General features: G+C 43.5%; 3 protein-coding genes across 3 annotated transcripts in view; all 3 read left to right on the plus strand.

Annotated features, from left to right (window-relative positions):
- Window positions 1-6,895: 6,895 nt before the first annotated feature.
- VAT1L (vesicle amine transport 1 like) lies at window positions 6,896-81,809 on the plus strand. Its single transcript, XM_063141038.1, has 9 exons — window positions 6,896-7,135; window positions 22,541-22,670; window positions 30,302-30,517; window positions 40,986-41,128; window positions 50,499-50,602; window positions 54,389-54,444; window positions 56,802-56,996; window positions 79,873-79,956; window positions 81,210-81,809. The coding sequence occupies exons 1-9, from the start codon at window positions 6,918-6,920 to the stop codon at window positions 81,309-81,311; spliced, it is 1,248 nt and encodes a 415-aa protein (XP_062997108.1). The 5' UTR covers window positions 6,896-6,917; the 3' UTR covers window positions 81,312-81,809.
- A 17,341-nt stretch (window positions 81,810-99,150) lies between these two features.
- CLEC3A (C-type lectin domain family 3 member A) lies at window positions 99,151-105,180 on the plus strand. The gene is made up of 3 exons (XM_063141012.1): window positions 99,151-99,447; window positions 100,499-100,582; window positions 104,741-105,180. The coding sequence occupies exons 1-3, from the start codon at window positions 99,333-99,335 to the stop codon at window positions 105,133-105,135; spliced, it is 594 nt and encodes a 197-aa protein (XP_062997082.1). The 5' UTR covers window positions 99,151-99,332; the 3' UTR covers window positions 105,136-105,180.
- Window positions 105,181-136,576: 31,396 nt separating this feature from the next.
- WWOX (WW domain containing oxidoreductase) overlaps window positions 136,577-144,179 on the plus strand; it is a 743,733-nt gene continuing 736,130 nt past the window's right edge. Inside the window, exons 1-3 of the mRNA XM_063141391.1 lie at window positions 136,577-136,751; window positions 141,749-141,813; window positions 142,839-142,896. Of these exons, the coding sequence (XP_062997461.1) occupies window positions 136,645-136,751; window positions 141,749-141,813; window positions 142,839-142,896 (230 nt within the window). The 5' untranslated portion in view covers window positions 136,577-136,644. The remainder of the gene's footprint in view (window positions 136,752-141,748; window positions 141,814-142,838; window positions 142,897-144,179) is intronic.

A 144,179-nucleotide genomic window follows, 5' to 3' on the forward strand; every position in this document is an offset into this window, starting at 1 on the left:
CCTCCTCTCAACTCCGCCCACTTGACCCTGTGGCAGACTCTGGGATCTGCCAATTCCAATGCTCCCTTCCCCAAAGACTGAGTTTCCAGGGACAGGGAGGCGAGGGAAGATGATAGTTGAACCTTGGACTTCTGATCAATAAGCTCCTGGGAAGATTCCTCTTTGACTCCTGGAGAGTCTTGGAGAATTTCTTCCCCTGCTTCTTGTCTTGGCTGAACTTCTTCTCCTTCTCCTTCTCCTTCTCCCCCTCCCCCTCCCCCTCCTTCTTCTTCTTCTTGCTCAAAGTCCAATACAGAATCCATACCAGGTAGACTGGGCCTGATCTTGACACCGGACTCAATCCAGATAAGGACCCTACACACTTTCTCTGTGGTACAAGAACAAGGATGTGAGGATCAGCTGCACACATATTTGACATAGTGTGTAGTTTAGATCTTGTTGAATCACTTTAAGACTAAGACTGAGCCAAAACGACTCATGTTTTTGGAGTTTCTCTCCACTCCTCGCAAAAATGTTGGCATGATCATTTACGTTGCCTTCCCTTGCGCTTGTTCTCAGTTTGCTCTCCACTGTCACCAGTGATGTCATTATCAGCTACCTAACATTGTGACATCATCCCATTCACTTTGTGAACCCTGATTGAAATTGAGTAGAATCGCTCATGTGACTAATCCAGGAAAGAGAAAGCAGCAGCAGCAGTCAGGAGCTCCTAAAATTGAAAAATAGTGGCTAATCACACCAAGAGGTTGTAGGGAGGGAATGTCTACTCAACCGAAATGGTTCACTTTGGCCCATGAAATTGAAACTACTGAATATTCACTGCAACTTTATTTAAAGCTAGAGTGTAAAAGAAAAATCATGTAGTCTTAAATTAAAGATATAGGTTACAGACAGTTTGAGTTTAGACAATAAAATGGCTCCATGAGGGTATAATCTCCAAAACATCATTTCAATTGATATGGCCAACTTCAAATCTTCTATTGATAAGATATCATCTTATATACACAGACATGCAAATCAGGCCTCAGCTTTACAACACAATCCATAGAAGAATGTGATTCTTTTTTTCCCCTTTGTTCATTTTTCTCGGGGTCCCAATGACATCAGGCACCACAATCAGTTTCAGAAGCTGATGCCTGGTTAGCAAGGCTAAGGTTGCCATCTTCCTTACCGGCTCTGTTCCTACACCATTAAGAGTTGCCCCAAACCCAGTAATATTTTAGGTTCAGGTTTTCCTAGCAACATGACGTGTGGTTCAAAAAGACGCAGGGTTTTTGTTTGTTTTTTAATGTGGCAACCCGATGGCAGAGTTGAGTTTCCCTCGCTATTTGACTGGGAGAATTTTCAGACAGGCGAGAAATGGTGTTCCTTACCACTACTACACTTACTGGTTCTCTTCCACAATACGGAAGAGCAGAACCACACAGGGAAGAAAGCTGTGACTATGTTCAGTTTATTTATTTATTTATTATTTATTACATTTATATCCCACCTTTTTTCATCCAAGGCGGCATACGCAATCCTCCTCCTCTCCACGTTACCCTCTCAACAACAACCCTGTGAGGTAGGTTGGGCTAAGAGTGTGTGAGTGGCCCAAAGACACCCAGTGAGCTGCCATGGCTGAGTGTGGACTAGAACCCGGATCTCCCGACTCCTAGTCCAACACCTTAGCCACTACACCACACTGGCTCTTCAATTTAGTGGGACAGCTACCTCCAGTGGGCATTTTAAAGTGCAATGTCTCCTGCATGTGGCAAGAAATAGTGAGAAATATCGCTATAGCTTAGAAAAGATGGGTTTTCAGGGTTTTATTTTGTGAGGGAAAAAAGAGCAAAAGGAGCAGGAGATGACGACTGTATCATCAAAATGACCCATGAACATCCGTGAGTGGGCAGTCATGAGCATGCTGTAAAACACTCATCTGAAGAAGGTCTGGATGTGTTTTTCACTTGTTTTTTCAGAAAAAAATCCAAGAGCATTTCTAGGCACATTTATTTATTTATTTATTTATTTATTTATTTAAAACATTTTAATCCTGTCCTATATCATTAAGATATCAGGGCATCTTAGGGTCTTACGGCGTACAGGTAATAATAATAATAATAATAATAATAATAATAATAATAATAATAATAATAATATATTTATTTATTTATTTATTACCCGCCTCTCTCTTTGGATCGAGGCGGGGAACAACATTAGTACAGAATCAATACATCTTAAATACATCAATACATCTTAAAAATTCTTGATTTTACATTGATCTAGATAGGCCTGCCGCAAAAGGCTAGTCTTTAAAGCTGCCTTAAAATCACACGGAGAGTTAATTTTACGAATCTCCTCCGGCAGGCCATTCCACAATCTGTGGGCAACAGAAGAAAAGGTCCTCTGGGAAACTGATGTCAGCCTAGTTTTAGCTGACTGAAGTAAGTTCACCCCAGAGGACCTGAGTGTGCGGGGCGGACTGTATGAAATATACACAGCTAAAAACAAATTAAACCATGAACCGAGTTAAAACAATATATAATTTAAAAGCAATGAAAACAATTAAAACAATGTGCCATCTTAGTGAATTTAACCATTAAAGGCTTTGTTAAAAAGCCATGTTTTTACTTGGCGTCGAAATGAAATCAGGGTTGGCACCAGTTGAGCCTTCAAGGGGAGGGCATTCCACAGTCAGGGTGCCACCACAGAGAAAGGCCTCTCCCATGTCCTACCATAGCATATGTGTTGCGCTGGTGGGATTTGGAGAAGGGCTCCTCCAACAGATCTCAAGTCTCAGGCAAGCATACATAAGAAGAGGCGCTCCCTCAAGTATCGAGGTCCCAGGCCGTTTAGGGCTTTAAACGTCATTACCGACACCTTGAATTCCGACCGGAAGCATATAGGCAGCCAGTGCAATTCCTTTAAGACCAGCATTATGTGGTCTCTGTAAGATGTACCTGCCAGCAGTCTAGCTGCTGCATGTTGCACTAGCTGCAACTTCTGAGTCATCTTCAAGGGCAGCCCCATGTACAGTGCATTGCAGTAGTCTAATCTGGAAGTTACCAGTGCATGCACTACCGTGCCTTTCCCCATTACCGTTGCAAGCTACAGCTGCCACCTTTCCCACCCACCTGACATCTGGAATTTGGGGATCGTAAACCCAGCTTTTCCTATTTTACAAACTCAGCCCTGCTTAATTAGGACACATTCCTATTGCTCTTTTGTTCCTTTGCTCGTTAGCATCAAATCCTTTATTTCTTCATGCAAGCAAACAGGTCTATTATAGATGGAAATGGGGGCTGTGGAGGGTTACAGACAACGAAATTCAGACCTAAGTGGTTCAACACACTGGGACAAAGGAAGTTGTCAACGCGTCTGAAGCAAGTTGCCCCGAAAGAAAAGAGCAGACAGAAAAAAATGAGCTGACATTTCGGGAGTGCTTTTCGTCTGCAGCATTCATTTCAAAAGCATAATTTCAGAGAAGTAGATCCATATGTGTGCAATTTCAAGTTTTTAGACGGGCAATCGTAGTTGAGGGAATGGGCTGTTTATAGTGTCTTTTGATATCTCTGTCTGCAGAAAGCCTATATAAAGTAGTATATAGTGCGTAGTAAACTTATATATTTGATGCAGAAAACCAGTTTTGTTTTAAACATATCAAAGGCCCAGGGATGGATCATGGGGACTAATCACAAAGAAGGCTATGTTTCTTATCATGTGCAGAGTACTTTTGTTGAAGCGGGTGTAATCACTGCCACCCCATGTGGCCATGGACATATGCACTTCTTCTTCTTCTTCTTCTTCTTCTTCTTCTTCTTCTTCTTATTATTATTATTATTATTATTATTATTATTATTTACATTTTGATACTGCTCTACAGCCGAAGCTGTCTGGGTGGTTTACAAATATTAAAACTTTAAAAAATATACAAATTCTAAAAATACACAACAGAAAGTACACACAGAGAAAACATACATCTAAAAACAACTATGAGCAATCATAGCATAACAACTATGCTCATAACAACTATGCTCATAACAACTATGTTGCTCATAACAACTATGAGCAATAAAAACAACTCTGGGGCTGTTTCTACACCTGCCTTTTTTCCTGGGATCATCCTGGGATCATCCCTGTGCATGCAAATGTCACACAGGGTATCCTGGGAGCAGTCATGGACAATCCCTCCATTTTCCTGGGATAATCCTTAGGTGTAGAAAAGGTGTAGGACTCAGCACATGCTGCTAAAAGCCTGGGAAAAGAGAAACGTTTTGACCTGGTTGGCACCGAAAAGATAGCAATGATGGCACCAGGTGGGCCTCATCAGGAAGTGGGGGCACCACCAAGAAGGCCCTCTCCCTTTTTGCCATCTTCTGAGCCTCACTCAGAGTAGGCGCTCACAAGAGGAACTTAGATGTTAAGCTTAGGCCTTAGCTAGACCTAAGGTTTATCCCGGGATTGTCCCGGGGTCGTCCCTGCCTGCTCCCGGGATCCCCTGTGTGTCATTTACATGAACAGGGATGATCCCGGGATGATCCCAGGATAAACCTTAGGTCTAGCTAAGACCATAGTTTATGGGTATGTTTAAGCCATGTAATTCATGGCATTTCTATACAATTAGAGATGTCAATAAAACCAAGAGGTGATTACAGTAGTGTCATTTACTTAGAACAATGCTTTCAAATGTGTTCTGCGCCAGTGGCTGCAATTTTGGTAGGGCTGTGATTCATTCAATACTCTAAAGGAGTTTTCCAAGGTCCTGATCCCATTTTGGGAATGAGGCTCACCACCTTGGATAGCTCCATTTGAGTTCTGGCTGCTTCTGACTAAAACCCAGAATGGAATCACAGCCCTACTGAAATCAGAGGCACCAACCACAGGTGTTCTGGGAAACCCTGCAATTCTTTCGACGCAGTGCCAGCTCTAGGTTTTGAAGGCCGTTGGGCAAGAGCAGTCTATCTGCAGTGGGGTCGGTTGGAGTATGTATGTCACCGGACAGGCCAGAGTGGAATTAAACTGTGGTATCTCCCTTCCTGATTGTGTCTTCCTCTGACTGCCCTGCAGACTGAAATGTATGCATTCACAGGGACATGTAGATGATTACAGTGTTTCGAAGGTGTGAACTGTGCTATTTACTTTGGACTGTGGTGTTCAGAAATCATAGAATCTCAGAATTACAGAGTCAGAAGGGTCCTTCGAGATCATCTAATCAAACTCCCCTGCTCAATGCAGGAGCTACAATGCGAGTTACAACTATAGCATCCCTCAGTGATGGCCATCCAGGCTCTGCTGGTAGGTCCACATGGACATATCACCCGATTGGCATCCAGCCGAAGAAGAGCCTTCAGCGTGGTGGCCCCCTTCCTTTGGAACTCCCTGCCCCTGGATGTCAGGCAGCTGCCAACACTGTGTTGTTTCTGTCACTTTCTGAAAACAGTTCTGCTCCAGGAAGCATTCCTTAAATGACCAAGCATGTTTTTTATTGACATTCTTTTTAAAATAAAAAATAATTTTAATATGGTGTTTTAATCTTTTTACTATTGTTTTTCTTATGTTCACAACTTTATTGTAATATTATAAATAAAGAAATACCTCCAGCAAAGTAGGTCTCCCCAACAAAGGAGGGCAATTTGTTCCCATCAGACAACTGTTTCCTTTAGAATAGGGGGTGCACAGCCTTTTTGTCCCTGGGAGCCCATTGTGTGTATTCCAGGAGCACACATGTGCTGTGTACACATACATGCACATACACGTACATGCATAAACACAGACACATTCACACACACACATTGACACATACATTCACAGTCTGCACTGCTGGGAGTCGTAGGACTTTTTCCTGTCTAAACAAGAATAGGATTGCAACCCTATGCAGTTTTAGATGCGGGGGAGGGAGTCGTGACTAGGAAATGCTGGGAGTTGCAGGGCTTTTTTCTGCCTGAATCTGCCCAGCATTGCACCCTTAGCTACTTTTCCAAAATTCAAAATGGTTTACAAAAGCGATTTCAAACATATAAGCGTGAAAACAAACAAAAAGGCTATATCCATGGCTACTCCTAATGGTTGTGTGCCACCTCCAGTATCAGATGCAGTAGGCCAATATATTCACCCATTTCCGGTGGAACATGGTTTTGAAGGGTGCTGTTGCATCTGTGTCCTGCTTACAGGTCCCTGGTCGACAGCTGGTTGGCCCCTGTGTGACCAGAACGCTGGACTACATGGACCCTCGGTCTGATCCAGCACGGCTCCTCTTAAGTTCTTATAAGGAAAGAAAAACCACCAACGCATAAACAAGGCAAAAAATTTTTTTTAAAAAAAAATTGTTAAACGAATAAAGACCCCAAATTCCCCCAAATAAATACAAATGAAGGTAACGATTACTTTTTTAATTGCCCGATTACCCCCCCCCCCCCAAAAAAAAAAATTCCATTCATCACCAACATGATGATGAAGATGAAAATGTAATACCACCCCAGTGCATGATGCCCGGCTTTCTAGCCTTTCAACCAAAGAAGCGCTCTGCCCCACGGAGCCTACAGACGTGCCCATCCGCCCGCTGCTGAGCTCACTGACCGGGATAACATTGCAAGGGGCGCTGGGGAGTTGTGTACGTGCGTATTCCCCTCCCCCTCATTTTTTAATTTTATTTTTATATGTTTGGTGGGGTTTTTTTGCTGCTGCGCATCTACTCCATTGGTTGTGGTACGGCTGCTTCCGCCGTCTGCAGCCCTCGCCCAGCTCTGAGCATCCTCACGCGCACATTCAACAGGAGGAGGGCCGAGCTGCGCGAGCAGGGGAGAGCGCCCCCCCTCTCCCTCCCTCCCTCCCTCTCTCTCTCTCTCTCTCTCTGCCTCTTGCGGCTTCGCGTCTCTCTCGCCAGCCAGCCAGCCAGCCAGCCCCCCAGCCAGCCTCCGTTCTTCCCCAGCAGCGCCATGGCCAAGGAAGGCACCGAGAAAGCGGAGGAGACCGAGCAGATGATAGAGAAGGAGGCAGCCGAAGGCGGAGGCAGCGGCAGCCCCAGGGCTGCGGATGCCAAAGAGATGCGAGCCGTCCTGCTGTCTGCCTTCGGGGGCTTGAACAAGCTGCGCGTGTCCAAAAAAGTGATGCCGGAGCCGCAGGAAGGAGAACTCAAGATCCGAGTCAAAGCCTGGTCCAGTATTATTTATTATTAATTTATTATTATTGTTATTATTATTATTATTATTATTATTATTATTATTATTATTATTATTATTTATTCCTTTTCTTTCTTTCTTCTCTTTCTCATCCGCTCCTCAAGAAGCATCTCCCCCCCTCTGCCTCGCCCACCCTCTCCCCCACCCCACCCACCCCCCAACGCCAAGCCCTACTTCTGGCAGTCCCTCGGTGCTTGGCCCGGGGTGGTGGTGCTGGAAGGATGCGCGCCGCTTTCGACCCCATCAAATGGAGACAGAGGAAGGCTCTGATTTGCCCTTGTGAGTGGATGGGAAAGGGGGCTCAGGAAACGCAGTTTGCCCTCCCCACTCACGTTTTTGCAAACTTACAGCCTGAGTCTGAGCATCTTTACTTGGGAGTAAGCCCCCACCCTAGCGCAATGGGTCTTACTCTCCAAGTAAGGGCGCGATCCTAAGCATGTTTACACCCAGAAGTAAGCCCTACTCTCAGTACAATGGGGCTACACAAGTAAGGGTGCTACACGCTTACTCAGAAGTAAGTCTCACTAACTGCAATGAGGCTTACTCCCAAGTAAGGGTGCCTTGGATTGCAGCCTTCCGGTGCAATCCTATGCACATTGACTCAGCAGTAAATCTCGCTGTGTTCAGTGGAGTTCGCCCAGGAAAATGTCCATCGAATTTAAGGCTCATTAATTTCTCCTCTCTTTTTCCCCCCTATTCCCTTGGTCTGGTTGCCTTGCTGCCATGTTTGGCAACAGACCATCTTAGAAATGGACCATGCTTGCATTTTAGTGCAGCTTGGGAGACAGTGACAATCGGTAACTCCTATTGCTCCAGCCTTTTGAATGGTTGTGATGGAGCAGAGCAGCATTTTGGCCTCCTGTACTTCTTTTCCATCAGTCTTAACTCTTCTCCCATGTTTGTGACTCTGCAGTTTAGTAGTAGACTGGCTGATTTCCAAAATGCTGCTTGCCTTGTCATTCTGATAGCTTTCTTGCGTGGTGTTAACTTTTTCTTTCTTTCTTTCTTTCTTTTTTCTTTTTTGCCTGTCAGATATGGATTGATTGTGTTTGGTTGTTCTGACCCAGCTGAAATCGGGAGGAGCTCCTTTTCTTTTATCGCCTGAGCTCAGAACAAATTCCTTTATTGCCTGAGCTCAGAACAAATTCCCCATCACGCGTACACACATACACACACACACCCCTTTCCCCACTGCCTGACAATCCTTCCTGCAAATTTCATTATTTTTCATTGATGCTCTGCGTTATGTATGCCTAGCAAAACATTGTCAAGGTTGTCTAATGCTTGCAGAAAAGGAAAGATTGGTGTTCTAACGACTAGTGGGGTTAGTGCGACATGAGAATGGATTTTATGTAAGAGGCAGGTTAGCATAGGCGGTGCCAGATTACAGTGGCTGGAGGGGGAAAAGATAACCCCACAACCCCATCGTTGGACTCCTGTAGTTGCTGGAAAGAAAGGCCTTAGATAGACCTAAGGTTTATCTCGGGATCATCCCAGGGTCATCCCTGTTAATGTAAATGACACACAGGATATCCCGGGAGCAGGCATGTACAACCCCAGGATGATCCCGGGATAAACCTTAGGTCTAGCTAAGGCCAAAGATACTGTCTCCAAAGAAATTAGAAATGGATCATAATCTGTAAATGAAGCTAAAACCGCAATCCAGTGTATTCTTTCTTGAAAGTTAACCCATCAGCATCAGTAGGATTTGCTTCACATTGACGTTTAATACTTCTACTATTACCTACTCCTACCTGTTTATTTGTTGTTTCAACCATCATGGTCATATCAGCGTTACAGATGCCATACAGATAAGCACACAAAAAACTCAGCAATGCAAAGAAGTAAATTACAAAAGATACAGAAAAGGTTTTCATTAGAAGGTGCCCACAAATATGTAAAAGTTCATTTTAATACAGAGAATTAAAATAAGAGACACTAAGAATTTACATTAAAAGGTCCATAAATGTATAAAAGTTAATACTACTGATATGTTAAAACTTCATGTTAAATTTCATTTTGTGGGCACCTTCTAATGAAAACTTTTTTAGTATCTTTTGTATTTTACTTCTTTGCATTGTTGAGTTTTTGTGTGCTTACCTGTATGGCATCTGTAAAGTTGATATGACCGTGATGGTTGAAACTAGGGATGTGCTCCGCTTCTAATCGGACCGGCGAATTAGAAGCGGAGCGGGGGGCTTCGCCTGCCCTTGAGGCGGAGGCGAAGAGGATTGGGGGGCCGGCGGAGCGTGGCGAAGAGGATCGAGGTGAAGGCGGATCCTTCGCCTCGATCCGGAGCTCCGCCGGAAAGGTAAGTGGGGTTTACCGGGCCCTGCTGCTGTCGCTGTCGCCCATGCGGCGACAGCAGCAGGGCCTGGTAACCCCTCCCCCCTCTCCCTTACCTGCCTCCGTCCGTGGTCCATCAGCGTCTTCAGTTGAGCCCATGGTTCCAGCAGGAAGTCTGGGCCGCTTGCGGCCCAGACTTCCTGGTGGAACCGCGGGCTCAATTGAAGACGGCGACGGACCACGGACGGAGGCAGGTAAGGCCCCCCCTCCCCCTTACCGGGCTCTGCCGCCATCGCCACATGGGCAGCGATGGCAGCAGGGCCCGGTAACCCCCCCTATGGGGGGGGAACGGAGCTCCGATCCGGATCCAGAGCTCTGAGCGGAGCGGAGTGGGCATAGGCGGAGTGGGGGCGGGGCGGAGCGGCCCGATCCGAAAAATGGCGGATCTGAAAGTGAAGCGGAGTGGGGGGTCCATGCACACCCCTAGTTGAAACAACAAATGAACAGTCACCACCTATTATTTCTCTTTCAGAAATTTAATATGTTGGACAAAACCCAGCCCCACACTTCACTTTGCCCCTTCCATATCCTTCGGTATTGTTTATACATTTTGTAACAAAATAACCCTCATTAACCAATTCATAAATCAATCAATTGCAAGATATGTATTAGAAATACACACACACACACACACACACACACACAGGATTACAAAAAAACAAACCCCAAAACATAATTATCCTTCCTTCTCCAACCCACCCAAATCCTATAATGAATTTGGTTGATTATAGGATTTGGTTTTCGAATCCTATAATCAACCAAAAGTATAGGAAAAGTCACATTACTTAGTCAAATTTTATTTTTATTTATTTCACTTCTATATCAACCCATAACTGAAGTACTCCAGGCCATTTATAACAATTCATAAAAATGCAACATTAAAAAATAATAATCTACATTTTTAAGATAGATAAATTAAAACAATGTAAACAGCTAAAAACAATGGAAATAAACAATGTTTATTTAACAACATAGTTGGGCCTTTATTAAAAAAGAAAGAAAGAAATGTAACCCACAATAGACAATAGTCTTATGCTGGAGAAAAGTCATAATTAATTTCAGTCAATTCAGTAAATGCAGAAGCTATCTGGAGGTTTGTTTTAAAGGCCAATTTCACATTGTGGTTTTTGAGGCAGAACATGTTGACATTAACTGTGATTGACTGCTATACGGAAGATCCTCAGAGCTATGGCGTTTTGGAAAAGATGGGCCATGAGCAAGTTCATGATTGATTTTTCTCTTGTCTTCCATCATCGTCTTCTACGCTGGCATAGAAATGGTGGGAGTTGTAGGACTTGTTTTGGTCTAAATATGCGTAGGGTTGCATGCTAAGAGACCCCAGATGGACAACTCTCCAGGTTTTAGAGAAAAAGTGTTACATTGGCCTCTAAAACACACACTTACTTATGCATAAGCCCCATTGAGCTCAGTGGGACTTACTTCTGTGTAAAAATGAATTGGATTGCACTGCCTGTTGAGTATTTTAATTGGGTTGAATCCCGACTAAGTTAGTTGCACTTAAATCCCGCTGAAATCAATGGGAGTTAAGCTAGTCATGACTAACCTTTCAGGTTGACTTCAGTGGGACCGAAAGAGGACTAACTTAAATTTGAATCCATCCCGTTGTTCATACAATGGAAAGCAATGAGAAGTTGCACGCGCCCGTCCTTTAACTCTTGCAATTTGAAGACAACCTCGAGATGTAATCACCCATGCTTTTGTGCAAGTAGATAAAACTCACATGGTCTTTAGCTTGTCTGGTTCAGTAAAGCAGAATGTTGATGGACTATTTTCTGCCATGTGAGCATGAAAGTCCTCTAAGGCAGACAAGGGTTTTGTGTTTATCCTACATCCACAGTGTACAGTGAGAGTGCAGTTTTCTTCACATAGTTCTTTATTTGCCAGATATTTCTACCCATGCTCCATTAAAAAATAGTGCTGGTACAATTTACAATAAGATATGTTAAATTAATTAAGTTTAACATTCTTCTTTTTTAAAAAAAATCTTTAAAAAAGAAAATTTTAAACTATAAATTAAATAATTAAAGACATTCAATTAAGCTGGTGTGGGTTTCATCAGTGGATGGGGGATTACCTTGGAACTTTATGTCCATTGTCTGATGTTCCCTGGTAGAAAGGCAGGCTATAAAAGTAATGTCTAAGGGACCAATCCTGGGTCACCTAGACAGTGTCTGGGGAAGGTTATAGGATTGTTCATCTTCCTGGCTCCAACAGGGCTGTGAGTTGGGAACCAGGAAACCGCGCTGCCCTCTTCCTCCCCCTCATAGCCAATGTGGAGAGAACCACGCTCACAAAACAGAACATGGGGATGGGGAAAAGGAGGTGTTCCCAGGAGCTGGGAGGGGACGAGACCAGGGCCGTGGGGCCATGAGATATCTCCAGCCTCCTGCCCTCCCCAAAGCCTATGCCAGATGGATAAAATCACCCATCTAGCTAAAATGCAGAGCAGGAAATGCCTCGAATTTGAAGGCTTATTTGTACCCTAAATTAATAATGGAGGATCCTATTTACAGCATAGTTCTAACCCCCAGATCTGCTAGCTGGAGGGGGTGAGGATGCCATGGAGGTCTTCCTCTGGCAGCAGAAAAGAGCTCAGCTTGGGAGGGGGGTGTGATGTTCATGGGTGTAAGGATGGACCCTTGGTCTGATCCACATGGCACTTCTTATGTTCTTATGGGGAGCTACACAGAGAACTGAAGATCCTGGTCTCCAGTCCTGGCAGCTCCTGATACCTTTAGCAGCTGTGAGAACTTACTGCTGAGAGTGTGCACTCCACTGAGCACAATTCCCCAGTTCAAATTGGAATTCCAGTCAATGAGAGCTCACGCCTACACTTTGACCTCTGCTGCACAGTGACTTCACTAGCAGCGTAAGGGCAGCACACACATTTATCCTTCAGTGTGCACTGTTGCAGTGGGGGAGCCTTTTTAAAACACCATTTCCACCCCATACTTTAGGAGACCCTCTGTAGGAGACCCTCTCCAGCTCTATCCCTTCCCCTGATTTGATGCATGTGCATATGGTCAGGGATGTATCAGGACGTTGCTTGGATTTGCAAAAAGGTCGTTCTCAAACCCCGAGGGTGAACATGCACACGTTTCTGGAGAAAATGTTTACACGTTTCCGAATTTGCGAACCCGTTCAAAAAATGTACATACTTCATGCTTTACTGAAGGGCGGGGATATTCACATTTTGGTTGCAGATTTCTAAAATGGCACATTTTTTTCTGATTAAAAAAAAATATGCTTGCGTTTGGTAACAAGGCAAGCTTTGTGGAGGAATTCAGTGGAACGCAACAAGCTCAAACATTTCATGTTCACCCATTCCTACATATGAGGGACATCCACTTTGATAATAGGAGAAGTGTCACGCTCTTTTGCTGCATTGCTTACCATTTCTCTCTCTCTCTCTTTAATAATTGCAGGATGCTATGCCCCCGTGAGTTCTTTACAAACAAATCTATATTAGAAATCAGCTGATGTTAAGACCTCTGGGCATTCGTGTCAGGGAGGGGCGGAGGAGTTCTGTCATCAAAGAGCTGTGCTCTGCTCTCGCTACGCAAATGCCCTGGCATTTAGAGGGAAGAAAATGTCAAGGTGAACGCTGCAGTGCTTATTTTAGGAACAGTTGACACTTGAGAGTGATGTTACCTGGGGGTGAATCGGTTTGTTTTGCCAAGGGTCAGCTGAAAAGCGGCATCTGGGTTGTGTGTGTGTCTTTCTTCCTTAAAATCCTGCTCAGTTCTGTGGGATCTCCAAAAACTGAAATGTATCTGATCCTAGATAGTGTTACGCCAGCAGTTCCATTCTGTATTTCACATTATTGTTGGCTGACCTGCTGCTGTGCCCCAATCCTTGATTATTCATGGGGCTTACCCTATGTACTTCTCACTCGTCCTGAACGCTAATATAACTAAGACAAGTTTAAATATTCCAAAATCGGAGCATATAACTCGTCTGGTTCAGACAATCATTTGAGGCTTCATAAACCATGTTCTATGAAGCCTTGAACGTACATTGCTTCCAAACATGCCAGTTTCAACACAAGTACCCTGGCTTGTATTAAGCCAGAGTTCCTTGTTACATCTTAGGCCTTAGCTAGACCGGGCAAAATCCCAGGGCTCTCCCCGGGATCATCCCTGTGCATTCACATGACACACAGGGGATCCCAGGATCAGGGAGGGATGATCCCTCTCTTGCCCCGGGATCTCGCCCTACCCTTTGAGCCCGGTTTTTCCGCAGTCCCAGGCTGAACCTGAGACCGTGGAATGTGTGGCTGGGCGTCGCGGTTTGTCCTGGTTCCTTGTGGTTCCTCGCGAGGAGCTGGGAACCATGCACGGGGCGCAGAGCTCCTCAGGAGCACTGTGCCCATCAAGGGTAGGGTGGGGGAGTGGGGAAAATACTTTTTTTTTAAAAAAAACACCTTACCTTTTGCGCACGAGCGCTTGTGCACATCTTCCCATTTAAGAAAAAAAACCAAAATGGCGGCTACGACACCTCTCCCTCTGACGTCACGTGTGAACAGAGGGGGAGATTTCACGATAAAAATATCACCATATCTTTACCCTTCCTTCCTGCTAAACCAGTAAATCTAGCTAAGGCCTTGGTTTATTTTCCCTACTTGTTTTATTTCCCTGCTTTGCTAATCTATTGTAACATATAAAGAGAGCTTCAACTATTGGTCTGTATAGATATGTAATAAATACATAAATAGTGTATGCTTTATGTATCTTTAAGGACAGCTCTTAGTGGGAGAGGTGTCTGTGGAGAGGTGGGCCCAGAAGACCAGAGAACGTTCTGGAAGTACGAAGGCCTATTTGTGGGTGGGTGGAGTAGAGATACCTGAGAAAAGAATTAGGGAGAGGGAGGGAGCCCCAGTTTGTGTAACCTAACAAATAATGCATCCCTTGTGTTGCCAAACTGGATTACTGTCTTCTCCGAAGCCTCAAGTGACCATCTGAACCAGGCCACAGTTTGCTGCATTTTTAGTACCTTGCAATTCTACACCAGTTACTATGGCTCCATATTCAATTCTGACCCCAATTTCAGTTGCTGGTGTTAGACTTTAAGGCATGAATCAGTTGCAAGCCAATCTATCCTAAGGACTGCCTATACCCATATGTACCTGCCCAGGCCTTAAAATTGGTATTGGAGGCTCTACTCTGTGGTCCACTGGTGAGTAGGGATGTCCATTTCTGGAAAATCTGGCTTTTCTGGACTCAACAGGCCCGTTTCAGCCTGCATTTGCAAGCCAAGCCATGGTTGTAATTTGTCAGTTGTAATTTTTGCAAATAGATATTTGCTCAAATTACAGCTGCAATTCATGTACACTGCAAATTACAGTCAGGTTTGTGTAATTTGCACAAATTAGAAAACACTGAAAATCTGCTAGCTGACCTGATTCACTGCAGGCCAAGTTGGGCCAGCTAGCAGAAGATGAACTGAAGTCCAGCTCCACGCCCGCAACCGGATTTCTCCGACATCCCTACTGGTGAGTCCTATTAGGCTGGTGAGTACCAAAGACAGGGCTTTCTTTGTGGTGGCCCTGTGTCTGTGAATTTCTTACCCAGGGAGATATGCTTGGCTCCCTCTGCTGGCTATTAGAAGAGCCCTAAACATTATTCTTAATCCAGTCTGATTTGAGGTAATATTATTGCACTGTGTGTTCATAATGGTTTTAGCTGCTGCTATTATTTTAATATTATTTAATATTGTTTTTATCTTGTTAATTTTTATTGTTATTATATTTAAATAGCTTGCATTATTATTCTATTCTTGCTTTACTGATTACTTGGCAGGGTTAACACATTAAAGGGCACTATGAAGTCTGTTAAATAATAATAAAAATAAATAATCAGTTCACTTCATATCCTTTTCTTCTCTACATTGCCAATGTGCACACATACACAGGTAACACTCAAGCTTGTAAAAAATCAATCTGGATGTGATAGTCTATGTGTTTGTCTTGAGATTCTTTTGTACAGAATTTTACTGATGTGCACTCATGCATTCCTCCTGCACATTGGCAAAACAGCACACAAAAATAATATTGATAGAACCACATATACCATCTAGAACCATACATACCAAGGCACCAGGTTTGATTTTTAGCACTGTTTTATCAAGATGTGCAGGTGCATTGGGAACGTAGATGGACAGGATGGGGTAAAGACACAAATAGACTTAAAAGAACTGAAAGCTACAGGAGCAAACTGTGCTTACTTAGTACTCCGTACAAACTGAGAGAGGAAAAAAATGGAACTCCACCTCAGTTTCAATTCTGGAAACAAGTCTATGTGGCACTCTAAAAACTTCTGAAAATAATTCAGGAGAGGAGGATTTCAGAAGCATCCTTAGACCCAATATAATTTATTTTGGAGAGACTCCAGATATTACTTCAAGGGAAGGTGAAGAGAATTGAGAATTCTCTCTGACCCAACCAAAGACTGACATCAGGAGTTGGCAGTGTCAAGCTTTTGCCAACGGGCTGAGCCCTTCTGAGGGCATTTGATTCCTCACCCCAGCCAGTGTGGTGTAGTGGTTAGAGTGTTGGACTAGAAGTTGGGAGTTCCAGGTTCTAGCCCCCCCCCCCAGCTGGGTGACTTTGGGCCGGGCCAGGCAAAGACTCTCAGCCCAACTTACCTCACAGGATAGTTGTTGTGAGGATAAAATGAAGAGGAGGAGGATTATGTATGCTTCCTTGGGTTCCGTGGGATATAAATGCCAAAAAATGCAGTAAATATTCTTTTACTTTATATTTAGACAATCAGCCCTAGCAACAACAACAACAAGCTGCTGTTGTGCCCACCATTTTCATAAATTCTCTAAGACCATCTCAGGTCTTCACAGGGTGCTGCTTCCAAGCAATACTCTGTTATGACCCCAGATGCATTGTGGGTAAATTCAAAAGGTGGCAGCAGCAGCAGTGCTTGCTGAGAAGGGCAGCTTTTCTGTTCTTAACTTGGGATACACCGAAGTCTGAAGATCAAAGCTTGTGGCATGGCATGGTCTGGTGTCTAAGGTAGCCACTTAGGCATCACCCAGAAAGAGGAAACACATCACCAAAAAGGACAGGAGAGGCCGCACATTTGCATAAAAGTTGCATATGCTAATTTATATGGGGAGATGCAAATTCAGAAAAAAATGCTATAATTTAAATAAAAATACAATATACCTAACCATAGTAAGGAAGACTGCAGCCATGTGCCAGCTTAGCCTGATGTCCAGGCACTGTTGATGGGCAAATGCAAGGTCTTCAAGATCCCTTCTTTCTTAAGCTTCTTTACTTTGAACCAGACTTTGGACTAGACAGCCCTTCAAATAGAGCATGCCTTCAAATAGAGGAATATCCTCTGACAGCCCTTCAAATAGAGGATGTCCTCTGTAAAGTAGGATACATCGCTGCCCTATGTGGAGTCTTGTTGGTGAAGAGGTTGCTACATGGGCCTACCTTGGAGAAGGGAATTGGACTAGATTATGTTTAGCACTTTTCAGTTCTATGATTCTGTGAAAACCAAGTTATGTCCCATGCATTAATGACCCTTCTTCCCTACCTCTCTCCATTGCTTGTTCCTATGTGCTCGGCACTCTGAACAATGAACATGAAAACACATGAGTGCATTCGATTTGAACTGGACATGATTACTGGACACTAATTCCAACGTTACTCAGTGGGGCTAACTCAAGGAAGTGGGACTTGTATTACAGCTGAAAGGTTTTTCGAGTTGTTGGATTTGTCCAAATTGTTATCAGAAATAACGCAACCACAGTGTTATTTCTGAATAATTATACAGTATTCCATGTTTGGTCACTCTGGTGAGCAACTAAGAAGCAGAATATAGAACCAGACCATGAGAATGAAAGTGGGGTAAGTAGGGCTGTGCAGGCCTCCGATTTGAAAATCTGAATCACGGAGGCCATTTTATGACAGGTCTGCCATTTTCTTGCAAAGCCCTCAGGCTTCCTAAGTAAGTTACAGCCTTCTACTGCCTGGGAGAGCTGCACTTACCAGGGCCCAGGAATGGTGGGCACACATGTCCTCACTGCTGCTTCCGCCGCCATAATCACCTGCTTCTCAGTGTGATCGCCTGCTCCTTGGCGTGATCACCACCTCCTCAATCACCCACTCCTTGCCGCGATCGCTGCCACAATGCAGAATACTCCAGTGACCCTGCTTTTGATGAGAGCCACCCACTTCCTTTACCAGAGGCCAAGGGCTGTGCAAGAAAATGGCAAATCCAACATTAAATGGCGGATCCAACATCAAATGGCCTCCGTGATTTGGAATTTCCAAATCCGAGGCCCAAGGCTTGCACAGCCCTAGTCAATCTAGTCCAACGCTCAGTTCACACAATGGCCAACCAGCTATCAACCAAGCAGGACATGGTGCAATAGCACCCTCCCACCCATGCTCCCCAGCAACTAGCATATACAGATTTACTGCCTCTGATACTGGACTATGATACTGGGTTGGACTATGTCAATATAGACAGACTCCTGGATTCTTCCATACTATTTTTGGACTCCCATCCTATGGCAACAAAGGCCATAGGATGAGATTAGAATTTTTTTTAAAAGCCAATGAAATATCAAAACTAATTGAAAAATAATTACTATTTTAAAACCAAAAAAATTACCATGAACAGGTAGAAATAGCCACATACTACATCTTTGTGTTGCCTAAAGATATGACATTAGCTTGTAAGAGCTCCTATGATGTTCTACCTCCTAAACATTTTATATAGTGGCTACTAGGAGGTGGAAATATTTATGGTCCCTTTATGGCATCTTAGGCATTCAGTCCATTCCATACAAATGACCACTTTCCTTCCTCTAAGATGCATCACCTCCCTCGCCCCCTGTTGCTGTCCCAATTACATCATGGTGAGTTTCACACAGAGTATGGAGGAGTCACTGTCAGGACTAATATATATCCAATGTTCTCTGCCACCAGCAAGCTTCCAAAATTTGCTCAGCATCTGGCAGCCCAAGAATTAGATTTAGTGCACACCTGATATGGAGGTCTACCTTTCCATTGTCATCATTGTATCATTGTGGTCTCCTGAAATAATAATACATAATAAAAGTTAGAAAAGTTTTTAACCTATTAATAGTCTGCCTCCACACTGTTTTGTTAGATATCACCATAACCTCGTGTCTTTTTGAGATATTGAAGGTACTGAAAAATCATCTATTAGGAAACCCTATTTTTAATATTTTTATGATGGAAAGGCTATCTTTTAATTGTCTTTTAAATGCCCTATTGCATTAATACACCAGAATCAAAGTAGCCTCCTCGAAAATTATACAATTTGCACCCTCACCAATTAACATTGGCAATCACTCAAGACCTAGCTGATGGATCATCCGGATAAACAAATTAGAGCTTGTAGACACAGAAATATTTAGTGTCATCAGTGTACATGGCAGTACACAGTGTAACATTATTAGGTTTAATGACTTTTTTGGGATTTAATTGTAGGTTGTATGCTGCCTTGAACATATGAAAAAGCAAGAGGGGAAAATAGAAAAAACTTATTGTAGATACAGAATTGGAGGCTGGGCTGGAGATCCAATCAGTGTGCAACCCACCATCGACCACAATAATTAAATCAGATACTCATTTCCATTGATGTTCCCAATGACCTAGATCTCCACATGAATGTCATCTTGTATTCACGCAGCTCTTCATTCAGCTTTTCTGGGTCAGGCCCTTTCTCTAATGTCTGTGTTAGCTTCCGCTCAGGCATCCCAATCTTGATGTCCCCGTGCTGCTGCTTTGCATGCCAGTGATCAACTCATAGATAAACCTCTGCCCACATGATGAAGGATATGATACTATAGGAGCTTGCAGGTTGGAGCATTTAGAGTGTTGCACTAAGACTGGGGAAATGCAGGTTCATTATCGTGTCGTCTGAACCACGCCACTGATTGTAGAATGGTTGTGTGAACATGGTTTAGCCAAAATGTGAGTCATGAAAGTTTCATTATTTTATTTGTTCACTCAGGGCAAACCTGGGTAAAAAAAGTGTGTTTCCCCAAGGTAGAAAGACAGCACCTTTTCTGCTTTCCAAACTGCACGAGGGAAGGTTTTTCTAAAGAGTTGGTGGGGATTTCAGCAGGTGGCTTTTGTAGGCCTGCAGCACCTGGTGAAATCCCCTCTTCATCACAACAATTACAGCTGCAGGAGCCCTGCCTAGTGTGACCAGATACAAAAGAGGACAGTCCTCCTGCAGCTTTAACTGTTGTTATGAAGCGGGGATTTCACCAGGTGCTGCAGGCAAACAAATGACAACTTTTCTCTACAACTGTTAAAGGAGCTCTGTCCTCCTTTTCATATGGTCACCCTAGCCATCATCTCAAGCTACAAGCCAGCAGGCCTCCTGTAAGGAGTGCTCACTTAGATGGTCTCCTCAGGAGAAAGTGACTCCTCTTGGCCAGAGAGTTCTAATGGACAGCAGCTGAGGCTGGGTGGGGCTCAACAGCTTTTATGATTAAAAGCCTTCAGTCAGCGCTTGATATTTTCTGGAAACAAGGACTCACCAGCTTCTCCTGCTTTATCTTCTTGCTCTGTTCAGTGGTTGAACCTCTGTGCTACAGATTTTGGGCTCCTACATCACTCTTGCTACTAGAATATGTATGTATTGGCCTGCCTAAATGTGCTTGGACTCTTTGCCTGTTTGTCCACTCCTGCTTTGCTTGACTCTACACCAGTGCCCACTTGTGCCTTGATGCTATGCCTGTTCTCTGGATCATTTCTGTCTTTGCTTGAACTCTCTTGAACTGAAACTTGTCTGCTGGAACACGGGCCTGAGTTATTACATAGCTTTGTTGTCAGCCCTATCACTGAGACTGCTACAGCCAATGCAGGGCACCAGATTATAGCAAGCTACGGCACAAAATATGTAAAACCTGTGAGACCTAAAATGAAATGTTGCACCAGATCCTCACTTCTTAACCAGATGGCTCCTATTCAGGGTTCTAGGCAGATATTGTCTTTGGGAGGAGCGTTTAAGACATATGCTACCATCCCCAGGTGGTGGTGGTGGTTATTATTTTATTTTCAAATTGATACTCAGCATTCCACAGCTGAGTATGCTTAGGTGTCATTGGGTAGGGTTGCCCTGTAGTAGGGTGACCATATGGAAAGGAGGACAGGGCTCCTGTATCTTTTAAGAGTCATATTGAAATGTGAATTTGCAGCAGGTGTCATTTGTATGTATGCAGCACCTGGGGAAATCCCCTTTTCATCACAACCATTAAAGCTGCAGGAACCCTGCCCTCTTTTGGATCTCGTTACTCTGGTATAGTCCTGCAGCGTTAACTGTTGTGATGAAGAGGGAATTTCACCAGGTGCTGCATGCATACAAATGGCACCTGCTGAAATTCCCTTTCCAATGCAACTGTTAAAAATACAGGAGTCCTGTCCTCCTTTTCATATGTTCATCCTACCTTTAGTCCTTTGGGTTTAATGGCCTGTTTCAACTCTTGGGTTTACTCTGAGCATGCTAATTTTTTCATCATTTTTCTCAGTGGCCCCATTTTGGCTAAATAGCCATTGGCACTCACCACATGTGTCTGCTATTAATAGGCTATAGAAGGCCCGTGCCAACATCGCACACTTAAACTGGCAGGAGAAGGCAATTTCTAGTGGTAACCAAATCAATCTGTTTGCACTAGCACTATTATAACAGTCTCCATTTTACCCCCAGACAATATTCTCGGATTATAGTCTATTCTGTTAGAAAACTTCCAAGACAGCATACTGGTTAGTTTCTCTGTCATCTCCAAAGAGAGTCGATGTGTAAACATATTTCTATCTTTAAGCAGCATTAATTATTTTGTGGTATTCAGAGGAGACAAAAAGACAAGGAAGTGACATGTCCTGAGGGTTTTTCATTCAATACAGGGAATAAAAGGAAAGATTTTCCATAGTAATATGAGTGCTCTGCTATGTAATTTTTCTTGTAGTAGAGGATGTCTATAGCAGAGCTAGTCATGGAAAAGAAAATTATTTAGTTGGTCTTATTTTGCTTTATTTAGTGCTCTCTCCCTAGAGGTGCAGTGGTTGAGTCCTTTGCTTTTCAATTTAAGAGAAGCTGTCCCAGAGCACTGGCAACTTTAACCTAATCTTCATCACTATCCTAGAAAGGCAAATCCAAGACATACAGGGGCAAAATGGAATAGGAAGTGAGAAATGTATGGAATACATAATGAATACAGAACATGTAATGTGCACCAGCACTTATTGGTGCACATCAATGCCAATAAAAAGCATTCACATAAATCTAGACCTAGTCCAGGAAGCATTGACTGGGTTTGTTTAACATGCTAACCTACTGTATACTCAGTGGGTGAGTGTGGGTTGTTGTTGAACTGTGGGTTAGAATGTCGTCTGAACCCAGGACATTTTCGGCAGGGTAGCTTTTTAATCATTCAGTGTGGTTTATTTTTCTGAAACAAGCCACCTTGAGAACACATTGTTGTTGGGTTATTCGGGGTGGTTAACAAGCCACGCTGCATGGTTAACCAGCTACCCTGCAGTAAATGTCCTGGGTTCAGATAACATGATAACCCAAGGTTCATCAGACTGCCCAGGGTTCAACAAAACCCACACTCATCCATTGAGCATGGGCTAGCATGTTGTGTGAATTGCCCCATAAGCAGTTTCCTCTCCATTGAAATAAATGGGATGTGAACCACTGGAGACTAGTCTGGTGGACCCCCACCCACCTCTACATGGGCCAGCAGGGCTTCTGAAGTGGCGGATCAACTGCCTACCTTTAACCCTAGCCCTGAACAGGTTTTCAGTACCCAAAAAAACTCAGTACCCTATGCAAAACTCAGGATAGGAAAAATGATTCAGAGAGAAAACCTATCTTGACATTCTGGGTCTTTGAATAGCCATGAAGAAGCATCCTGGTAGCCCAGTTCACCTTTATTTTGCTCGTCTGTGTTCCCTGCACTGTGATGCACATCCTCATATCTTCATTTCTTGTTTCTTCTTTTGACAGTGGATTAAATTTCATCGACCTGATGGTTCGACAGGGGAACATTGACAATCCACCCAAAACACCCCTTGTGCCTGGATTTGAATGCTCTGGAATTGTAGAAGCTCTGGGTGACAACGTGAAAGGCTATGAGGTAATGCAATTTGTGGCTCTATGTGATTAGGAGGAAGACGGTGTGTTTAACACATGGAGGTTTTTATTTGAGTAATTGTGAATCAGTACTTCTCTAATGTCAATATGGTTGAGTCCAAGAGACAGGAAGAGGCCAATTAACCAGATTTTGGCTGACTTGAGCTCAAGAAAAACTTTAACTCAACCCATGACAGGGGTGGAAATAGTGAATATTCAGCCATGAAAAAGGCAAATTCAATTATGGGGATTATTAAAACAAAAACTACCAGTATTCTGACATTAAGATTTCCATATTTCCAATGTCTGGGTGTGAGTGCCAATGCTTATATAGCCAAAACAGCACCACCTATGCACAAGAAGATAATATCAGGAAGCATGGAGAAACCTTGAGCCTTGAAGACGTATTTTTAAAAAACCAGCCAGGGGGTGGGGTGGGGTGGGGTGGGGAGGGGAGGGGACCAAATAACCCAATGAAGGGAGCAAAGAATATGGACTGTCAATGTGTATGTATCTACTTTGTACTTGTGCAGAGAAGAATTTGGTGAAATTGGGATGACAGGTCTGTTTCAGGAGCTTTATCTAATGAGACATCCCCCTGCCAGCAGGCTATATAAATTCATAATCCTTTCAGTCTCCCAAGGGCAATTGGAATGAAAGTACCTTGAGATGCTACCAATGTTTCTGCCTTATAAACCTCTTCCCCCAAAGTATCCTTTTATTGAACGCAGTCGTACTCTTAAAACATCACAATAGAATTTGATCAAGGTTGAAGTGTGCTCTTGCTGAATAAAATTTATTTATTTATTTATTTAATTAATTAATTGCTAATAAAGAGCTGTGCACTCTAAGAACCCTCATGGGCAGAAAAGGGATTCATGAATACCTTTAATAAATAACAATAACTAAAGACTGCATGCCATTGCTTTGCCCTTTTGGAAGATATTATTATTATTATTATTATTATTATTATTATTATTATTATTATTATTATTATTATTATTATTATTTATATAGCACCATCAATGTACATTGTGCAATATTGGAAGAACACCATCCATGTGGGGATGGTCGTTAATTCTGGGGGAGAATCCATGTTCGGAGATATTATGAAAGATTGGGCATCAAGGGAGAGGTGCTGGAGATCAGTGGCAGAGCATATAATTTGCATGTATTAGGTCCAGGGTTCAATCCCTTGTATCTCCAATTAAATCATGATGATGATGATGCGAAGTGATGACAATAGGATAGCCAGTTATGCATTGCCAAAAAGGGAAATCCATCACCAAATAGGAGGCCAAGAGTGCACAGGTCTGCATAAATATTTGCATATGGTAATATTCAGTATTAGAGGAGGTTTGCCTATGTTCACCAGTTGTTGGGGAATGTGGGCAGGAAGGTGTTATTGCACTCATATCCTGCCTTGTGGATTTCCCTGAGCAGCTTGTTTTGTAGTTATTTTATTTATATTATTCCTTTTTTCCTGTTAAGAAACCCAAGGTGGCTTACATAATCCTCCTCTCCATTTTATCCTCATAACAAGAACCCTGTGAGGTGGGTTGGGCTGAGAGTCTGTGACTGGCCCAAAGTCACCCAGCAAGTTTCCATGGCCGAGTGGGGACTAGAACCCGGATCTCATGACTCCCAGTCCAACACTTTATCCACTACACCACACTGGCTCATGTTAGTCATCGCAGTCTGAAAACTCAACTCAACAGTTGAGTTTTTAGGAGGTACTCCCCAAACAACATGTTCTAACTCCACCATTGTGTGACAGTGGGATACCGATACCATGGAGTTGAGTAAAATCCATTGTGACATTTGATTGACAGTTCCTCTGCCCTCTCTCCTCCCGATGGTATCCCATCACCCAATGTTCCAAAAAAAACAAAAACAAAAAAACAATCCCAGCAGTTCTCCTAGAGCGGCATTTGCTCCTTTCGCCACTCTTGCCAGGGAACTCCATAGGCAGTGGGAAAAGTCAACTCAACACAGTGGGAAACTCCACAGAGCCCTCCACACAACATGCAGTGCAATGGTTGTGCAGGAACTCTCCTCTGCACAGCATGGAAATTCAATGTGGAGTGTTTTCCAATAAAACTGCACGGTCGGTGGAGTTTTCCTGCCAGACAACACATTTCTCAATGCATTATTACACAACAATAGTAATGACAATGGGCTGCCTACGAATTGGATTCAGACTTTGAAGTGATTTCATCCAGCCTCTGGCAGCTCTAATGGAATTCAATAAGGCTGTAATAAGTTTGCCCACAGTGTCATGCATGTTTTCGGATTGTGGGAGAGTTTAATTTTGCATCTCGTATTTTGTGTGTAATATTAGACCTACGTATATTTGTTCTATAAAATGGAAGCCCTTACTACTACAATATATTATGACATTGACCACTCACAAGGGCCTTGGTCTGTGTCAGAAAGAACATTTCTGACCCATAGAGAACTCTCTGGGGGGAAGGGGGAGAGAGAATGGACCTTGAGGACAAAGAAGGTAACTGCTCCTGTGCTTGAAAACCAGAAGCAATATTTCTTGAAATGGATGGATTTAGCTTCAGGCTTGGAGAATGTTAATATAATCATTTGTCTTTACAAGGTAATAAAATGGCACAAACTTTTACAAACTGGTGTAAAGTCACCCCAGTGGGATGACTAGGGAATTTCTTTCAGTGGAAATTAACATGACACTTTTCATAGATCTTGCATTTGTTTTGCCAAGAAGGCTAATATATTTAAACAATGAGCAGGATTGTGATATTTCTCTGTGTGTTTATAGTGTGTCTTTTTAAATATGAATAGGAACTTACCCATAGGATGAAACTCAACTCCATATTTGATATTGAGAAAGAATCTTACACATACGGCCAGAGCAGGTCAGCTTGTGACTCTGTGGGGCCTTTTATACTTTGAGCTTCAACACATGGCTTGGTTCACTGGTGTGGGACACTAAATGCTTTATTAGTTGCCATTTTGAGTATTTTGGCCCTGCCTACCACTGGAATATGGCTCCCTCAAGCTTACTGGAACTGGAATTTGACCCTCTGCTGGAAAGAGGTTCAACTCCTTCCACTTATGCACTCTACCACACTGTTTGTGCTCCAGTGGTGTGATATTCATGTACATTATTTCTGAAAGTAGAGATTCCATTCTTATCTAGAATAGCTAATTGTAATTGACAATTGAGGCATGCAACGAAAAGATGTAGTGTGGCGTGCTCCTGTTTAAAGTTCCATCCAGTCAGTTGTGCCCTTTTCCACAACACTCCATTGAATTCCCCTCACCTTGTCTCCTGTGTCCCTCCCCGCTTTCTTTCCAACCATCATACAGTATTTTGTTGCCTGTGAGCTTGCATAAATGTCACTGACCCTGTACAGAAGTTATGCTAAGCCACAGTGGTTAAGCATTTTGAGCTAAACATTGAGCTTGTTCAGAGAACATGCTAAGCCATGGTTAGGCCACTAATCCTTTTGCAGGATATAGCTAGCGAGCATGTTTAAATCATGGTTATGTAGCCATCATGGTTAGGAATGGTTCACACGACCCGCTAAGCCATAATGTCTAGCTCAAAATGCTTAACCACTGTGCCTTAGTGCGTCGTCTGAACATTATGGCTTAGTATTTTGTGTGGACCATTCTTAACCATGGTTGCTACATAACCATGGTTTAAACACACTAACCATTTGCTGCAGCCATGGTTAGCAGCCTAATCATGGCTTATTGTATTGTCTAAACAGGGTCATTGAGCTGTTTGGGCTGCTTTCCCCCCAAATCCTTAGGGATTTTCCCACCTAAAGGTAGGTGTGTGAGTGTGTGTGTGTGTGTGTGAGTGAGTGAGAGAGAGAGAGAGAGAGAGAGAGAGAGAGAGAGAGAGCACTTCTACAAACCCTGCTGATACTTCCCTCTTGTATGTATATGCTGCCACATTTCGCAGAATGAGTTTGCTATTAGTATGTATGGTGTTGGATATGCATCATTTGACAATGAGTCTGTAAGTTAATTATATGTTGTGAACAAGGACCAGAGACTCTAGTATTTGCCAGAAAGAATAAATCCCTTCCATTTTCTCTCCCCAACATGTTTTAAAAGTTTCTTTGATGTTCTACTTAGCAAGCAATAAAAGGGAAATCCTTTTTTCCTTTCCTTGTAAGGAAGGTGCTCCAACTCGTTTGATCATTTTGATAGTTCACCATTTCCATAATTTGTCCATCTGAATGATGTCCTTTTCCCGATTTCAATAGTTTTATTATTTTCTACAGAAAGCAAAGCACATGGGGAAGAGGGGAGAGGGAGCAACATTAAAAAATAAATAAAATAAAATAAAAATAAAAAGTTACATAACATCACATGCAGACATCACATTCCTTTTTCCAATGAGGCCATTAGAATTTTTTAAAAAAATTATTTATTTTTATTTATTACATTTTTATACCGCCCAATAGCTGAAGCTCTCTGGGCGGTTCACAAAAGGAACTGCAAGCTCCTCTTAAAAAAAATGTGTTTGAGTACAATATGTAAATTCAAAACCTACTTTTATTTCTATGGACTCCAACATAGCATGCCTCAACATGATATATAGGATAATCTCCATTTTAAACTGATTTCTACTGCTTCCCGTCTTCTCTTTTTGCTGGTGTTGTATCTCTTTGGTAAGTAATTGAATTTCAGCTGCGAGAGTAATGTGTATTGCTTTCCTATTTTAAAACCTATCAAAAGGCACTGATAAAAAACTGGATGCAGGTATAAGAATGCAATAATATAAAGTCAGCAGTGTTTAAGCAATCATTGAGAACTAAGATATAAGACTGGCTTTGATCTGAGATAAACACAGCCAGCTCATTGAAGTCTATAAGGAATAATTGCTCTGCTTCCCAGACTGTATTCACCAATTGCTGGGGAGCATGGGTGGGAGGGTAGTGTGGCACCATGTCCTGGTTTGTTGGTCCCTGGTCGACAGCTGGTTGGCCTCTGTGGGAATGGAATGCTGGACTAGATGGATCCATGGTCTGATACAGCAGGGCTCTTCTTATGTTCTTAAATTCTTAATTTAAGGAATTGGGTAGTTTTTGAGATGACCTACGGACTGTGAAAGTGCTATGTAGGTCCTATGCCTCTCCTAAAATAACAAATTGTAGAGAAGCACCCTGAACTGACTTAGTGGACGTGAAGGAGTAAACATGTTATAAAGCAGACATGAAGTTAAACTCCTGATATGTGTTTTTTATACTTTTCTACCCCTTTTTGAAGCCCTTATTTGATTAGAGAAGCAGCATTGGGAGGTATGGAGTATTGAACCCTATCCCCTAAGCTTTTTTCCTGCATGAAATTCCTCACAACCACTGAGCCACACATTCAAATCCAAGCTAGGGAAGAATTTGGTGAATGTAATGTTTGCCTCATGTTTGGGAAAAAGATCATGAAATGGTTCACACATAATGCTGAACCATGGTTTATTTGAACCATGGTGAAGCCACAGTTTGTTATCTGACCCCAGGATTTGTCTGGTAGGCAATTGAACAAAGGATTGTTTGTTTTCTCAATCCCCGGGGTTATTTGTTTACCTCCTCCTTTGCTCTCTCCCTCCCTATATCCCAAATGCCTTTGCAGTGCTGTAGTACTGACTAGGGATGTGCTCCGCTCCGATTAGAATCGGAGAATCAGAAGCGAATTGGCCTGCTCCGCCTTGCCCAGAGGCGGAGTAGAAGTGGACCATGGACCCTTAGAAGCAAGGTGAAGAGAAGCGCCCATAGGCGGAGCGCTTCTCTTTCCACGGAGCGCTCCGATCGCCATTTTGAAAAATTTCGCCCATAGGATTGCATTGCGGAAACTGTGTTGTTTTTTAAGATATCTTTCTGAAACTTCTTGTGCTTAGAGAGTCGTGGCTGGGGGTCATTTTGAGCCTTCTCTCAGCTCTCTGCGTGGTGCAGTTCGCTTGCTATAATTTTTGGAAAAATTGGGTAAAAAAAACGGGACAGAGGGTAAACCGGCGTTGTTTTGGGTTTTTTTGGTAGCGATGACAGGCACATTCAATTCCCAATCCTGATGAGAATTGATCACCTCATGAAGCATCCTCCAATCCCAGCGTTGGAGGGGGGGGACTAAGGCAGAGCCACCCTGAGAGCTTTCAGCTTTCAGCGTGTTTGTGGGTTGTCGTTCGTGGGGAGAGGAGTTACTTAGGTGCTGCTGCTGTGTTTGTTGGAGGAGATAGATTAGGATTTAGTGTGTGTGTGTCTTTGCTTCTTTCTTACTTTTTGCTTAGTTTGCTCTGTGTTTTTCCCTTACTTTGATTTAATATAAACTTTATTTTTAAATTTTGGAGTGTTTGTTTGTTTGGTTGGTTCCCCCCCTTCCCCCTCTTAAAGCCTGAATATGTTTCATCTTCCTTCTTTCTTCTATATAAAAAAATAAAATAAAAAAAATACAAAAAAAAATTATTCTCTATTTCTTCTCTCTGTGTGTGTGTGTGTGTGTGTGTTACTTGGACTGTGTTATTGTGTGAGTGTGCTGTGTTGAGCAGCCAGTTTGAGCATTTCACATACACACTTGTCCCATTTCCCTAAATACATATTCGTATTAGCATTAGTATTATATTATTATACATATTATTATTAGTATTAGTATTATATTATTATACATATTGCCGCACTTCCTTGTGCCCCCAGAAATGTCTGCTGCCTGCCTGCCTTCCCTCCCTCCTCCCCTGCCTGCCTCGCAGGGATGGTTTGTGTATGTCTTGCTTTGACTCAGGGGATAAGTCCTTCCTGTGCTCACTTAGACTTTTGGAAGTTCCAAATCAATTTTTCAAGTGTGGAAGAAGATTCATATAGGTTTATCTACTCCCCAATTCATGGCATGATGGGATTTCCTTTCAAATGGCCCCACTGAGCTGTCTGCAGCTTTAAATCCCTGAGATACTGGGGTGTCTGATTTTCATAAATTCCCCAAAAATCGGGATGATGGGATTGGCTTGAAACTTGGCATCCATGTGGACACATGGATAAGCTATCATGGTAGCAATTTTGAGGTTTCTAACGTGAAAATTGACGGAGCTATCGAAAAGGATGTGAACCAAGTCTAAGACTTGTTTTTCTAAGCCACAAACATGAATCACAGCAACTTACATATCCCTTATAGTATTGGACATACAAGTGTTTTTGTAATATTTGAATTTATTTACAAATATACCAGGTGAGCATAGGTGGACATACTCAGCTTAACGCCCCCACGTACCAGGACCATTGCTTCTACATCAGATGAGAGAGAAAGGAATCTGTGAGGTGCCTTTTGGTTATAAGAGCTTACACTCATTCTTTCAGCTTTTATTCTACAGCGAAGAAAATGAAGGATGCGATTTGAACAATATTAACATATAAATGTTTTGATGGATGGGCTTGCATGTCTTTCAGCATGATCTTGTATGTGTTTACTGAACACACACATGATGGTTGGTTGATGAATGTATGAACTGCCTCCCACTGAAAAGAATTCTGTGGGTACATGGAAATGTTCTGTATTTTGATAGCCTATCGATGACGAACACACATGTGTGAAACCAGCCTGTAACCCTTCATTCCCTCTGACTCCTGAATGTCATCATCTGAATGTGATTCTTTCTAATTACTTTAGATTGGAGACCGAGTCATGGCTTTCGTCAACTACAACGCCTGGGCAGAAGTGGTGTGCACACCCCTAGAATTTGTATACAAAATCCCCGATGATATGAGCTTTCCTGAAGCTGCTGCCTTCCCTATGAACTTTGTAACTGCCTACATGATGCTCTTTGAAGTCGCCAACTTGCGAGAAGGCATGTCGGTGCTAGTTCACTCCGCAGGAGGCGGCGTGGTAAGTTGGTTTGATTTTAACTTCCATCCCACATGGAATTAGAACTTTGGACATGCATGTTAAAATTCAGCTCATACTCCAATATCACAATCTCATCTTAACCTTCCTATACGTCAAAGAGTCGAATGCTGGAATGTTCACCTTTGCCCTGCCCTGTATGCACACATTAGCACAAGTGAGCACAACAATTGATTAAGACGTGGTTCTCAGTAAAATTGGTAGTGGTCTTTTTAAAAGAAGTTGAAATGCTATGTAATTAACAGCAAACGCTGTGTACTTTTAGAACGTTGTTCCCTAACCAAACTAATCCTGAAGTGATTACTGTGATTTCCCCCCCATAAGTTGTATATTTCTGTATTATTCAACACCTTTCAGGATTACCCCACACACCCCTTCAAGGCAGCCCATAATATAGTAAAGCAATCTAAAACAATTTATTGTGAATCATAAAATCGTAATCTAAAACATGCTAACACATCTAAAACTGTCATTGCAACATCAGAGGAACAATACCAGCAAACAAACAAAAAACAATATTAAATCCTGGTCTTATATTGCTCTTATATTGTATTTTATATCATGATTTTATATTTATTTATTTTATTTATTTATCATATTTATACCCCGCTCCTCAGCCAAAAAAGGCTCTCAGAGCGGCTTACACTTAGCAAAAAAGACAGTCCCTGCCCTCAGGCTTACAGTCTAATAAAGACATGACACACAAGGAACAGGAGTTCAGGAGGGAGGGGGGGAGGGGAGGGGAGGGAGAGGGGAGAGAGAGAGAGAGAGAGAGAGAGAGAGAGAGAGAGAGAGAGAGAGAGAGAGTGAGAGTCCAACAGGAGCAGGCCATGATGTTTCTTCTGCCTGCTCCTGTCCCCTTGCTCTTCCTTCTTCCCCACAGGGCCAAGATGACAGTTTGCCCTGTGGGGGTGGGGGAAGAGTCCAACAGGAGCAGGCCATGATGTTTCTTCTGCCTGCTCCTGTCCCCTTGCTCTTCCTTCTTCCCCACAGGGCCAAGATGACAGTTTGCCCTGTGGGGGTGGGGGAAGAGTCCAACAGGAGCAGGCCATGATGTTTCTTCTGCCTGCTCCTGTCCCCTTGCTCTTTCTTCTTCCCCACAGGGCCAAGATGACAGTTTGCCCTGTGGGGGTGGGGGAAGAGTCCAACAGGAGCAGGCCGTGATGTTTCTTCTGCCTGTTCCTGTCCCCTTGCTCTTTCTTCTTCCCCACAGGGCCAAGATGACAGTTTGCCCTGTGGGGGTGGGGGAAGAGTCCAACAGGAGCAGGCCGTGATGTTTCTTCTGCCTGCTCCTGTCCCCTTGCTCTTTCTTCTTCCCCACAGGGCCAAGATGACAGTTTGCCCTGTGGGGGTGGGGGAAGAGTCCAACAGGAGCAGGCCGTGATGTTTCTTCTTCCTGCTCCTGTCCCCTTGCTCTTTCTTCTTCCCCACAGGGCCAAGATGACAGTTTGCCCTGTAGGGGTGGGGGAAGAGTCCAACAGGAGCAGGCCATGATGTTTCTTCTGCCTGCTCCTGTCCCCTTGTATACTGTTGTTTTATACTTTGAATGGTTTTAATTTTTGTGAACCGCCCAGAGAGCTTCGGCTATTGGGCTGTATAGAAATGCAAATAATAATAATAATAATAATAATAAATTAATAGCAGCAAACGAAAACAGTATAAAATATATAAAAAGACAGCAACATTAACAAGTTGTTTCAACCCTCTAGCATGAGCAATTCAATCCAGCAGCAGTAAAATGGAACTTGACAGGCTTAAACTGCAATCGTAAACGTGCTTACCAGGGAGTAAGTCCTGTTGAATGCAGTGGGATGTATTTCTATGGATCATGCACAGGACTGTGCCACTAATTAATGACATAGTTTTCAAGATATCTTGACAACATGGCTTTTTCTTTCTTTCCAATTTGTTTTCTTTAAACTGAAGTGTTAACATAAGATTCTGAGGTACAAAGGTTAGTTCCATTTAAGCAATTGGTTCAATTTAACTGGTTTCTACTTCCCAGGTATATTTTTGTACATCTATGTCACCTTGAGGAAGTATACCCCTCCTTTATTAGCTATAAAACATAGAATAACTCACCACATGAGTCTTTTCCATTGCATAGTGCTGCCTCCAATGTCAGAGGCAGTAAGTCCATGTACACCAGTTGCTGGCGAACATGGGCAGGAGGGTGCTGTTGCATACGTGTTTTGCTTGTGGGTTTCCTGTCGTCAGCTGGTTGGCCACTGTGTGAACAGAATGCTGGACTAGATGGACCCTTGGTCTGATCCATCAGGGCTCTTCTGATGTTCTTATGAGTTTCCCAGCAAACTGGTGGCCACTATTGGCATGGTTCAGGCGAAGGGGCATTCACCATAGGATGGACTGGATTCCCATGGGAGGGGCCATAGCTCAGCGGTAGAGCACCTGCTTTGCATGCTGAAGGTCATAGATTCGATGCCCAGCATCACTAGGTAGGGAAGGAAGATCTTCCTAACCCCTAAAGAGCTGCTTCCCATCAGTTTCAAGAAGACTGGTCTTGAAGGACTAATGGTCTGATTCAGTATAAGGCAGCTTCCTAATTCAAGTCAATGCACATCAGATAGTTGTCTTAACTTAAAAGTAATCCCTGTTGAACACAGTGCGACTCATTTCTTCATGAACATGCATAGGATTGTGTTGTAAATGATAAAGCTAGAAGGACGCCACTGGTAGCCTGGATGCTCCAGAGGTATACTGCTGATGTGGGAACACAAACTCTTCATTGCCATGGTTCGTGTTACACCTAGACCTGCATCTGAGAAATCCGTAACGGATTCAAATGAGTTCAGGTTTCCATGAATCTGACCCACCGATTCCACAGCAGACCAGCTTTTCTCAAGTGGATTCCATGGACTTGTGGACTGGTTGTTTTTACTTTCAATTTAGTTACAGAAAACTGGGGAGGGGGGGATCTGAAAATGTGTATTTCCCCCATAGGGTGGAAATGCACATTTGGAGGGGATTTGTGTGTTTTTGGATGTGCACATTTGTGCAAAAATGCAAGTTTGGGAAATTGGGACAAATCCAATTTCTCAATGAGCCGACGATGGACCAAAAGGTGCCTGACAATCTGCAAAATGCAGGTGGAAAGGGTTAATCAAAATCCACATCTCTATAGACCTCTGTGATGGTTAAAAGAGTAGTGGCAAGAGCTGCATAGGCTAACGCAAAGTATATGCATATCTGTGTGCTGAGCCACCAGAGGTCTGTAGGTTAGAGTGGCCTTCCTCAACCTGGTGTCATCCAGATGTTTTGGCCTACAGTTACATCTAACACTTCTGGAGGGCAACAGGTTAATGAAGACTGGGTAAGAGTGTTCCCTGAGAGGTGAAGGAGAGATTCCGCCCACTCTGGCTGGCCCTTGGCTCTCACTGACCAGGAAGGCTGGAGCAAAAATTATATTCACTGGGCCTTTCAGATAACACACTAAGCCACAGTTAAGACCACTAACCCTTTTGTAGCAAGGGGTTAAGGAGCCTGGTTAAACCGTGGTTATGTAGCGAGCGCCCATGGTTAGGGAAAACGCTGTTCACCTGAGATGCTAAACCATCATGGTTAGCTCAAATCACTTAACCATCATGGCTTAGCATGTTGTCTGAACAGGGTCACTGGCTTCTCATTTCTGGCTCTCACTTGGTAGCTACCTGTACACCAGCTCTGACAACAGCCTCAACTCAGAAAAAGAGATACTAGACTGGAGAGTCCTTGGGTGTTATAAGTAGGGATGGGGAACCTGTCATTACCCAGATGTTGTTGTTAAACTGCAACACTGATCATCTCCCCTGACCATTGGTCATGCTTGCTGTGACTGATGGGAGATGGAGTCCAACAACTCCTGTAAAGTTGCAGGTTCCTGATCTCTGCCTTGAAGTGAATTCATGAAGCTAAGCTCTCAATCTGAGCAAAACAACCAGAAAAAAAAGGTTTTCCTCATCTATATCTGACAACTCCTCCAAAAGATGCCGACCAGAAAGATTTGGACGGTATGCGGGAGAGAAGGTTGCAAGCGCCAGGGGCCTCTGCTCAGTGTCTGCCAAAACCTTGACCATGCAGGCTACAACTGGCCTAACAAGGATAAAATCATCTCAGCACAAAATCTCTTTAGCCCCAGATAATCATGTTTAAGATGAATGACCCCTCCCGGGCCATTGCAGTAAAGGACTGGAATTTATAATCTTATTACAGCTCAGTACAGTACAGAGGAGGTCTGTTTTAGTGTTCTTGAATAGTGGAAAGAAAGAAAAAGAAAAAACGAGTGTGGAATGTTAAAATAGCATGGACCTGTGAAACGAATATGGTTGAAAGCGAACTACACCACCACTTGGAGAATTAAAATCATTATTAGTATATCTGAGCCTTCCCCAAACTGGTGCTTTCTAGATGTGGTGGATTACAACTCCTATCATCCCCAGCCAACATGGCCAATGGCTGAGGATGATGGAAGTTGTGGCTGAATATATCTGGAGGGCACTACGTTTGGGAAGGCTGATGTGGGAGAATCAACCAAATGAAGGGAAGGAGATGTACACTTCGGAATACCGCATACAGTTGTGGTTGTCCCTTTCTCAAAAGATATAGAGAAGCTCAATCGGTCGCAGTCCAATGAATTAGATACAAATGTATTATGCAAAATATGGTTCAATGTGCTGGGGACCATCCATCTTTAAAAGGACCTTACATTGTATGCTCCAGTGGTTTTTACCAAATAAATTTGACTGCCAAAGGAAAAAAAAAAGCCAATGAAAATGAACCAGAGATTGAAATACCTCCCATTAAACAAACAAACAAAAAGCATTTGGGACATTTTATAGTGCACTCCTTAGTATGTTTACTCAGAAGTAATTTGGCTCTGTTCGCATGACACACTAACCCATACTCAAGTGTTTTGAGAGTAGGTTCTTGGAGAGCCATGAGTTGTTCGTTGAACCATGTGTGAGCGTGTTGTTTGAACCCAGGACGTTTTCCCCAAGGTGGCTGGTTCACCATGCGATGTGGCTTGTTAATCACCCTGAATAACTCAAGAACAAACCATGGGTGTTCAAGGTGACTTGTTCGAGAAAAATAAGCCACACTGCATGGGTAACAAGTCACCCTGCAGAAAATGATCTGGGTTCAGACAACACCCTGTCCCATGGTTCAACAGACAATCCACACTCAACCACTGAGTGTAGGTTAGTATGTTGTGTGAACCAGTCACCATGTTCAATGTAGCTTACTCCCAGGTATATTTGGGTTGTATCACAGCCAAAGTTTAGGAAACAAAAGGAGATGAGAGTGCATGGTAGAAGTTTATAAAACTACACATAGGCTGGGTTTGCATATAACAGTAAGCCAGAATTGCTGAGAATGCTGAATTTCAGTAACGCAAAGCTCTAGTGCACAACAGCAGGGGAGGTTTTTTGTCTTTATGTTCTGGTGGGGTTTCCTAGAATCATCTGGATGGCCACTCTGGAAATCCACCAACTTTCTGTATCTTAGCAGTAAATCCTGTGGAGTCTAGGCATTAGAGCGGCTGAGCTGCCAAAGTCACAAGAACGTTAGGCTAGAGGCTCCCACGCTAGTTCTCCATGGATTAAGCTGCTGCAGCAACAATAGCAACCAAATTCAGTACCACAAATCAAAGCAACTATTGGCCATAAAGTTCCTTATGAATAATACAGGAGAGTGGGTGTTGAAAATGGCTCCAGACGTGCCATTTCTGGAGCTCTGCTGATAATGCTTCCCAGGGCCAATGATGTCTGATAGGAGGAGGAAAGAAAAAGTAGCCTGTTTCTTCCTAAATGTCATAGACATTCTTGGACCATCCAGTGGAACAATGGGGCCACTGTGGCACTAGAATACTGGGCTGGTTTCATTCCCATCAATGCAAAATTCCATTTCATTAATAAAACTATTCCAGGCATCTAAAGGCATGTTGACTTTCCGCAGAATCAGAAGTGTGGGAAGCCAAGGCATGGGGCTCTTCTGGGTTTCAGGGAGACCTGGGCAAAAGTGCATCAACGGAGTTGCTGCTTTCTCCCTGCTATGCAGCAAACATCTCTCCGGGAGAAAAGGAGGCAACACGAATATTCAACCAATGGTGTAGTGGTAAATGTTGATGTGCAGCTGCTGCTATTGACAGTCTTTATAGCTGCACCTGCAAGTGGAGTCCCAAATCTAGGCAGCTGTTTTGATCCTCCGCTGCTAGCCAAGTAAAGACCCTGCCAGTTACAGAAGTTTGCTGCATTGTTTGAAACACAAGTGGGCAATTTTTGGCTCTCCAGCTGTTTTGGCCTACAACTCCCATCACCCCAACCCAGCATAGCCAATGGTGAGGGATTATGGGAGTTATAGGCTGAAACATCTGAAGGACCACATGCTCCCCACCCCTCCTTTAAATAAGCTGCCATTTAGCCTAGTGCTGGGCTGAAGCTTTTGACCCACATTTTCTCATTACTTTTGGGGGATGGGGTGGAGCAAAATGCTCCCTTCCCACAAAAAGTGTTGGATTAGTCTTCACAGGCAGGTGGAATGTAATAGCTTTAGGCAGCTGAGATGGCTGCCCCAGTTGGCTGGTTTATTTCAATGCATTGGCCAATGGAGGCAGACATCTGTATTTCCAATGCCGTAGTGTCGTTTCTATTGGGTATTCGGTCCCGAATTACAGAGGGAACACAGCTGGATTGCTAAGGGCAGCCAAGCCACAGTTTGAAATGGCAGCAATTCGTTGAGGGTGGGTGGGATTAAATAAACTCTTGGCCCCCTTGTAGCCAAGCTCACCCGAAACCAAAATGTTATTGAATTCACCCTCCTCCTCAAAAGTTCATGCACACACACACACACACACACACACTGCACACACACACAGGCTGAAGGGTCCCACAAAATATGGAGGTTCTTAGTCAACCGAGTCTTAATTTAGCTACATAAATTACAGACTCCTGGTACTTGGTCCAACCCACAAGTAAATTAATACTTTGTCATTGTTGTTGTTCTTGTTATTTCTTTATTTGAATTCTTTAAATGAATTTATATACTGCTGAGCATATTTTTAAAAATATCTCAAAGCAATTTACTTTACTTTAATGCCATTAATCCATTGGGAGCTAAACGCCAAACTAGACATGAAGTTAAGTGTGGAAATGCAATTAACTTGTAGATTTTTAAACACTGTAAATGGCATCTGCGGGAAAGCAGAACTTCAAGACTGTAGGGAGTGGAGATGATTTGACACAACGATTTGACACAAGGTCTCGATCTGGCCAAAGAGTTTAAATCTTTCCCCACCATGATCCTAATGAATTCCCTCTTCCAGCTGCTATTTGCATGAGGCAAAAAACCACTGTTGGTGCCAATGGATATTTCTGTTACAATTCAAACAGTGGCTTCAAGTGTGTGTGGGGGGGTGGGCTGTTGTTAGAATCACGGTGGGGGGGAAACAGCCTAAACTCTTTTTCCTCAGCTCCTCTGCAGATGCTGCTGCTGTTGTTGTTACTGTAACTAGCAACGGGCATTTATTCAATCAATGTCATATCCGTATGCGGCCCTGAGATCCTTGCGATATAGGGCGGGAGACAAATGTCTTAATAAATAAATAATATCTAGTTTGGCCCTAAATCAGTTTCAGCCCAAGAAACTGGATTTCCCTTGACATATTGCTATTCCCCCAGGAGGTAAAATTAAATTGACATTCATGCAGAAGCATCAATTCTCAGCAAAAGTTTGCTGAGCCCAGTAACCTGATGCACACTCTTTAAAGCACACGAGCGTGCATTTTAGTGTGCATTTTCAAACTATCTCATTTAAGAGTGCCTCCTGAATTTGGGTCTTTTTAAAAAAATTGGTCTTCTATCACAGAGCTGAACCAATGCCATTTAAGATTACCTTCATCTGGGGAATCAATGCAATGACTTCAAATTAATATATTATACTTGAATGGTGGGTCCGTCCATCACTAGTGTATTTTATTCATTAAAATATTTTATACCATTTCTAAGGTAGCTAACAGTCTTTTAAAACAATACAGTAAAATATTTTTTAAAAAATGAAACAGAATGAAAACCATAAATAGTAGAAGAGAGTCAAGTCTTCCCCAACAATAAAACCAGATTCCATTCAATGCTGATGAAGATTAAAACTGAGGTCTCCACCTTCCACTTAATGCAGTGGGTGCTTGGCATATTAATGGATGTAGACTCCTGGTGAAGAGGGCCACCTAATTACATTTTGCTGCCTAATGTGAAGGAGAAGATGGCGCCCACCCATACCATGTACAACCTTTCTTCAGCACTGGCAATGGGACAGCATCTCAGGATGCACGGGGCAGGTGGTCTGGCCCAAAGCTCTTCTCCATCACCTTACTGCACCTTCCAGCATTGACTACCTGAAGTGACTAACTCATTATGCCTAAGTGTAGGGGTGGGTCTGTGGTTGATCATTCATGACCAAGCATGCTGGTATATGCTCCATAGCATCCCCCTCTGATTCAGAAACGGTGTCACAAGCCATTGAAAAATATCTGACACTACGAAATAAAACTATGTAATATGTTGTCATCATGCTTCTTGTGGTCTCCTGCCCTTCTCCAAAATGGCAGCCAACAAAATGGAATTAGAGGTGGGGGAACTTGAAGAATGACAAAATGACATTGTACATCTATCTTTTGGATGTTATATAGGGGCATTACGGGAGAACGAAATGCGAGGGTACTGCTCTGAACATGTGCCTCTTCTAATGTGTCCATCTCCCAACTCAACTCACAGAGGGTGTTCACACATCAGTTGAGGTTTCTACTATCGAATGATAAGTTTTTTTCACTTAATGCTTACTGGGTCCAATTTAGCAGTAGCCGCGCTCCTGAACAGGAAAGTAATGGAAGAGCTCTCCAAAATAGTCCCTCCATTTAAAAACAGCGATGTGAATTCTGTGCAATTTTCATATTCTAGTACATATATTCTGGTGAATGTCATTTATTCCAGTGCATATTTAGGATCTCTTTGGCCCCGAAATTGGGTCTTATGGCATGTACATGATGGACTCATTTCTAACAATACATTCTTTCTCCTTCTCTTTGCTCTGTTGCCTGCTTAGGTTATAATCTGTTCTGCATTGCCATTTCTTAGTGTGCACTGACATCTTGCTGACCTTGCTTCAAGTCTCTTAAGTATGATTATAATGAAAGCGCTAATAGAACAGTGTCCTATTGTTACAGTCGAGAGCAAGGTCGCCCTCCAAAACTGTATCCAATTTTCCTATTATATAGAAAGATGGTTTATCTAGTGAAGAGGACCACATTTGCTCCAAGAAGCAATCACGGATATTTGCGTTAAAACGATTCAGGACTCCTGAGTGGAGTGTGTCAGCATGGTTTTCACTCATGATAAATTATAGGTGTCAAGCTGCAGCTAAGAATATTTCAATAGCCGGCTAAAGTCAGGCAGTCATAACTTGATTGTGAATGGGAAAGAAAGGTGACTCCAGCATGGGAAAGGAAAGCGCTGAAGCAATGCTACATATAAGGTTGTGTGGACTGTGCATGACGTAGGAAGCTGCCTTATATTGTCTACTTTGGATAGACATCTTCTGAGACTTTCTAGGGTCTCAGAGGATGTTTACCATCAGGTGCTACCTGATTCTTTTTTAAGTGGAGATGCCAAGGATTGGGATTGGGAACGTGGAGTTGGGACCTTGTGCACACAAAGCCTGTTTTTTACCACTTATCTCTCATTGCTTTTGCAGTAGCCTTAATCTGTAGCATGGTGGATGAAAGCCACCACAGACCAAAAGCTTTGTGCTTTGATTTTATTTTGTTATTTATATTCTGCCTTTCAGGATAGAAATCCTTCCAAGGTGGCTTACAAGTAGCATTTTCTAAAACTGCAGCACACAAATCTATTATTATTATTATTATTATTATTATTATTAATAATAATAATAATAATAATAATAATAATAATATACTGCCCCATAGCTGGAGCTTTCTGGGCAGTTTACAAAAGATTTAAACCTTAAAACTTTAAAGATGGATACACAAAATTTAAAACCATAAAACAGACAGCATACAAAGACAACATACATTTAAAAACAACTTTGAGCTCTCAACCAACTATTTATCTACAATATTTATATACCACTTTCAGAGCAGTGGGCAAATAGAATTAAAGAATAAAAACACATTTTTTAAAAGAAACAAAGTGCAAATAAAACAAAATAAATAAATAATATACAACAAGTTATCAGGATCCATCCCGCAGGGCAAGTGGTAGTAAACGTTCCTATGGGGAAAAGGGACAATCTAGTTGGACAAAGCACATGGTGGTAACTTTGCCTCCTTCTCTCTCTTTCTCCTGGTATCTTTTCTAATTGTGTAACATAAATCATGAATAAACAGAAGATCGGACGGTAGAACTGATTTGTCTGAATAGCTAATACTCTGGTGTGTTTGCAGGGACAAGCTGTTGCCCAGCTCTGCTCAACGGTCCCCAATGTTACCGTCTTTGGAACAGCTTCCTCCTTCAAGCACGAGGCGATCAAAGACTCGGTAACCCACCTCTTCGATCGAAATGCAGATTATGTCCAAGAAGTGAAAAAGTAAGAGTTTGTTTTTATTTTACATGTTGACTGTGACTTTAGAACCTAGCAAGGGGCTAACGAAAATGGGAGTTAAAGTTATTTTCAGGTTGTGATTGTTACTGTCCTATGATGTCAGCTCAATACATAATTAGAAGTGGACAGGATTGTAATCCCTTTCTCCAAATAGCTGTTCACGACTCCTTAGGTAGCCCACCTTTTTCAATGTGAGAGCAGTGAATCTTCACAAGAGCATAGTTTATACTGTAGAATAGTTTAAACTATGGAAGACGTGATGGGCACCAACTTGGATTGCCTTAAAAAGGGGTTAGAGAGATAAATGGAGGGGAAGTTATGGTTATGTGCTATCTCCAGTTTCAGAGGAAGTATGCCTAGGTACCCCCAGTTGCTGGGGAACAATGGATGAGAGGGTGCTGTTGTACTTATGCCCTGCTTGTGGGTTTCGCATGGACAGCTGGTTGTGTGAACAGAATATCATATCACAGGTCTGATCCAGAATGGCTCTTCTTATGTTCTTGTATTCTTAATCTATACTATAAAAAGTACAGTTCAAGTGGGCCTGCAACAAAATCTTACAGTGTGGAGTGCTTCTGTTCAGAGTTCCAGCTATTCATACATGTTCTTTTTCACAACCCCCTATTTCCCTTCTCTCCACTGGACTTTCCTCTCCCCCATCCTGACACACTGGGTTATTACCCTCCCATTTTTTTCAAACACCTCTCCCCAAGCCTGTTGATACCTCCCTCTTGTATTTGGATGGTGGTATTTTGGCTTCATATGGATCCACGCTCTGAAAATGTGTTCACTATTAGTATATATTGGATGATAACGTTCTTTAACAACACAAGCATTCTGAAGCATACTCAGATCCGCACTTGCTTTGGAGAAAAAATAATAATCTGTGAATGAATAGTTCCCAGTGGAATTCCCGAGAGGATGGGTGATAACTTTTTTTCCCAGCTGCTACGATTACCGCAGAATGGCTGCTAGCTATTGGTGCTCCAGCTGTTTGCACACCTTGAGCACAAATCATTAGCATGGTGGATGAAGTATCTGTACAAGAAGGATTCCCAGTAGAGCCCTCCTACACCCTTTTCCTCACTTATGAATCTGCATTGGCTCATGAGGAGGATGTACAGGGCCAGGTCAAGGGTAGGCATGGTTGGGCACTTCCCAAAGGTCCATACGTCATCAAGGGTCCACTGACAAGAGCCGAATGGACTTGCTCCTTTTCTTTGCCTCTCACTCTGGCCCAAACCATGGTAGTGGTGAGAAGGAGGACCAGGAGATGCCATTTGCTCCCTGGCTCTTTTCCTGCTGAGCACACAAGTGGTAGCTGTGGTGAGAAGCAGGATGAGGAGCAAGAGCAGGTGGCAACCATGGCTGTGAGAAGGTAGGCTCACTAAGGGAGGCGCCCCCATTGAGGATGTCTTGGTCATAGGCTCTCAAAAACCTGGAGGCTGTGGAACAACAGTCCTGTCATGTCTAGTCCTGCATCCCCTGGGTTGGAAGAAAGTTTTTCAGGTAATCAATCAGAATCAGACTCTGAAGTAGAGGCGTCGGCGCCAGAAACAGGCCAGCCTGTACCAGTGGGGGAGAAAGCTCTCACGGGCTTTTCATCAGCTGGTGGTGAACTCTCTCCAGAGCTTATCTCGTCAAGAGCAAATAATACACAGTCAGTAGGAAGCCAACATTCTTCTGAAAGAGAGAGCATGAACAGGTTAGCCGATTCTAGAGTATGCCACAGACTAAAATGGGTGGAACGAAAAGAAAGCGAGAGAAAGTCAGCCCGGCTCGCATCACATCAGAAGCCGCCTCAGAACTAGTCTCTCTGAAGGTAATGCGTCTTTGGAAAAGGCTTTCCATTCTCCTTGAAAGGACAATTGTCTCACTTAGTTTGCATAGTTTTGCCTAGGGGAAAGTTCCTAGAGATTAGATTCTCTTCAGGTGGGAAGAGATGTTTATTGCTTAAATAAAGCTTTGTAGATTACTGAGCAGGCCTCTTATTGTCTCCCAAGAAGGCAGGAGGTTTTGAGAAATACGACAAGTCCAAGGCAGTCTTCCCCCAATTTGGCAATGTGACGACAACTCCCATGGGAGTTGTAGTCACCTCCCATGGGGTTTTAGTCCAACAAATCGGGAGAGCACCAGTTTGGGGAAGGCTGCTTTAGGGAAAGGAAGGTCTGTGTGCCCTTCTCACATACCGATCATCTAACCCTGAGGATGAGGGATTTGCATTAGGTAGAGAAGAAAGGGTGGGTGGAGAGGAGATTGTGCCCTTAGTTTCTTTCAGGCAAACCTACTGCTTTATAACGGTATTGAAGTGCACAGACAACTGTTGGGGCCCACAACACATTCCATATACTGTTTTCAAACTGCTTTCATGGTGTTATATCCTGCTTGGTGTAGATCTGGCCCAAGGCTCCTCTATGGAGAATAAATGAATGGTGTAAAGTGGCTCAAAAAGGATGGTGTCTACACTAAATGTTGTGGGGTGGGGTGGAGGGGGGTCTTCCTTTGATTGATGTCTTAGAGAACCAGTTAGTCATCAAGGTTTTCCAAAATAAAGCTCATCAAAAGAGGATATTATTAGCTTACACTCCTCAGCAGTTGCTCAGGGCAGAGGCAAAAAAGAAAAGGAAAAAAAGGGATTACGTCAATGAGCTTGCCTCAGTTGAGTGAGTCGAAAAAGAATAGGGAAAATCCAATTGACACCTGTTTAAATGCACGCTAGTCCCTCAATTGAGATCATTTTTCTCCCTATGGCTTTCTCGGGCCATGCTTGAACAACTGGTGAGTGTTGTTGTTTTCTAGAAGGAACATAGACTGTACCAGCCAATTAGGCTTAGTGTGTTTTATGTGGTGACAAGTGGAATCTGCAACCATTTTTTTCAATATGGGAGGCTGCCGTTCAACATCCCTGCCGTTTCCTTTCCAACCTGGTTTTCTCTCCCCTCCCCCTTGACAGTCATTGAGTATTCAATGGCGACTAAGATTGCTCAGTTTTCAGTGAGATGTCCTTACAACTTCCCCCTTCCCCTGCCCCAAAGATGTACTCCTGAAACCTTGGGGTACCCATGAACCTACTGATACCTCCTCCCTGTTTTGTGGGTGGCTACATAAACAACAGCATTCATAAGCTGAACATCAGAAATGGAAGGCATTATGAGTTGTCACTGTACATGTCATAGCAGTGCTCACTCCAGGTTCTGCGGCCCCCTGGGTAAGATCCCCTCAATGGGCCTACTCCCTCTTACTTTCTCACCACAACTGCCACCATCTGCTATTGCTCCTCAGCCTCTTCCTCATTATTGCTCCCCCTTGCTTGCTTGACAGGCAGAGACCAAATAAGCACCTTGTCCCAAAAATTAAAACCGCATAAAATATAAAATACGGAAGCTTAAAACCACAATATAGTACAACCAGAATTAAAACATGATTCCTGCATTGAGCAGGGGGTTAGACTTGATGGCCTAATAATAGGCCCCTTCCAACTCTACTATTCTATGATTCTATGATAGTTTTAAAACAGCTGAGCTCTAAAATACTAGGGTGGTAAAATGCTAAAAGACTGGGAAAATAAAAAGCTCTTCACCTGGCACTGGAAGGAGTACAATGTAGGTGCTGGGCGAACCTCTCTAGGGAGCTCATTCCACAGCTGGGGTGCCACAGCAGAGAAGGCCCTCCTCCTAGTAGCCACCCACCTCACTTCCTTTGGAAGAGGTTCACAGAGAAGGACCCCTGAGGATAATCTTAGGGTCCAGACAGGCACAAAGTTGTTGTTGTTGTTGTTTTTTAATGTTGTAATTACTCTGTTGACTTGTTCGAATATGTTTTGTTGAGTTGTTAGTTGCTCCAGGTGCCCTTTTGGAGGCTGAAGATGCAGAATGTCAATGGATGTTAGAAGCTCTGCATCATTAGCTTTGTCATTGCCTTGTCATACCTTAATAACAGCAGGCAATTTGCACGTTATTGTAAGATTCCATATTTTTTCCCCATCTCAAACTGTTTTTCTGGAAGAGGGGGGAAAATATATGCATTATCCAAGCTATAACGTTTAGCCTGTGTTATGACTATAATTGCTATTCACCAATTTAAGACAGTACAGTCATCATGAGATAAATGCCGCTCACGCAGATGAGAAATGGCTCGCCAAACCTTATGCCTTTCAGTCTCCCTAGGGTACAATTATCCCTAATAATTGCACCAATGGTTTTCATAATTGTTTAATTAAAGTGAGCTATTAATTTTTCTCTCTTCTTTTCTTTTTACAACTGCTCTGGTCAGTGACGTGAATACATTGTATAATTACAGAGTGCATTCAAAGCTGGCCTAATGCCAGGATTTCACAGGTTTAGTTAGTATAAAGAATTACAATAGTATAAAGAAACACTATTGACAGGAGAGAAAGGAGAATCAAGTTTGTTGCAAGCATTTGTATCTTACCTTCCTGCCCATAAGGGTCTCTAAGACAGCTTACAGTGGGCCTGTTCACATGATCACAGAAGGCAAAATTAGCCACGGTGGTTTATTTCCTCCACCGCATGTGCTGGTCACTTGCCGGGGGGATTTTTGTTATTATTCTCGCCAGCATGGCTTGCCATGCCATGCGAGCCATGGGCTGTTTTAGGGTTCTGAGTGGTTTGTTAACTGTCAACAAGCCACCCGTGCGAGGCCTTACAATAATAAAGGCTTTATTCACCATAGTTAAAGCTGTGGTTTAAGGTGTCTTCTGAACAGGGCCACTGTGGCTTCTTTCTCCCACCACGATTGCATGAACCTGATCTATGAATCATTAACAAAGCCCTATGAAGAGAGACTGAAACAACTGGGCATGTTTAGCCTGGAGAAGAGAAGATTGAGGGGAGACATGACAGCACTCTTCAAATACTTGAAAGGTTGTCACATAGAAGAGGGCCAGGATCTCTTCTCGATCATCCCAGAGTGCAGGACAAGGAATAACGGGCTCAAGTTACAGGAAGTCAAATTCTGGCTGGATATCAGGAAAAACTTCCTGACTGTTAGAGCAGTATGACAATGGAACCAGTTACCTAGGGAAATTGTGGGCTCTCCCACACTAGAGGCCTACAAGAGGCAGCTGGACAACCATCTGTCAGGTATGCTTTAGGGTGGATTCTAGCACTGAGCGGGGGGTTGGACTCGATGGCCTTATAGGCCCCTTCCAACTCTACTATTCTGATTCTAAGAGTAATATGGACTAGCTTACCATTCACTGATGGCTCCTTCTAACATGATTACCAACTCCCGTCTGGTATACACTTGCTCTTAAACATCACTTTAAGAGAAAAGAAAGAAAGAAAGAAAGAAGTGGACAAAAGTGGGTCAGAATTGCATAAAATTTGCATGTACCCATTTTATAGAAGAGCTGTCTGCCTGCTCAGTCTGCTGTCCACGTGCTAACTGTGGATATGCAACTTCAAGACCACTGCTGCTCCCCTTTCTTCAGGTCTTTTCTCTTGAAGAAGATACCCCTTTAAATAAAGGATATTTATTTCATTTTTATCCTGCCTATTTTCCTCCAAGGAACCGAAGGTTGTACCCATAATCCTCCTCTCCATTTTATCCTCACAAAAACAGCCCTGTGAGGAAGGTTGGGCTGAGAGTCTGGGACTGGCCCAAAGTCACCCAGTGAGCTTCCATGGCCAAGTGGGGACTAGAACCCAGATTTCCCAACTCCCAGTCCAACACTCTAGCCACTACACCACAGTGGCTCTCTCAAATACAGGATTATCCTTTATAGGACACATGGCCATCCTATCTTTCACTCAAAATGAGCAGCAGAAATGACAGTTAATCCTAAAACAATGTTATCAGAAATCTTCAAATCAAGGCCACCAAAATACCTGAGCTAATAGTATCTATTTGTTAACAACAGCAAAAATTATTATTGCTGAGAGCTGGAAAAATAGAAAAAGAGTGAACCTATTGTATGGTGCCTTGCTTAGTCAAGACAAAGGGCGGTTCAGGCATTTACTAGGCCAGTGAGAGTTTTACATCAGGGAAGAACACTTGGATGACCTTGTGTTTCTAATGTGGGTGTTTTGCATGGGTGCCAATCATGCAGATTCCAAACTACACAATATGTTTTTTTTAATTGCTATTACATTGATATTCCACCTTTCCTCCATATCAAGGCAATGCTGTATGTAGTGTTCTCACATCTCATTTAATTCTCACAACAACCCTGTCATGTAGGTTAGGATGCGAGAGAGTGGCTGGCCCAGGGTCACCTAGGGAGATTCATGTCTGAGATTTGAACCTGGGTCTCTCCATTCATAGTCTGACCACACTGGCTCTTCTCTCCCTCAAAGGGAGACATGATCATGCAATTCAGACATAGATGCTCAATGGAGTCCTTATAATCATTAACTAAAATGCTTTTGTCATTTTTTTTGTATGCTGTCCTTGTTTGTACATAATAGTGCCTTAGTTTAGTGCCTTTACTTCAATGAAGGCCTCTGCTCCCATCCTGCCCTGTAAATTTGTCCTAGCAATTAAATATGATTTATTAAAAATTATCCTTGCTTCCTCTGTAGCTTGCGACAGAGGTTAACAACCAGCATTTTACGCCTTCCTGATCCTCCGACTTTATTATCTGCTTATGGCCCCATCAGATAAATTGGCCTGATATATGTAAAATCCATATCAGGACTCAGACTTCAGGCATAACAAGATGGAACAGCAGGGGAATCTGCAACTGGGTCTCTTGCTGTTCTGAAGGTTTAATAGATACTGGGCCTGTTCAGACAACATGCTAAGCCATGGTTAGACCGCTAAACCTTTGGCAGCAAATGGATATTGAACATGTTTAGACTGTGGTTGTGTACCCGCCATGGTTTGGAATGGTTCACAGGACATGCTAAACTATAATGTTTAGCTCAAAAGCACCATGGTTTAGCATGTAATCTGAACAGGGTCACTGTGGGTAAGAACATAAGAAGTGCCATGCTGGATCAGACTGAGGGTCCATCTAGTCCAACACTCCATTCACACAGTGGTCAACCAGCTGTAAACTAGGGACCAACAGAGCAGGACATGGTGCAACTCCTACCTACCTACCCTCCTACCCATGTTCCCCAGCAACTGGTGCACACAGGCTTACTGCCTTGGATACTGGAAGTAGCACACAACCATCAGGGCTAGTAGCCATTGATAGACTTCTCCTCCAGGAATTTATCCAACCCCCTTTTAAAGCCATCCAAATTGGTGGCCATCACTTCCATCTTGTGGTAATGAATTCCAGAATTTCACTACGTGCTTCCTCTTATTTGTCCTGGATCTCCCACCAATCAGCTTCATGGGATGACCCCAGGTTCTAGTATTTTGAGAGAAGGAGAAAAATGTCTCCCTACCCACATTCTCCACACCATGCATAATTTTGTATACCTCTATCATGTCTCCCCTTAGTCTCCTTTTTTCCAAGCTAAACTATCCCAGGTTTTGTAACCTTCCCTCACAGGGAAGATCCTCCAGCCTCTTGAGCATTTTATTTGCCCTTTTCTGCACTTTTTCTAGCTCTATAACATCTCTCTTTTTTTAGTTGTGGTGACCAGAACTGTACACAGTATTCTAAGTGTGGACACACCATAGCTTTGTATAAAGGCATGGTACTGGGGAAGAGAAGGTTAACTTTTCCTGCTTTCTGATTTCCAAATGAAGATCCCACACACACACACACATCCAAAGCTAGGGTAGCAAATTGCTCATCACCAGAAACAAAGAAATGCATCACATACTAAAGAAGAGGACAAAAGAGGGTGTTGATTTATGCGTGTAGATACAAATTTAAACATGATTGCAAGGATGTGAGGCCTGGGGGAGACAATCACTGCAGTGGCCCTGATTGCTCAGTCTGCTGTTCATATGCTAACTGTTGATGAACAACCTCAAGACCTTTACGCTCCCTTATTTATTTATTTATTACAGTTATATACCGCCCCCATAGCCAGAGCTCTCCGGACAGTTTACAGAAATTCTAAAATTGAGATAAAAACAAGTATACAAAATTTAAAATTTTAAAACACAGAACATACACACATAAAGCATTAAAAGCCATTAAAAAAAACCCTAAACATGTGGGTGATTAAGATGTGCTGCCATATGCCTAGGCAAAGAGGAAAGTCTTAAACTGGCACCGGAAAGATAGCGTTGGCGCCAGGCGAGCCTCGTCATGGAGATCGTTCCATCGTCTGGGGGCCACCACTGAAAAGGCCCTGTCCCTCGTTGCCACACTCTGAGCCTCTCTCGGAATAGGTACCCGGAAGAGGACCTTAGATGTTGAATGTAGTGACCGGGTTTGATAGTTCTTTATTTTTAAACCAGACTTGGATAAGAATGCTCTGCATATTTGAGTTGCAATCTTGGAGCACAGCCCTAGGGATGTATGGATTGTGCATAACCTGTTCTGTCTTGTGTTTTGCAGATTGTCAGGCACGTTTAGTTTCATTAACCGCTCATCAATGGAATTGATATTTGTTTAATGTCCAAATTTGTGCAAAAAAGTATGTGCAAATCCCCCAAAATGTGCATTTTCACACTTTAGCCTCTGGAAAAATGCACATTTTTCAGCCATTTAAAAAACAATGGTGAATTTTTTTATTACTTTGCGCAAAATTCCCAAAGGTTAGAAAAACGGTCCACAGAATCTGCCCCAACAGGAAAAAAGCTGATCCGCTGCAGAATCCACGGGTCAGATTCATAATAAAACCGAACTCATTTGGTTCCATTGAGGATTTTTCCCCAACATTCCTACCGAACCCTCTTTGTTAATCTCTCTGAGTGCTGGACATAGGAGAGAGGAAGCTTATTCTTAGACATGTTAGTATGATTAAACTGCATATGATACTTACCGAATGGTAACATAAGTCGTGGGTATGAACATCCCATGTGGCCCTTAAATGCTTTAGGACACAATCCTACACATGTTTAAACAGGGGGGAGGAAAGTCCTACAACTCCCATCATACCCTAGGCAGCCATATTGGCTAAAGAGTGCTGGTAGGACTTTTTTCTGCTTAAGCATGTATAGGGTTTTGCCCTTAACTCTGCATGATGGTTCACATGCACAGAATATTATGCCACACATTTCAGACCTGCTAATGAGGAATGCATACAGATTGGTTCATTTGGCCAGGGCATTTAAATGAAATGCTCAAATAGCCTTCAGTGCACTTAAACCAGCCATAGGAATAGGGTGTGATTCGGAGCACATGAACCACATTTTCTATTGCTAACCCATATTCCGGTTTTGCTTGTTTAAATTCCACTTCCTCCTGTGAGAAACGTCAGCAGTTCCTGGGGTTAAAAGTGGCCAGCTTCTTATGGTAAAATGGGTCTCTCTTGCTTTTTAGAATCTCTGCGGATGGCGTAGACATCGTCCTGGATTGTCTGTGCGGAGAAAATACAGGCAAAGGGCTCAGCCTTCTCAAACCACTTGGGACGTACATTTTATATGGTGAGTGGAAGTCAGCTGCTTAAGTGACAGCCGTCCCAGTTGGATGATCTTTGGCGTCAATCTGTGCTGACGCACCGTGTAGAAATGGATGATGATTTAGAAATCACTGTCCAGGATGCCGTGGTTGCATCCTGCATTGCAGATCTGGAACTGAATGAGGTACTGTCAGTAAATGGACAGTCGTTGTGAGCAGTCCGCCCGTAGACAAATGTTGTGTAACCCTGGGGTCTGGCCCTTTAGGAATAGAAGGGAGGAGCAATTTAAGAGTCACTTGATTGTTTCTTTGGGGGTCTTCTGGGTTCTTATGGTTTTCCTTAATTCGTATTCCTTGCTGTGAGGAAAGCATCAGGCCTAGAAACTGGGAAGAGCTGAATTTGGACAGCTTGGCTCAGGATTTCTCCTTTTCCTACATCTTGCTTTCTTGGCAGAATACATGAATGCAGCATCTATCTGGGCAGTGATTACAAGAAAGCATACTTTATTCATGCTATAATTAAAGGAGGAGGAGTGACATAAACTCATATTGGGTTGTTCTTTTTTTTTATCGTGTTATTTCTGTTCTCCACTCTTACATGGGCTCCTGTCGTCAAAATGTTCTATTTATTGATAACATAAATGTGATAAATCATTTTAATTGCCTCTGAGGCCACAGCTAGACCTAAGGTTTATCCCTGGATCGTCCAGGGGTCAAACCTGTTCATCTAGGTGACACACAGGGGATCCAGTGCTCAGGCAGGGGTGAACCCTGGATGATCCCAGGATAAACCGTAGATCTAGCTGTGGCCCCAGACTGCATCTGTGCTAGTCGTAGTTTGAATCCAGGTGAAGGATAGCCACTTCTGAATCGCTAAAAAAGAGGACATGCATCAGTCAAAAAGAGGACAGTGATCTGTATACAACTTCCATATGCTAATGCATATATGTATAGTTGTAAATTCAGAAATAACGATTATAATTTAAATAGAAATACAGTACATCTCACCATAGTGCAGAAAACTGTGACCAGGTGTTGATGAACCACTGTGGGCAACTGTTCTGATGGTTCATTATCTTTAAACAAGAATTGGACAGGACTGTTCATTGAATAGAGAGTGCCTTCAAATAGAGGATAGTCCTCTGGCAGCCCTTCAAACAGAGGACCATCCTCTATGAAAGAGGCCACCTGGCACCCTACGACTGATCCCAAATCTAGATTTAAGGACAGCCATCCAAGTCCCCGGCCTGACCCTAACAGTGGGGTGAGGTGTAGCAGGTATAGTGGCTAAAGTGTTGGACTGAGAGTTGAGAGATCTGGGTTCTAGTTCCCATTCAGCCATGGAAGCCCACTGGGTGACTTTGGGCCAGTCACAGACTCTCAGCTTGACCTACCTCACAGGGTTGTTGTTGTGAGGATAAAATGGAGAGGAGGCGGATTATGTATGCCGGCTTGGGTTCCTTGGAGGAAAATAGGCAGGATAAAAATGCAATAAATAAATTTTAAAAATAAAAATTGAGTGGTGGAGGGAGATCAGAGAAGTGGGCTGAGTTGGGTCAGTGTGAAGGGAGCCGGGCTTGTCACAGAGGACACCAAGGACCTGTCCAAAGTACCGAACAGTGTAGTACAAATCCAGGTTGTCTTTCCTCCAGAAGTTTGGATTTCACTTCTCCTATCTCATCAAGGATAATTTCAGCAGGGAACGAAAGCAGCACACCCTTCCCTGCCAAAAGTATCCAAGGGGGAGGTCAAGAGGGGAGTTTGGGCTCTAAGCCCAATTCCTTCGTATATACAAAGGATGCTCTTGGCAGCAAAGCAGCGGCTATCCTTCCATCACTGAAAAGATCCTTCAGGAGGATATTTGGCTTTTAGGAGATGCATGCCAGAGAGCCCACACAAGAGCCCAGAGCTCTTTCCCTTTAGAATACTTTTGACAATGATTAACCACCCTCCCTGCCAAAACAGTCAGTCCTGTCACCCTCCAACTCCTGGGGAGGCCAGCTCTTTGGCTGCCAGAATGGTCTTCCCAAAATGAACAATGCTGGCTCACTCTCCTTGCCTTCTGCCAACACAATTTATTCGCTCTCTCACTCACTCACAAGGACACACCCACACCCACATGCTTTCCTTCACTGCCAGGGACATTGACTCATTTGGAAACACTAGGGGGAGCTCTTGTGATGCTGCAGAGTTATAGAATCATAGAGTTGGAAGAGTCCTCAAAGAGGCAGGTATTCCGTTGCTACAACGTCCCTGACAGGTGGCCACGTAGCATCAGCTTGAAAATCTCTAACAAAGGAGACTCTACTCTGGGTTTCAGTCACAACCAGTCAGAACTCTGAAGGAGCTATCCATGGTGAGTAGCTTCTTTAGAGTTCTGACTGAAACCTTGAGTGGATTCACTACCCTACTGACATTGGAGCTAAGAGCCTCCTCTGCTTCCACTGTCAATCAGCTTGGACCATCAGGAAGTTCTTCCTATGTTAAATCTAAATTCCCCTTGTTTCATGACTTGAACCCACACCCCAGCCACACCTGAGGTGTACAGTCCCCAGGGAAACATAGATCTCCATGGCTTACCTGACCTCTGAGATGCCACTGTTGAAGTGTTCCAGGCAATGCAGAAGCAGGGAAGGAAGTTGTGTCAGAGTAATATGCAAGAGATTCAGACAGACTTCTTTGAATCTAATCCATGGGTTCTACAGCAGACTGGCTTTTTCTGAGTTCCACAGATACTGTGCATCTGTGGACAGTTGTTTTTTACTTCGAAAAATTGTAGCAGATTTAGTTGTAGAAAAATACGAAGGAGGAGGAGAGAACACTAACCAAAAAATATGCATTTCCACTTATAGGTTAAGCATGAAAATGCAGATTTGGAGGGGAGTCATGCATTTCTCTTTCTTTTCTTTTTTCACTTTTGGGGAGATTTGCGCAAATTCACATTAACCAGTTCACATTAACTGCCCCAACAGCTTCTGCTATTGGGAAGTATAGAACGTATATATTTATATGCCTCCCTATATCACAAGGACCTCAGGGCAGCATACAGATAAAATCGAACCTATAAAATAGAACAATAAATATACAATTCTAAAACAAATCAAACCACTAATCTATTAAAACCAATATGAAATTTTAAAACAGTGAAATCCAATTAAAACAAGACAGTGTGCAGGCTGGTGGATTTAGCCATCAAAGGATAAATAGAATGTATGAATGATGAAATGTAATGTAGTGAATAAATAAATAAGCGCTAATGCACCTAAGTCAATGTGAATTAGCTTAAGAAGACCAAAATCTTCCTACAAAAAAATCCGGTTCCATCAATGAGCTGATGGCAGAATGAAAGATGCCTTCCAATGTGTGAAGTAGAGATGGAATGGATTTAACAAAATCCATACATCCCTAACAGAGACCTTCAGGAAAAGAGAGGGAAAAAATTGCTGCTCCTACCTCACCATTGCCGTGATGTAAGGTGACATAAGCTGCCTAAGGCCTTAGGAGTTCATATGGCATTGGGGGAGTTAGAAGGCAATTAGGCGGGACCTATTTTGACGCTCTCATCCTTCTGATGACATCATTGGGACCGCAACAGGGTTTGGAATTTGGAATTGAGCCGCAACGGTAGACTGGAGGTGTTCTTCCATGCCAGTACTTCTTTGACAAGGCTTTTGCGGAGCATAGGGAAGCCGTTGTAAGATTTCTGACGAAGGACACCGAAATTCTTCGGCCTCGTCTTCATGCCACATCATGAGCAGCTTCAGCATTCATGAATTCTCCTCCTTTACTCCCCCGCCCCTTATTTTTTCCAGGCTCATCAAACATGGTTACCGGGGAAACCAAAAGTTTCTTCAGCTTTGCAAAATCAGTAAGTATGACGCCCTTCTGGCTCTGCTAGACAGAGTTTATGTATACGAGTCCTGCTGTTTACCAGACACCCAAATTGTCTGTCTCTCTCCCTCTCTCTCCCTCCCTCCCATGTTCATTCTCTCTGTCTGTCTCTTAACAGCATGATATGCATAACCTTTTACAAGCCAGACATTACATGGGAGACACACAAATACTCTCCTGAGTTATTTCCTCAGGTTTTAAATGAAATACTGCAATTTCTGGAGGATGCCAGTTTGAACAGAGGAAGAGCAATTAAACCCATTTCCATCTGGGTACACAAAGCCATCACCAGGGCAAATCTGGTCCTCCTGGAATCCCAATCCAGCACTCCAGAGTTCCACCAATCGCAACACTCCCTTCCCTGGCTTCTTCACCCCCAACCACTGCCCATTTGGTGCCGTCTCCTTCCTTTCCCCCGTTCTCAAAGGCTGAACTGCCTCCCCTAAGGCTTAGTTACTAGAAGTAAGAGCTGTAAGCTAAAATAGGCTGGTCTTTTTAGTCCTTTTGGCTATTTTACCCTCCCTATTTCCTTTGGCTCCACCCTGTTTGCCTTTGGCCACACCCACTGCTGGAATGTAGCCCCTGAAAGCTTCTCTGAAATTAAATCCGACCCTCAGGTTGGAAGAGGTAGAGTGTGGCAGTTGCCTCAGGTGGCAGATGCTGTGGGGGCAGGCAGCAAAACCCACCCAGATTCCATTATTCCCTCTGAGACTTTACGCTAGCCTGAGATGGACCCGCTAAGCAAACCAGCTTCCCTCTGGCGCTGTGGAGGACATTGTTCCATCCCCAACATCGATGCAAGAATCAACTGCCATTCTGATCAGATTTTGTCCATCGAACATCATCTTGTCCTTTTCCTCAGATGGCACACTGTCTTGGGCTGGCCCTGCCAGTCTCACTTTCAGAGGAGGCAAGTTGATCCTGCCCACCTTTGTTGGTAACTTGCTCCAGTCACACCACCGACCACATGTTTGACAACTGTATGAAAGTGCTCTACACACATGGCCATTGTATGCTTATGGAATTCCTGGGTTAATCAGGATCCCATCCCCTCACATCGAGGAACTACAAGAAGATCAAACCAGTCCATACTCCAGGAAATAAAGCCAGACTGCTCACTTGGGGGAATGGTATTAAAGGCAAAACTGAAGTACTTTGGCCACATAATGAGAAGACAGGTCACCCTGGAGAAGAGGCTGATGCTAGGGAAAGTGGAAGGCAAAAGGAAGAGGGGCCGACCAAGGGCAAGATGGATGGATGATATTCTGGAGGTGACAGACTTGACCTTGGGGAAGCTGGGGGTGGCGACAGCCGACAGAAAGCTCTGGCGTGGGCTAGTCCATGAAGTCACGAAGAGTCGGAAGCGACTGAACGAATAAACAACAACGGACATGGATGGTGGGGAGACATGGCCAGCATCTGCATTGTGGGTGGAGCTGTGCAGCAGAACCCTGGAAACCCCTCCCACATGGGGGGGGTTGAGTGACCTACACACACACACACAGAGAGAATGATGTCTACCGACATGTGTTGCAGAAGACCTGTGATCTTCTGACCAGTGCCAGCCCCAGGGTTCCCCCCACCCTCAGTCTGTCTACCTTCTCACCACCATGGCCACCAGCTGCTCTTCATTGTCCTCTTTCTCATAATGGCTACCACTTACTTGTTTGACTGGCAGTGAACCAGTGAGCACAGAGGCAGTGGCATCTCCTCCTCACCACCATTGTTGCCTTGCCCAAAGCAAAAGCCAGGTGAGCAAGCAGGTGCAATGGGGCAACAGAGGATCAAGTCTGGGAAGTTCTTGTCAGGGGCCCCCAGCTGGGGTGTGGGCCCTTGGCGAGTGCCCAACCGTGCCTACCCTTGATGCAAGCCCTCCATGAGAAGATACCATTCATGTAATTCTCAATTGTGTGAATGGCTTGGTAGGGGAAAGTCCTGCTATAGGCATAACCAGTTACTTGCATGGGAAATAAAGTTCCCATTTGTGCTAATGGAAACCTTTCTTCCAATGGAAATAGCAGAGATCTAGATTGGGATGGATCTAGATTAGGATGACACCTGGGTGCAAAAGGTTAACGCCTGCCATATGTTCCCCTCCACCAGGGTCCCAATGCAGATTTACCCCCCTGCACCTGTTTTTTTACCTTTAAAACACAATTCACACAATTGCTTGAACGTTGTTGTGTATTTTTTTATTTAAAAAAATGAATTATCCACCATGAGAACAACTTCTCTTTTCCAGTCAATCATCCCCCTTCAGAACCCCATTATGCTATATCTTTAAAATACTTTACGCCTACTGACATAACTTACCTTGGTTCTAATTGTCCCTAGTGGTGGCAAGTGGAGAAAGTGAACCCTATCAAGCTCTATGAAGAAAACAAAGTCATGGCTGGATTTTCTCTCTTAAACCTGCTTTTCAAACAAGGCCGAAGTGGCGTAATTACTAATGTGATGGACAAACTTATAAAACTGTACAATGAGAAGAAGATCAAGCCACTTGTTGACTCACTATGGGCATTGGAAGAGGTAATGTAGTCCTTTTTCTCTTAACCTTGTAAATTATGAATTTACCGAATGCATCTTTCACCGAATTTACAAACCTGATTTATGTGTGTCCCTGAATTAAGACTCTCAATTATCTGCAAAAAAATAGGACGTGCGCACATCATTTTGATCTTTCAGAATGACTTGATCCAACTATTGGCATTTTATATGCTTGTATTCATGACAAATATGTTAACCTTTGGATTGAGATGATTTAGGCAGAGGAATTCTGCTTTGTATTTCCTTTTCCCAATCTTGAGCACTGATTTCCATGGAAAATCCTGCTGGCGACTGGAGCGTTGACTGATTCTGCCTGAGTGTCATTTCAGTCGGTGTTACCAGACACCCTTACTTAAAGACCTTGGGTGTCTTCATTCATGTGTGTTTAGCTCTGTGTTGCATCGCATTGTGGCTTTTGCAGCTTTTCTGCTGCGCGGACAGTTAGTTGACCTTTTCATCCATGCTTCCTTTAGAAGAATGGTGAAATCTGAATGCTTTAAAATATGGGCGAGGAAAAAGAGGCTCGGCTCTGATGCTAGTGTCAAAAGTAAAAATGGCTTTATTTTTTTTATTTATTGCACTTATATACCGCTCCCATAGCCAGGGCTCTCTGGGCGGTTTACAGAAATTCTAAAATTAAGATAAAAATGAGTACACAAAATTTAAAATTCTAAAACACAGAACATACACACATAAAGCATTAAAAACCATTTTTTAAAAAACTAAACATGTGGTTGATTAAGATGTGCCACCATATGCCTGGGCAAAGAGGAAAGTCTTAACCTGGCACTGGAAAGATAGCAGCGTTGGTGCTATAGACAAGTCTTTTATCCATTTCATGACTATTTAACTACAGGCACCTCCTAAAACTGCATGTGTGAGTTAGTGAGAATGAGTGAAGGCATGAGCTATTGTTACTTGCTTCCTTCTGGGAGAGGCTGCATGGTGTTTGGCTGCAAGGCAGGAGGAAGAAAGAAGGAGGGGGCAGGAAATACGAACTGATCAAGCTACAGGACATTATCTATCACCCCCCAGTGTCTGGAAGCAAGTGGAGTTGTTCCCATAATCCTCCAGTGCATGATCCGGATATGGCTCCTGAAGGTCCCTATCCAGCCTCCAGTTCCTTCCCCATGCCCTGCCACCTCTCCTGGACAGCAAAAACTCTTATCTCCAATCAGCTGTTAATTGAAGATAAGAGCTTCCCCCCTGTAATTCAGTTCTTCTTACTTCTGAGGCTTATGCTGAAGAGCCTTCCCCTCACTTTGGAGTAGACTATGTGGAAGCTCACCCTGCTTACTTGTGAGTGCAGGTGTTACATGTGCTTACTTCTGAGTAGACGTACAGAGGCTTGGTGTCTGGGTTGCTATTTGAAAGTGCTGGTTGTTTTATTTCTCTTCTCATCAGTAGAAAGTTTTACAAACTGCAGGTGCAGTTTGCATGATTTGCACAAATTCTGGCTGCAGTTTGTGTAATTTGCATAAGTTAGGTCTGGAATTTCTGCAAAATATGCAAATTGCACAACTAACTATTGATGGGAGACCCACTGTTTGGGGAAGTCTGTGGCTCAGCTTGTGAATGCAAGCTGAGCTGGCAGAGCAACAGGAATTTGTCAAGCTAAAAAGGGCCAGATTTTGAAAGAACAGACATCCCTAGGGACTGGTGAAGACTTTCTTATTTTCCTAGCCATTTTAGTACTTTAATTTAGTTGTTCTTGAATCTGTTGTTCTATCTTTAAATTTTTACACTGCTGTTGGGTTTTACTTTGGCTTTATGTTCTAATTTTAAACTTTTAAAGGCTTTATATAATGTTTTATCATGCTGTATTTTATGGTTTGAAATGTTGTGAACCACCCAGAGAACTTCAGCTCTTGGTCAATACAGCAATGTAGTAAATGGATAAATGTTGATGTAGGTTTCCCACTGCCTCTCTGCCCCGTACCCACCACTGCCAACGCTATCAGTTCTCCAGCTCCCAGGCCTGTTCCTAATGAATACTGTTCATGCATGTTTAATGTTAAAAAATATTGTGACTTTGGTAGTTTGCTGGCACTGGTTCGGTGTGTCGTGTTTCCAAGCCCTCCCACTGCCCTGCGAGGCAATAAAGAGGTCTGCCAAGTAATCCACAAAGCTTTATTCGGCAAATAAATGTCTCTTTGCACCTGAAGAGAGCTTAAAGACTAGGAACTTTCCTCTAGGCTAAAACTTGGCTAGCTAAGCTAGACAATTGTCCTTTCAATAAAAGGGAAGGACTTCTCCCTGAGTAACTTCAGGAAGGATTCCTTGGAAGAAGCCTTTGGCAAGAAGCTAGCTGAGCTGATCGCCTCTCGCCTACTTTTAGCTCCGCCCGTTTGAACCTGCAGCGGACTCTGGGTTCAGCCAACTCTGAAGTCCCTTCCCCCTCTGAGGATTGCTGAGTTCCCACAGACTCTGAGTTGTTAATGTTTTCCCTGATAAGGTCCGGTGAAGATTCATCCCTGGCGGCTGAAGAGCCTGGGAGAATCACCTCCCCTACTTCCTGTGTAGTCTGGTGCATTTCTAGTCCTGTTTCTTCAGCTTCAGAATGAGATTCTGAATGATAGCTGAAACTCCTTCCCCCACACTAAGGGGAACAGGCCTGATTATGACAAGGTGATGGCAACAGTGGTGTCCAGCTGGGGTTAGGGGTAGTGGCAAACTCTCCTTCCTTTAAATGTATAAATGGCGGCAGGCCACACCATATTGGAACATGGCAACATTCTTACATTTGTTTGGTAATATTTCCATTAACATTTGGCAGTGATTTATCCTGTCATTCTGACATGAGCCTGAGAAGGATGTAAATACAATCTGTTCAAGACTGTAGCCTAGCTTATTTATCAAGCCTACTTGCTGATCGTGATCGACTGGGAAATTTGCAAAGCACATAAAAGCTTGGAACCCTCCACAAGACTATGATAATCCTGCCACGTTGGAAGGATTCATTAAGTCTCTCTTGTATCCAATTCAAATTTTTCATTTCCATGTTTCAAATTTTGGCAAGACATGGGCTCCGTGGGGATAATTAGATTGATGGATTTCATTGAATTATTTAAGTATTACTTTTCTAATACATTGCCCAAGGAAAATCAACCATTAAAGTTAGAATCAAAACAACTCTAAGTAGAGGTTCATTGATCAGTAAAATCTAGAAAAAGCTCTCAGAAGCCATAAGTACAGAGGTCAAAGACTATATAGCTTGTATTTCCCTTAATGTCCACCCACCCACCCATTTGTTGAACTTACTGGATGAGCAGGGTGGGCAGAACTAGCAGACACTTCTTTCCCTCACCCACCCCAAAAACCCCTGTGTGTTCTGTGTTCTAATTCATGTCTTTTTTGATCAAAGTAAATGCCATACAGGTTTATCCAAAGTTGACTTTGGCTGTGCAAATAGCTACTTCTCCTATTCCAAAACAATGAGGTTCATCCTCAATGGCTGTAGGATATAGTAAATCAGCCAACTCGAGAATGAGTGTGACAGGTATTCAACCTGGATTTTCCTAATTCTCCTTCCTTTTTCCTTTCCTTTCCTCCCTAATTCACCTTGCATTTACTTTCTGGTTGTAAATCTGTCATTTCTCATTTCTGTACAGTGAGGCACCTTCCATTTTAGGGGCAATGCCATCATTCTTGATGTGCCAGGATGCTGATGTTTTTGTAGAAAAAACAACAGCACCCATGCACAAGAGAGAAGTGCCAGCATGTTCCAAAAAGCCCCAAGATTTGCAGAAGTACAAAAAATGTGGTGGAGAAAAAAGCCTGAAGGAAGTAACTTCACCCCCAAATGCCTAAAACAGGACTATGTATGCATGCAGTACGTGTGTGTGTGTGTGTGTGTGTGTGTGTGCGCGCGCGCGCGCACGCACACACACACACACACACGGACACATACACACACACGGGGAGAGAGAGAGTTCTATTGCCATAAGATAATCTAAAAACAACTCAATGGCTACATGGTTATTGGAAGGGGTGAGAGGAGAAAACCTGGGGGACAGGGAATGGAATGGAGTATCCTGTAAGATTACACGCCTGTCCAACATCTTGAAGAGGCACCTTCCGCATTGCAACATTTTGTTACAGATCATACCCTAACTTCCAGAATGGCAGTCTTATTGGTCGGCTGTAGCAAAAATAAAGAGACTTGTAGCACTTGTAAAAGACCAGTTGCTGTTGGGTGGGACAGTTTGTTTGCAACCTTTCACTCAGGGGTGGCCTATCTATATAGGTGAACTAGGTTGTCCCTTAGGGTGCCAAGTTAAGTAGGGTGCCAAATTCAAGGGGAAAATAGATGAAAATTCTGTGTCACTATTTTATCAAAAACATTGGTTGGACAGGGAACGGACAGAAAACCCAAATAATTATGATACTGTTTCAATAAATATGCTTTAAAGGCTTTACATGGAATATAGGGGCAAAATGCTTCCCAGTTTACCGAAATCCTCATCCTAGATTTGCTGTTGGGGTTTGGGTGTTGGGACACCGATTAGATGGTTCACCGAGGGCGCCATTTGCTGGCACCTAATCTAGAGCCACTGCTGCATTTGCTAACTAGGCCGCAGGACTCCAAAGGGGCTGTGGCTCAGTGTTGTTTTGATCCCCAACATTCCCAAATACGCCTGGGAAAGAATCCTGCCTAAACCCCCTGGAGAGTTGCTGCCAGTCAGTGTTGACAACGCTGGTCTAGATGGACCAAGGCGCTGACCCAGTATAAGGCAGCTCCCAATGTTCCTATGAAATTGTTACTCTTCAGGTACCTCTGGGTTTGTGCACCTTAGATGCCTCATTCAGTAGTGCCTTTAAGCAACAAATGGCTAAAACACAACTGTGCATGCATGCAGTACAGTTGATTTACAGCTGTTGTGATAGCACCAAAGAGGCTTTGTGTAGCAAGAGTGAGTTCCAGAATAAACAGGAAAGTTAGACCAGGATACCTAATGAATCCTTAACTGATTTAATGACGAGGCCTTCTCCAGGTTTCTAACTTCTTATGATGCCTTCAGTTTGCATTCAGCCAATGACTGTTTCCCTCATTGTGTTCATCCATCTTGCAAGATTTGTTTAGTCTGAGAATCAGCATTTTGCAAACCTTTAAGAAGATGCAGATAACGTTTGGTTATCAGGTAGGACTAATGGCCAAAACAGACAAGGGAAATATACAGATGGCATATTGCAGTTTGTTTCAGACCTTGTGTTGGGAATAGAAAGATATTTCTATAGATTAATGCTGCTGCTTATTATTATTATTATTATTATTATTATTATTATTATTATTATTATTATTATTATCTGCCCCATAGCCAAAGCTCTTTGGGTGGTTTACAAAGATTAAAAATGTTAAACATTTAAAAACCAATATACAAAATTTTAAACCTTAAAAAGCATAAAAACAGAAGACATACCAACTACCCAGGGGTCTGTTAAAAAACTCAACATATGCTGCTAAATGTCTGGGAGAAGAGAAAAGTCTTGACCTGGCACCGAAAAGATAACACTTTGCTTAGGCAAAGTGTTGTAAAGACAAGTGGATCTACAATGTATTCTCCTCTCAGAATAGGAAAGCCCTGCTCAGAGTTCCAGTCTACACCAGAAGGCCATTCCATCTCATCTTCTCAATTTTCCAGTTGTCTTTCCCAATTGGCAGTCAACATTCCATAGCTAGTAGTCCTGAATACTATACGCTATCTCTAGTATAAGAGGCATAAGCCTACAAGTTGCTGGGGAACATGGGCGGGAGGGTGCTGTTTCACTCATGTCCTGCTTGTGGGTTCCTGGTCAACAGCTGGTTGACCACTATGTGAACAGAATGCTGGGCCAGATGGACCCTCGGTCTGAAACAGCATGGTTCTTCTTATGTTCTTATGTACTCAGCATGCTCCACCCTTTGTCAGGGGATTGGCCCCTTGGTTGTTGTTTTTTAAAAGGAGTGGGGTTTTGGGGTTTTACATTTCTGTAAACTTTAAGGCTATCCCAGTCATGCTATCACTGCCCTCTTGTTTTTCAGTGGGTCTGTTATAGCTGCAATTTTGTCAGCTCTCAGCAGCTGAATTCACTACTAGAAGGAATTATGTATCCTCAGGAAACTGTGATCTTGACAATGGGGTTACATTTAAAAACTATCTACATTGTGTCAAGCTGCCCAGTGCCAGCTCCAGCTTTTGGAGGAACTTTGGACAGGATAACCCAATGAGACCCCATCCCTCAATCCACTACCTTCTCGCCAGTGAAGTCTGGTGGCTCCAGTTTTGTTGGAGCCATGATTTCTTTCTGGATTTTGGTGAAAACCAGCTAGACCTCTAACAGAGCTATCCAAGGTGCTGAATCTATTTTGAGGATATGTTTCAGCTTCTTTAGAGTTTGTCTGTTTCTGACTAAAACAGAGAACAGATTCATGGTCCCACCAAAATCAGAGCTACCAGACTCCACTGCTTCTCACTACCTTGTCACCAGCTGCTATTGCTCCTCATACGGGGGATACAAGATGGGGGATAGATGGGGGATACTTGGCTCAGCAATACTACAAATGAGAAGGATCTTGGAATTGTTGTAGATCACAAGCTGAATATGAGCCAACAGTGTGATGTGGCTGCAAAAAAAGCAAATGCTATTTTGGGCTGCATTAATAGAAGTACAGCTTCCAAATCGCATGAGGTACTGGTTCTTCTCTATTCGGCCCTGGTTAGGCCTCATCTTGAGTATTGCGTCCCGTTCTGGGCATCACACTTCAAGAAGGTTGCAGACAAGCTGGAACGTGTTCAGAGGAGGGCAACCAGGATGATCAGGGGTCTGGAAACAAAGCCCTATGAAGGGAGACTGAAACAACTGGGCATGTTTAGCCTGGAGAAGAGAAGATTGAGAGGAGACTCTTCAAATACTTAAAGGTTGTCACACAGAGGAGGGCCAGGATCTCTTCTCGGTCATCCCAGAGTACAGGACATGGAATAACGGGCTCAAATTACAGAAAGCCAGATTCCGGCTGGACATCAGGAAAAACTTCCTGACTGTTAGAGCAGTACGACAATAGAACCAGTTACCTAGGGAGGTTGTGGACTCTCCCACATGAGAGGCCTTCAAGAGGCAGCTGGACAACCATCTGTCAGGTATGCTTTAGGGTTGGGTTCCTGCATTGAGCAGGGGGTTGGACTCGATGGCCTTACAGGCCCCTTCCAACTCTACTATTCTATGATTCTATGATCCTCTTTCCCAGCATTGCTACCCATTGCTTGTTTGACTGATAGGCAGAGAGATGAGGAATAAGTCATCATTGGCATCTCCTGCTCCTCCTGCTCCTCCTCCTCCTCCTCCATTGCCTCGGCCAGAAAGAGGGGCAAGTGAAAAAGCAGGTTGCATTGACATAGAGGAGGAGCAAAGTCCAAGGGGTTCTGGTCAGTGGGCTCCTGTTGTGGTGTGGGCCATCGTCAAGTGCCCAACAATGCCTACTTTTGATAACAGGGTCTCTGATAAAGATCGCAGATGGTAGGAAGGTAATGGTCTTCATGATACCCTGACCTCAAATTTTCAGGGCTCTGGATAGGTCACTGGGGATGGATGACTTGGCCCAAGCCAAATCACAGCTGCAACTGAGCCCCTTAAAGGGGAGCCCTCAGGTCTGGAGCCCAGTTCTCCAGTACCTTTCCTTACACTCCCACCTGGTGCACTGCCTGCACTTATGAGCAGGAACTGAGGACAATTCAGATGAAGAAGGGGCTGGTTGATCTGGGGAATCCACTGTGTCGGGAGGGTCTTGATCCAAGGACCTTGGGCTTCAAGAGCTCCTGGCTATCAGGTTCAAGCTTTCTATTGGGGGATTTAGTCCAGTACATCCATCACTGATCCTGGATCTTCCCATCTGTGTCCTGGTCATAGCTTTAGGTCCAGCCCATGACAATTCCACTGCTGCAAGCTGGTTACTGGGTATTTTTATTTATTTTTGTCAACTAGCAACATGGACATATATCCCATCCAATGAATGGAGGGAAAGTGGAAAGTGGTGGGGAGTAGAGCTAATTTCTACACCCACTTCCATCAGTTGTAGCAGGGTGGATATGAAGTCAGTATGTTGCTTGCTTTGTTATGATAAAGTTCACACCGTCAAGCTGAATGTTAAAAAGAGGAAAAATGATGTTGTTAATTGAAGCATTTCTTTTCCAAGGTGTGCCCCTTCTCCAGCCAAAGGAATAAAATGTGCTCTTCTGTCACTGCTGATATTTACATGGCGACATTTCCTTTGTCGTGCAAATAGGTTTATTGATGGTGAAAAGGCCGGGGAGCGTGATGTGCTGGTATTTCCTTGTGTGTGTGTGTGTGTGTGTGGTGTGTGTGTGTGTTTTGCCTTGCAATATTTAACATTCTGCTTGTTCTGATGCCTCTGCTAAGTGAATGTTGGATGTTCAAAGTCGCCTAATACATTTAGATGGTAGATCAGTGCCGTTGCTCTCTTTTTCCACAACATCATCTGTTGTAATCAAGTGAACCTCACTCAGAAGGGATCAAAGCAAACAGAAGGGGGGATTGAACAGACGTATCCATTTAGCCTTGTTGTTGTTTTAGCAAAACTTTGGCGAAGGAATAGAAGGACTATACTATAAAGTCTCACGAGCTGGAAACAAACCACTAAGAGGTGATCTTCATAGAAAAATCTTAGTGTCTTCATGAGGAGCAAATTGTCTGCTAGATACTGAGAAGGATGAAGGACCCATTAATACATTCAGGTTGAAGTGTTTGTCGCAATTAACTATAATGAGCTTTAGTTCTAAAACAGTAAAAGCAGGGAGATGGTTGCATTGAAACAGTCTGGCAAAGGCCGCTTGCATAAATACTCTTACCCAAAGTGACAGCTTCCAAATGGACAGTAACTACATTTAAGAGACAGCCCTTTTGAGAAAAGAGTAAGGGCATGTGGGCCAAGAATCCAGCATCCATTCACCAAAATGGCTTGTTGCCCAGTCTCATTTCTATGCTCATCCACACTCTTCCTTTGCATGTGCTATTAAAAGCTGAGATGAGATGGTTCTCCCAAGGGTCAGATTTTGCACAGGGGTGGCCATTGGCTGATCCGTAATCTTTGCACTTACAGCACAATTCTGTACATGACAATTCTGTACAAAGTAAGGCCAATTTTTTTTCTTAAGGTAGGGTGCCCATATGAAAAGGAAAACAAGGCTCCTGTATCTTTAACAGTTGAATAGAAAAGGCACCTGCACCTGGTGAAATTCCCTCTTCATCACAACAATTAAAGCTGCAAGAGCCCTGTCCAGATTCAAAAGAGGGGACGGCTCCTTCAGCTTTAACTGTTGTGATGAAGAGGGACTTTCACCAGGTGCTGCATGCATACAAATGACACCTGCTGAAATTCCCTTTTCTATACAACTTTAAAGATACAGGAGCCCTGTCCTCCTTTCCATATGGTCACCCAACTTAAAGGTACTTTGCACTTCTGGAATTTTGTAACATTATTATTATTATTATTATTATTATTATTAATTTATTTGTATACCGCCTTTTGCCCGATGCTAGGCCTCAAGGCGGCCTTACAAAGTTTAAAACATACATTGGGGGTGGGGGGAACATAGTTTAAAATACACAACAAAATTATAAGACATTAACATAGATGGAGGGCCAGATTATTCTCCAAAGGCCTACTGGCCTTTTTTAAAAACTAAAAAAGTTTTAGCCTGCTTCCGAAAACCCATCAAGGAGGGAGCCAGCCTAGCTTCCCTGGGGAGAGAGTTCCAGAGCACTGGAGCAGCCACCGAGAAGGCCCTCTCCCATGTTCCCACCAAGCACACCTGTGAAGATGGTGGGACTGAAAGAAGGCCTTCTCCAGAAGATCTTAAAGCACGGGCAGACTCATAAGGGAGAATACAGTCTTTCAAATAACCTGGACCCGAGCCATATAGGGCTTCATAGGTCATAACCTCTTCTCTGCAGATGCCACCAGTGAGGGAGGAAGCAGCAGCCAGGCACCTCTCCACCGTGCCTGGGTCCAGCTCCAGCTGAGAGCCCCCTCCCTCCTGCTGTCAACTGTAACTGCTGAACTTTGCAACTAAGATTGTAGTGCCTGAATTTGCTTTCCTTTTCCCCCTCCTCCTCCTCCCTCCCAATCCCCTTTCCTTTTGTGTCATGTCTTTTAGATTGTAAGCCTGTGGGCAGGGACTGTCAAGAAATACTTTTGTAAGCCGCCATGAGAGCCTTTTTTGGCTGAATGGCGGCATAAAAATCCTTAAATAAATAAAAATAAATAAATAACCAGCACTTAGAATTGTGCCCAGAAACAGACTGGAAGCCAGTGCAGCTGCTTTAACAGGGGAGTTATCTGCTCCCTGTAACCAGCCCTGGTCAACAATCTGGCTGCAGCTCTTTACATTTACTCTAAGTGCCAAACTACATGGTCCATTAAATAAGTGGGATTTTTTAAACCTATTTATTTAAATAATTGATTATATTAAATACATTATTTCTATCCTGTCTCTGCTGAGAAGCGGAGGTCAGGTCAGTTTGCTTCAAAACACTGACTGAATGAAATTCCTCAAGCATGTTTGCTTGTAGCCAGAGGCTATCACTTGCCCAGCAAGAGCCGGTGTGCTGTATGGCAGTGATTCAGAACTAGATGCCAGAGTGCAGAATTCAGTCTGGGGAGGGCCTTCCCTATGCGCCACCTACTCCTTTACCCCCTGATCACCAATCATATTAACATTTACCAGAGTTTGTGCATTCCCCCCCCCCTATTCTAAATGGTTGGCTACACGTCCGGAAGGAAGAACTTTTTTACTTTATAAGAAAAAACTTAACTAATATATGCTGGTCTTTTGGCTCCACCCCTTTTGTCTCTGGCTCCACCCATCGCTGTAATGTGGCCCTCGAGAGCATCTCTAAAATTGAATTTGGCCCTCGGACTAAAGGAGGTTCAACACCCCAGGTGCAATGGTTAAGAGTATTGGATGTAAGACTGGGAGGAACCAGATTCAAAGCTTAGCCACCAAACACAGCGGGTGACCTTGGGGTGGTTGCTATCTCTCAGCTCAACCTACTTCATAGGGTTGTTGTCATGACAAAATGGTGGAGAGAGCAGGGGATCATAGAATCATAGCCATCAGTGAAATGGTAGGCTAGTTCATATTGTTCTCTTAGAATCAAAGAATAGTAGAGTTGGAAGGGGCCTATAAGGCCATCGAGTCCAACCCCCCGCTCAGTGCCGGAATCCACCCTAAAGCATACCTAACAGATGGTTGTCCAGCTGCCTCTTGAATGCCTCTAGTGTGGGAGAGTCTCCCTAGGTAACTGGTTCCATTGTCGTACTGCTCTAACAGTCAGGAAGTTTTTCCTGATGTCCAGCCGGAATCTGGCTTCCTGTAACTTGAGCCCGTTATTCCATGTCCTGCACTCTGGGATGATCGAGAAGAGATCCTGGCTCTCCTCTGTGTGACAACCGCTTAAGTATTTGAAGAGTGCTATCATGTCTCCCCTCAATCTTCTCTTCTCCAGGCTAAACATGCCCAGTTCTTTCAGTCTGGGATGACCCTATGCAATGCCTTGAGGTCTTTGGAGGAAGTGCAGGATAATAAATAAGCACCAGTTTTCTTTATACACACTTTAATACCTTTGTCTTAACTGTGTATGTAAATTTCACTAAGGAGGGGAAAGGATTCCACACAGTAGACAATAAGGAACCATGGACATGGTGTGCCATGCCTTTGTGTTTGGATGTCGGGCTTCCGGCATTGACTTCAGCTATGATTCTGCAAAAATGGTAATAGCCTTTTCCCCATTCCATGGTCATCATCAATCATTTCCTCTCTGCTGTTTTTTTTAAATTGTTTTTATGCCAGACAGCTGCTGCGAGAGCCCTCGTAGGACGTACTTGCTTCATTATTTTCGTGTTTAAAAAATTATGAGAACAAATCCCAGTGCATCTCTGCCAAAAGATTAGCTCCAAATGATAAAAAATAATAGTGTTAACTTCTTTGTGCCTTAGCTCTATGTTTTGGGATTCACAAACATTCACTCATTTCACACATTCACTCATTTAGGGTGACCATATGAAAGGAGGACAGGGCTCCTGTATCTTTAACAGTTGTATTGAAAAGGAAATTTCAGCAGGTGTCATTTGTATGTATGGGGAACCTCGTGAAATTTCCTCTTCATCACAACAGTTAAAGCTGCAGGTGCCCTGTCCTCTTTTAAATCTGGCCACTCTAGTATAGCTCCTGCACCTTTAACTGTTGTGATGAAGAGGGAATTTCACCAGGTTCTCCATATATCCAAATGACACCTGCTGAAATTCCCTGTTCTATGCGCCTGTTAAAGATACAGGAGCCTTGTCCTCCTTTTCATATGGTCACCCTAACTCATTTCAATCATAATCAAATGTTTGTAATTGAATTCTGCATGCAAAAGCCCATATCTTTGGCCTCATTCAGTGTCCTGCACTCTGGGAGGACCTGGTGAAATTCTCTCTTTATCACAACAGTTAAAGCTGCAGGTGCCCTGCCCTCTTCTAAATCTGGTCACTCTAGTATAGCTCCTGCAGCTTTAACTGCTGTGATGAAGAGGGAATTTCACCAGGTTCTCCATACATACCAATGACACCTGCTGAAATTCCCTGTTCTATGCACCTGTTAAAGATACAAGAGCCCTGTCCTCCTTTTCATATGGTCAGCCTACTTTATGTGATATTAAGTATGCGCAACATACTCAACTGATTTAGAATCATAGAATAGCAGAGTTGGAAGGGGCCTACAAGGCCATCGAGTCCAACCCACTGCTCAATGCAGGAATCCACCTTAAAGCATCCCTGACAGATGCTTGTCCAGCTGCCTCTTGAAGGCCTCTAGTGTGTTGAATGACTCTAGTAAAAAACATTTACTGTGTTTGACCTTTTGCCTGTTATTGTAACCACTCCTGTTTTTGTCCGATCTTCTTGTCTGATGGACTGCCTGTGCAGACCTCTGCCTGGATTTAAAACACTTCTGTTGTGACTTTTTTTCTCTTCAAGAAACCCATAATCCTCCTCTCCATTTTATTCTCACAACAACGACCCTGTGAAGTAGGTTGGGCTGAGAGCCTGCGACTGGCCTAAAGTCACCCAATGAGCTTCCATGGCCAAGTGGGGACTAGAACCTGGATCTCCCAAATCCCAGTCCAACACGCTAACCACTGGCTCTCTTTTGTGTCTGAGACGCGTTACACATGGGTTAATGCCAGAAGGTGGTTGAACCTCCAAACGCAAAAGAGACAAGGAGTCTTTTCTTCCTTTTTTAAAAAAACAGATTTATCCTTTCAGAAATCTGGACAAGATCTGGATCAGTTACCTGTGCCAGTTGCGTTGCCAAAGTAACCTTGACGCTAGAGCCTGTATTTGTAGGCCACATGACCTGTAACCATGGAGATCTTATCCCTGTAATTTGCAGTGACGTGATTTGGCTGCTTGTTCCTTAGCAGCACTGGGGTAAGGCAGACGGGGACAGGAATTATTTAGAGGTGGGGAGATGCATCTTTTCTCAGTATTCTGACCAATGTGGACAACAAAGGCTCAAAGATATTGTTCAGAGATGTCCAGATTGCATTATGAGAAAAGGATACCCCAAATCTGTCAAGGTTACTGGAACATGGTCCACATCAGTGGAGTTAACATTTGACATGAACAGGTTCGAAGGGTGTTACTGATATTTGGCTGGTGTGTGCATCCTGTACTAAGCACCATAAGGATTTGACCAGGAATATGGAAAACCCCAATGAGAAATTTTGCTAGAGTCAAAGAAACTCTTTTGCATTCCCTGGATGAACATGGACTTTTCCCTCCATATGTCGCACTGCTCCATTTAACATGTTACAAATAGTTTTGATTGACACAGTATACTTAACCATGGTAATTTTCATATCAACAAGACTTGGTGAGCCAGAAACCATGAGCCAAGTCTCCGGTTAATTTTATGGGCCTCCAACCCAGCTGTGATGCAAAAGACAATGCTTCCCTGCCTTCTCTGATGCTTGGCATAGTGACATTTCGCAGTACTCCTTGTGCCTGGCATGGTTAGGATGGCCGTGTGTCCTACTTCAAAGAGGGCAGTCTCCTATTTGAAGGGACCCTCTGCTTGAAGGAACCTCCATGCAAAGCACATGGTCTACCAAAGAACTCCATGCCCTCATCCAGGCATTCCCTCCTGTATGATAGGGAAAGAAAGATGCCTTTTCTTAACAAATTCTTGTCAGCCATGAATTTGTAAGTACTTACATTACATTATAATTGTGCACATTAAAAAAAAGCCTAATGAATCAGGCACACCTTTTAAATTGATCAAATAAAATGTTGCATCCATACTGATCATTATACTTTTACCACTACGGTTGGGCACAATTTGCAGGCTCTTTTTCTTTTACAGCTTGAAAGTGTTATCATTTTAATTTAAATAAACAAACCTAACCTGAATTGTAGGCTTGTTGCGGGGATAAAGTGAGGAGGGGGGAGTTTTGCATGCTACCCAGAACACCTTGGGGGTGGTGGAATTAGCTTTACACAGCAGAGTATGTGGGTTTGGAAATATAAAGAATACACAAAGAGAGACTGGGATTTATCTTTTTAAAAAACATATTTATTAGGAAATATTATTATTAATAATAATAATAATAATAATAATAATAATAACCCGCCTCTCCCTCTGGTTCAAGGCGGGGCACAACACAAATACAAACATCATACAACTAATTAAAACATTTAAAACCAATACATCACTAAAAGCAGCACATCATTAAAAGACAAATTTAAAATTCAACTAGGTAGGCCTGTCGGAAGAGATCAGTCTTTATGGCTTTCTTAAATTCTGGAAGACTGTCAAGTTGACGAATCTCTCCCGGTAAGCCATTCCACAAACTGGGAGCGGCAGAAGAAAAGGTCCTCTGGGTAATAGTTGTTGGCCTTGTTTTTGTTGGCTGGAGTAAATTCTTCCCAGAGGACCTGAGTGTGCAGGGCGGATTGTATGGGAGAAGGTGATCCCGCAGGTAGCCTGGACCCAAACCATGTAGGGCTTTAAAGGTAATAACCAACACTTTATACTTCGCCCGGAAACTAATTGGCAGCTAGTGAAGAGATTTTAAAACTGGTGTAACGTGGTCACCCCTAGGTGTACCGGTGACCAACCTGGCTGCCATATTTTGAACTAGTTTCTGGACTAGGCACAAAGGTAGCCCTACGTAGAGCGCATTGCAGAAGTCGAGCCTCAAAGTTACCAGTGCGTGCACTGCAGTCTTTAGGTCTTCCGACTCTAAGAAGGGGTGAAGCTGGTGTAAGTGATAAGAAGGCCTCATTCTGTCTAAGTAGAATAGAGGGGGGGGGGAGAGAGAGAGAGAAGCTGCATGGCACCCGTTTGTTGAGGAAGAGGGGATTGTGGGGGAAAGACAGGAAGTGATGATAATGACAACAAAGATATCCTTAAAAGATAGCAAGGAGAAGGATCATGCAGGGACTTTCTGCTAACTAGAACTATTCTCTTGATGGTTGAGCGTGTCCAGAGAAGGGCAGCCAGGATGATCAGGAGTCTGGAAATGAAGCCCTATGAAGAGAGACTGAAACAACTGGGCACGTTTAGCCTGGAGAAGAGGAGATTGAGGGAAGACATGATAGCACTCTTCAAATACTTAAACGGTTGTCACACAGAGGAGGGCCAGGATCTCTTCTCGATCCTCCCAGAGTGTAGGACACGGAATAACGGGTTCAAGTTAAAGGAAGCCAGATTCCAGCTGGACATCAGAAAAAACTTCCTAACTGTTAGAGCAGTTCGACAATGGAATCAGTTACCTAGGAAGGTTGTAGGCTCTCCCATACTAGAGGCATTCAAGAGGCAGCTGGACAACCATCTGTCAGGAATGCTTTAGGGTAGATTCCTGCATTGAGCAGGGGGATGGACTTGATGGCCTTGTAGGTCCCGTCCAACTCTGCTATTCTGTGATTCTATAGCCAATAGACATAGTGAGACGATGTTTGTCCAACTTCTAACAGGAGGAAGAAAACTGCAATAAATGGTACCAGCTGCCTTTTATTCGGTTCTATGTTTTCAAAGCAGATAGAGGAAAGGGATCTGTAAAAACCATTCACCATTGGTTATCATGTACCTGTGGAAGAATTCGATGCAATGGGCATTCAATGCAATATCTAATAGAGGGAGGGAGGGAGGGAGAGAGAGAGCAATGTAGTCCATCTCTTCATCTAGGCAAAATACAATGCTCTCCATAAGATGGAGAAAATTCTAAACAGTACAGAATTGAAGTAGTTAACATTGTGTTTAAACGCAAGAGTCGGCTTTGATTTAGTTACAGAGAAACGCAACCAATATTAAATTGGAACAGGGCTTAATGACCAGATGTTACGCTAGATGAGAGACTACTGTGTTAATGTGGATGGAACCTTCCTTTCCTCCCCTTGCTATGTTATGTTGCCATAATGAGTCATTTTGTGTGATGGTTGTGCTTTCTGCAACATTTGGCTGCAGTTCCCTTTCCACGTTCCTCTACGGCACAGGCTAGAGATAACGCTGGAGATGCAGGAGCATTTACGTTTTATGTTGTTTTGGCTAAAAGCAAGATGGAGGGAGGGGGCAATTTGGACAGGGATAGGGAGGTTAACTGCCTGGCCCTGATCCAATTCTACTCCACCATCACCACCTACAAGCTACTATTAGCTGTGGATGAGAAAACATGGAATATGGGACCTTGAAATTGCCCACCAGCAGTTAGCACCTGGACAGCTGGCTGAACAGCAGGCATTCGGGTCACCTGGTCACTGTCTTCCCCCTCTTGCTTGATTAGCAATGAGATGTTTCTATTTAAATGATAGTAATTATATCTACATTTGTGTCTGTACCTAACCATTAGCATAGGCACATTTCATGCAAATTTGCACCCTGCTTTGTCATCCTCTTTGGCGATGTGCACATGCCCCCCTGCTCTCATGGTTGCTTTTAGGGGAAAGAGATATTGGAGGTGCATTCATGAATCTCTCTCATCATTTCTAATTTGGTCCTCACAGCCTTTGTGCTTTACCACAAGCATAAGAACTTGCTTTATAATGACCCGGTTCACATATCACACTGCAATTCCTGGATTGGTTAACTCAGGCCTTAGCTAGACCAGGCTGTATCCCAGCACGAAACCCGGGATTATCCCTGTGCATCCAGATGAAGCACAGAGGATCCTGGGATCAGGGAGGAATCATCCCTCCCTCGCCCCGGGATACAGCCCTACACTTTGGGCCCAGTTTTCCACAGTCTCCGGCTGAGCCTGAGACCATGGAGCATGTGGCCCATTTCCACGGGTTTACCCGCACAGAGCCAGGAGCTACGCACGGGGCACAGGGTGGGGGTAGCGGGGAAAGTAGTTTAAAAAATTAAAAAAAACTTACCTTTGCGCACAAGCGTTCATGCACTCCGTCCCCTTTAAAAAAAAATAAAATTGCGGGCGCGACGCCTCTCTTCCTGAGGTCGTCACGCCTTACGTGTAAACGGGGGTGAGATCTCACGTTAATCACAACGTGAGGCCTCCCCTCCTCTCCCCCAGACTTTCTGGTAGGTCTAGCTAAGGCCCCAGGAACTGCCAAGGATGAGCAAAACGGTGTGCACGTTGCCTCCCATAAGCTTGTCGCTTACTGCGACTCCACCACCCCACACACGAAGCTTTGCCGCACACACCTTCCTCAGGCTAAGCACCACCACTTAAATACCCGAGGAATGGTAAAAAGAGGAATATAACCTTGCCCTTATAGCAGAGGGAAAAGGTAAGGAGATTTGGGAAATGCTTTTCTGTGAAGATAGCAGGCTGAAGGTTTAATTTAATGTATTGTGTTTATTTATGAACTAAAAGAGCAGGAGACACAGCCAAACTGACACGTGGTTTTACGGTTGCAAAATAAAGAAAATGTTTATTGTAGTTTACAGTTCTTAGTTCCTTTGAATTATATACCAATCCTGCCTACTCTTAAAAATTCTGGTAGTAACCAATCTAATAATAACAATCCTTAGTCCCTATGATCTTATTTTCACTCACTCCTCACACAACTCCTGACAAGAAATCGAGCAGCTAAACACATCTACTCTCCAATCCCGATCACCAACTGAACCACTCAGCTCCCCCCTATATATACACTCCTACCCCCTTTCCACAGCATCACCAGCCACACCCACTCAATCCAACATTCCGCACTCTCTAGAGATACCCACCCAGACATACACTTACGCTTTCAGTTAACAACCGAGAAATGCCCCGTTCCTCGGTCGTTTTGTAACGTATGAATTTGGAAACTCTGCAGTGTTTATGGGTTGAACCACCCTGAGTTAAGCCAATGACAAACCATGGGCAGTTGGGTTAAGTCTGGGTTGTTTAACTCATAGTCTAGAGTCTAAGTACTTTAACTTGTGTCTAGAGGGCGGGGGGGGGGGACGTGCACACAGTCACTCCAAAATTGCAGGAGCTCTGTGGTTTCTTTAAAGAAGAGCACAACTAGAAATACAAATAAATCCACATTTGGAAGTGTACTTCCTAGAAAGTTAATATGACCAAAATCAGATGAGATGTATTTCATGGCCGGGGGGGGGGGGGGGACTTTTAGGATGGGAGCAGTCAGGGCCGGCCTTAAGTAAATAGCACCCCAGCAAGTGTGTTGGGTGCCACCTCCATTCTCACCTTTATAGGGCTACCCAGAAGGTTTATGGAGCCTGGTGGAAGTGTGATGTTGGTGCCCCCCCATCTCTACTTGGCACCCCCCCTCAACTCGGTGCTCTGGATAACTGCCCAACTCTCCCACCCCTAAGGCCAGCCCTAGGAGGACTTAAAGTGAAACAGACTGTTACTTCTATTTCAGAAATCTAACTGGTGAGAATAATAATAATAATAATAATAATAATAATAATAATAATGGTTTAGCCCTTTCTGTGGCCCTCTCAATATATATTTTTCTGGGACTGCCACTGCCCAAACAGATCTACATCCCATGAAAGGGTTTCAACTGGCCCCATTGCCTCCTTCCCAGTGCACGCTGTCCCTGTCCCCCCGCAGTTCCAAAAGAAGCAACCAAAAGTCTGAAGAGGAGTCCCATTTGCATTACTTGCAACATATCAAGCAGCCCTGGGAAATAAAGGTAATATCTCCTAATCATAACACGGCATGTGAATTGGTCCTGAGAGAGTCGTATTTTACAAACTGAGAAATGCTACACCAGACTATAAGCGTTATTGTTCCCCCTTTGGGTTTCAGCTCTTTAAACATTTACTCTGTATGTAATAGGAGGCTGGCAAATTGTTTCAGTCAGCCACTAACGACTAGATGCCTTTAGAGAAGTTCCAAATGAAATTGTGTATTAGCAATTGCCGATGCGAGTCTCAACACTCTTGCATTCAGTGGAACAATAGAGGTGGAGAAGGACATGGGGGAAACGAACAACAGGTTGGAAGAGAAGGATTAAACAAACCAGCGGAGGATGGTGGGTTCAGTGCCAGTGTAGAAGTGAATCCGCTCCCGGATAACTCCTTTAGAGTTCTGACTGAAACCTAGAATAGATTTTCCAAGCCACTGACATCAGCATCGCCAACCTCCAAGGCAACAATCTACTTTCCTTTCTGAAATCATAGGGAGGGTTCACACATCGCACTAAACCATCTTGTGTATAAGCCACCATGGGCTGGTTGTTCGCTTGCTAACCCAACAGACGATCAGGCTTCCATGGCATCAGGCTTGCATGGCGTCTTCCTCCCCCCGCCCCTCATTTTGCCCTTGGTATTCTTGCCAGTTCCAGCATATATCCCAGATACCTTTCCTCATTCCCTTCCTCAGGTGTTGATGATCTGGCTGGCCAGTTCTGTAGCCGTTCCCGACAACCCGCAACAAAGTTGCCTTGTTGTTTTCAAGCGACACAGCAAACCGCCATGGGTATCAATACCCCTAAAACAAGCCAGGGGTTCTGAAGGTAGCTTGTTTGTGAAAAATAAGGCACCCTGCAGAAATCGACCCACCATGAGTGATCAGCCATGGTGGGTGTTGACTTGTGCGAACCAGGTCATTGAGTTGAAAGGGACTTTGAAGATCATCACACCAGATTCATCCCAGAGGCATTATTGGTACTTAAATGATTTGGGTCTCATGCCCCATAGGATACTAATCAGCATAAAATTTTCATATGCTAATTTATGTCTATATATGCAAATATATCTATAGATCCTAATTTATATCTATTATACTGCACTTAAAAATAAGAATAATCCTGAATATATCCAAAAGTGGTCATTTAAAACTTGCTAATTCTCTTGCAGCTCTCCCCTACTGAAATCTGAATTGATACCAATGTCATAATGACCTTTTTTTTCTGCCAATGTCATAAAGACCTTACACAATTCTGTGTTGCAAGTGCACTTGGAATTCTGTGTTCCATTCTGGTGCCTACACCTCAAGAAAGGATATGGTAGAGCTGGAAAAATGTGCAGAAAGGGTCAACCAGGTTGATCAAAGGGATGGAGCAACTCTCTTGTGAGGAAAGGTTACTGTGTTTGGGACTTTTTAGTTTAAAGAAATGGTGAGGAAGGGGAGACATAGAGGTGTATAAAATTGTGCATGACATAAAGGAAGTGGATAGGAGGAGGTTTTTCTTCCTAAGTGGTGGGAGAATCAGAACAAATAAAAGGAAGTACTTCTTCATGCCGTGCATAGTTAACTAATGGAATTAGCTATCACAAAATGGCCACCAATTTGGACACCTTTAGAAGGCTATCAAAGATTACTAGTGCTGGTGGCTGTATGCCATCTCCAGTACCAGAGGCAGTGGGAACCTGAGCATCAGTTTAATGAAGGAGCACGGGTGGGAGGGTGCCATTGCATTCATGCCCTGTTGTGGGCTTCCTATAGACAGCTGGTTGGCCCACAGTGAGAACAGAATGCTGGACTAGAAGGACCCTTGGTCTGATCCAGCATGGATCTAATTATATTTTTAACCACATCCATCTGCATCTCTAAGAAAGAAAGAAATTGTATTGTTTCTTTTCCCAGCACCTGCTGTTCACATTTAGTTATGGGGATCTTGCCTAGAAACACACCTTCAGCCTTCCTCCAGAGAGTTAAACCTGATGCTGTGTATGAGAGAAAAAATGCAAAGGAAGCTTATTTTCCTGCAGTGAGTGTGAGATATGGCATGCTGCATCTACTTTAATCACCGTTTTTTGGCTGCTGGCCCAAAACCACTTATTTATGAGTAATCCCACTGCCTCTTTCTTTCTTTCTTTCTTTCTTTCTTTCTTTCTGGCAAGGAAATGGTTCCAGGATTTTGGTGATAAGTTTCAGCTAACAGTCTAATGTGTTTGCTGATTCTTTCAAGTTCTACACTCTGACAGGGTTATTTATAGCCTGTTAAGAATGTCTAAATGGTTACATTTGCTGTCAATCAGTCTTTAAAAAATAAGCTATGCTGCAATCCTATCCCGTTTACCTTGCAGCAAGCCACATTGAACTTACCAAAAATTACTTCTCAGTGGACATGCACAGGATTACACTGTTCATTATTGCTGCTGCTCCTCCTCCTCCTCCTTCTCCTGCAAGAGGTTCACACAAAACATATACACAATGACTGGGTTCGCACAGCACCCTAACTTACACTCAGTAGTTGAGTATGGGCTGTTGTTGAACTGTTGGTTAGCGTGTCATCTGAACCCAGGACTTTTTCTGCAGGGTGGCTTATTAACTGTGCAGTATGGCTTATTTTTCCTCAAACAAGCCCCCTTAAGAACTCATGGTTTGTTGTCGAGTTGTTCAGAGTGGTTAACGAGCCACCTGGCAGAAAATGTCCTGGGTTCAGACAACACAATAACACACCGTTCAACAAGCTACACTGAGTGTTGGTTAGTGTGTTGTGTGAACAGTCACAATTGAAAGACTATGGCCTGGTTCAGACAACATGCTAAACCATGCTGCTTAACCACAAAATGTGGTTAATGCATTCCCTTAACCATTTTGTGGTTAAGCAGCATGGTTTAGCATGTTGTCTGAACCACGCCTATGTGAAGGAGGTGGCATTGCCATGTAGCCTAGCCCCACCACTGTCCACACACCATCTGTGCCTCTGAGTGCATTAGAAAGAGCACAACACGTGCAACAATATACATGCAGGGAGGAACTGGTGTGTATGTAGATTACTGATGAAAATCAAGAGCTGAAATGTCATGTGTCTTATCGTTTTTGCCTGCACACATAGTTTTGCAACTTTCACAACTTTGTCCCTTTTTTTATTTTCCACTTCCATTTTTATTTGAGTTTCTTGCATCTGTACAAAATACAACAATAACAACTGTCACAATACTCACATTTTTATATGCTTGCATCTGAGATTATAACAGTTAATAGGCAAAAACTATATATAATAAAATAAGGCAACAATGCTATATCTATTTACCTGGGAATAAGCCCCATTTAATTAAATGGGATTTACTTATGACTATGTATACAGTGGAACAGCTACAGCACTGATACAGTTATGGATACACATCAAAAGTAAATCTTGCTGTATAAAGTGAGACTTACTCCCTGTCAAGTTTGTTTAGGATTGCAGCCTTAACTTCCATATTCTCTTTTCTTATGAACTTGATTTGAATGTGGCTGTGGTTTCGGTTTTGCTTGGTGTTTTTTTAAATCATGAATGTGATGCACACCTTTCTCAGCTGTTAACATTTGGTACCTTAATGCGTTACCATTTGACTATAATTTCAAATTCTTTCCTATCTGCTATATAAAACATTCTTGAATTCAAAGTTGACCCATGATTCATTTATTTTTGCATCGCAAAGAGGATGTAATGTTAGCGTTTGTTACCTTGTAGGTAAAGGAAGCCATGCAAAGAATCCATGACAGAGGCAATATAGGAAAATTAATTCTGGATGTGGAAAAGACACCAACTCCATTGGTGAGCAGAAAGAAGTATTCATTTTCTTATTCACTTATAGACTGTCCAATAATCAGAGTTCGCTAGGCGTTGTACAGGTATATTAAAAGCATGAAATGCAAAGTTATAAACAGTTATGAAAGCCACACATAGTAAACCAAGATTGAAAATCATTTAAAGGTTTTGAGCCTTTAAAGATCTGGAACCCAGAAGGGTCCCACTACAGACTCAGAGATCACGCTTCACAACCCACCAGAGAGACTTCCATAGTGCTTGCCTCTCTGACATCAGAGCTCTGACACTGGAAAAAGCAAAAGGGGCGCACATCAGGAATGTGTTAGTAGAGGATGGAAGATCAAATATGCCCTGGTAATTTAAAGAAATGTCGGTGTCGTGTTCCCCAAATCCTCCCACCATGGGGAGACAATAAAGAGCTCTGCCACATAATCCACAAAGTTTTATTCAGGCAATAAACAAACATCTCTTCCCACCTGAAGAGAGTCTAACCTCTAGGAACTTTCCTCTAGGCAAAACTATGTGAATTAAGTGAGACAATTGTCCTTTCAAGAAAAAGGGAAAGCCTTTTCCCAGAATGCTTTAACTTCAAGGAGGTTGGTTCTGAAGAAGCCTTTGGTGAGAAGCTAGCCAGGCTGACCTTTTCTTGCCTTCCTTTAGCTCCATCCATTTGAGTCTGCAGGAAACACTAGGATCAGTTAAGCCTGAAGTGCCCACCCCCTCTGAAGAATACTAGTTTCCCACAAACTGTGTGTGTTGTTAACGTTTTCAGTGATAAGGTCTGGTGAAGGTTCGTCCCCAGCTGGTGAAGAGCCCATGAGGATCACCTCCCCAACTTCCCTTGTAGGCTGGTACATTTCTGGCACTGTCTCTTCTGCTTCAGAATCTGATTCCAATTGATTGCCTGAAATGCCTTCCCCCAGCCTAAGGGGTACAGGCCTAGACACAGCAGTAGGTCAGCCCTGGAACTGGCATACATAACTTTCCTCTTACAGCAACCAATGGGAAAGAAATCATAAAAGAAAGAAAGAAACTGAAAAGGGACTGAAAATAAAATAAAAATGGTGCTCCTTCCTCCTTTCCACCCTGCCAACATGAACCCAGCAGGGCTTTGGATAAGGTGGTTACTCCCAGTTCAGATGTTTCCCTGGCCCTTCCAGTAGCACTGCTCTGCCTTTTGACTTAAGAGGAATCACTAAAACCTGTGCTCATTCATTCTAATTTCCTCGGCCTCTCGTTTTGTTCTGTTCTCAACACAGATGGCCAATGACAGTACAGAAACCAGCGAAGCTGGCGAAGAGGAGGAAGACCACGAGGGGGACAATGAGAATAAAGAGCGTATACCATTCATCCAGCAATAGCTATGAACGGTGGGAATGAAAGCCAGAAGATTTGATCAGGCAGAAGAAGGGAAGGCGACTGGGAAATCCATTTTGTGCACCAGTGAACAAATGCTCTAGTACCGTGTGTGTTGTTTTTTTGTCTGCAGTCAGCTGAGCTATAAGCTGTTGGTCATTGATGTTTTGAACTCAAGTGCCATTCCCACCCAGTACAGTATTATAACATTCCATCACATGGGCACCCTGGTTGCCTGTAGGAGCCCCAGTCTAAAGCCTTATTAACCTCCACAGTACTTTGAGACGTGAAGCTCTTTTCATGTGGTTTCAAAGGCAAATTTTCAAGCCAGTTTTGTAGGGCGAGTTGTGCCTGGGACAGAAGTGATATGTAATCTGCCACTATACTGGCCAGCACTGTCACATGATTACAAAACAAGGTTTCCAAATGCATGGAGACCCATATATTCCAGTGGGTGACTTCACTCACTCACCTGCCCAAAGGATTGTCATTTTGTGGTTGAAGAAGCAGGCTTTTGGTGTTGCATAATATAGGGTGACCAACTGTCAGGATTTCCCCGGATTTGTCCTGGTTTTTGTTCTTTCCATGGTTTCAGGGGGGATTTTCTATAATTTTCAATAATGTCCTGGAATGACACACCTTCCTCTTTAAGGCTTCCATTAGCATGGCAAGAGGGAATGACATGCTTTCTTGAGGCACATCATTCCCCCACCCCGAGCTCCAATTGAGGTCTTAAAGGGGAAAGTGGGTCATTCGTGGACATTATAGAAAAGGCCCCAATTGGAGTGGATGGTGGTGGTGCAGAATGAAATCCTTTCCCCTCCTCCACTCCAATCGGGTTCTTTAAGGTGGCAGGGGAATAACATAGTTTCTGCAGGACTGCAGGACTCAGAAAGCTGCTTCCCCCCACACACACTAGGTGTCCTCTTTTTTGGTTTCCCAAATATGGTCACCCTACATAATAGGCATTGTGGGGCCTGGGCATCCCATACATAGCTGCTGTCTTGAGTCAGCTTTCTTTTTCCCTTAAAACGAGCATTCTTTTCCCCTTAAAACGAGGGGGAAATATTTCCTGAATTGGTCTGCCATACAGTTAGGCCCGCACTCATTCAATGCCTTATGCATGTGTACCCCTCCCCCACAAAACAAAATTACAACAGTTTAACTGGATGGGGTGCAGACCAACACAGTATCCAGGATGTCCACAGAAGCACCTACACAGAACTGCCTACAACACCAAAGTAAATGGCGATATTCACCTGTACAGGAACTCCACTGTATCTATGGCTGCTCCTATCTGCACTAGGAGAAGCTGGAAGGCAGTGAAAATTTATCTTTTGAACCACAAACTAAGGCTGCTGACAGGACAGTTCTCCATCTATCCCATTCCCTAACAATACTTCATCTTGTAAAACACACACACACGCACCACACGACCCTCTTAATTTCTCCAGAAAAGAAAATACCTCATTTGTACGATATTGTTTGGTGTACAAGGAAATAGGCTAGAAAGACACTGAGAAGCACTGATTGGTATGGCTGTACATACCGTAGTCGTCAAGAGCCCACTGTTTAATTGAAAATCAACTCCGTCATGGTGCCAACAAACGTTTACTGTTGGTCTGTCTGCGTCATATTGCCTTATAAGAAAAACCCTACAGGATAGCTTTTTTCTCTCTCCAAGTCCTAAAAGCTCTTTTACAGCAAAGAAACACAAAACGTCCTGACCATTCAAAAGCAAAAGTGCACTCATTATTCTTATTAATGTTGTTGTTATTTAACCATTGGCCAACTGTAACCATCTTTGTTCAATGCATTCGTAGAAATGTCGGTTTGTCAATCCTCCATCCAAACACCCAAACGGTGCTGACCTACTTTGCCTGAGCTTCGAGTAATTCTTCTCCTAGTGCAAAGCCCTTCTCTGCATGCTGATCCAAATACAAACTGGGGCAGTACCCAAGGGAAAAGACCATAAGACCACCAACCACCCCTGCCATCCCCTTTTCCATCGGCACTGCACAGCCATGCCTATGTAATTCCAGCATCACATGCCTTACTAATGAAAGAAAATACCTTCCTTAAAAATCTAGTTGAACCATTAAACTTAACATCATTCCCTCCCCCCCCCCCCCCAAGGACAGTAAGGAAAATTTAACTGCTAACATTTTCCTGACGAAAGCAAGAACGGGCAAGTTTTGGATTAACGCGGTATGTCACTTTAGGTATTCTCATTCCTTTCTTTTTCTAATTTTCCTACATTGGCATTCTGTGTATAACTGTGTTTTCTGTAGTTGTTTTTTTTTAAAAAAATATGTGGATGGTAAATCCTTATATAGAGAGCCTACTAGAGTTTAGCTTGACTCTAAATCAACAAAGCGACAGATACAAACAAATTAATTTAAGGATGAGAAATGCACCCCCACCCCAAAAAAGAGGAAAGGACTCTGTTGTCAAAGTGTTAGAAGAAAGAACCTGGTCTGTATGCACACTTTAGCATTATTCCTTCATATTAGGCTGTGCTTTACAGTCGGTGTGCAGTCAAAATTAATTCAGCCAGACCTTTACAGCCATGGGGACTGCGGCCGGGATCTTTGAAAGAAAGAGCCATTCAGTTTTAATTAAACAGTAAGGGAGACTAGCAGCATAAAAGCTACATTTAATGGGCATGGAAAATCCAAGTGTGGGGAAGGAAAGTCCCTGGTAGACTTTTCTGCCAGTTCCCAAGTTCTGCTGGCTCTCTTCAGCCAGGAGGGGAGGAAGGGGAGAATTGACCCCCTGGTGATTTTCATTGTTATTTTCCCTCCCATTAAAACCATGGAAATAGCTCTAGGTTTGAGGCCTGTCAGGGAATAAAGGGTCTTTGGATCCAAGACTGCCCCAAACCCAGCCTTAGAAAAACCCGTTTCAGTGGCCTACTGTTAGCAGAAACACTACCATGGCTGTTCCTGCACCCATACAGTTATCTGAGATTCTCGGGGCAGGGGTCCAATGAACTTTTTCTCTACTGACAAAGGAATAGCCCCCGCCCCATCCTAACTCAGTCAGCGCACCCCTACATCCACTTACTGAGATTAGCTGTCATTAACTGCCAACGGGGCTTACTTCTGAGTAAGACACATATAGGAATGCACTGTTAGGCAGGTTTTAGGATTAAGCTCTCACAGAGCAATACTATGCACATTTACTCAGAGGTACGGTCCACTGTATTCAACGGCGTGTACTCCAGAGTGCACATGACTGCAGCCCTGGTTTTGTATTCTAGTTAGGGTGTTAACTTTCACACTGAGTCCTAGGCATCTTTACTCAGAAGTAAGCCTCTTTGTGCAATCCTATGCACACTTACGCTTACTCCCATGTAAGTGTGCATAGAATTGAAGCTGTGCACTTAAAATGTGGTCTCAAATGTTGAAGGATATGTGAAATAATACCCCTTGAACAATTTCATTCACCTTAGGAAAATGCCTTTGCCTTCACCAGGCATTCAAATACACTTTTTCCTAGGGTAGAACTTCCAAATTTGTTTCCAAATTCACTTTAGGCAAAATTCAGTGAGAACATAGAGGGAACGGGGGAGGGATCCCGAAACTTATCAAAACTGCTTTGACTTCCTCCAATGTTTCTCAGATACTTTGCCTGAGAAAAACACTCTAGTCTTTGGAATTTGGAGGCAACTCTGAACAAAACCATCCTGAACACTATTGTAAGAAAATATTCCACATACCTGGCAACTGACCCAGTAAATCATAAGCTACCAGTTGCTCCACAAACAGCTGGAGTTTCCAATTCTGTATTCCACTATCTGCGTTAGCCAGAGTGGGCAGGTATATCTCAGTGCTTAATTTAGTGGACACAATCCAACGCAGACTTTAAAAATGCTTAAGACCTGGTTTGCAAAATTTGTTACCCCATCCTGTCATGATTTTTGGGAAAATATTCCAAGGGCCAAACTCATGATGTCTACAGGTGATGGAGCCTGTATCCATCCATCACAAGATGGATTGAACATGTACTATATTCAACATGTATCCAAGATGGATTCAAAATGTAGATGTAGCGACATTCAACACGTATCCAAGATGGATACAACATGTATCACAAGATGCAGTCAACATGTATCCATCCATCCATCACAAGATGGATTCAACATGGTGAATGCTGAGTACACGTTGGGCAAAAGTGAATGGCAGTGTTGATTTAATCAGAAATGCCTGGGCAATTCACCCAATCCTATGCATGTTTACTAAGAAGAAAGCCCTACAATATCCTTTCAGGCTTACTCCCAGGTAAGTGAGCAAAGAACAGCAGCTTAAATATGTTAGAATATGAATCATAAAGTGCAAATCTATGCATGCAATTGGTAGTGTTCTCATGGAAATTAATTATGATGTATGATGGAAGTAAGATGTTTGCTGCAGAAAAGCATTTATTAATTCCTCCTTTGTAAATTCACACCAAAATCTTAGTTAGGAGAATGAAGACAATCATGAACTTACAAATCTAGTCCTAGGCACATCTGGGCGTCCTGTTCCCCACAATGGGCAGCCAGATGTTTCCACATGTAGGACCTGAAGGCAACAGTTGTTTGGTCTCCAGCTACTGATAGTCAGAAGAACATTGTCTCTAGATATAGATACAGTATTGATCTTATCCGTCACCATCATGCTACCATTACAATGCCATTTCTGTGGCATGTGTCTTTTTGTAGTCAACCAGAGCTGCACTAAAAGTGGCTACCAAAAAAAGAGAAAGCCAGAGGTGAACCTCAAACAGGTGCCAAGTCATTATGTGGTTAAGTTAAAGCTGTGTCTAGATCAGCACCAGGAGTTACACATTCAAATGTTGGTTCCTTCTGTCTTCACTCCAGTTCCAGCTTCAGAGTTTGGAGGACTCTTGGGCAAGATGGCTTCCATGGACCCATTTCCCTACCCTGAAATGGGCCCACTTTCTCAAGGCTGTCACCACTGCCCACTCACTTTCCCTCTTGCTCTCAGCCCAAACTGCATGACTGCATAAGTGGAGAACATGGCTCCTTCTCCTCACTACTGCCATGGTTGGTTCATTCAGAGAGGTCAAGTAAACCAACAGCCACAAATAGGAGAACAAGCAAGCACCCATTTCAACACACACGTACACACACTGTGGAGCTAGAATGCAGCAGGGTACAAAATTTGTTCTTGGGGATGGTTTTCCTCAGAGTATTGCCACCAGTCAAGGGGGAGGGGAATTATACATTTCCCTGGGTGTTATTTGAGGAAGTAACAAAACCAGAAGCCTAATCGAACAGATCAGGGTGATGGTTGTTTTGTTGTTGAGATGCCCCCATTGAGTTCGAATTTCACTGACTCAGTATACTACATTCCCAAGGACTGGCTCTTGTTGATGAAGGTCTCATTTTCTATCAACCATGCTGACTTCACTCTTCTCATTCTTTTGTTATTATCAGATGGGCAAGTTGCATTATAAACATTTCCAGATATTGGCTGCTTCCTGGAGTGAATCTCACAGCCACACACACTCACACCACACAGACGTCTTGTGTTAATGAGTCACACAAATAGCTTGATCTCATTCTCAGTTCTGCAGTATTGAGTTTCTGGAGTCATCGGGGAACAAGATATGTGCGTAACTCATTTGATCGCTTAGAGATCCAGTTGTGGGAATCACACCAGGCGGCCTCCGATCCCTAGGAAAAAAAATACATTAGTTTGGAATTAACCCAGAGTTTAAACTCCCATTGCACTGAGAGATGTTTTGCTAGAATGGGAGTTAAACTGCCATTGCACTGAAAGATACATTTTGCTGTCAAGTGGAATCAAAACTGTTCTGTGTGTTCCTTCATGCAAGTTGTCCAAGCCTAGGTTGACATGGAAAACCCTGCTCCATTGACCTCTGCTTAATTTGCATCGTTTTCTCTGGAGCCATTTTCACTTCAGTATGCTAATGGGTGCAAACCACATGAATCCCTCCCTCCCTCCCTTCCTTCCTCTCCCTCCACCCCCCAACTCCTGGTTTCAAATTCTCAGAAAAGAGTATTCGTGAATTCTCATGTGCCAACATTATACCCTGTCCCATGCAAGAAAATGTGTGCCATACTGGCCCCATATGCTTCACTGTCATAGTGATGGCTGGGAAACCAGAGTCAACTCAGATCATGTGTTGCTTGCGCAGATCAGATGCACTAAATGAATCACATTGAAAGAGATGTAGTAGTTTAAGACCTCAATCCTATACCCACTTCCCTGGGAGTAAACCCCATTGAACACAGTAGGACTTACTTCTGCGTAGCCATGTATAGGATTCTGGATTAATGAAACTGGACCACTTCAGAATATATGTGGGGCAGTTGCATGTTTAGATGTTTCTCATATATCAAAAACGTACATGGAAAACGGGAGAATGTAGCCGTCTGGTGACATGCTAGCTTTCCATGCGCAGGGAGCATTTGACGTGGGTAAACATTGAAAGATGCAACTATCCTGGTGCATTTAGACCGGGTACAATCCTGCAAAGACCACTTTGTGTGGTTGTGGTTGTTTTCTGAACATCTGTGGCAGCTCAGAATCAGGAATTTAATGTTGGCTTTGGTGGTACTACTCTTAAACATATGGTCCAGTATTCCTAAAGACAAAGAATGGGCTTGTCTCTCTTCAGGTTGATCGGAGAGACTCTCTACAAAAGAGCTCATGTTTAATCAATGTTATGGGGTGGGGTGGAGAAGGAGAAGAAGAAAATCATTCTCAACTCCAAACTCTTAACACTTGCGCTGGACCACTTGCAATTTGGTTATTTTCTCCGAGTAAAAGTGAATTATTTCCCAGTTTGGATGACAGAATTGGGAAGGCCTCTCTTTAATGTCAACCTGAATGGAGTGGACTGAAACATTTGTTTTAATTGTTATTTGTTGCTTTAGAGCTTTTGTTATATTGTGCCTACCAAGCAAATGATGTTTACATAAAAATATAAATAAAATATTAAGCATAGCATTAATTTTGGCTGGTGGTGTTCAATCTGGAGGGAAAAGAGGGCAGCTCAGGGAGTGCCCACGGCTCAGTAGAGCTCATGTTTTTCATGAAGGATGTGCCAGGTTCAAGGGCCTGGGATGAGGGCACATGAAGAAGCCACCATGCTCAAGCTAAGCAGGTCTGGGTTCTGGTCAAAACCTGGTTTGGCAATCCCATGCACTATTCTAGCTAGGGCTGTGCTCCGCTCTATTTCGGTTCCCCAAATCCGGAGCAGAGTGACCCGATCCGCCTCCGCCAAAGACAGATCCGAATCGGGTCGGGTGAGCTGTGGATTGAGGCGAAGTGGTTTAGCTCCAGACGCAGGTAAGTGGGGGGAGGGGGCTCACCTGGCCCTGGCGCCGCAGGCCATGCAGCGATGGTGGCGGAGCCAGGTAAGGGGGCAGGGGAAGGGGGGCTTACCTGTGTCCGTCATGGTCTGGCTTTTAGACTGCGGCCTCTTCCAGCTTGAGGCCAGGGCCTCAGTTGAAGCCAGCACCGGACAACGGACACAGGTAAGTGGGGGGGTATTCTTACCTGGTGGCAGTGGCAGTCCATGTGGCAATGGCGGTGGAGCCAGGTAAGGGGGCAGTGGGGAGGGGGCTTATTCAGCCCCCATTTTGTCCCCCCTTCCCCACTTACCTGCCTCCGCCATCCACCGCAGAGACAAGAAAGTGGGGAAGGGGGGGGGCAAAATCTTGATCCGGCCCTCTGGATCTCACTCTGCAGAGTGGAGCGGGGGAGGGTCAGATTGACCCGAAGTGGTTCGGGTCCGATCTAAAAGTTCCAGATAGGGCCACGAAGCAGTTCAGGGGGTCCGTGCACAGCCCTAATTCTGGCTTGAGTTCCATGATGGCAGAAAGGCAGAGTAAAAATGCACTAAAAAGGCCCTTTGTACACCATGGATTTTTCCTGGGGTCATCGCTGGGCTGTCCCTGTGCATCCAAATGACGCACAGGGGATCCCAGGAGCAGGGAAGGGTGACCCCTCCATTTCCCCAGGATAACATCCGAGGACCGCAGGCGGTGTGGGTGCCTGTCCTGACTATTTCCTTCCTCCCACAAGTAATGGGGGTGAGCAGAGGGAAAGAGCTGGGCCGGGGGAGTCCAGGGACCTTGAGGAGGGAGCGGGGTTGGGGCTTTTGTTTGTTTCTTTGTTTTCTACTCATGTTTTGCTGGAGCACAATTGCATTCCCGGCTCCTCTCTTTAAAAAAAAAGTGGGTGCGACAGGACGTTCAGGAAGAGGGACGTCCTGCTTCCGTTTGGATGCCCAGGGAGGATTGAGAAAGCAGGTAAGTCTGTTAACCCCCTTCCCTCTACACCCTTAGGTGTAGAAAGGGCCTAAATAAGCAAAGCTCCGGTTAGAAGGACCTCACTTAGCAAGTTCAGAAAAGGCCGTAAATAACATTTATGTATCAGAAACTTTTTCAGGTCCTATCTAACTAGTTTCCAATTTTATAGCAATGTTGAATTCCTTTTTTTCCTTTTCTTTTTTAGAATCCTAGGTAACAAGCAGAGCTTTAATTGGGAGGAGTTAAACAATATGAATGGGAGCAAGTTCAGGCATGCAGGCAGAATATGAACAGAATGTAGGCTTGAAGAGGAAGGCAACAGGAATCAACGTGGGCAAAAGGGAGAACCCAGATATTCATTTTCCCTTCTCTGAAACTGACCTTGGACAACATAGCTCAGTTGGACAACAAAGCTCACTTGCTTTGCATACAGAAGGCTCCAGATTCAATCCCAGGCTTCTCCGGGGAGGGCTCCAAAAACACCTGCTTGAAATTCTGGAAAACCACTGCAAATAGTAATAAGGAGGAGGAGGAGGAGGAGGTTCAATCTTAGGGTTAGGGAAGAATTCTGCCTGAAGAGCCATTGCCAGTCAGTGTCGACAATACTGGGAAAGATGGACCAAAGTACTGACTCAGTATACAGCAAGTTCCTATTTCTCCCCCTTTCTTCTGGTTTCTTTGTTATATATGTATTAAATAAATAAAATAAATACGGTTTTTAAATGCTTTATGTGTGTATGTTCTGTGTTTTAGAGTTTTAAATTTTGTATACTTGTTTTTACCTCAATTTTAGAATTTCTGTAAACCGCCCAGAGAGCCCTGGCTATGGGAGCGGTATATAAGTGTAATAAATAAATAAATAAATAAATAAATAAATAAATAAAATTCTACATGGTATCATGAAAAGAGTTGTAGCACATCCAATGTGACAGCATTCCCAACAGAGGTCCGTCCAGCTTCTGAATGAAGTACTCCAGCAGAGAAGAGACCATTATTATTATTTATTATTATTTATTTATATAGCACCATCAATGTACAGGGTACATAGCACCACAATGGTTTTGAATGTAAAGAAATGGAAGAAAAGGTTAAGAGCCTAAGAAAAGAGCCCTGCTGGCAATCTAGACCAGCAATCCAAGCAAAGGCTTCTGGGAGGCCCACAAGCAAATGCAGGAGGGCAAGAAAGCTCTCATGCTGCTTTTACCTGGCAACTGGTATTCAGATGTATGCACAGTCGTGCCACTAGGATTGGACTTTGCAGCCAATGTCTGAGGGCCTGAAGCCTGGGGCGGGTGGGCAAATTATCACACAGAGAGCAACAGGCGACCAGGAACTTGGAAAAAAGGAGACTAAGGGGAAACATGACAGAGGTGTGCAATATTATGGAGAATATGGATAGAGAGACATTTCTCTCCCTCTACCATAATCCTTCCCTTCAAAGATCACGCTAATCAGTTCATAAGGCAGCCTGAGGATAACATGGTCCCTTTCATCATTTGCCACATGAAGTGGATTGATGGGAGATTCAGGATAGATAAAAGGAAGTACTGCTTCACACTGCGCAGAGTTAAACTATGGAATTCTCTACCACAAGATGTATTTATTACATTTATATACCATCACCACCCTAGCCGAAGCTCTCTGGGAGGTTTACATGAATGGCTAATCACAAGTGTGCAATAAATCACTTGTTTAGAGGAGTCCTGTGTTGAGCCATATCAACAGACCAGTTCTAGGACTTATCAGCTAGAAGCTAATGGGTGTTCATTGCCCATTTAAGATCAAGCTGTTATTGGGGAAATACATTACATGCACATGGGGAAAAAGAGAGAGAATATGAGGATCGATGTGTGTGTCCCACTTCTCACTCTGTTGTCCATGTGCTCTTCCCAAATTATCATAGACTTCTTAACCATTCTTTGTCTTTGAACCTGACTTGAACTCATCAGCCCTTCAAACGGAGGATGATTTTAGAGGACTGTTCTCCAACGGCTACAGAGGAGTGTAAAGTACAGTAGGTCACATGGCCACCTTAGTTTGTTCCTGCCCCAGAGACACTCAGATTGCTAACAATGTTACTGCATTAGAGGTCTCATTAAATGGGCTAAAGTCAGATCTGGAGAGTTACAGGAGAAACCTCTAATCAGGAAATATGCCAGCAGACACATACATTGATCAGTGCAAAAAGCAGGCCTCTATTCTTCCTTCCCTTCAAAGATCACGCTAATCAGTTCATAAGGCAGCCTGAGGATAACATGGTCCCTTTCATCATTTGCCACATAAAGCACATCTCGATGAAAAGAGGACGCTCCGGCAGTATTCTGAGGAATAGGGTCTGCCTTCAGAAGCGGAGTTGATCATGTTTGCAGCATCCCAATCCATTTATTCAGTGTATGGGAGACGCGCACTTTGCCTGCCACTGTGATAAATTGGATTTTTAAGAAAAAGAAAAATCATAGAGGAAAAGAAAAGAAAAAGTCATAGAGAATTTCTTAAACTGCAATCCTAGACATATCTGCTCAGAAGTCAATCCCATTGATCTCAATGAGGCTTACTCCCGGGTAATTGGCAACAGAATTAGTCTTAAACTTTTTAAATCTTCAGAGCAGCATCAGCAATGAAAAAAGCTGATGGGAACAAAACGGTTTTTAAGGCCTGCTTAAAAGCAGCAGTAGACAGCCAAACGTGTATCCCACGGAAGGGAGTGTCACACAGTTCCATGAAGCAATTTACAGATCAATTCCATACTCTGGCTGATAGAGAGGCAGAGAGCTTTTAGAATACCCTAGAACAGCCCTTCCCATTATCCCCAGCCAGCATGGACAATGATGGGAGTTGTACTCCAACCTATCTGGAGGATACCAGGTGGCAGAGAGCCAGCTAAGATGTTGGCAGCTAAAGAAGAGTATATGAGGAACAAGGCATGAGAAGGACTTTAGGAACACAGAGGCATAACTCTGTGATTCTCTTTCTCTCTCTTCCTTTTCTCAGTAAGCAAAATGTGCCATGATCTTCCAAGGGCAGTGGACACCTCCATCCCCATTCATCAAATGAGGCTCCTTGCTCATTATAAATGCCCAACACAGCATCCTTGAACAAATATCTTCTGACCAGCAAGCCACTTAAGGTAGAAAGGCAAAGCTGACACTATCACCCTGACCTGGTGTTTCTCGGGTTGGAGACAGACAATGCATCCCGTTCCACCTCGGAAATTCTTCACACAAGAGATTTATAGCACACTTATAACTGGCGACTTACAGAAATTCGCTGGTGATTTTGACAACGTCGTCGTCCCTCTCCACGTCTCTCGCTCATCTCCTGCTCCTTCTGCCATTTTTTCGTTATAAAATCATCCTCACTAAACACGAATTTTCTTGGCTATAGTGATATTTGACGCTATTTCCTGCCATGTACAGGAGAGGATTCGCTATAAAGTGCCCACTAGAGGGTGCTGTCCCACTATACTGAATGGGCCACATGGTTGCTGCTTTCTTCCCCATGTGATTGGGCTCATTCCAATTGCAAAAGAGAGGCAGGAAGGAAGAGCAGCAGAAAGGAAACATGATTCCCCCCCCCCCACATCTGAAAACCCTCAAAGATATACATGCTCATTTCTTTAGTCCCACTTGTCCTTGGGTTGAGTTGGGGGTCCAGTAACTTTTGCAGATTTGAGCAGCACCACAAACCCTGCAAAAAATGGCAACTAGATTTGCCATGACATGGGGATATATATGTGAACCGATTCGGGATTTTATCATATGAATCGGCATATAAATATTACAAATAAATAAAAGTCCCCCTGCACCAGATTTCAAAGACAAACAGATCTTCATGGCCTGTTTGGCACTGATTTAAAAGCCAAGGAAGTGGTTGTTCTTGTGGGTAAAGATATATTGGGGAGGGGGGGAAACATAAGAGTCCAATTCACACATAATGCTGAACCATAGTTTAGTGCATGGGTAGGAAACTTGATTGGCGCCTTTTTTGACACCCATGAAGGTGCCCTAACCCTTCCACTACTTAAAAAACTAGCACATTTTCTTACCAACAACTCAGATTTCTGAAAGGGAGGTTTCTATTGATGCTTAAAAAGGAGGGTACAAAGAACATGTTTAGTGTGTTGGGGCTCAGCCCCCACTTCTGCCTCATGCTCAGTTTTTGGGGCAAGGTACTTGCCCTTTGTGATTAACCATACCTGCCATAGGAGCCATTTTATGGTGGTGCCAAAGGCAGCTTCTCAAATTGTCAAAGTGCCCAGAGCTCAGAATGGTTCACCACTATGCCTTAGTGCTGGATCTGTGTATGGTACACCCATGTGGTAAACCTTTGAACTGCAGGTGGAAGCTTTTCGGTGAAGTACTTGCTTTGAGGCCCTGGACTGACTGCATCCACCTAAGATGGCCGTTGGATCCTCTCGAATCCTAGAATAGTAGAGTTGGAAGGGGCCTATAAGGCCACCGAGTCCAACCCCCTGCTCAATGAAGGAATCCACTCTAAAGCATACCTGGACAGGAAGAAGTGTAAGAAGGGTTCTTGTTGCAGCTGAGTCCTAAGCCACATGGTCTTTCCGATACCTGTAGTCTCTTTGGGGAATTATGAGAGTTGCGATACCTGTAGATTCCTCTTTGGGGAATTATGAGAGTTGCAGTCCAACCCAGGTTGGAGAAGGCTATTCTAGGGCATCAGCTAATGCAGGGAAGGTTGGGGGCGATCAGTCCTTTTCTCTTTGAGTTGTCAGATCTAGTCAGCCACCCCATTTTATGCACATGTGCTCTAATATGTGGAGGAGAGAGGGAGGGATCCAGTCAAGAAACCCTTTTTTCATACAGAGCATGAACAGGGGAGTTAAGTCATCAACAGGCCTCGTTCCTCGCCCTGCCCATCACTTTTCTGAGCACTTCCCCCTTCGAACAACCGTCACTCTTTTCCATTTCCAGGAGGTCATGCTCGGCTGCGCTCAATCAACCCTACGCCTCCTACGGCCCTTTGAGAAACAGCTCTGCCTGTGCCGGAAAATGCATTCCTTTTCATGCCCGCTTCACTGTCATGTCCTTGCCAAAACTGCGTTTGCAATCCAAGTCCGTTTTATCTCCACATTCCTTTTTTATAGGTAGATTATTTATTTTCCTTTGATCCTGTTTCTCCCTCACTTTCCACCCCAACCCTTCTTTTTCCTTCCTTTTTTATTTTTAACTTTTTTTATTGTGAATATCAACAGAACAGAAAATACATTTGAAAACGGAAAAACACACCATATATTGTGCACGTAGAATTATCATCATTTCCATCGTATGTACCATTCTCTCTCTCTCTCTCTCTCTCTCTCTCTCTCTCTCTCTCTCTCTCTCTCTCACACACACACACACACACACACACACACACAGAGAGAGAGAGTTATACAAAGGTTTCAAGAAAAGCAGACCAGATATCCATATATTTATCCACTTACAAGTTGCGTCTACATAACACTCATTCAAAAGTTGATCATAGAGTCATAGAATAGTAGAGTTGGAGGGGGGCCTATAAGGCCATCGAGTCCAACCCCCTGCTCAATGCAGGAATCTACCCTAAAGCATCCCTGACAGATGGTTGTCCAGCTTCCTCTTGAATGCCTCTAGTGTGGGAGAGCCCACAACCTCCCTAGGTAACTGATTCAACTGTCGTACTGCTCTAACAGTCAGGAAGTTTTTCCTGATGTCCAGCTGGAATCTGGCTTCCTGTAACTTGAGCCCATTATTCCGTGTCCTGCACTCTGGGAGGATCGAGAAGAGATCCTGGCCCTCCTCTGTGTGACAACCTTTTAAGTATTTGAAGAGTGCTATCATGTCTCCCCTCAATCTTCTCTTCTCCAGGCTAAACATGCCCAGTTGTTTCAGTCTCTCTTCATAGGGCTTTGTTTCCAGACCCTTGATCATTCTGGTTGACCTCCTCTGAACACGCTCCAGCTTGTCTGCATTATTAGGTCCTCATTATGGGAGGTGTGAATTTGTCCTTCCAATGTGATAATGTAAGACTTATAACCTTACTTTTTCAAACAAAGAAGTCGGGTTTGGGCTTCCAGCAAGACACACCGAGCTATGGAGAAAAAAATATATGATGGCTTATAGCTTCGGGCAATGGTTTTCTAGGAGATGGCATCTCCCAGTCAGAGGCTAAAGTCGAATGCATGTAGACGAGGTCTTGGGAAAGTAAGTTACTGCAAGGAGCTGGAATGTTGAAGAAATCTGCAAAGGATTCAAATGAGCTCATATTTCTCTGACTCTGACCTGAGATTTCCAAAACAGACCTTCTCTTTGCAAGTTGTGTGGATTTTGCATTGTGGAGTAGGATTTTTTCAATTTTTTTTTTTTTTTTGGTGGTGTGTGTGTGGATTCACATAATTTGGTTCATTTGCAAAAGTGCTAATCCACACTGGCAAAAGTGGAATGTAATTCCCATTCATGCCTAAGAGCTTCTCTGCATGAGTGATATATTGCATTTATTACATTCACCACTCACAGAAGTTTGCATGTCTTTTATATGATGCCATCAACTTCCAGGATATCTTCCGCACCTTCCTTCAGTAATCTCGCTTTTAAAAAGATCAAAGATAATGCAATAGTTAAAATTCTCATGAGTTATCGTGGGATATCCTTAGTGTGTAAAGTCGGCATTGTGCTCTAATAAAGCCACTAGATGGTGATGTTTCATTGAACTTTATAAAGAATTGCCTGGAAGGGAACTTTTCAATTACAAATCACATGATCACTGTCTAAAGGAGCCTGTAGTGAATACAGGAAGGGGGGGGATTTTCCTTAATGTAGAGAATTTTCCTTAACCCTGCCATTGTGACCAGATACAAAAGAGGGGGTGGGCTCCTGCAGCTTTAACTGTTGTGATGAAGAGGGTATTTCACCAAGTGCTGTGTGCATACAAATAAGACCTGCCGAAATTCCCTTTTCTACACAAGTGTTAAAGATATAGGAGCCCAGTCCTCCTTTCCATATGGTCACCATATGTTTGAGTGATTGATTGATTGATTGCATTTATATCTCACTTTTTTTCCTCCCAGAACACAAGAAGGCATGCATAATCCGCCTCCCCTCCATTTCTTTCTATTAAATTTTTTATTATTAACAAAGGAAAAATAAAACATAGTACATAAAAACAAAATTACATTTGTATCATATATTCAGGCTTAATCTATTAAACATAATCATACTCAACATAAAAGTGCACCCCCCACCTCGGGATCTCATTCCTGTTTCCAAAAACTCATAGCTTCTTCTGTTGGTGGTTTCCCGCTACTAGTACTAGGAACTTTTTCCAGATTCCCTCAAAATCATTTGTTTTTACTATACCTCTTTTCACTTTAATATTACATGTCAATTTATCATTAATAGCAATATCCCACACTTCTTTATACCATTCTTCAATACAATAATCACCTTGAATCTTCCAGTTCCTAGCTACGATTAACCTTGCAGCTGTCGGCAGATTCGTTATCAGTTCCTTAATTTCTTTACTACATTTAAGATCTTCTTGCAGTGAGAGTAATGGAATTCTTGGTGTATCTTCTATTTTCATTCCAACAATCTGCTCAATCTCGAAGAAAACCATCTTCCACAACTTTTGCACATATTTACAATCCCACCACATATGTAAGTACGTTCCTTTTTCACCACAACCCCTCCAACAATCTGCTGAATACTGATTATTGATCTTGTTTAATCTAACCGGAGTTAGGTACCACCTCCATAAAATTTTATAATAATTCTCCTTTATTCTTACTGACATATTTCTCAACACTCTCTGTCTCCATAGTCCTACCCAACTCTGCTGTCCTATCTGTATCTTCAAATCTGTCTCCCAAACCAATTTTCCTACACTATCCGACACTCCTTTCTCAGTTAATTTATTGTATAATTGACTCATTAAACCTTTTGTCCCTATATTTTGTCCCTTATCAATTTCTTTTTTATCAATCAATTTCTCAAACTTCATCATCTCTCAGCAGGACTAAAAAATGGCTGGGTCTTCTCCAGACTTTTCAAACTAATTTTATATAAACCATATGAAACTGTAAAATCTATATCTGATATTAACACAATGCTATCTATTTTTGCGCAGGCTATGATAACTGATGTGAACCTCATTTTTATGAAATCGTTGAAGCGACTTGCAAAGCAAATGATGTATGAAATGGAAAATTCCTGCACTGAAATATGTACAGATGTTGTCTTGCAGATGTACAGATGTTGTCTTGCAGCCCCGTGGCTGTGCTGGTTTCTCTTTCACACTTGCCTCAGGATCTGTGGCCCAAATACCTCAGAAATCCACTCAAAGTAGGCTTTTCAATAATATTAATACGAAAAATTGCTGGAGTTACAAAACCAGACAATATATTCCTCTCTGATAGAGCCCATGTTCAAGATTTTTAAAAGAAATGAAGGTCGAACTTCCCATATGTAACGTGGAAATAGACACTTAACAGATGCCTAAGAAAAGCAAGATATGTAAGGCTGTAGCACAAGTTCTAATTTTTTTCAGATGCTGCCATCTTGAGGACAATCAGAGTTACAACCGGTCTACGTGGATGGAAAATGCTGAGGACTGGCAAAGAATAGGGGCTCTTAGTAGGCCCATCTATGAAACAGGCTGAGGTGCCTGCATTGGGCGGAAGAGTGGGAGGTGTGGCAATTTGTGCCACTCTCTCTGCCCACAACAGAAGGGCCCTCCACCAAGGCCATTGTCTTCCAGTGGGTGCTCTAGAGTGCTGTGCTGCCATGGCTCTCCATAGGGTGGGATGCGGAAAGGGTGATGTTGTCTTCTATTCGTAATAGTCCCCACCATTTTTCTCATTGTTTGTTTTCGTTTCTTTCCATAAAAACCAGTTAAAGATGAGGTGGCAGAATGGATGCACGTCAACTTTTGATTGGGAGCACTGGGAGCCATCTATCTGCAAGCACTACAAGGTGTCTATGACCGGGTTGGCATAATCACTACAGCCCACTGTGGCTTATTTAAGCCATGGTTCATTGTGGCGCATACGGGTTGCCCTAGCTGAATATCCAAACTATCATATTGTGCAAAGCTGCCATCTTGTGAACCACTGAACTGCAGGTAGCACCTTTGGATCCTGAACTGATTCCACCCAACCACCCAAACAGGCCATTGGGTTCTGATGTTAAGGAAAGATGGGTTCCGGTTCCAGCTGAGCCTTGCTTGAGCAACAAGGTCCACCTGTGCTCTGGATACTGTTCAGTACTGACTTCTGGCAGCAAAAAATCCAACAGCTTGGTCTAACAGTTTGATTCCAGCATATAAGGTTATTCCAAGAAAATAGCATTAAATAGCATATAAGGTTATTCCAGGAAAATAGCATGTTTTAACTCAAAAACCCATATCTCAGTTCTATCTTAAAGAAACTTCCATCCTAAGCAAACTTAACAGCACTGAACTCTGCAGGAATTTCTTCTGAGTAAACATGTTTAGCATTGGATTGGAAGCCTGATACATTCAATTGGTCAGAATGGGCAGGAAATTCAAGTCTGGGGAGGGGGGCGGACCTGAGAACAAGAGGGCACCTTATGATGAAGCCAGCTGAAGTATTTTGCTCATTTCATAAACATGGAGCACAGCCAATTTCTCACCACACTTTTATAAAGCCCAACCCAGTCTGTTCAACTGAGATGTGGCTCTCTGAATTGCTAACGGGCTGCTGTTGAGATTTTTTACTCGCTGTCTGAAGAAAGACATGGCACAAGCGGGATTTCTGATTCTTGTCCTTGTTACCATCCTTTTGCTGGAGCAGACAACGGGCCAGTCTTCCAGTTCCAAAGCCAGGAAGCACAGCAAACGGAGGGTGAAAGGTAAGTTGTGGCCACCAAGAATCAAGTTGATGCGTAATATGATCTTTGAATTATGCTATTATACTATTTCATTGCTTCCATGGCAAATTAGTGTACTGCAGACATTTATTTTTCTGCTATATTGACTCATCCGATTTAGATGATTCTATTTCTGTATGTATTAATTAAATTCATAGCCCAGCTTTCTTCTATCATGGGAACAAAAAAAGGGAATAAATAAATAGATTTGACAGGGAGTGGACAAACCCAGACTTGTTTAGCGTCACCATTCTTGCTGTGCCATCATGTGTCTATGAGGACAAGGGTTAGGGAAGCTGTCACCCTCTACATGTCATTGGACTACAACTCCCACTGACCCTGACAATGGGCTTCGCTGGCTGTAATTGATGTGAGTTGGAGTCCAAGAAGCTCTGAAGGGTCACAGGTCTCCAACTCCTGCTTATGACCATGCCCTGAGATGATTGCTATAAAAGACAGCATTGGAGGACACGTAGGACCTGCCCGTCCTATGTGTCCTCCTCCTGCCAAATGTTACTGACTTGACATGGGAATCCAAACATCCAGAACTGATAAAAATTAGTCCTTGTGGTGCAGAGCAGTAAAGCAGCAGTTTCTGCAGCTGAAACTCTCCCACGGCCTGAGTTCAATCCCAGTGGAAGCTGGTTTCAGGCAGCCGGCTCGGGTCGACTCAGCCTTCCATCCTCCCAAGGTCCGAAAAATGAGTACCCAGTTAGCTGGGGGAAAGGTAATAATGGCCAGGGAAGGCAACAGCAAACCACCCCGCTATAAGGCCTGCCAAGAAAACGTCAGCGAAAGCTGGCATCCCTCCAAGAGTCAGTAATGACTCAGTGCTTGCACGAGAGGTTCTTTTCCTTTCCTTACAGCCATATCCCACTTGGTGTCTTATTGAAATCATGGGACTTACTTCTCATTAGGCACAGGTAAGATTACACTGGTAGTGGTTGTGCCTTTGAATGCACTCTACAGCTTAATGTGAATAGTTTTAATGTATGTAAATATAGTAATGTTTGTAAAAATTTACTTATTTAAGAGAAAGATGGTGACCTAAAGACTCAAATTAACAAGCTTTGGCAAGAGGTAAATTCCCTGAAAGAAATGCAAGCACTACAAACAGGTAAGCTGGTTGTTGTTGGTTTAATTTTCTTCTGCTATGAGAAAAGGATTTCAGAAACAAATTGCCACTAGATGAGAACGCCGTTAGGTGGCTGTAGCTGTAAAAAAAAGTTGGGTAGATTTTATTAGATGAGTATGTTGATTATTGGGTTGAGAAAAGCCCTCATTTAATCAAAGCAAATGCAATTGGATAAAGTTGGGTGGGGAAAATGACAGAATCGTAACATGCAATCCCTATTGCATGGGGGTGGGGGAGAAGACCTTCTTATGATTAGTAGGTTCTGGTTTTATCTGGGAATTTGAATGTTTTGCAGTTTTAAAGTTCATTTGGATGATTAAGTTCTGTAACTAGTTAAAAGGGGGGAATATGTTGGAAATGGTTTAGAGTAGAGAGAAAGCCCCAAGGAAAGTGAACAAGCAAAAAGGTGGCTGAAAGTAATCTGTGTGAAAACCAGGTTAGGAAAAACAGAAAGTGGGAAAGCCCTTGATAAATTACCTTGAAGAAGCAGAACTAAAAATAAGACCAGACTACCAAACCAGATGCAACTAATGAACAACCTCAGAATAGTATAATATGGACAGAGGAATGTGTGTCTTTATTGGTTAATTGTATATGGTAGTTGGTTGGGTTGGCTGTATTGAAAGGAATTTATAAAGGCTACTCACAAAATGTAGACTTGTGTTGTTGTTTTACTCCATCCTCAGTGTTGCCCATCAGATTGCTTCCTAGACTCTCTCTGATAGCCCAGGTCAAAGTACTAGGGCTGTGCACAGACACCCCCCGAACCGCTTCGTGGCCCAATCCACAACTTTCGGATCGGGCCGATCCGCTTTGGGTCAATCCGACCCTCCCCCACTCTGCTTCATGGAGTGAGATCCGGAGGGGTGGATCAATGTTTTGCCCCCCCTTCCCTACTTACTTGTTTCCACGGCGGATGGCAGAGGCAGGTAAGTGGGGAAGGGGAGCAAAATGGGGGCCGAATACTGTGGTGGCGGCAGAGCCAGGTAAGTCCCCCTCCCCCCCCCACTCATCTGCCTCCGTCGTGGTCCGGCGGAGGCTTAAACTGAGGCCCAGGTTTCAAAGCGGAAGCAGGACATGCTTCCGCTTTGAGGCCTGGGCCTCAGTTGAAGCTTGCGCTGGACCGTGACAGAGGCAGGTAACCCCCCCCGCCCCCTACCCCCTTACCTGGCTCCACTGCCATCACCGCATGGACTGCAGCAGCAGCGCCAGGTGAGCCCCCCTTTACCTCTGGATGAAGGCGAATCGCTTCACCTTGATCCGCAGCTCCCCCGACCCGATTCAGATCCATCTTTGGCGGAGGTGGATCAGGTCGGTCCGCTCCGGATTCATGATCTGAATCGGAGCAGAGCGGAGCACAGCCCTACAAAGTGCACATTTTTAAAGTACACTTGCCACGAGCACTTGCTTTTTTTAAAAAACAAACAAACAAAGCCACGTGTTGCCCTAATCTTGATTGGGAATGTGGCGCACGGGTGGGTGTGTTAACCTCTCCCTCCTGGTGTCATTTTTACTCTGAAAACCCCCTGCCATCTCACCTATTTTCCCACAAAGGGGGAAATAGGTAACACCACCTTTAGGGGAAATAGGAATGTATACCTCTTCATCCCCAATGAGATTGGAGTCACAAATAGCTACATTTTCTCCCCCCCCAAAAAAAAAATATGGTTAAAAGCGCACACACACACACACACACACACACACACACACACACACACAGAGGTGTTGGACTGGGAGTCGGGAGATCTGGGTTCTAGTCCCCACTCAGCCATGGAAGCTCACTGTGTGACTTTGGGCCAGTCACAGACTCTCAGCCCAACCTACCTCACAGGGTTGTTGTTGTGAGGATAACATGGAGAGGAGGAGGATTATGTATGCCGCCTTGGGTTCCTTGGAGAAAAAAAGGTGGAATATAAATGTAATAAGTAAATAAATGCTTAATGGGTTTATTGGGTTGTTTGTTTGTTGTGATGTGGAAACCCAACTGTGCTAACAAACCATGGTTTGTTAAGCACAAACAGACCAGGTTGAAATGTAACAACAACCCAGTATATAGATTGAGAATGGTTAAATTTGAATCATGGGCTGTTGTTGAATCATTACGTATGAACCCTGCACTATGGCTTAACTATGTATTGTTAACCAGAAATAACCCAGTATCAACAACCAACAACAAACCATGGGTTCTCTTTCTGGGTTTAAAACCCCACTGTTTCCTGTGGGGCAGTTGAGGACATACAAAGTTCAATTTCTCCTATTTAAAATCATTAGGACTTTAAAATGCTTTACTACGGCTTGTTCATGCCATTTGCCATCAGTTCCCCTCCCCTTAGCATATTAACAGTTTTTAAATTAGAGTTGTATAATGTGGTGGTGGGGATACATGATTAATATTCGATTTGCTGTTGTGATAAAATGCATTCATAATTAGAATCTTCAGAGCAGATTTTAAATAGCACTTTAGGGTACCTTGTCCTACACTTGTTTACTAAGCACTGGGCTGACCTCATGCATGGCTAACTTTACTTTGGCATTTTGGAGGCCTCGGTAATGAAAAGGCCTTCAGATCCCTGGCTTTGGTGCGAAGCCAAGTAGACACCTATTTCCTGATAGTTTGGCCCACTCTGATGTCAATACAAACATCCTTTTTTCCTTGCAGTATGCTGTGTAACCAGTGTGGTGAGGCAGAGGGGACTGTTATTCAAACATAAATAGTACAAATAACAGTCCCAAGACATTTTTAGCTTTCCACCTCCTCCTTTCCTCGTCCAAAACCAAAACAGCTGGGGGAAAAAATCCCTGAAAGAATCCATCTTGAGCAGGGGTCTCCAACCTTTTTGGTCCAGTGGGCATATCTGGAATTTTGAGAGCCTTCTGTGGGTACTCTCACAAAATGGCTGCCATCATTGCCATGACCTGTCACAAACGAGCTGTTTCCCAGGAGGCAGAGTAGTGAAGCTAGAGGGAAAATAATTTGCTGAGGAACCTAATTACAAGGCAGAGGTGGGTTCTGAGCTCCAAAACCCAAAAACACTTTTGAACCCACAATGTGCTGCTCACGAAAGGCAAACGCAGGCAGTAGCAGCAGCAGCCTGGAAGCGTGGGGACATACTTCACTCCTGGCTTCTCATTTATTTATTTATTTTAAAAGAAAATTAAAAACATCTCCCCAGTTGGAGAGGACAGTCGAGCGAGCAGGCAAGGATATCTGTTCGCACTTTCTCTCTAGGCAAAATTACAGGCCCATTCTGGTGGCGCCCAGAAAGGGCGAGCAAGAGCAAGGAGGTAGGAACAGTCCCTTTCTTCCTTGTTTGCCTGCAACCCTGTTCACCCCCCAAAGTGTCAACACTCAGAGGAGGCATTGCCATGGGGGGAGTAAGGGTCATGGAGGGTTCCAGACTGCGGAGTCCTTCCCCACTGTTCTTTTCCAGCCTCTGCTGAAAGGGCAGGGGAAAGGAGGAGACCTTGCTATTTACTTGCTTCTCCTTACTCACTCGACTTGTTTTCCTTCAAATTTAAAGCAGTAGTGTTAAACACCCTTTTTTCTCTCTCTTTCAAATGTGTGTTTCACGTCACATTTAGTTAGGCCCAAGAAATGGCCTCCGAGGAAGGTGAGAACTTCCCACCCCATGCCACTGCTGCAAACACTGCAGCTTTGAAGTTTGTTGGCATGGTTTAAGAGTCAGGAAATTTTATCTGCTTGTACAGTGTCATGTTTGTTTGGTCCTCAGTCACATACTAGCAAACAGCCCATGTTAAATTGCCATAGGCTGTGTTCACACCCACAGAAGAGCCAATGCATCTAGTAGAGTTTTTCCTCTTTAGTTTTTCTCATGAGATATTCTCACCGATTATCTCTAACAGCACTGACTCTGACTACATGTTATTATGATTACTAGTGTATTTATTTTTAATATTTAAACAAGCCACGATTGCCACAAGTTCTTCCTTTGCCACCCTAGGTCCACCTCCAAATCTGTCTTTTTTTATCTTCCTTTCCTGCCCCATAAGCCCACTCGTCCTACCAAAGGCAACACCAAATCCTGGGAAATTTAGGTTAACAATAGCCAGTGGAGTGGCACTTGGCTACACTTCAACTTGGATGCTTTAATCATTGTGTACATCTTCTTCCATTCACAGTCTGTCTTCGGGGCATGAAGGTTCATAAGAAGTGCTACTTGGTATCCGAGAGTGCCAAGCATTTCCACGAAGCCAACGAAGACTGCATAGCAAAAGGAGGGACGCTTGCTATCCCCAGAGATGGTGATGAGACCAACACTCTGCGAGACTACAGCAAGAAGAGCCTGCCCACCGGTGTGACAGATTTTTGGCTGGGTGTCACTGACATGGTAAATGAAGGGAAATTTGTTGATGTCAATGGAATGGTCCTCAACTACTTCAATTGGGACCGGTCACAACCCAATGGAGGGAAGCGTGAAAATTGCGTCCTCTTTTCTCAGTCGGCTCACGGAAAGTGGGTGGATGAAGTCTGCCGCACGGTGAAACGATATGTCTGCGAATTCCTGATCCCCTAGTCATATTCACAGCTTGAGCTGCTTCATGTTTTACCCTTTTAAAAGACATAGATGCTAGGGACGCCCATTTGCAATCATTAGCAACCTTCAAAACAAATCTATTAAAATTCTGGGAATAGGGTGTCAAGACACCCAGAAAGCCAGCCAGCCAGTCAGGTACTGGAGATGCTGGAATAATCAACCCATCTTAGATACATATCGAACCGCAGTTCTGGGAGCTATGGTGGAACTCTGTCCTTGAGCCACTGCCTCTCTTTGGAAAACCAGAGGACTCCTGGGATTCAAGTAGATTCACCAGCCCCCCCTGCACTTGATTGGTCATTTGCCCTTCCCTGTGCCTGTATAATTAGCATGTAAACAAGGAACACAGCTCAGCCAACATCTATTGCAACCTGTCATGGGTATTGCACCCTCTTCATATCCAGTCCCAAGTAGACAGTAAAACCAGAAGACTGGTCTAACCCAAGTAAGCCACCATTGGACATAATGGGTTACAAGCTGTGGCTTGCCTGCTAGAGAACTTTCACTTCCAGTTAGAAGACTTCATGCAATAAAACGCTTCCCAAGTTCAGCTCCCAGATACTGGTCGTTTCTTTGCTTCTGTTTGCTCCTGCTTCACTTTCTAATTTTGCAAGCCTTTCGCTGGTTCCTTGGTCCTTCCATTTCCACTACCTGATCCTTTGGCTAACCCCCATCATACCTGTCTGGACTTACCTTCTAGGAATTGATTTCAGCTTGCCTGTCCTAAATTCAGTTTGGCCTCACCCTTTGGTTAAATGTGTTAGTTCAATCTACTCAATGAAAAAGGCCCATCATCCTAGCAGAGATCCAAATACTTTCACTATCCCTCTGGGGTGAGGTGGGGACATGATAGGGAAATTCTTCAATAATCATTGAAGATCGGTAAACAATAACCCTTCTTCAAGAACCATGGAAGACTGGAGAATTCTAGCATTTTCTAGATCTCCTAATTGGCTGAATGATGTGCAGCCCAATCCTATACACGCTTACTTGGATGTAAGTCTCACTGTGTCTACCAGGGCTTCCTTACTTCCAAGTAAGAGTGCATAGGATTGAAATCTTTCCCTGCTTTTGGAACCAGTCCCCCAGAAGCTGGGACTTGGTGATGAATCTTTCTAAACAGGCCTTCTGGCATCAAGTGTATGAACATATTAATAAACAGGTGCAACTCATGAATGCCCATCCATGGCTTTTCATAGAATCATAGAGTTGGATGGGGGCTGGTAGGTCATCTTGTCTAACTCCCTGCTCTGTACAAGACATCCAGAGCTATATAACATCCCCAGCAGATGGTTGTCTCACTGAAGATCTTCAACTTGAAGACATCCAGCAAGAGAATGCCTACCAGCTCTATAGATCCATGATTTTGTATGGAGCAGTCAAAATAGCCTTTAGCCATGGTGGCATATTGACTTCAAGTGTATACCTATTGATAATCCTTCCTGTTTACTAAAACTGTGCACCTCTTCCTTAAAGCAGAAATTTCTCTCTATTAATTTATTTCCCATTCAGTTGCAAAGGATGCTGTGACCAAAGCACCACATGCTACAAGAAAATCAATGTTCTATTTTGAGAAGTGCTAATGTAATTGATGGCAATGATGAAACAGTTAACTTGGAGTATATCGTGGTTATTGTTATAAATCTGTTCTTTGATCCTAGTCAGTATTGCAGAACGCCTAGAGTTCATTATAGGGTAGTCCTACTATTCAAGAATTATACTGTAGTGCAGGACAGAGGGAACTATGCAGAGAATAAAGTTACCTTCCCATATCCATGGATAAAAACCTGAGATATTAAATTCTACGGTCTCTTTGGTTTCCAAGGCATCAGCCTCTTGTTTCCAAGGTTCCTGGGGAATCAGGGCACAAGCAACCATGGTTAACCCACGTTATCTATTACTGTTAAGCTGTCTATCCAGACCCTACAATCCCATTAATGTATTGGGTAGTTTGTTTATAGTCTTAAGCAGAAATACATTTACTCTTACAAACTTTTTAAAATGCTAAAGTCAGTCATAGCCCCTTTATCTCACTGACTTATATTTAGACTGGAGAAGAATTTTTAGTGGCAGAATGGTGCCTTCATTCATGAAGTTGAATTTTTCGACAATACACTGTTCAGTAACAACAACAAAAATACTCTTGTAATATAGAATAGAATACTTGTCTACCTGCTATCAACACGCAGATAACAGAATGGGGCACGGGACACATCTCTCTCTCTCTCTCTGAAACGTAACCTCCCACTGTGCTAATTTATATCTAACACATTTAAATATCTTTCTCTATTTGCAAACTTTACACATTTAATAAAGTTATTTTTAAAAGCACAAGGCTATGGCTGGATGTTTCAGTAGTTGTGATCTCCGACACAAGGTCACATGTGTGTCTCAACTGTGCAGTCCTGTGTGGATGCAATCCTATGCACACTTACCTGGGAGGAAGCACCATAGAGTTTAGTGGGACTTAATTCTAGAGATGTCTGTGACACCCTGCCCCCCTGCATCATCTCAACTTCACCTGATACACCCACAAGCGCCTGATAGGACTGTCCACGCCACTAGCACCCAGGACCACTTCGATCCCCCCTGTGCTAATGACGTGTTTGAGGGTTTAAGTCTACTGCTGCTGCTCCTGTCTCGCCTTTATTCTTCAGGCTCCACATCTCCACAGCCCAGCAACCTAGCCCTCAGTTTCCCTTTCCACTGCCACCATTTGTTGTTTTCTCCTCACACTTCTCCACAGAACACACTATTATTATTATTATTATTATTATTTATTTATTTATTTATTTATTTATATAGCACCATCAATGTACATGGTGCTGTACAGAGTAAAACAGTAAATAGCAAGACCCTGCTGCATAGGCTTACAATCTAATAAAATCATAGTAAAACAATAAGGAGGGGAAGAGAATGCAAACAGGTACAGGGTAGGGTAAGCAGGCACAGGGTAGGGAAAAACTAACAGTAGAAAGTAACAGTAGAAGTCTGCACAACATCAAGTTTTAAAAGCTTTAGGAAAAAGAAAAGTTTTTAGTTGAGCTTTAAAAGCTGTGGTTGAACTTGTAGTTCTCAAATGTTCTGGAAGAGTGTTCCAGGCGTAAGGGGCAGCAGACGAAAATGGACGAAGCCGAGCAAGGGAAGTAGAGGCCCTTGGGCAGGCGAGAAACATGGCATCAGAGGAGCGAAGAGCACGAGCGGGCACACCAGTTATTTGTAAATATAATTGGAATTTATTAACTCAAGTAAATGCGTGTTCAAGCTTAATGGTTTCCTCAGTTCAAATGTGTACCATTATCAGTTTCAAAGCATATTGGTTTCAGTCACTTCTTTATTACAGAGTTCCACTAATAGTCTTAAAATCATCTACTGCTCTCTACCTCACAGAATTCTAACCTACACACTGTATCTCTCACAGACTTCTCCCCCTGGCACTTCTACAGACACATCTCATACCATCTCCTCCCCTCCCTCTCCCTCACTTAACTATATATACATTTCTCCAGCTCCTCCCACTCTTTCACAGCCAATCTGCACTCCCCCTCAACTATCCAATCCACACTCAGGCATTCAACCCCCCCTCTACAGCTTGTAAGTACCTTGAGGCCTATTTATTTCCTGAACCTCATATGTAATATAAACAATAACTTTTGCATATATATTTACACTTCTAACACATAAGGCAGCTGAGCATCAAAACGTCACCTCACTAAAGACATCTTTCAGTATAATGCTGTACTTCAGGAGTAAGTCCCACTGAGTTCAATGGGACTCACCCCCAGACAAGTGGCTATAGCATTACAACACTCATCGAATCATAGAATAGCAGAGTTGGAAGGGGCCTACAAGGCCATCGAGTCCAACCCCCTGCTCAATGCAGGAATCCACCCTAAAGCATCCCTGACAGATGGTTGTCCAGCTGCCTCTTGAATGCCTCTAGTGTGGGAGAGCCCACCACCTCCCTAGGTAACTGGTTCCATTGTCGTACTGCTCTAACAGTCAGGAAGTTTTTCCTGATGTCCAGCTGGAATCTGGCTTCCTCCACACACCTAGAAGGAAGATCCATTTAACTCAATGAGATATTAGCTCTGAATAGCCATGCATGAAATTGCACTATTAATCATCTCAGCATTTAGCTCTGTAGCAAGAAACTTCCTTTGTTTGCTCATTATTTTATTGGTGTCGTTTTATTGCTTCTACTTTATTTGTGAACCAACTTGTGAAAAAATAAAATAAAGGGTGGAATATAAATATGTAAAGTTAAAGGAATTAAATAAAAAATAAATAGTGGACATCATCTTAGAAAAGCAATTTCCTCCTGTGTCAGAAGGATCAGGGAATGTCTTGTTTAAACTGAGAGCTTGCAAGCTGCCGTTATTATAAAAAAGTTGGATTAAAAACCATGGCTTGAATCCATACTTAGAGTAGACTATTAAAATCAATGGGGTTTTAAATTATGCACAACTAAATTGTCATTGATCTTATTGGGCCTATTGGAAATGTAACTAAGGCCGCATCTACACTATTGCTTTATAGTGGTATTGAAGTGTGCTGATAACTGGTAGGGCACAATCTGCATTCCATATACCTTTTCATTGCTGTTCTCTAAATGAGCTATTTATAGCACGCTCCTTCCTGGCCACTCATGGAAGTTTCCAGGTCAACTTGACTATGCTATGCTCAAATAAGAGGTCACACACACCCCTTATTCCCTTTTAAAATACAACCCAGATAAACTGGACTAAACCCCTAACCATATGAAATCTGCATCACGTAAAGCCTGCATTGCACCTGCTGAGAAAGGATTTTGAATGGAGGGAGAAGAAGGTAAAATGCTTCCCTGCAACAAAGGGAGGCAAATCCAATCCCCTATGTGTCTACTCAGGAGTAAGTCCCATTGTGTTCAATGAGGGTTTACTCCCAAGTAAGTGTGACAAGGGTTGTGAACTTACTGCAAAATCTTACTTCTATTCAGAAGTAACTCCTGGTTGTCCTGTGGGCTGTGAGGAAACAGACAGCAAGAATCCCCCTCTGTTGCACACTTGCCAGGGAAGGAAGAAAGGAGGGAGGCGCTCCCTTGATTCAACTGTCTGCCTTTAAAAGGAGCCCCCGGGAAATAGCAGCAGGACCTTCCCTCACCCCTCTCCTCCCATGTAATCCAGTTCATATCAATTCTTATCAATGCTGCAAAAAAAAACAACAGGAAGCACAACAGCGCAGGATAAACAACAGGATTCCCCTTAATGTAGAGAAGCTCATAGTGTTATATTTCCTGCTTTTTATTCCACATTTGTAATGATTTGACACAAGGTGTAGATCTGGCCTAAGCCTAGATCCAACATACAGAGGTGCAATAGATCATTTTAGACTCTGCTCTTAAGGGTCTTATGGGGGCCTTTCTCTTTAGATAGTGAAGTGCATTGCTTCACAAACCAGCCCTGCTGCTTTGGGGCCCCCTCCTGCCCCTTCTGCTGAGTAGGTCCCTGGGCTGCTGCGTCGAAGTCCTACCCTGACAACACCAGTGTGTGTGTGTGTGTGTGTGTGTGTGTGTGATACAGTTATGTAGATAGATTTAGAAATACTGTGTATCTGAATTAAGTATTACAGTCCTCCTTACTACTGAGTAAACGTTCATAGATTTACAGTTGTACTACATATCCATGAGTGACCATGTATAGTCCTTCTTCTAGGTTATTTAATCCAGATGAATAATAATAATCCCGCAAGGGGTAACTGTTTACACAGTTACACGGGCACGGCACACCCGCGGACCCTAGCCAACCACCACTAGCCAGGGCTAACCACCCTGTTAGTGTGAAATGATGGTTACGAAAACTAGAAGAGAAGCCTCGAACTTCTCAGCCAAGGCTGAAAATGCTGCATGAACCTAACACGCAATGAATAAGGAAAAGAATAACCCAGACGTGTTTTGCTTGTTCCCGAGGCAACCACCAAGGCGGGACACCCAAATGAATCCTAACATCATGTGTTGTTGCTATAAAAGCACACAACTCGAAACAATAACATCAGGATACAGGACAGAACTTCATGGACTATTTCTGGAAATCGACTCCCAACTTAGGGACACTGTAACAGCACAAAGACTAACCGACCAAGAAAAGAGAGAGATGATGAAGAAGAAGAAGAAGAAGAAGAAGAAGATGATGATGATGATGATGATGATGATGATGATTTATTTATTTATATAGCACCATCGATGTAGATGGTGCTGCACAGACAACACAGTAAATAGCAAGACCCTGCCGCATAGGCTTACAATCATCATCATCTAAATGGTAAGGAGTTTAACTCGTTCATCACTCTTTTAAACTACGGCTGTGGAAAGCTTTCCCACCCGGCTCCCCGGGACCCAGCCAGGTCTCTTTGTTGTTCTTCCAGTAGGAAATCCAAACGACCGGCTAGGAGATGCTAGAGGCTGCTGCGGCTTCTCCTTGCCCTTCAGCTTAGGAGCGCGAGGGGAGAGGAGGCAGATGGCGCGGTTGCTGCCGCCCGCGTGCCTCCCCCAGGAAGAGGCAGGCGCCGCCTGGCTTTAAGGCGCCGCCTGAAGCCCGGGGCCGCGCATTCCCGCGCAGGAGCTGAGCAGCATGGAGCCGGCAGGCGCTCCCTACGAGCGCCTGGCCCTGGAGGCGGCGCTGAGCACCCTGCTGGCCGTGGCCCTGTACGCGGCGCTGAAGGTGAGCGTGGACAGCGTCCGCCACTGGCGAGCCAAGGTCTCGGTGCTGGTGGTGGGCGCCGGCCCCGTGGGGCTGACGGCCGCGCTGGTCGCTGTCCGCTCGGGCAAGGTGCTGAAGCTGACGGTGCTGGACGAGCGCTCGCGCGCAGCGCTCCTTTGCCGCCCTCAGCAGATCGCGCTGGACCCGCGCAGCGTCCGCTTCCTGCTGGGCCTGGGGGTGGACTTCGACAACATGGAAGGCTGCTGGGGCGAGGAGCACTTCTTCACCAAGATCGGCGTCTTCCAGGAACACCTGCTCAGCATCCTGGAGCAGCACAAGAGGCGCTTGGCCCTCCGCATCTCTCTGGGTACCAAGGTGAGGCAGCGAGGGAGTTTAACCACCGGGTTTTGTCTTCCTCCTGAGGGTCCAGAGTTACAGTCCAAATATCTTTCGGTCTAGGGGCCACAGGGAAAACCAGCAGAGAAAGAAGTGCCTCTGGGCATGTGAAGATTGCCCTAGGAATCGAGGCAATGCTGGACTTGCATCCCCTTTGCCTTTCCTGATGGCCCTCTTCAGTGGATGCTGGTAGCTCTATTTTCTGTGGGCCTCTGCATCCATTCTAGGGTTGAGCGAGAGGGTAAAATCCAGCCTAGGTCTGACTTAGCGTAGACTCATTGAAATGAATATGACAACTGAGTCATGCCTAATTTAAGCTCCATTTATTTCAATGAGCCAACTCTGAGTAGGACTTATACCCAGAAATGCTATTTGGGGGGAAAGGTTCTGCAGCTTGGCTAGCTCCATTAGAGCTCTGACTGGTTCTGGGTGAAATCCAGAATGGATTCACAGCCCCACTAAAGTCAGAGCCACCAGCCACCACTGGCCTCCTTAGCACTTCATAGAACTTGGACAATTGCCTTCTATGAGCATAGACCATCAGTCCATCTTTCTCAGTATTGTCTACACTAAGAGCACTGAGTAGCACTCTCTAGAGCCGGTGTGGTGTAGTGGCTAAAGTGCTGGACTGGGAGTCGCGAGATCCGGGTTCTAGTCCCCACTCAGCCATGGAAACCCACTGGGTGACTTTGGGCCAGCCACTGACTCTCAGCCCAACCCACCTCACAGGGCTGTTGTTGTGAAGATAAAATGGAGAGGAGGCTTATACACGCCACCTTGGGTTCCTTGGAGAGAAAAGGCAGGATATAAATGCAATAAATAAATAAATGGTTTCAGACAGGAATTTGTAGCACTGAGCCATAGGAGGAGGGGGCTGATTTGGCTAAAACTGGGAGAATCAGGAGATGGGCCTTGGGGAGCCCTGTAACCTCCCCCCCCCCATAGATTGTAAGCCTATGCGGCAGAGTCTTGCTATTTACTGTTTTACTCTGTACAGCACCATGTACATTGATGGTGCTATATAAATAAATAAATAATAATAATAATAATAATAATAATAATAATAATAATAATAATAATAATAATTTGAGCACAGAACAAAAGGGAGACCCAGGTTCAATTCCACACTCAACCATAAATTTCACTAGATGCAATCACTATCTCTCAGTCTAACCTACCAAACAGGACTGTTTGGAAGCCACAATTGGGTCAGAAGGCTGCCTTGATCTCTTTGGAGGAAAGAATGTGGGATATAAAGGACCAAACCAATAAAAAAAAATAACATTGTAGGTCAAAGAGACAACAGGCTATCTTCTGGCCACCTCTGCCCTATGGATTTTCCATGGGAGCACTAGACTGTGACTCTCTGTTGGAGTCTTTAAGCTATGCCTTGAACAAATCTCTGCTTTAAAAGTACAGAAATAATCCATGCACTTACTTTATTGCCCTCTTTCTTTCTTGTTTTCTTTCAGCCCATAATCAAATGTCATGCTTCCTTTAGATTCAAATAAGCACATTGTTTTGATTCCCGTCTAATGAGCTAACTGACTTTAGTTCAAAGGTACATCAGCTTAGATAGCACTGTTTGTTTATTTTAGCAGTGCACTTCCGTGATTACTTTAGGCAATAATGAGTTACTATTGAAGCAATCTATAAATCTGGGCAGCTAAAGTAATTATCATTGTACATATTTAGCCAGGCAACTGACTCAATAAACTAAAACAAACAAAGTGTGATAGGGGTTAAGCTGGACTGTGATTAAACTAGAAGAACATAGAAGTCAAGATCAGAAAGGATTTCCCATTATTGAAATACAGAAAGTTGAAAGATTTGAGAAAAGGGACTGGCTTAATTTTAAATTGGCTATACCTTGTGGGTAAATGCAGTGCACTAACGCACTGGGGTGATGGTTTCAAAGGGGGCAAAATAGAGTTTAATGCAGCTAGCAGTGAATCAAGTTTTCATTCTTCAAGTTTAGATCCACCTTCCTTCCCAAAAAGACATCCCAACATTCTACCCCATGTTGTGTTTTGACTTGTCCCATGCTAGAACACTAACCTTTTCATGCTTCAGGTGTTGACAGATATAAACATGTCACATTTTCAGACATAATAATGAGTGCATCTTGCGTTAATGACGTTCAGCTTTACATGTGACTTCAAAGCACTTTCATAATTTGGAGCTCCATATTTTGACCCCTATCATTTAAGGAGAGACTTATACATGTAGGGAATCTGTTCTAACCTTTATGCTGATGTGTTCATTTAATTTCTACATGTAGGGTATTTTGATTTTGATTTGATTTGATTTTTAATGTGGTGAACCTGGCACCCTAACATTTTTCATGTTTTGTTTTAAATTTAGAATAACATTTTGAAAGGCACAGGGAGTGGAGAGCCTTGTGGTGCCATTGTAGGTACCAGCAAGTGCCATGGTGCGTGCAGACGCCCTGTTGGGGACCCTTGACATCAAGAAGAAATATAAACTCAGATTATAAGGCAGTTCCTTTACATCTTACACCATGCCTCAATGTCTGACCACAGAAAGTACCCCTTGGTTCCTCTTAGTCATTCTTCCTCAACCTGGTGACCTCCAGATCTGCCCAGCGAAAACTCCCACCCCCACCCTCCAGACAGCTTGGTCATTGCTGGCTGTGGATTATGGACATTTTTAGTCCAACACATCTGGAGGGCTTCAGATTGAGGAAGAATGTTGCAAAGAGTCTATGGTCTCATAGTTTTATTTATTTATTTCATTTATTATTGCATTTATATCCCACCTTTTTTCCTGCAAGGAACCCAAGGCGGCATACATAATCCACTTTATCCTCACAACAACCCTGTGAGGTAGGTTGGGCTGAGAGTAAGTGACTGGCCCTAAGTCACCCAGTGGGTTTCCATGGCCGAGTGGGGAATAGAACGCAGATCTCCCGACTCCCAGTCTGACACTCTAGCCACTACACCACACTGGCTCTCTCTATATAAGATAGTTGCAATCTTAGATTTCTAATGTCAAAAGTGTCACAAATGTGCTTTAAAAATGGAATGCAGAGACTGGCACCAGAGAGAGGCCAAATATTCTCAACTCAGTCAAGAGATCTTACCAAAGATGCCAAAACATGCATCCTCCTGAAACATCAAATACCATTTGATGTCAGTATTCTCGCTCGAATTAGCCCAGTGCATCCTTCACATTTTGATCTACATTGCAGTGGAGAGGTCTGAATAGGGTGACCATATGCAAAGGAGGACAGGGCTCCTGTATCTTTAACAGTTGCATAGAAAAGGGAATTTCAGCAGGTGTCATTTATATATATGGACAACCTGGTGAAATTTCCTCTTCATCACAACAGTTAAAGCTGCAGGAGCTATACCAGAGTGACCAGATTTAAAAGAGGGCAGGGCACCTGCAGCTTTAACTGGTGTGATGAAGAGGAAATTTCACCAGGTTCTCCATATATACCAATGACACCTGCTGAAATTTACTTTTCAATACAACTGTTAAAGATACAGGAGCCCAGTCCTCCTTTTCATAGGGTCACCCTAGGTCTGAAAAAACAGGGCTGTTGCCTTCTTGCAGTTCCCTTCCTACTGCTAGTCCATTTGCAGAGTAGAGCCATATTTTCAAAGCCAGGGGAACGGGGTTGAATCCTAATGGGGCACTACTAAATGTAGCTTTCACAAGTCAACCACCCTCCTTCTTTCCATATCTTTATTAGTTTTCAGATGATTTCCTAAAGAAGAATTTAGCCTCCAACTGGCCAAAGATAATTGTCTTAGCGGACGGATCCTGTGGGGAATCAAGTGCAGTCCTGGGAATCAGCCCAGAGTACACAGTGGAATCTTGCAATGCTTATGGAGGCAATGCGGTCATTGAGAGACCAGATCAAAGACAGGTAATGATTTAAAAAAAGTGGGTAATTGGTTTTTTTGTTGCAGGTCCCACTTGTTCTCTTTAATAGCAATCTCTGGTGTGAGTGGTGACAGGATTGGAGCCAAGTCAGAGTCATTGACAAACAAGAGGAAGGTATCAGCGTGCTCAGGTGAATCAGAAGTATGCAGAAATAGAAAAGTTGTTTGAAAAAAGCAACCTTCTCCAAAAAACATAATGAGTATGCTCAGTGGCCTAGCGAACATTTCCGGAAGACGTGTGATCACGATTGTGATCAAAGTTACGAACAGGGTAACTTGCATCTTTTTCCAGCAAAAATGAAATTCTTATACATCCCAGGGAAAGACTACACTGCAACATTGTGTTGGTGATCACATTTGGGACAGCTAATTGGACTCTCTGTTCTAGAGGTACTATAAGAACATAAGAAATGTCATGCTGGATCAGACTGAGAGTCCATCTCGTCCAGCACTCTGTTCACACAGTGGCCCACCAGCTGCTGACCAGGGACCAATAAAACAGGACATGGTGTAACAGCAATCTCGTCCCCATGTTCCTCAGCTACTGGTGCACACAGGCTTACTGCCTCGGATACTGGAGGTAGCACATAACCATCAGGGGTAGTAGAAATTGATAACCTTCTCCCCCAGGAATTTATCCAACCCCCTTTTAAAGCCATCCAAATTGGTGGCCATTACTACATCGTGTGGTAGTGAATTCCATTATTTAACTATGAGCAGTGTGAAGAAGTCTTTCCTTCTATCTGTCCCGAATCTCCGACCAATCAGCTTCATGAGATGACCCCAGGTTCTAGTACTATATCTTGGATCTAGTACTATATCTTGTTTGCCCCCACATGCTGGGGGCAAACAACAGGAAATGGCAAACACAACATGCCCCAGTTGCAGGCTTTTAAGCCACCTTGGAAAACAGAAACCTGGACCAGATGGAGATTTGTTCTTATCTTCAGCTCACTAAGGTTGTGTGCTGTGGACTGAAGCTGTCACAATATAGGTATTTTAACTGATGTTTACACTGGTACCATCAGCAGAAGTTGCGTGGCTTTGGGGAGAAGAGAAGAGAGATGCTGAAAACACAGCAGAATTAGGAGAACATACATTTTGAGTTTTTGCAAGCAAATATTTTTATTTATTTATTTATTTATTTATTACATTTTTATACCGCCGAAGCTCTCTGGGCGGTTCACAAAAATTAAAACCATAATAAAAACAACCAACAGGTTAAAAGCACAAATACAAAATACAGTATAAAAAGCACAAACAGTACAAAAAGCACAACCAGCTAGGGAATTTTTCTTGAGAAGTTCCCCCACTCCCCAAACTCAAAAATGCATCCTGCATGAAGCACTGAGGCCAGCAATTGAATATAGCACAAGGGCCGGCTCTACCCTGAGTGAAGGTAGGGTGAAGCGATAGCCTAAGGTAGCAAATGTTGGATGTCATAAAAGGGCAGCAAATTGTCATTTATTTTCTTTGTTGTTATTGTTGTTGCTGGAGGTGGAGGGGCGCTTTTGGCATTTTCTGTCATGTGCCCCACAATAATTCAGCTAACTTTGGGTACTGTGCACTTTGACTTGGGTGGGCGGGGAGTATCATTTGCTGCTTTGCCTTTATGGGACCATCTGGTATGCAAAGCATGAGCTCTCCCATTGAGCTGTGAGAAGAAGATATGGCCAATGGAACAGATGCAAGAATCTGCCCTCGTGATCTGAACTGCACCTAACAATCCTATTGAGCTAGGATTTAATCTCATTCTGTTCCCACGATAATGTCAGCAGTGGCATTGACTCAGACTCAGGTTTCTGCACGCATGCTTTCCTCATTAAAATACAAGGTCTTCCGTAATGCATTGAGCCAAGGAACATGCAATGTCATGTTAGGGCATGTGTTTTTAAAAATAATGTGGAAAGACTTATCAGTTTTGTTCTCAGATTTATATGTTTGCTTTCTCCAGTCTGATTGTGTTTAGCCTTTCTAGTTAGCAACCTGTTCATAAGTAGGGTGACCATATGAAAAGGAGGACAGGGCTCCTGTATCATTAACAGTTGTGTAGAAAAGGAAATTTCAGCAGGTGTCATTTGTATGCATGCAGCACCTGGTGAAATTCCCTCTCCAACACAACAATGTAAAGCTGCGGGAGCCTTGACTGAATACAAAAGAGGGCAGGGCCCCTGCAACTTTAACTGTTGTGATGAAGAGGGACTTTCTCCAGGTGCTGCATGCGTGCAAATGAGACCTGCTGAAATTCCCTTTTCGATGCAACTGTTAAAGGTACAGGAGCCCTGTCCTCCTTTTCATTTGGTCACCTTATACATAACTGTAGTAGGATATTTCATGCCTAAACTTAACACCTATATGAGAGTTTATTTGAACTACATAACATCCACCCACCCACTGACTCTCTGGTCCTTGAATGTGCTGTGTTTACATTTTGTGCAGAAACCTGTAGAAAATGAACTGCATTGAGTGAACATATTATAGGGAGGCCAAAGTAAAATAGTATGTTTTTAGGGCCTTTTTAAAAGCCTGCAATGATGCAGCCAGGAGGACACACACACCTCAATGGCAATTTATTCCAGGGATGTGGGGCTGGTGCGAAAAAGGTTTTCTCTAGATAAGCGATCCAAATGTGTATATGTCTGTTTTTGTAGCTTTTTAAGATTGTATCAGCTTTGATTACGTGTTTTATTTTGGTATTCTGCTCCTGCTATGAAAGGCAGTCAAGAAATATTTTTTATACATACATACAGATACATATATAGAGAGGCACTCTAACACTTTAGCTGGTGGCCCGTAGACTTCACTTGCAACAACTTTGGCACCATGGTAGGCATTTTTAAACCTCTCAAATGCAACTGTTCATTTGAGGCTACAAGCTCAGAGGAACAGATTATTCCATGAATGAATGGACCCAGTATAATACATAAGTTGGCTATAAATCATGTGCCTGACACATCACTGACTCATTTTCCTGTGTTTTGTCAACCTCTGAGGATTCAAAATAGCTCCTTTCCCATTTTATAGCTTAAAACAGGCATGCCAATGACTTCTGTTCCCCTTCCCTCCTTTTTATATATCATAGGTACCAACTCCAGAGATCCGTGCTCATAACCTGTACTTTGATCTTTCTGCTTATGGCATGGACATGTCTGCTATGGGAATGGAATCTCCGAAACCTGGATTCCATCTGAAAATCTATGGGACGTTCCGCAACCGTTACCTGGCTTTGGCCTGCCCAGCTTCTGAATCCAAAATTGTGAGGTTCTTACGCCACACACTCAATTCTGCAGTGAGTATCTGGAGCTATTCTTCTGAGAGCTCAAAGAGACAAGGTGGATTTTTTTAGTTGCAATTCACCTTGTAAGCCACTTCAGGATTCAGCAGTTATTGATTAAAACTATCATTGGTTATCTAACCACTTTGGGGTGGGGTGGGAATACCTGCCTGATGGTCAATGTTGTCTCATGCCTAAAGAATTGCTTTTGTGGACATGAGCACATTCTCTGTGGGTATGATTGATGCATACTGCAGACGTATGGATGAGTCATCTTGAAAAAGCAGGCCTGCACTGAATTGCTAGACTACTAGTTCAGCCGAATGTCCACTGGGTTACCTGGTTACCATTTAAGAAGTAGCTATGATCTCTTCCTCCCAATAAATCTTAAAGTGACGCTCTCTTCCAAAGAAAACTAAACCTTCTGAAGCTAGTGTTTGCAAACGTCTGCAAGCTACTGTTTGTCCCATCTTGAAAGAGAAAATAATGCAAATGAGTATTTTACACCCTGCCCTCCACTGGTAAAAAAGATTTGGGTATGATTCCCCCTGTTCCCATTTCTGGTTGTGTCCTCTTACCACCAGGCTCCATCCTAGGACCATTTTACTTGTCTTTCAAGAGTGAGCAACCTTGTGACATCACCGGGTCTTGACTTGTGACATCATTAAGCCTCACCTTGAGACATCACACACACACACACACACACTTTATGAGTCCCGATCATAGACAATGTTGATGGCCAATGGTGTCAGGATCATTGCATCCATGCTGGTGCTTCTATTCTGTTTAGTACTGAATAAGGATCTTGGACTTTCAGCACGTCTCTGAACTATCTCCAGGTAGAGTTCTCAGATGTATTATGGGATGCAACTCACATGCCATTAATCACTGTGTAAAAGAAAATATCAGCAAGGGCAGCTCTACTTTAGTATTCCTGCTTGAACAGCTAGGTTCTGACTTTGATTGGAATTTGTCGCTGGAATCCTAAGCCATTATCTGTAAGCCATTAATCTGTAAGCCATTAAGCCCCATTGAGTTCAATGGGACTTAGTTCCAGGTATGTGTGTGCAGGATTTCACTTTCTTTCTTTTTTTCTTTTTAATGATAGAACAGGTAAATCTTTATTGCAGGTACTTGGACTATCACTTTTAATGTCCACTATATTTTTATTTCCAAAGGTAATTTATTAATTGATTTTTCCAGGGCAAATGCAAATATGCTTTTTGTGACACATCTGATTTTACAGGAACAAACCTTAGAAAAGATTTCTGCAGATTTCTCTAGGTTGGTGTTTGCTCTGATCCAAGAGATATGGGGGAAAGAGATGTAGGGTTTTCCTTTATTTAGCCGTATTCAAACTGACCTTTAGATTATTGCTTGAGTTATAAAATATGGGAGAAGCATTAATTTAAGCATTTATGAGCCCCTAGTCATCATTGTGGCTGGTTGGGGCTTCCTCTTTGCATTAAATGCTTGTCTTCAACATGCCAGGAAGCAAGGAAATGAATGCACCTTAATTCATTTTATAAATAATTACTAACAATGTAAATTCAGTTGTTCTGGGGAATTGATGTTTTTAATCATTCTTTTAGTATTATTTGGATTGGATCCAGATTTAATCATACTTAAAGCTCCATCTGACAAGTGTTTTATTGCACGGTCATTACTGGGCACTCACAGATTCCTTGGAGGTAGTTCACATGACATCAAATGCCTCTCACACACCTTCCACCCCTTCTGATCTTCCTTGCGCCGCAAGACAATCCAGAAAAACTACAAAATATTTTTTAAACCAGAGTTGCTGCTCTCTCCTGCTGTGGGTGGGAGAAGCAGTGTGTTCACAACGAGGGACTGAATGGCCCTCGTGCACCTTGTTTACTTCCTGTTTGAAAAGAGGAAGTAACGGAGTGTCCACGGAGAAGCAATGGTAGCCAGCATTTCTTCCAAGGTGTGATGGAGCTTTTAGAGTAGATCAACAAACATCAAGGGGACTTACAGTATATCGTGAAAGGATGGCTGCCACAACACAGGCTCTGAACAACTAACCTTACCGCTACCACCACTTCTTATGGGGCGATACAGGCTCTGAACACCAGACCCGGCCGAGGCTACTCCCTGCTCAAGCCAAGCACCACCACTTGGTACGTCTGAGGCAAGGGATAAAGCCCACCTTCCTCCAAACTATGTGGAGAAAGGGGTTTATGAGAAGGATTTTAATATTTATAATAATGCGCTGTGAGTTATATCTGCTTAGGTGAATGATTGTCAGAGTGGGTGCTGAATGTGTAAACTTAAGATGATAAACGCCAAACAGACACGTGGGATTTTTGTGGTAGTTTTAAAACAAACAATCAAAATTTATTTTTAAAAGTTCATAAGCTTTGTTTCAAATAACAACATTTAAAAACGTTTTTGAAACCTTCCATACAATCCTGTCACTCTCACATTCGCGCTTTCCTTTTTCTCATACAATCATTCTTGAACTTTCTTTATTATCAGTATTGATTAATATACTTCCACTACGGGCACACCACACTCCAAAGACACCACTCACTACACTGACTCTCAAATTCTCCAGACCTGAACACAGAGAGCACTACAGACTCTAAGACTACCTAACAAGTCTCCCTGAAAAGGTTTTCTGAAAAGCCCCTTTGAAAAGAACTCCCAATCCCCTCCGTCCTTCCCTTATATATCACTCCTCCCCCCTTCCCCAGACATTCTAACTCCGCCCACTCAGGCCAACATTCTACAAACCACAGACTTACAAACTGCAGACATACAACCAGAAAAACTACAAAATATTTTTGAAACCAGAGTTGCTGCTCTCTCCTGCTGTGTGTGGGAGAAGCAGTGTGTTCACAACAAGGGACTGAATGGCCCTCGTGCACCTTGTTTACTTCCTGTTTGAAAAGAGGAAGTAACGGAGTGTCCACGGAGAAGCAATGGTAGCCAGCATTAGCCAGCATTTCTTCCAAGGTGTGATAGAGCTTTTAGAGTAGATCAACCAACATCAAGGGGACTTACAGTATATCGTGAAAGGATGGCCTTGATCACAACTATACTGCAGCTGATTGCATATTTATGGCACATTTAATCCTGCTGTTGCCTCTAGAAAATAATTAACAAGGATTGCCTATGAAGTCCTTGTATCATGAATTTTGTTCTGCTGCGTTACCGAGTGAGAACAAACATTGTATGTCAAGAACATAAACACCTCAAGTAATATTCCTGCAACCAATCATTTATATCTGACATTTGTACTGCAAGGAGTTTATATAGCAGCTGATTCTGCCATCTTTTTTTTAAAAAAAAAGGCAGAAAATTGTCATGGCAGATGTGTATACTTCAGAATTAGACATAATTCTAATTATGTCTCCACTGTGCTGCCAATCAGTTAGTGAATATTTTCCCCCTTCTTCTTAGGCCGTAGCTAGACCTAAGGTTTATCCCAGGATCATCCCGGGTTCATCCCTGCCTGAGCGCTGGATGCCCTGTGTGGCACTTAGATGAACAGGTTTGACCCCAGGACAATCCTGGGATAAACCTTAGGTCTAGCTATGGCCTTAGAACTTAACATGGGCTACAGAACCCTTATGGTTCCACAACACATCAAGAAAAGAGCTTAGCTGGGAACCATTAGGTGCGCCCAAGTGGTTAGTTGGCGTTCTTCTCAGAATAAACAAACCCCATGCTGTGTGTCACAAGCTGCTTTGAAACAATCAGAGCTTTATCACACCAGCGTTATACTGTGCAATCACTGTGAATTGCATGCAAAGGACTCAGAAGTTTTCCACCTTATAATCTGCTTTGATTGTGAAGTACTCCCATGCATCCTGCCTTAATTGTGCAATAAAGCAAAAAAGATTCACCATACTTAGCCCCTACATTTTGAGCGTATCTTCCGAGCCGCCGCTGGGGCGCAGGAGCAGGATTTTAAACAAATGCTTACATCTGCGTAAGCTTTAAAGATAAAGACACCAAAATTGGCACAGTAATAGATATTAGGGAGTGCTTTAAGCATACCAAATTTGAATTAAATTGGGTCATCCGTTGATTTTTTTTAATGATTTTTTTTACATTTCTCCCCTTAAACTTACTTCCTGGTATGCAAAGGATCACTGTCGCCTGGTAGCAAAAACAACAACCGCCAAAGCTTAGTGCTACGGGGATAATGTGAGGGAAGCAGGTACGTGGGATGAAGCCTTCAGTTTCCCAGGCCATGTGTGGAAGTTGCTATTTGCAAAACACCCACCCACCTTGGGCATGAAGAACAGGAAGGAGCATTACTTAGTGGTAGAGCACAGGGGCCAGATCTACACTATTGCTTTAAAGCGCTTTATAACAGTTTTATAGCGCTTTAAAGCAGTTAAAGGACTTTATAACTGTTATAAAACGCTTTAAAGCAGTAGTGTAGATCCGGCCATGGTTTGCATGCAGAAGGTCTTAGGTTCAATCCACAGCATCTCCAGGTCGGGTTGGGGGAAATGCAGGCGTGAAACTCTGGAGGAACACTGCTGCCAGTCAGTGTCGACAATACTGGCCTAGTTAGACCAAGGGTCTGACTCAGCATATGTTCCTAATTTTGGATAGAGTGTTTATTGTGAACCTAACCCTTGAAATTCCAGTCCAATCACAAAACAAATTTAAGCCCACTTAATCTCTGGGCATGGTGGAGCAAAAATGCCTTCCCCGTTTTTCTAAGAACCCTGGACTATCATGCCTACCAGTCCAATGGTGCAGTGCTTGTTCATTGCGTGAGATTCTTCTACCCTCTGCAGCAGGCATAAGAACAAAGCAAAAGCCCTGTTCGATCAAACCAAATGCCTATCTAGTTCAGTATTCAGTTTCCCACAGAGGCCACGGAACATCCACAAGCAACTGGTATTCAGACGCATGCTGCCACTGGTCCTGGAAGTAGCATATAGCCATCATGGACGAGAAGACATTGGTTGCCTTATCCTTCATGAATTTGTCAAATTCCCCTTTAAAGCCATCTGACTTGTTAGGCATCTTTTAGTGTCTGGGGTGTTTGTGTCAGAACATAAGAAAAGACTTGCATTATCAGGGCCAAAGGTCTATTCCAGCAACCTGGACTGGAAAAAGTGCAGAAAGGAGCAACTACAATGATCAAGTTGCTGGAGCATCTCCTCTATGAGGGAGAGTTAAAACTGCTGGGATTCTTTAGCTTGGGGAAAAGAACGCTAAGGGGAGACATGATAGAGGTGTACAAAATTATGCATGGTGTGGAGAACGTGGATAGGGAGACATTTTTCTCCCTCTTTCATAATGCTACAACCTGGGTCATCCAGTAAAGCTAATTGGTGGGAGATCCAGGACAGATAAAAGGAAATACTTCTTCACACAGCACATGATTAAACTATGGAATTCGCTACCAGAAGATGTAGTGATGGCCACCCATTTGGATGGCTTTAAAAGGGGGCTGGATAAATTTCTTGAGGAGAAACCTATCAATGGCTACTAAGCCTGAGTGCTATGTGCTACCTCCAGTATCAGAGCAAACAAACCTATATACACCAGTAGCTGGGGAACATTGTCCTTCTTGTGGTTCATGATCGACAGTTGGTTGATGATTGTGTTAATGGAGTGCTGGACTAGATGGACCCTTGGTCTGATCCAGCATGGTTCTTCTTCTGATCTTAACTTGTTTCCCACAGTGTCCAACCAGGTGTTTCAAGGAAGCTGCCAAGCAGGACTTGAAAGCAATAGCCTTCTCTCCTGTACACCACCAATTAGTAAACTGTAGCATACTCCCCCCTAACCCAGAGACCCCATTTAGTCATCATGTATTTGTCTGTTGGGTCCACAGACACCTCTCTTGGTGCCCACAAAGCTCCCTGTTCCTCCTGATGTTTTTATTTCATTTTTTCAACTGGGAGACTAGCAGGCTGCAAACTGAAGTGCTGCCCTCGAGCACCATCTTTATTTGGGATTAGGAAAGTGTGTTTTCAGTTTTAGAGCTGAGACCCCACCTCCCACAGTGGTTCTTGCGCATGGGACTTTTCTTTTAGTTTCACCAGTTTGCCTTCAGAGGAATGGAAGTTTTGTGGCTGGCCGTGCCCCCCCATGGCAGCCATTTTGTGAAAGCACCCATGACACACTCAACATTCCATATGTGCCCACCAACCCAAAGAGGTTGAGGACCCCTGATCTGAGCCAGCTGCCTCCATCATATTTTGGGGCGGTGAATCCCATAAATTACCTAAATAGATTGTGGGCAGAGGCATTCAAGAGGCAGCTGGACAACCATCTGTCGGGGATGCTTTAAGGGGGATTCCTGCATTGAGCAGGGGGTTGGACTCGATGGCCTTGTAGGCCCCTTACAACTCTACTATTCTGTGATTCTATGAAATATGCATTTTGTGAAGATGAGATTCCTCCTGTCTTCCCTGTGTTGATTGCCAATCAGTTTCATTGTGCCATGTCCAATGCAACACCATCTGTTCCTATGTGCAGTCATTTTGACAGAGTTTCTGTATGTTTGGAATGCTTGTGGCTTTGAACAATGTCTCTGTTGTCCTCTAGATAATGAAAAACATATTCCACCAGTCTTTCAATGCCTACAAGATGGATATTGAGCCCAGAGTAAATGAACTGACTCTTCATCATATCCAGTGCAGTCACCGACTCTTTGAAATCATGCTGTCCCACCGGCGAGTCACGGCAGCTTTCATTGAGGGGGATGATGTTGTCGTCACCGTAGAAGGAGAAGCAGCCAGAGTGCTGAATTTTGACACTGGTCAGTCAACACACTAAACCATGGTTAGGCCACTAACCCTTTTGCAGTAAATGGTTAGTGAGCATGCGTGTTTAAACTGTGGTAATGTAGCCAACATGGTTAGGAATGGTTCAAGCGACATGCTAAGGCATGTTTCACAGGACACACTAACCCAGCCTTCCTCAACCTGGGGCGCTCCAGATGTGTTGGACTGCATCTCCCAGAATGCCCCAGCCAGCTGGCTGGGGCATTCTGGGAGTTGTAGTCCAACACATCTGGAGCGCTCCAGGTTGAAGAAGGCTGCACTAACCCATAATGTTTAGCTCAAAATGCTTAACCACCGTGGCTGTCATCTGAACAGGGCTTATTTAAATTAGGTCATTCTTTCAATAATAGAAAATGGAAGTGAACAGGGAAGGATGAAAGAGAAACATACGTGTGCAAGTTATTACTTGAAACCTACCCATTGTGGAGAATCCAGGGACGCAAGAACAGGCTTTTAATGAGACCTGGCTTAAGTGTGTAGAACCAGTGAGTTGGTCAGAGGTGAAGATACTCCTGAGGAATTACCTGGTGTGATCTGAAACACTAGGGGAGATGCCCCCACATTCTTCCTAAACATAACCCCATTTTATTTTAACTTAAGCATTATAAAAGAACAACTAGGATCCACAACAAAATGTTGCGTTGTGGAATGCTTCTGTTGAGGGTTCCAGCCAGCCATGCGCTTTCCTAAGATATGCCATTCCATTTTCCCTCTCCCCCCCAATCTAGTTTTCTGTCCACCCCGACCCCAAATTGTCCCTGGCCACCAAACATTCCCAGCCTTCAGTGGGCTGTTTTGGGATTCCCTCCCCACACTCTTAGGGTTAGTGTTCTGAAGATGCTTTGTTCCCTTGAGAACTGACGCCTTCTCCTTGTGGATGGACATTGTCACTTTGGCTACATAAGGATCCACACATAGAGAATGAGTTTGCTATTAGTATATAGTATTGGGGGAGTGGTAAGGTATATTCATGCTCAGAGAGCATAAAAGGTACTCTTATGTGGCTCCCTGTCTTCACCTATGCTGGCCTTAAAGCCATCCAAGGCCATCCCATGCAGGGAGTGAGGACAAAATCAGGGACTGGAATAATAGGGAAGGAGATGGTGAAGGACTTGCAGTACAGCAGGTGCCCTTACTGCCTCCCAAATTGGATTTTTTAAAAAGGCATTCAGAGCAACCATGTAAAACTCTTTTTTTTACCCTTTTAGTGCATTATAGCTACTATGGATCACCAAAAAGGTCAAAATTGAGTAGAGGGAGTACAACCATCAGTACAGAATACAAAACTATGTACAATCAGTACAGAATACAGATCCAGTTATATAGCAGTTACAGTATATCTCCAGTATAACAGATGCTAGATCTCCTAACGTATGGACTAAGAGCCAGTGGCCTAATCTACACCAAGCAGGATATTGCACTATGAACGTGGTAAATAAAAGACAAGAACCACACCAAGTAGGATATAGCACTATGAAAGTGGAATATGGCATGTGTCAATGGGCCCCAACAGTGTCAGTGCACTACAGTATCACTATAAAGTAGTGTGGCTCCTGCCTTTTATATACTGCTTTCATACTGCTTTTATAGTGCAATATCCTATAGAGGATATCCTAGAGAGGCCACCAGTGAGGGAGGAAGCAGCAGCCAGGCACCTCTCCACCGTGCCTGGGTCCAGCTCCAGCTGAGAGCCCCCTCCCTCCTGCTACCAACTGTAACTGCAGAGGCCACCAGAGAGGGAAGAAGCAGCAGCCAGGCACCTCTCCACCTTGCCTGGGTCCAGCTCCAGCTGAGAGCCCCCTCCCTCCTGCTACCAACTGTAACTGCTGAACTTTCCAACTAAGATTGTAGTGCCTGAGTTTGCTTTCCTTTCCCCCCTCCTCCTCCTCCTCCTCCTCCTCCCCCCTCCCAATCCCCTTTCCTTTTGTGTCATGTCTTTTAGATTGTAAGCCTGTGGGCAGGGACTGTCAAGAAATACTTTTGTAAGCCGCCGTGAGAGCCTTTTTTGGCTGAATGGCGGCATAAAAATACTTAAATAAATAAATAAATAAATAAAATATCCTGCTTGGTGTAGATTAGGCCTGCGTGGCATAGTGGATAAAGTGTTGGACTGGGAGTTGGGAGATCCAAGTTCTATAGAAGTCCCCACTCAGCCCTGGAAACCTGCGGGTGACGTTGGGCCAGTCACAGACTCTCAGCCCAGCCGACCTCACAGGGTTGTTGTTGTGAGGATAAAATGGAGAGGAGAAGGATTTTGTATGCCACCATGGGTTCCTTGGAGGAAAAAAGGGTGGGATATAAATGAAAATTAATTAATTAATTAATTAATTAATAAAGTACAGTCCGCCATCTTGGCTATCAGAACAGTCCTATCAGTTACTGGTTTTTTAAAGCTGTTTGAAGTAAAAAATGGATGTATATATTTTCTCCCCATCTAGGTCATGTAATACGGTCAATAGGCTTTATAACTAGATTTTTCTTTGATTGACTGTTTATATCATAAAGAATTGTTGGAAGCCAAACACATAAGCAATTTTATTTCATACACTGATTGGAGTTTAGTTGGTTCCTAAAAATAACAGTTATCTTTTTTTTCTTGGTACTTACCCTCTGGCAGGCTGTGGAGTTAACCTTGGGATGAGAGGCTTGGAGTCGACAGAAGAATTAATCTATAAAGTGGCCACGGCTGTGAATCAGCATGATATCTTTGAGGCGCTGGCCACGAAAATCCGGCATTCAAAGCAAGTGGCTGAAGAGTTTAAGCAGAATGGATTGTTTTCTACCATGTTTGAATGATCAGACGGGACAAAAAGAAAACGGAGAACTTTGAGGGTTCTTTACCATAGTGCACATAAACAAAATGGAATATAGCTTTTCCATTTCAAGAAAAGGATAAAAATAACAAAACTCAGGGCCAAATAGCAAATAAAGGCAGTAGACCCATTTGTTCAAATGCAGATCTACCCCAATCACATCTGAAGTCATGTGTCTACATGGGACTTCCTTTTAAAAGCAGTTCAGAAACTGACATTGATCCAGAATGTGGCTGCTAAGTTACTGTCTAGTGGTAAGGTCTCAAATCTATGAGCTTCTTCAGATGAGTGTTTTATGTGACTGGCCACTCATGGATCGTTGCAGAACATTTTGGTGATGTCGTGTTCTTCCTGTGCGTCTCCTGCTCCTTCCGCCATTTTTCCATTGTAGAATAATCCTCAAAAAGCGTGACTCTTCTGATCTTTAGCAACATTTGTTGCTCTTTCCTGCTGCATGCAGGAGAAGTTTCACTATAACACGTCCGCTAGAGGGTGCTGCCCCACTGCACTGAATGGGTCATGTGGTTGCTGTTTTCTCCCCATTTCTCCCCATGTGATTCTTCCATCCCTATTGCGGAAGAGAAGCAGGAAGCAAAAGCAACAGTAAGGAAACATGATTCTCTCTCCCCCCGCCCCCACCATCTCAAAGAGTTCTATTTTCCAGGATCTGCAATCTATTCCACAGTGCCCTGTGTTTACATTGGGGTCACCAGAAGACCCCCCCTCATCTTAATGGCCACTTAGAGGACAATTTTCAAGGGGAAGGAAGGGATAATTCTCTCCTCCCCCACCCCCACAAAATCTTCACTTACATGGGAATTAAGGTTGGTGGTGGGGGGGGGGGAAATGTTTTCCTTTGATTTGGGAATAATGTATTTTATTTGAGATTATTTGGATGAGAAAATAATTGCTAGCTTTGCTTCCTGTGAAATTTGAATAAAGCTTCCTAATTATTTCTAAATCTGCATACATAGAAATAAATTAGCATCTGCAGATTTTATGCAGATTTGTGGCCCATGGGGCTGGGCCTTGCATCTTTTAAGTTCCTAACAACACCCTTGCTGACAATCAAAGCAAATGAGGATGCAAAAGCTATGCATGTTGAGAAAGAAAGAAAAAAAAGTCCTACAATTCCCAGCAAACCCCAGCCAGTCATGTTGGATGGGGCAGGCTGGGAGTTGTAGGACTTTTTCTGCCTAAACATACATAGGACTGCACTCCGACTTTATTTTAGTTCTGCTGCTTGCTTTACCCATTTGAGTCTGAGCTCAATTTTAAGTGCTGTTCTTAGCCTTTGAATCCTAAACAGACATCTGGCGTATAAACCTGCCTAAGCTTTAAAATCAACATCAGAGACCCTGATGAGAGATTGGATGAACAACATGTGAAATCGGATGAACTAGTACAAGAGGCTGTGCCTTTTCAAAATCTAAGGTCAGGAAATACCATTATAATCTCCCTGACGAGGCTCGCCTGGCACCAACGCTGCTATCTTTCCGGCGCCAGGTTAAGACTTTCCTCTTTGCCCAGGCATATGGCAGCACATCTTAATCACCCACATGTTTAGGTTTTTTTAACGATTTTTAATGCTTTATGTGTGTATGTTCTGTGTTTTAGAGTTTTAAATTTTGTATACTTGTTTATATCTCAATTTTAGAATTTCTGTAAACCGCCCAGAGAGCCCTGGCTATGGGAGTGTATTATAAGTGTAATAAATAAATGTAATTTAGGGCTGACCCAAAATGCACAAAATTGTAGACAAGCTTTCAAGACCTCCAGATCTCTAACAAGATGGTACAAAAATCAGATTGACAGGAAGTGGAGAAGGGGAGAGGAAAAAATGCTAATGCTGAAATCATGAATTCAATGGTCAGTCTTAAGATATAATGGAAGAGGAGGAGGAATGGACTTAAATGGATTAGGGCACCATCCTATGCATGTTGAGATAGAAAAAGTCCTTCAACTCTCAGTGTTCCCCAGACAGGCATAGGAGAACATAAGTAGTGCCATGTTGGATCAGACCGAGGTTCCATCTAGTCCAGCACTCTCTTCACAGTGGCCCACCAGCTGTTGACCAGGGACCAACAGCACCCTCCCACCCATGTTCCCCAGCTACTGGTGTATATAGGCTTACAGCCTCTGATACTGGAGGTAGCACATAATCATCAGGGCTAGTAGACATTGATAGCCTTCTCCTCCAGGAATTTATCCAACCCCCTTTTAAAGCCATACAAATTGGTGGTCATAACTACATCTTGTGGTAGTGAATTCCATACTTTCACTATGCACTATGTGAAGAAGTCCTTTACCAGGTGCAGGTTTCAGGGCACACATAAGAAGAGCCACGCTGGATAAAGTCAAGGGTCCATCTAGTCCAGCATTCTGTTCACACAGTGGCCAACCAGATGCCTACAAGAAACCCACAAACAGGACGTGAGTGCAACGACACCTACCCACCCTTGTATATATGTATCAGCATATAATGGCTGATTCCCCCATTTTTGGAAACTGGATTTTATATTTTCAACAATGGAATCTGCCATTGTGTACTTGTATGTCTCAATAGTCCTAGATGTGGTCTGGAGGCTGCACAACACCTACTCCATTAAAGGCTACCGGGCCTTTGAAGGCTCTGACCAAGAAGACTTCATGCCTTCAAAATCAACTCAACCGTCCCCCAATTTCCCTTGCCTTCTTTTTGTAATATCTTACTTGCTGAGGAGATCTGGAGACCTTGAAAGCTTTCCTACAAGTGTGTGTTTTTGAGGTTGTTCCTATTAAATGACTACGGATTTGGGTATTTTTCTTATAGACCAACATAGTTCAGTTTGGGGACATCATCATAAATTGCTGCAACGTAAATTGAGATGGATTTGTATTAAAGATATAGTCCCCCGCACAAATCAAACACCATATTTAAAAACAAACATGAATTCAGCAATTTGAATCCAAGGAAATTTAAATGCATGCATGCTGCCCCACACTCCGTCCCAATGCATTCTTACACAATGCATTCTTACACAACATCCATGGGAACAGATTTACAAGCATTTCCCCCTTTCCCTCACACATACACACTTATTTTCTTCAGTGCCCGCCCAGAAAGGCTAGAGGCTTTATACACACTTTGTCTAAGCAAGGAAAGTCTCCAGTTGAGAGGAGGAAATTATTTTAAATTGAATTTCCACAGACAGAGAAATACCTCCCACCCACCCACCTGCGCCCTACGAAAAGGATTGTGTACCTTAAGCAGCCTATCCACAAAAAGGGAAAGATATGGGGCAACCTATAAATAATTTTTAGTGCAGTTCTCCTCAGACAAAAAAAAAAAAAAAAAGGCTCATTAAGTTCAGGGCCAGACTCTTTGATTTTCAGATAAACTGTAATGCTAGTAGTAGTTATAAATATTCTATGCTATTGTCAATTCTGCCATCTGGTGTCATATTCAGTTATTACACTTACTGTGTAATATTTTCAAGATAGCTTCCGTGGCTGGTAGGACAACCTCACAATAAAGCAAACATGTTCATTGATCCAGTCAGTTCACACAGCAGTTCATGCTTATTAAGACTTCCGCAGCATTCTGAAAACATTCAAGTTCTGACGCTTTATTTATTTATTTATTACATTTCTATACCGCCCAATAGCAGGAGCTCTCTGGGCAGTTCACAAAAATTAAAAACATTCAAAGTATAAAACAACAGTATAAAACCATAATATGAAATACAATATAAATATTTATATATTTATTACGTTTCTGTACTGCACAATAGCTGAAGATCTCTTGGTGGTTAATAAAAACTAATTATATGCCCGCATCTATAATAAATGGTAGTTCTATAGCTGCCTTTCCCAACCTTGTGTCCCCGGATATTGTGGGACTACAACATCCATCACTTCTGACCATTGGCCATATTTTCTGGGGATAATGGGAGTTGTATTCTGACAACATTAGGGGACCCTAGGTTGGGAAAGGCTGTTATATAGCATTCATTCAGAATTTCTATCAGACTTTTGGATGCTCAAAACATTTTCTTCTTGCAAGCCTTACACAAGCGGCTTGAGGAGGGTGGGGGGAGATTTCATTGAAACTGAGGCATGAAGCTAAAGGGTTAAAATTTCCCTCCCACCTCTGTTTCATTCCCAATCTGGATTGGGACACCTCCAGCTGCTATTTCAAACCCACACACACACCTGCATTTTACTTTAATGCAACTGTAGTTTGCTTCTCATTCTGAGGAGAGCAATGCTTACTCAGAGCACTTAGATGTATTTAAACAAGAAAGGGAGCTTATTATTGAATAAGCTTTGATTTTAAAGATTTTAATTCTGTATGTATTTATTGCATTTTTATACCGCCCAATAGCTGAAGCTCTCTGTATTTTGATCCTTTTTTTCTTTTTATTGTTCACCTCTCAGGAATCTTATTGGAGATAGAGCTGAACATAAATCCTGTAAAATAAAATTTTATGGAAGGCTGCGTCCATAGGATGGGAGAAGGTTGGTCATTCCCTTTGTGGATATTTCTTGATGTATTATTACATTTAGATCCTGCCTTTCCCCCTCTTGCAAAGAATCGAAGGCCCTCCTCTCCATTTTATCCTCACAGCAACCGTGGGAAGTAGGGTCTGAGCGTCAGAGACAGTCCCAAAGTCACCCACTCAGCTTCACGGAGCAGGACCTTGTAAGCTGCCTTGGGTTCCTTGGAGGAAAATAAAGATGGGATATATATGAAATAAATAAATGCATAATTTGTGGACTAGGACCTGGATTTCCCAAGCCCCAGTCCAACCATCTAACCATTACAAGACTCTTCCAGATCTCTTCTCTGAATGCAACAGCTGTCATAATGGATGAAAAAGTAAGTCCCTCGACCTTTTTTATGTAGGGAGATAAGAAGCTAAGGACCTAAGAAGAGCACTGGTGGATTAAACAGAAGATCCATCTAGTCCAACAACATGACCCTTTCAGGAAATGCGCAAGTGATAGTGTTCAAGTGCAATAGTGATAAAGGGGTGTTTTAAAGGGAGGAAGCAGCAGCCAGGCACCTCTCCACCGTGCCTGGGTTCAGCTCCAGCTGAGAGGCCCCTCCCTCCTGCTACCAACTGTCACTGCAGAGGCCACCAGTGAGGGAGGAAGCAGCAGCCAGGCACCTCTCCATCGTGCCTGGGTCCAGCTCCAGCTGAGAGCCTCCTCCCTCCTGCTACCAACTGTCTCTGCAGAGGCCACCAGTGAGGGAGGAAGCAGCAGCCAGGCACCTCTCCACCATGCCTAGGTTCAGCTCCAGCTGAGAGGCCCCTCCCTCCTGCTACCAACTGTCTCTGCAGAGGCCACCAGTGAGGGAGGAAGCAGCAGCCAGGCACCTCTCCACCATGCCTGGGTTCAGCTCCAGCTGAGAGGCCCCTCCCTCCTGCTACCAACTGTCAGTGCAGAGGCCACCAGTGAGGGAGGAAGCAGCAGCCAGGCACCTCTCCACCTTGCCTGGGTCCAGCTCCAGCTGAGAGCCCCCTCCCTCCTGCTACCAACTGTCTCTGCAGAGGCCACCCGTGAGGGAGGAAGCAGCAGCCAGGCACCTCTCCACCGTGCCTGGGTCCAGCTCCAGTTGAGAGGCCCCTCCCTCCTGCTACCAACTGTCTCTGGAGAGGCCACCAGTGAGGGAGGAAGCAGCAGCCAGGCACCTCTCCACCATGCCTGGGTCCAGCTCCAGCTGAGAGCCCCCTCCCTCCTGCTGTCAACTGTAACTGCTGAACTTTGCAACTAAGATTGTAGTGCCTGAGTTTGCTTTCCTTTCCCCCCTCCTCCTCCTCCCTCCCAATCCCCTTTCCTTTTGTGTCATGTCTTTTAGATTGTAAGCCTGTGGGCAGGGACTGTCAAGAAATACTTTTGTAAGCCGCCGTGAGAGCCTTTTTTGGCTGAATGGCGGCATAAAAATCCATAAATAAATAAATAAATAAAGGGGTGTTTTCCCTCAGCAATTGGCAGCTTCTCTTGGGCCAGATCCACACCAAGCCCCCACCCCACCCTGAACAGGAACACACACGTATTCAAGAGTCTCCATGTATTGTTACTACACCTGATTATTCCAATCCCTTTTAAAAACTATCTAAGCCGGTAGCACTCGTCGCCACTATTACCACATCTTGTGGCAAGGAGTTCCATGAATTTGCCTGCTGTCGCGCGAGTAAGCCCCTTGCAACCCCGACAGAAAAATCCGATATCAAATCCCACTTAGCAAAGTAGAGCTATGTTAGGGTGACCCTATGAAAAGGAGGACAGGGCTCCTGTATCTTTAACAGTTGCATAGAAAAGGGAATTTCAGCAGGTGTCATTTGTATATATGGAGAACCTGGTGGAATTCCCTCTTCATCACCACAGTTAAAGCTTCAGGAGCTATGCTAGAGTGACCAGATTTAAAAGAGGGCAGGGGGAATGAAGAGGAAATTTCACCAGGTTCTTCATATATACAAATGACACCTGCAGAAATTCTCTTTTCAATACAACTGTTAAAGCTACAGGAGCCCGGTCCTCCTTTTCATAGGGTCAGCCTAACCTATGTAAACAAACAGCGCTTAAGCGAATCATGCCTGACTGAGGTTAGGGTGACCCTATGAAAAGGTGGACAGGGCTCCTGTATCTTTAACAGTAATGTAGGAAAGGGAATTTCAGCAGGTGTCAATTGAAGTGGGTGAAATTCCCTCTTGGATGGCTATGGGGAAGAGGAAGAAGGCAGGGTGTGTCCTCCTGGATGATGATGGAAGAGTATGGGCCTGACCCATGGCACTGTCACAATGGCCGCCTTCTAGCTTCTATGACAAGGGAGAGTCCCAAAGATGCTTCAGGAGACCGTCGGCCTCCACATTGTGCGGACTTTATACTGTTAGTTTTACCCTACCCTGTGCCTGCTTACCCTACCCTGTGCCTGTTTGCATTCTCTTCCCCTCCTTATTGTTTTACTATGATTATATTAGATTGTAAGCCTATGCGGCAGGGCCTTGCTATTTACTGTTTTACTCTGTACAGCACCATGTACATTGATGGTGCTATATAAATAAATAAATAATAATAATAATAATAATAACAGTTAAAACTACACTAGCTATAGTAGAGTGGCCAGATACAAGAGAGGGCAGGGCTTCTGCAGCTTTAACTGTTGTGATGAAGAGGGAATTTCACCCACTTCCATTGACACCTGCTGAAATTCCCTTTTCTACATTACTGTTAAAGATACAGGAGCCCTGTCCCTCTTTTCATAGGGTCACCCTAACTGAGGTCCCATTCATTTCGATGGGTTTTATCCTGAGTAGGATTTCTGCCCAGAGTCTTTGCTTGCTGGGAGGAGAGAACACCCCACTCGCTTATTTTGCTGCTGTTTGGTTCGTGCAACAGCCGGCAGAAAGAAGCCGCTTGCCTGTCCAGCGGGACCAAGCCGGCACGTGCGTTTCCCTTCCCCGGGACTACATTTCCCGGCGGGCGCTAGGCTCTCCGCGCCCTGGGATTGGCTGAGGCGTACCGGAAGGGGTGGCTTCCCTGAAGCTGCGGGAAGTAGGTCTGCGTTGGGGTGAGAAGGGCTAACGGGAGCCTTTCCCAGGCGAGCGGCGAGCGGCGAGGAGCCCAGTGAGCCACCTGCAGGGGATGGCGGCGCTGAAGTACGCGGGGCTGGACGACACCGACAGCGACGAGGAGCTGCCGCCCGGCTGGGAGGAGAGGACCACCAAGGACGGCTGGGTCTACTACGCCAAGTCAGTCCCCAGTCGGTGGGGTGGGGTGGGGTGGGGTGGGGGGCTCGCCACCCCCGCCCCCACCCCCCGAGGGGCTTCCTGGCGGCGGGGGTGGGGGGAGTATGCTGGTGGGGCACAGGAAGCACCCCCAGACAGGGAGCTATGGGGTTTGGAGGGTTGTGGTTGTGGGCTGCAACACCCCACCCCGCAGAGGGAGCTATGGGGGTGCAGAGTGTTGCCCCTCCTTGGTGGATGTGGGTCACTCCCCCGTGCCATATGGAGGTTGGAGGGAGCTATGGGGGTGCAGAGTGTTGCCCCCCCCCCCACAGAGTCTTATGGGGTTTGGAGGGAGCTATTGGGGGTGTGTGCAGAGAGTTCCTCTCCTTGGTGGATGTGGGTCACCCCCGTGCCATATGGAGGTTGGAGGGAGCTATGGGGGTGCAGAGTGTTGCCCCCCCCCACAGAGTCTTATGGGGTTTGGAGGGAGCTATTGGGGGTGTGTGCAGAGAGTTCCTCTCCTTGGTGGATGTGGGTCACCCCTGTGCCATATGGAGGTTGGAGGGAGCTATGGGGGTGCAGAGTGTTGCCCCCCCCCCGAGTCTTATGGGGTTTGGAGGGAGCTATTGGGGGTGTGTGCAGAGAGTTCCTCTCCTTGGTGGATGTGGGTCACCCCTGTGCCATATGGAGGTTGGAGGGAGCTATGGGGGTGCAGAGTGTTGCCCCCCCCAGAGTCTTATGGGGTTTGGATGGAGCTATGGGGGTGCAGAGAGTTCCCCCTCCTTGGTGTATATGGGTTGCACCCCCAATGCCTTATGGAGGTTGGAGGGAGCTATGGAGGTGCAGAGAGTTCCCCCTCATTGGTGTATATGGGTTGCACCCCCAATGCCTTATGGAGGTTGGAGGGGGTCTATGGGGGTGCAGAGAGTTCCCCTCTTTGGTGTATGTGGGTCACACACACCCTGCAGAGTCTTATGGGGCTTGGAGGGAACTGTTGTAGAATCTACCACACTATGGTGGGTGGAGAAAGTTGTCCCTACCTGGTAGTTTGTGATGGTGGGGTGCAGAAACTTTTCCCCTTGTTGGAGGTCAAAAGCTACTAGCTCTGATAAGCTACAGTTGTGTGAAAAAGAAAGTACACCCTCTTGGAATTGTATGATTTTACATATCAGGACATAATAACAATCATCTGTTCCTTAGCAGGTCTAAAAATTAGGTAAATACAACCTCAGATAAACAACAACACATGACATATTACACCGTGTCATGATTTATTTAACAGAAATAAAGCCAAAATGGAGAAGTCATATGTGAAAAAGTAAGTACACTTTATGAGTCAATAGCTTGTAGAACCGCTTTTAGCAGCAATAACTTGAAGTAATCGTTTTCTGTATGACTTTATCAGTCTCCCACATCGTTGTGGAGGAATTTTGGCCCACTCTTCTTTACAACGTTGCTTCAGTTCATAGAGGTTTGAGGGCATTTGTTTATGCACAGCTCTCTTAAGGTCCCGCCACAGCATTTCAATCGGGTTGAGGTCTGGACTTTGACTGGGCCATTGCAACACCGTGATACTTTTCTTTTTCAGCCATTCTGTTGTAGATTTGCTGGTGTGCTTGGGATCATTGTCCTGTTGCATGACCCAATTTCGGCCAAGCTTTAGCTGTCGGACAGATGGCCTCACATTTGACTGTAGAATACTTTGGTATACAGAAGAGTTCATGGTCAGCTCAATGACTGCAAGGTTCCCAGGTCCTGTGGCTGCAAAACAAGCCCAAATCATCATCCCTCCACCACCGTGCTTGACAGTTGGTATGAGGTGTTTGTGCTGATATGCTGTGTTTGGTTTTCGCCAAACGTGGCGCTGCGCATTATGGCCAAACATCTCCATTTTGGTCTCGTCTGTCCCAAGGACATTGTTCCAGAAGTCTTGTGGTTTGTTCAGATGCAACTTTGCAAACCTAAGCCGTGCTGCCACATTCTTTTTAGAGAGAAGAGGCTTTCTCCTGGCAACCCTTCCAAACAAACCACACTTGTTCAGTCTTTTTCTAATTGTACTGTCATGAACTTCAGCATTTAACATGCTCACTGAGGCCTGTAGAGTCTGAGATGTAACTCTTGGGTTTTTTGCAATTTCTCTGAGCATTGCACGGTCTGACCTTGGGGTGATTTTGCTGGGACGTCCTCTCCTGGGAAGATTGGTAACTGTCTTGAATGTTTTCCACTTTTGAATCATCTTTCGCACTGTAGAATGATGGACTTTAAATTGTTTGGAAATGGCCTTATAACCCTTCCCAGATTGATGGGCAGCAGCAATTGCTTCTCTAAGATCATTGCTGATGTCTTTCCTCCTTGGCATTGTGTTAACACACACCTGAATGCTCCAAACCAGCAAACTGAAAAAACTTCGACTTTTATAGAGGTGGTCATACTTGCTGATGATCAATTAATCATGGGCATTTGATTAGCAGCACCTGTCTGCTACTTAGCATCTTAATTCCTATGGAAGCAGTAAGGGTGTACTTACTTTTTCACACATGGCTTCTCCATTTTGGCTTTATTCTGTTAAATAAATCATGACACAGTGTAATATGTCATGTGTTGTTGTTCATCTGAGGTAGTATTTACCTAATGTTTAGACCTGCTAAGGAACAGATGATTGTTATTATGTCCTGATATGTAAAATCATACAATTCCAAGAGGGTGTACTTTCTTTTTCACACGACTGCATGTGCTATCTCCAGTGGCAGAGGCAGTCTGCCTGTGTACACCATTTGCTGGGGAACATGGGTGGGAGGGTGCTGTTGCACTCCTGTTCCTCTTGTGGGCTTCCCTTGGGCAGCTGGTTGGCCACTGCATGGACAGAATGCTGGTTGAGATGGACCCTTGGGCTGAGTTCGGACGTCACGCTAACCAACTTGGGGGCTGGGGGGCTGGGGCGTAATAGGAACAGAATGGGAAACAACTGCTGATTAGAGTGTCCTCTGAACTCAGCCATGGTCTGAGCCAGCAGGACTCGTCTTATGTTCTTAAATCTATGAAGGTTTGGGAGCTTACGAGGGTTAGATGCAGAAAATCCCACCCACCCAATGGCAGGTGTATGTGGGTTGGGATTATGAGAATCCTTCATAAAGTTACCTGTCCTTGGTGGTTTAATGGAGTATCAAGAAACTGCCACCCCCTCAATGGTTGGGGTAATTATGAGCATTGAGTGATTACGAGGACGGGATGCAAAAACTCCCCCCTTCACTGCTGTTGGTGGTTTCTGGCGCTTGTGAGGGTAATGAGGGTGGGATGCAGAAAACCACCCCTGCAGGTGTGGTGTGATTGCAATGCAAGCTGCTCCACCTGTACGGGTTTCATCAGGTGCACATGTCTTAGGTAAGCAGCAATTGCCGGGCAGCTGTTTGAAAGCAACAGTAGCATAAAACAACTTTTTAAAACTTGGGGCAAATGAAAACGTCAAAGAGGTTTTCCGGTATCTTGAACAGATATATAACCCAATCCTTTGCCTGTTTATTTTGATGTAAAGTGATTTTACAGCCGTTCCATGTTTGTACCCACATGCGGTCATCCACGTCCTGCACTCTTACCCGCCACGTTTCATTTCTTTTTGAAGCAATTACAAACTTACTATAGTCTGGAATTGATAACTTATTTTCTTACTTTAAACTAGAAATCTATTGAGCTGACATGTGCAAGCTGGACCTGTCATGTAATAATAATAATAATAATAATAATAATAATAATAATAATAATAATATATTTAGTTCTTACCCGCCTCTCCCTTTGGATCAGCTGCCTAAGCCATGGGTAGGCAACTTGTTGGATTGCAATTCCCATTATCCCGCCTCAATCCAACATCATCTGGAGAGTCACAAGATGCCCGTTTCTGGGCCTGAGCCCAGAAATAGGAACCTGGTTGCAGTTTTGTCAGTGGTAAATAGCTTGTATAGTAGTACCTGCTCAAAAAAGCTCACCAAACCCCTGCGTATGCCAGGTGAGCGAATCCAAGTGCATAAGAATGTCTTGTACTTAAAAATGAAAGGCCTCATGAGGTCCGTCAGTTGGATTTTTCTACTTCCGAAGAAGTTTTTTGTCAGCCCTTTGCATAATCGGATTTGCTTTTAAATTGTGATAGCTAAAACAAAAGTGTTGGGCTTTTTAAAAAGTCTGGCTTCCAGAAGTACAACCATACCTTAAAACAAGGTGCATGCTCTCTTCACACCTTGTTTAAAGGGAAAAAGAGCCTATTTTGCCACGGGCCAAATTGGCAGCAATTTCAGTAGTGTGTGTGTGTGTGTGTGTAAAGCCCACAATGGGTTGTTGGAGTTGCAAAGTGGACTCCAGACCCTTGAAAGTTACCTACCCCTGTTTTAAGAGTTAAAATGACAATTTTGTTTTAGAATCCTGAGCATTCTTTTATTATTATTATTATTATTATTATTATTATTATTATTATTATTATTATTATTATTATTATTACATTTATATCCTGCCTTTTTTCCTGCAAGGAACCCAACGTGGCGTACATAATCGTCCTATCCTCTCTACTTTATCCTCACAACAACAACTTTGTGAGGTTGGTTGGGCTGAGAGTCTATGACTGGCCCAAAGTCACCCAGTGGGTTTCCATGGCCAAGTGGGGACTAGAACCTGGATCTCCCAACTCTCAGTCCAACACTCTAGCCACTGGTTATATTTCTTGATAAACTTTACCTAGTAGACCACTATCTCCTAAGCAGACCTTTGGGACCCACTAATTTTGTTCCTTAATAATAACATGGAGAAGTCTATGCGTTCTCATGCTTTTGGGATTATTGGTGCCTAAAAGTAGCTAAAAGGATGCTGGGAATTCACAGTGAGAATCTACAGCTGCAAAGTTGCTTTATTCCAAAAGTTTATGCACAGGAAGTTTGCCCAGAACTTTTAATATGAACCATGTACTAGTAACTCTGTTGGGATTTCAGTGCATTTTTGGAAATAAAGAATTAAGAGATGTTTTAATTCTTCTCTTTCAGTCATTTGGAAGAAAGAACTCAGTGGGACCATCCTAAATCTGGAAAGCGAAAGCGAGTTTCAGGAGGTTTGTGTCTTGTTTTTTTGCAGGCTAGTTCTAGTAGGCTAGTAAATCTGTCCATCACTTGGTCTGTATATGCATTTTACAAGTAAGATATATGGAACAGTAATGAAAATCCATATTTTAAAAAATTTGCGATTGATTCATGGACTACCAAGAACATTCGTTTAATTAACAAAAAATGTTAAGGCCTTACCTGTCAATTTGTTGACTTGTAACATGAAAATGAATGCAGAGGACTTCCTTAAATGTTGGGAAAACACGTCATAGAAAGGCCTAGATAGTGATCTTCAAACTATTTAACTTGGATCACTTCCTCTGAAACCTGGGCAACTGCTTTTGGAGTGATACTTTTGGAGTATTCTTTTCTCGTGTTCCCCTTACAAAATTTTCTTTCCAAAAAACTGAATGCACTACATTGATACTTGGAGGAGGGTGCAGTATGATTGCTGTATTATTAGTATTAGAATTTCGGATTTGTGCCTAATATGAAACTGCAAGCATTTCCAAATGGGGAGGGCTACTGTAGTGACACTCCCATGGCAGAAAAATGCCATCCTTGCTAGAGGTGAAAATGGTGGCCTCAGTTTATACCGCTTTCTGCAATAATTATAAATATTCAGTTATATATGGCCTTACGGATAAACTATCAGAGACGGTAGGTCCTGAGTGAGCTAACAATCCCTTACAGACACTGGCTAGGGCATAGGAATTGCCAATTTTTCAGTGTGGCTTGTTGCATGTTTAATTGGAAGTAAGTCCCCTTGAGTCCACAGTATTCTCAATCTGAAGAGAGAGTGTACAGCATTAAGAAAACAGCTGTGGGGTTGATTTCTCAATCACTCACCATTGTAGTCTCACAGTGTCTGTATCCTGGGTTTTAAAGGTTCTCCAATGGGAGGTGATTTTTGACTGCTATCCTCTTCAATTGAAGATGAGGTGGTCATGAGGATATATAGCTAACTATCTGAACTTTTTAAAGTGCTCCTTAATGAATTTTCTCTTCTCCCCTCCCCCCTTTTTATTTTTAGATTTGCCATATGGGTGGGAACAGGAAACAGATGAAAATGGACAAGTCTACTTCGTTGAGTAAGTGAGAACTATTGTTCATGGCTGAAGGAGTCAACTCTCCCACAAGTGTGAAACATCCATAATTCTGTTACAGTAGTCACTGGTTTCCAGATGCTATTTAAAAAGGACCGCTAAGTTGTTGCACTACAAACTAAAGGTGAACCCACAACTAGCAAATTTTAAATCTAGTGTGATTTAATGATATAGGTTTTACACTTAAATCGGATTTGAGGAAAGCAAAAGGACTTCTGTGCTATCTTAAGACTATTCTTCACATCAAACAATGGCACCCTGAACCTGTTAAGGAGCTGCTTTTCTCTGCTTGAGACTCAGGAAGCAGGTACTAGGAAAGATCTCTAACCAGGGATGTATAGATTTTGTTGAGTCCGATCCATCTATCTTTTATGAATTGTTAGGTGTCTTTTGTTCATTCAGCTGCTCATCAATGGAATAGGATTTTTCCTCCCTTTGGAAAAGTCTGCAAAAAAGTCTACCCCAGTTGACATTACTTTCCCTTCACACATAATGTTTTGCATATTTTTTCTTAGCTCAGCATATAATCAGTAAGCAGAGTGCACCTCCCCAAAAATGTGCTACACAGAAGAGGCTGAAGAGAGATCAGAGATGTATAAAACACTGTGGGCACATTCAAACAACACAGTAGTCAACCATGTGTTGACTCTTTAGGGGATACCCCCCACACGACGTGATAATAATTGAACATGAGTTGACTATTAACATATGGTTAACTATTGTAGCTGATCCCTGCCCACCCACCTCTCTGCCCGCCCACCCACCAAATTGTGACGCTGATTCTCCTTGCAGTATAGGGACAGAAGAATGCAGGAAAACTCAAGAGTGAAGCCATTCCTTTATATTTGTGTGTAGGTTTTAAGATTGTCAAAGCTTTTAGACTATTGCTTTTGCTAGCAATAAATCTGCATTTAAACCCAATTCTCTTAAAGTACAGACAGTTGCTTTTTATCTCTTTTATAGACTGCTGGAGTTTTTAGCCAAAAAAATGCCTTTTAAAAATTAGTGGGGCGTGGTTTAATCATATTTTTGATACCAGTACTACTTGTGCATGGCATTGAAGGACCAGCAGATCATTTTAATTGCAGAAATACTTAATAGATGAAAGCTTATCACGTACTGAAGGTGCAAAATACAACCCTTGAAGGTGTGTTAATCTTTTGAACTCGGTAAGGTTGTTGGGTAGGATTCAGTGGTCTCGAGTCCTGGACACAGTTACTTATCTAAAGTGGTGACCCATAACCACTCCTCTAATTGCAAGTGAAAAA

This window comes from Elgaria multicarinata, chromosome 14, assembly GCF_023053635.1.
Source record: "Elgaria multicarinata webbii isolate HBS135686 ecotype San Diego chromosome 14, rElgMul1.1.pri, whole genome shotgun sequence".
In the NCBI taxonomy this organism is placed as follows: Eukaryota; Metazoa; Chordata; class Lepidosauria; order Squamata; family Anguidae; genus Elgaria; species Elgaria multicarinata.

Bases quoted from the DNA above. Each gene is read 5' to 3' on its own strand.
- VAT1L (XM_063141038.1), top strand. From the start codon at position 6,918: ATGGCCAAGGAAGGCACCGAGAAAGCGGAGGAGACCGAGCAGATGATA. The intron at 50,603-54,388 runs GTGAGTGGAAGT...TATTTTTTCCAG, and splicing joins TGGGACGTACATTTTATATG to GCTCATCAAACATGGTTACC. The intron at 54,445-56,801 runs GTAAGTATGACG...AATTGTCCCTAG, and splicing joins TCTTCAGCTTTGCAAAATCA to TGGTGGCAAGTGGAGAAAGT.
- CLEC3A (XM_063141012.1), top strand. From the start codon at position 99,333: ATGGCACAAGCGGGATTTCTGATTCTTGTCCTTGTTACCATCCTTTTG. The intron at 99,448-100,498 runs GTAAGTTGTGGC...TACTTATTTAAG, and splicing joins CAGCAAACGGAGGGTGAAAG to AGAAAGATGGTGACCTAAAG. The intron at 100,583-104,740 runs GTAAGCTGGTTG...TTCCATTCACAG, and splicing joins AATGCAAGCACTACAAACAG to TCTGTCTTCGGGGCATGAAG.